Source organism: Agelaius phoeniceus, chromosome 8 (assembly GCF_051311805.1).
Source record: "Agelaius phoeniceus isolate bAgePho1 chromosome 8, bAgePho1.hap1, whole genome shotgun sequence".
Taxonomy (NCBI): domain Eukaryota; kingdom Metazoa; phylum Chordata; class Aves; order Passeriformes; family Icteridae; genus Agelaius; species Agelaius phoeniceus.
Window position 1 is genome coordinate 25,848,832 of NC_135272.1, and position 136,600 is coordinate 25,985,431.

Below are 136,600 nucleotides of genomic sequence, written 5' to 3' on the forward strand. Positions count from 1 at the left end.
GAAAAGAGGATGCCAGCAACAGAAAATGTGACAGAGCTGGAATTTCTGCTAGCAAAGCTGTGTGTGCAGCAGTGTTATTCACACTTAGAAATGCAATCTCCTTCAGATAGCACTGCCTTCTGATATGCGGTGTGGGCCTGATCTAAAGCCTGTTTAATTCAGTGGACTGATTCCCAATGACTTTAATGGGCTTTAGATTACACTCTAATTGCACTGATGTTCCTTTTAGTAAAGCTCTTAGCTATAATGAAGCTCAACAATGCTGTTTGTTTTTCCCTCATTTCCAGGTGTTAATATTTTCACTCCCGCCATCTAAGCGAAGCCTCAATTATCAGGGAGGAGAAGGAAAAACCCACTTTTTTCACCAGCTGCTGTGATCTGCTGCACATAGATCACTAATGCTCAGTGCTGAGTCACAGCAAGCAAGGTGATGATTATCATGTAAAGGTGGTTAATAAAAGCAAAAGTGCAGTGGCATTTCAAGCCTGATTTGACAAGAAACGTGTCCATGCGTGAATGGCCCACTCCAGTGAGAGAGCCCAGAGTACCTGTGAAATAGGAAATGACCGAATATGAAATGGAAGCAGAGTTCAGGGAGGGGAAAGATCTTAAGAGAATCAGTGAGGGAATTTCTTCTCTGCCTGTAAAAACATAAAGAAAACAGCTCATAGTTCAGAGGGGCCCTGACAGTTTCTAGAACTTTTCTCTAAAAAGTATAAACAACAAAAATCCTGCCCTGGTATGCCTGTTTTGAGCTGGTCCTGTAAATGCTGGGGTAAACTGGCCTTCCCTCCCTGGTGGGCAGCTCCCATGAGGACAGGGCTGTAACCTTCCACTATAAACAAAAGATAGATAAGATGTTGTGTCTATTCCCCTGATGTAAAGCAGGATTTTTGACAAAATACCAACATTTACCTCATTAAATTCTCATATGACAACTAAAATCATCTTCCCACTAGTGAGATGGGATACTCCTGTGGCAGCTACTTGCTAACTAAACATATTGACACAAGTTGCCTATAAATTAATTAACTGCTTAAGCAAATTAAACAGATGGAAAATGGGGAATCAGCTGTGAGAGAGGGAGGGAGGAATGGACAGTCAGGGACACACAGGCACACTGCTGATGACAGCAATCCCTTTCTCTTCCTGTGGTCTTCTCCTTTCTAAATGGAGAATATAAAATTTTGTTTATTTGATAAACACCGTGATCAAGCTGAAGTCAAGTGTTAGAGACTAATGAAAGTGGATGAACCATAGTATTTGTTATAGGTTCTGATTAAAAGCAATAGATTTAAACAAACCAAAAATTAGAGAAAAAATATAGGTCACAAATAATGAAAACTGGAAATTGTTCCTTTTATGTGTTTTCTTCAAGATAAGGATTTTTTTTTTTTTGCTTTTACCTTGAGCAGAGTAGTCTTCCTCATTTAAAGCAGATTTAAATTTTTTGAGCCTGTTTCAGATGAAAAATTAATTTCAAAATAAAAATTCAGAAATGTTCTCTTAGAAAATGTTGAAGATTTTTGGTATTTCCATAAAGGAATATTTCAATTTCAAAAGATGTCGAAACAAATTGTTTCCTTTTTGAGTAAAAATATTTTCATAAGTCAGCTTGAATTTGGTAAAAGTTTTCTCCTCCCATTTTAAAAGGAAGGGGGGATTGTTTATTTTGCTGAGTTTTTCAGCAAATTTGTTATTCATAATTTTCTTTTCAGCTCCACCCTTGATTCCATGTGTACAGTTTTTAAATATGGAAAATATTGTTTTAGTTAAGGAAAAGTACACTATCACACTCTACACTAAGGAAGAAAGCTTGATGTGAAAAAGAAAATGACCTGAGAGATGAGATGGACCAACAGAATGATTTGATTATTAAAGTATGAGCAGAAAGCATCTTACATACTCTGGCAGGTTACAAACTCTGAAAAGTTTGAATTTCCATACCTCAGTATTTCAAAGTTTGCCCAGAAAAGGGATGTGTATTCTGTATACTATTCCTGCTCACAGATTGTAAACCATGCTATTATTTCTGTGTACAGAAAATAAAAAAATAGAAATTCCAGAATCTGAAAAATCTTTAAAAATGAAAAAAAATCTCCCTAAAGTACAAATTACTCAAAGATCTCCAATAGTTAAAAAATTTAATGGAGACTTACATCTTCAAAATCTTTATGGGACCAAAAATACCAGTAAAGGATGTTTCAGCAGCTAAGTATCTCTCTGAACTATGAATCACTGTTGTAATTGTTCTTATAGCAGGAACACACAGTATCTGATGATAAGACCTTTCTATTATTTTTGTGTTCCAGTTACCTGTTTTTAGCTGTGTGAAATGCCTGTACTGAGCTGTTATTTTGATTCAACTAAGGAATAGTATAATGCAGTAACAGAATGTGTAATACTAACTTTTTCAGCTTACAGCATAGCACAGTTGTTCTCATAAAACAAATAAAAATGTATTTATCAGTAATATTGTATAAAACTACAATAAACAGTGTCTAAAAAATTGATAAGTTTTTAAGTAATTTAGAAAAGTCATTGACAATCCTGTTTTTCATAGGAAATTTTCTATTTCCTTCTGCTTTTTTGCTGTATATACTATGCAGTAGAAGCCATGCCTATCTCAGGGAAATGTACTTCAAACTTAAAATCCCACAGACAGCACCTTGACATCTTAGATTTGTATCACTTACCTACTTGTGTATGTACACACTTGTGTATACCACACCCTTTATGTCCCTAATTCTTCAAATATTAAGACAACCATGCAATATTTACTCATTTTAGCTGACTCTTTGGTCTATGATGCTGGACAGGAATTAAATTGTGAACCCCAGCCTAAATAAAGGCTTCAAGAAAAACCTATAGTTCAATTTCTGTTGCAGCCATAATAATTTTCAAGTGTTTTCACCAAAAAAAAAATTTCAATTAAGCTACCATGGAAATCTTTGTTTTCAGTCCTGTATCTAAATATTCATCACTTCAATTGTCTCCTACTTTGCCTATACTGCATCACCAGGCTTCTTTCTGACAGTCACTTGCTTTCCCTTCCATGACCTGCAGCACTTTATTGTCATTTGCACTCACTTAAAGTGCACCAGTGGTGTCTCTTTTGCAGCCAGTTAGGGCTTCTGAATAGATAATTTATGTGTTTCTTTGGTCTATGCTTGGCCTGGCAGCTTTTCTCTTTAAATGCTGCTGTGTCAGTGGAAGCTGGAAGAAATAATCAAAGGCTTTCTACATAAGGGATAACGGAAATCTTAAAATTTCCATTTGCTTTTAAAAGCATGAAAATATTAAGGTTAGTAAACATTGATAAGCTATATTTCCAGTAACACTGAAATGAGTAGAGGACCCATAGTGAATCACACACTGTTAGTAAGGGTTTTGTTTGATCTTGGTCATAGATGTATTATTTTCTTCTGAAGTCTGAGTGTAATTTACTTGTCAGGTTGAATGGTCAGAGAGAAAGTTGTTCATTGACCCAAAGAAATGTATGGTGTCTTCATGATGATGAAGAACATAAAAGAGTCTCCTTCTCGGGAAATATTAGAGTTGATAGGGAGTGTTTGAAGAATAATGTGTCAAAGAGACTGACAGCAACATGGACAAAAGGAGGAAGGGAAATAGAAGATGAGAGGCTGAATTTGTTCTCTTTCGGATTTCACATTTAGGAATTTTAACAAAGAAAGGGTCATTATCTGGGCAGCATAACTTCCCGGACCCATCTTTTATCTCTTCTTGTCCTTTTATGTAATTGAAAAAAAAGGGGTCTTTCACACAGACAAACAGCAGAAGAACTGGAGGAAACACGATGGACAGAGGAGAAAATCCCTGTGGCAGCTTTTCAGTGCTTCTCATGGGGCGGGATGTGGCAACCTCTCACTTGCACCCAGGGTTCACTGCTCTTTAGGCTCACTGCCCTTCTGAAGCTGGGAACTTTTTGTTGCACTCTTTTAACATTCTTCTCTCTCTCTTTTTTCCTTTTTTGCTAGTTGCTAGGCTTCTCAAGCACTGTGCTAATTCTTTCCACAAGCTGTTTGATCTGAGGCTATTCGTTTCCTAATCCAGCACTACTTAATCAAAGAGAAATTCAACCCATTATTCATAACCCAATTGTAATATTATACATTAAACCTGATATTTGCTACACAGTATGAAGTCCATACAGGTTTGTTGTTTGCTTTCTTTTCCATGGATGGGGTTACTGGATTGTACATCCCAGTAATACCAGCTATGAAAGGCAAATAAGCTCTGAAGTTACCTGATATTCTGCTGGCATTTGATTTATTATTTCTCTCCTTGGCCTCTTCCTTAACCCTACCCACCTTAAACTTAGCCTAATTCAAACCCTCACCTCTTGCCTGTCTTCAGTCTGGTGAATTTCTTCTGGCTTAGTACAAAAGAAACATCTCATATCCGAGTGGTGAAGCACCTTGGGTCGAGGTTGTCCTGCAGAGGGGATTTTAGCTGTTGGAATAAAAAAGGTGCAGAAGTGGAGGAGTTATGTGGCTAACAGGAGGCTGCAACTAAAAGATTCAAAGCAGGAGTGAAGAACTATATTATTCACTCAGATCCTATCCAATTTCACAACCCACTTTTCCAGTACTTATTATTAGCTTTGGGTAAGTTCTCTAATTCTATCGCCGTGTTATTCATCTCTGTAAAAAAACAGTGTTATTTTCCCCTTACAGTTATGATTGTGTCCTTTTTATGGATCAAAGTATACAATCATAAAGGTCCATGATTGTAACAAGCATTAATACAGTAATGATGATATTATATATGTGATGAACTGCCAAGCTCCACACAGGAAAGAAGGACGAATGAACTCAAGGAATTCATAGACTTATTCAAAGACAAAAGACTTATTTTAAACAAAACAAGAGCCTGGATGAAGGGTCTCCTCTACATGCAGCCCCAGTAGGCTGGTTGGCTGCCCTACCAAACAGCAGTTTGTGCTCCATTCAGAATTTCCAGTGTCTGTGTTGGCAGTAATTCACCAAGTAAAAAATACCTGAAGGACTGTAAGGTGTATATAAACACATATATGCACTTAGGTGTTTGTGAAGTTTGCTGGACTTGAGGACTGTTAAATCCAAGAAAATGAGACAAAAAAAGAAAGTTGTTTCCTTTGCAACTTTCATTTGCAAATATTTAATAAGTGCGTAGTAAATATTTATTAAAGAAAGTAACTAGCAAAATTCTACTCTGAAGTTTACTGTGCCAAATTTAGAGACTACTCAACCATTAAAGTGTGAAATAAGACTGTTTCAGCCTTGATTTAAATGCAAATCTCAACCCAATCTTAACTAGGGAGTCATTAGTAATACACTATTATAAAAGAAATCATTCAGTGTATTTACAGTGTTCAGTTTTCATGCCATCCTCCCTCCCTCAGGGTATCATTCACCAGGAAGGAGAGTTTTCTACCTGATAAGGCATTGCATAAGAGATGTTACTGGCCAAAATCCAACCCTCCTGTTTGTAAAGGTTTTACATTCAATTCTCCTGTTTTTTCCAGATACATTTGTAACTGCTATATAGGACTGATAACATAATTTATGTTGAAAAGTGTGTAACATTTATACCACTTGTGTACCTTTGGAATGGCTGATATTCATGCAAAAAGTAATTCACTTTTTTGAGTGTGTGTGAGAAATATGCAACAGTTTTGCTACAACATATTAATTCAGCAATGCTCATGACAGATGCTGAGCCCTTTCTTTTGTCTGAGGTTTTGGCTGGAGATTGTTTAGGGTAGTATTTTGTTTAGCTGAACCTTTAAATTCAGCTCCACGGTATTGAAGAATCCAGGCATTTTAGTTTCTGGTCCAGGTAAATAAGGTCTGTTAGAACTCCCCTTGCTTTCAGACTTGCACTTACAGATCTTTTTTCTCGTCTTAGCTGATCAATGAAGTGCAAACTCTTCTCACTGACTGCAAGTTTCCATTTATACAATGGTCCCTCATGCCATTTCTGATGGCCTTGACTATTTGCTATAGGTCAGTCCAGTTATAAAGCCAGCTTGCATGAAGGCAAGGCTTTAAACATAGATTTTTCAGTTTAATGCCCAATCAATTTCATATGACACCTTAATTGGCTCTAGTATGGTTTTTAGTGGATAGAGGAGCAGTTTCAAGGACTGTTCATGAAATAAAAAAGAAATACTTTGATGTTCTAAGAGAAAGGGTCTTGATCAGCAATCTACAGATTCCAGCCCTGATCTGATGTACATGAATGCTCAAAGGTCTTCCATGAAAGTGTTTTTGGGGCTTAATTATCTCTTACAAGGAGATAAAAATGGTATCAAAGCAGGAGGGTCTCAGGCAAGACAGATGTAAGCACTTAACCTCTCTCTCAGTTTAATACCTGGGATTCAGCCCTTGTGAGCACAGAAATACCATTCATTGAAAACTCTGGGATGATGTAATTCAATCTCCCAGGCTGCAGGGCTGAGGCCTTAATCCAAGTTAAATTTCTAGAAGGAATGCTAGTACTAGTATCTATGTGTCATAACACACACATACATATATTTAAATATGCACATATGTAAGGGGAAGAGAATGAAAGGTGTGTTACCCAGTGTTACTGGGAATAGCTGTCAGTAGAGTTAAATAGAAACTTAAGGTAAACATGTTGTCATCCTCATACGTTGCCTGCATTGGAATGTGGATTTGGGCTTTTTTTATAGTCTTTCATTATTTGAACTTATTTATTCATTTTTAATCAGTGTGCTTCCTTTTAGAATAGCTTTGTACTTTTCCTCCATGCCAACACTTTATACTTTATTTAAAAGTGCCTGACAGAAGTGAATATCTGATTATGGAAACCCACTGCAAAACACTGCCTGCTTACTCATTGTAAAAACAAATCAAACATCCAAACATGATTTTTAATACAAGCTTGAGATCAAAGGACAAAGTGGCTATGTTCTTCAGAATACAGCAAAGAATCCTTATTTTAATGTATTTGAATAGGGCAGGTGGCACCAGCAAATTACATTACAGTCCCTGGGTAATGCAACAAGGAAAACAAGCAATAAAATACACATTATTCAAGCTCACAGCTACAGCCAATAGTTGGGTTTGGTTTAAAAAGCTCTGTCCATGTCAGTGTACTGTCATTAGAGACAAAAGTTTCTTGGGACTTGCTCACATCTTACAACCTTTTCTTTTCAAGTAAGGATCCTACAAAGCTGCATCTTAGCTAAATCTTATTTAAAGATTTATTAGCAAGGCTTTCAGGTAGCAAGTAGATTAAAGGTAGTGGTTTCTTATGGGCCCCCCCAATTTGTTTTGGGTGTGAATTTTGACATGTAGGGCTCCATGAGAGTTTGGAATAATTCCAATGGGATATATGATATACAACAGCAATGGTCAGAGACAGTGCACCACCTGCACTCCCAGAAATTTTGAGTCCACAAGAGTGACCAGATTTCAGAGAAGGAGACAAGAAGGCAAAGCATCCACCAGGTCAAAAGTAGCCTGAGTTGTTGGTCTTGACAGCATGCAAGTAGGAAATCTGGGGAAAGGACAGAAGCCAGGGTGGTGTCTGCAAAGACATAAACTCACCTTGGTTTAGGTTCATTATAGGAACGGAAATTATGTTCAATTTGTTGTAGGAAGAGTTCTGCTGGGAGACTGAAATAAAGACGAAAGTATATCTGATCATTGCTTTTCCCAGAACTCAAAATTCTTCATGCATTGGAGAGACAATGGGTCCAAATAACTGCTGGAAATTGCTGTTGTTTGTGGAAGGGAGAAGTGAGGAGGATAGGAAGGCATGTCAGTTGCATAAGATTTCTATAGCTTTTATGGAGATGTCAATGTATGTTGTTTTATTCCTGATCTAAAACTCATCCACATATGCAAGATGTGCCACAAAAGACTGAGCCATTAAAAAAGATAAATAAATAAAAGGCATTGAAACTGCACTTGAGAAAAATGAACAAAATCCAGAAAAATTTAACTTGACTCAGAGCCAAAACACTCCTTGTCTTTGGATTTGGCTTCTTATTGAAGATGAAAATTAAACAGATGCTAGAAATGTCAGTTAAACACATTTTTCAATCTGTTTTTTATAGTTTTAGCTCTTTATACATGGACAGACTTCTGCTTTCAAATCATTACTAGTCTTTTCAATTTTATTTTCATTTTTTAAGTAAAGGAATTTTGTTTCTGCCATGGAACATGACTCAGTTTATACACAATTAGTATGCCCTCACAAGATTCTTTTGCATGTTGTTTTCCAGCATTGGATAATTTCTTTTTATTAATCATATGTGTCCATTAGAGCCATCATTTGTAAGTGTTTCCACGATGGCTAGTGCAAATTACTTCTACCTCTACTGCTCACTTGCTTGCTACTGCATTATAAATATGAATTATAGAGTTAGACCCTGTAATAATTGCTCTGAAGACTCATTTTAAGATGAGAACCTAAAGAAATTACACATAAGAGACTTCAAAATTTTCATTCACTTTTCACTTCTTGTTCTCTTTGTTCCCAGTTTTCTTCAACTAAGCAGTATGACCTGAGAAGTCTGGTTTATGTCTACTTGTTACATGTGTCTTGTGAGGAAGATTTGCCAGAGTTTTCTAAAGATTTAGCACAACAAAACCTTAAAAAATACATGCAAATTGCTCTTTTGGTTTCTGGGGCTCGTTTTGTAGCAAAACTCTTGCAGAGTGTCAATCAGGGTCTGTATTTGATCTTTCTATTTTTCTGAAGGCACGGTTTTCTTCTTTGGTAGAATGGTTTGAAAGGTTTGATGTTCAAAATTTTTACAGTCTGCCAGCTGGTTGTGTAAAGACACAGCTGAATTTGGTGCTGAATTTTGTGCATGGTCTGTAGTGCTACCGGGAGGGGAGGAGAGGCTGCACCTCCTTCCTTCCACCACTCCTGTGGGCAAGAAGCGCCGCAGTCACTCAGCAATCCCCCACCCTGCCTTGTCGCACCGGGGAGAATGGGCCTGGAACCTCACACTGTTATTTACAGCTTGCCTATTCACAGCTGGAATAGCTGTGGGTTTGCTATTTGTAAAACACCCACGAATTTCACCACAAGCCTTTCTAGCAGCCCTGGAGCACCTGTGAGCCCAGCTGTTCCAGGTGTTGGTCGCGCACCCGCGGCCGCTCCGGCTCTGCCGTGGCGCTCCTGGAGCGCTCCCAGGCATGGCTCCAATCCCTCCCAATGGGAAGGACAGTCTCATTGCTCCCAGAAAAACTCCTGCCCATGGTTTGGCTCCTTGCCAGTGTCTGCTGGCAGCTGTTGGTGTTTCAGTGTCAGCCATTGTCTCAGTGTAGTCTTTGCAGGCCACTCTGAAGCACACAAGGTGATTTTCTACCTTAAAAAAAAAAAGAAGAAGAAAAAGAAAAAAAAAAGTGTTTCCATTAGGAAGAGGGGAATGAACAAAGGCTGTGGAGAATTGAATGAATATCCAACAAATATTGTTCGAAGCTTATCTTCAAATGAGCAAATCAGCTCCAAAGTCCTTAACAAATGGCCTTATCAATAAAACTCAGAAGTTACAATTTCTTTTTACAATGTGGATATATTTTAGGTTTTATTTAAAAGCTTTTACTGATAACTAAATCATAGTAATCAGTTACTTATTTTTAAGAAACACATCACATTTACAAATTGGTAAAAACTGTTTGAAGCTTTATTTAGTTGGTTCATTGTTAGACAAGGGCAATGGAAAAAATGATCAGAGTTGAAAATGTGGGAGTGACTTCACACTCAGAGAGAATTCCTTGACTTTTCAAGAGTACCTATTGTTGTTTTAAATTACTAGCACAGGATATGTGAAGACTGTCATGTTCAGACAGGAATTCAGAGACTTAGGTGCTTTTCTAGATCTCATTGGAGTCTGCCTAAGATCAAATCTGACCATTAATTTTTTAGGGCCCTGCAAGACACAGGGGAGTATTTCTGTTTAAGAAAACTTAAACAAAATTAATTAGTCTGTGCTGTTGATCAGAGAAATACATGGCCTTCCTGTGGTCTTCCTCTATGTGATGGAGAAGTTCTGGTTTCTCCATGCATTAGAACAGAAACTTGTAATTTTATGATGAGAACTGCCAGGCCTGAAGTGTAATGGGTACTTACTTCTACTTTAAGGGATTTTGTGTTTGATGATGGTGGAGCAATCATTTTCTTTATTCCCTAGAGATCTGCAGATTTTTTCCAAGGGAAGAAGTTGCACCCTAAATGTTAGTTCATTATTTAAGATACCTTAAACTTCTCAGGTGGCAGTGACAGTGTAAAAGCAATTAATAAATTAAAAGGTGGGATTGCATTTTCATATTTTTTTAATCTCATTTTTCTATGAGTAATTTTATCATGGGAGGTAGCAAAATTCTCTTGTTATTCTTCTGTCTCCCTGGGCAAGGGGGAGAAGAATAAGACACATACATCTTGTCTGATGCAGCCTTTGAAGAGAGCCATCGAACACTGGTGACATGCGCCCTCTGTCAGACATATATTCCTTGAAACTGAAGCAAAATGGGAATGATACTTGCCCAAACACTCAGCTAGGAAAGAGCTTTTTACTCTGTTGGACAGAGAAATTGTGCCACTGAAGTGAAGAGTTAGAATTTCCTATATTAATGTGTGTGACTTCTCTTTCCATATGTGACCAAATGTATTATTTTTTATTACTAGTAGTAGCAGCAGTATTATGTTCTTATTTGTACAGGACAAGTTTACAAAAATATTGTGCTGTTCACTTCATTCTGGGCATCAAGCTCTTGTTGAGGGAACCATCAAACAGTCTTCACTGATTACACTGAATGTACTGGGTCTTTACTGCTGAACATGCATACCAAGTGTCTTCTCTGTGAATATTTGGTATCAGCAGGAAACACTACTGCTAAAAAAAAAAAAAAAATCCACTGTGTCACATTTTTGGAACTCTGTTCCTGATGTACATGACCCAAGAAGAGGCTTCAGCTCTTAAAATTCAGAGAGAAGAAAATGAAGTAAACGGAGTAAAATCTGCCATGGTTTCATTTGTTTAAAAAAAAAAAAAAAACCAAAAAAAAAAAAACCACCCAGAAACCCTCAGTCAGTCAGTCAGTGTTTACTGTTTTGTTCTCATTTTGCTGTAATTTATCTTTGATATTAGGATACCTAGATTGATTGGATCATCTCAGATCATCTAACAGGGAAAGGGATCTATTTATTTATTTTGAAGTGGTCATTTATTTCCTTTTCCATTCTTCAGGTTTATGTTCTGACCTTCCTCAGCTAATGGTGTTGGATGGTTTAGCATAAGTCCTCTGAGGAATTTTTTATATCAGTGTCTGTATCAAAGACAAGGCCAGAGAATTTAAATCACTTTTATTTCAAAGACTTTTAACCTAGCTAAAACATTACAGTAGGCATATGAGAACACATGGCACTTGTGTGTTTCTCCCTCCCCTCCACCCTCCCCAGGTAATAGTTCTGTCATACTGATACAAGTGAAGACACACTGTAAACATATAAAGGTATATTTTTTGCACCATTATCTTGCAATGTGCTTTAACGCGTGGGTTTAGCAGAGAAAATGGGAGCAGAATTGCTGGGTGGTGCTCATGTTTCTGCCATGAGCAGGGTCCTTCTGAGCAGGTCACACTGTGCCTGACACCCAGCCCCATCCCCACCACAGCTCCAAGCGCTGCAGCAGCCCAAGCCCAGGGCAAAGCCCTCTCCAGGCTCAGCCAACATTCATTAATGACTGTGCACAGCTGCAGCACTGCAGCTCTTAAGACAATATCTGGGAGAAGATTCTCATTTTTCTCAATGAATTAGTGAGCAGTTCTGTTCCGTCCATTTAGAAGATGAGGATTAAGGGGAACATCATACCACAGGTATTATCAGACAAAAACAATGGATATTAAGCCATTATTTGTGCATTAGCAAGTTTTCCCCAGGTAGGCTTTATCATTTCCAGACATTTTGTTTTGTGTTGTTCTTCTTTTTTTGCCTAATCACCTCTAAAATTATGAACACTCCAAGAATAAAGCATCCTGAATAGTAAAGCAGCTTGAAATATTCATAACTAAGAATGCAACTGGTAATGCTCATAAACAAAGTTGTTTGGAGACCCCTTTATTAATTTTTAATTTATTTTCAGTCAATTCCTTATTACTTCCAAATTCCTGTAGGGGATTCTGTTAATTAGTCATGTGTAAAATATTCATTAAAAACAGCTTCCTATTTTCTTCTTTTATTGCAAATTTACATTTCTAATCTTATAACCAAAATAAATGCCATTGGGTAGAGAGACCACATTAATTTTGATCAAACCCTTGAAATAGAAACCCAGAGAACAAAAAATATGGCAATAAAATCGTAGTTGCATTGTGCTTTCAACTCACTAGAAACAGGTATGCATATTTTAAACTGTTGTCTTCTTCAGATATAAAAACCAGATATTTTAGATTATTTTAGGAATTCTTGTTAGGGGAGAAAAAAAAAACAACAAGCAAATGGGAAATCACAATCTCCTACTGGCACTTTCTGTGGGCACTTACCCTTCTGAATTTGATAAAGGCACTGTTTTTGAAATCTGGTCCCAAAATGGAGGAAAAATGTTTCCAAACAAATTGAAGTTTTTCTTCAACCTCACTTTTTATCTAATGATTAAATAGAGGAAATGTGCTCTTGTGATTTAGTTGGATCTCAGAGGTCTGAATTCAATTTTTCTTTTCATATATTGTCACTTCCTGGCAACTGCATCCCTCTGGACCTCAATTCTCTCCATGTAAACCCTGACTCATATTTCTGTCCCTGTGAGTTCTTAGTTCTATACTCAACTTTAAATATGTGATGAGGCCAGTGGGAAGGTTTGATTACTATTAGTAGTAAAAATTGAACCTTTGCACAAATTTTTATCGGTCAGAATCTTTGTGCTCTCTAGTCCAATGGGTAGGAAAAGGAGAAGTTTCTCTTTAAACTTATCAAGATGCATCAACACCATTGTGTTTGGACCCCAGTCTTGTAATTCCTTGTTTATATTATTGCATTCACATTGTGGTATGCTATGCTATAAGTCCCTTCTGTTGAAGTAAGGCTAAACCAATATTTCTTCTTTTTCCCATCTACTTTGGTCTCTATCAGCATAAGCATAGAGGAACAATTCCAACAAACCTGTAAGCATCAAGAAATGTTGTGTGTGCAGACCAGAAGCCAAGCCCACAACCTGGCATAGATCTCCATAAAATCAGGGGTGATTATTGTGGGTGTGCTCCGTGGGGCACATCTCCCACTGATATAAGGCATGTGGTTAATTTGCTAAAATAAAGCCAACTTGGTTTCTTTGTCTTTTTTTGTCAGGATGGCTGACATCCCCCCAAAAAATGTTATTCTTTTCATTCATTTTCCCAGAGAATAGACACTAGAAAAGCAGGGGAAATACTCTGGAAATAGTACCTACTGTTGAGAAGAAAATTCTGTGAAATAAATAATGGCAAAATATTGTCCAAAGTCACCGTCTTGACTCTTTTATCTCTTTTTACACTAAATACAAAGAGGCTGATCCAGTTTCCTGCCAGGAAGAGGAGCCAGGAAAAAGTAAAAACACATCCTGTTAGAGGTATGGGAATACAAAATTTTGTATGTAGAAAGGAAAAATCAAGAAAACATTGAACAACAAAGACTGTTATTCCAATCCCAGCAGATCTGGACTGGAACTCGAGTGACTGATTTCTGAATGAACATGCTTTGGCAAATCAGCATAGCTTTGCTACTGCCAGCATTTCTCGCTTTGAAATCTTTCTTCCCCCCTCAAACCAATCCAGTTGTAAGAAAGTAGGGCTGGTACAGAGTATTCATAAGGTGGTCAGTTCTCTTATGAGCTGGTATCTGTCCTTCTACAAGTATCCTGAACACCAGAATGGTGGCCAGCATGGGAAATAGTAAGACAAAGAGTCCAGAGGTTGTTCCCTACCTGGGGAGAAGCAGCTGAGGCTCAGTGCAGAAGTAAAAATGTCAGGGCTGTTGAATGTTTCCCCTACCCAAGTGCAAATTAATTATTTCAATCGCCAAAATAATGTACTTTGCTTCTCTCTAAATCCCATGAGCATGGGATTTCTGGGCATTAAAGTGGAGGACAAAGAATAGGTCTATGTGGAATGGGGCTGCTGGCAGGGAAAGTAGAGCCTTTGTAAGACTGTTGTGGAGATGGAGGCTCAATGGCATCTTGACTAGGGAAATCTGCATTTCATGCTAAATTTCCATTTCAGGAACCACTTTTCCCTTTGTGATGTCATTTACAAAAAATCCACTGGACATAAAATGCATATTTTGTGGTATTCTAAATGTAATTTAGGCATTTAGCATTGCTTTGAAGCTTCTCTCTGAACTGAGAATGCTGCTGACCTGAATTCTCCACTCAGCGCCGCACACAGCCTGTCACACTCCTGGAAGCAGTGAGAAACTGCAAGTGCTTCTGCTTGGTGGTCCTTTGTACTCAGCTCAAGCTGACTACTCATTACTATGCAATAAGCATAGCTTATGTCCCCCTGTATTCATCCCAGGAGAAAACTGCCTTTTCAATGGCCATTTTATGTGTATTCTTCCCCTTCTTTACTCACTACTGTTCCCCTATCACTATATTTGTAATCATTTTCTAAGTAACACTTAAAAATTGTTTTATAAATTGTGACTCACTATCTCTTCCATTCCTTGACATAAGAGCTCATAACTGCTGCTCCATCAATACCCAGAGTCCCCCTCAGATGCTTTTAATGTATATAACAGTAACTCTAAGAAAATATTTATTGCTGCTCCCAATTCCAACAATAGATCTGGCCAAGACTGAATTAATCACTGCCTTAAAATCACTAGAGATTATGTAGTACAGTGCTGGCTGAGCTGAACCATGACTCAGCCTGATAATACTCTATCTGAAAACTAATCACCACCCTCCATATCATCATCTTGAGCCAGCAATTCATCTCCATTATCTCAGTGGCTCTTCTGATTGCAACTAGATCAAAACATCTTGCTGCAGTCCAGATTAATTTTACCTCATCCCTTTTTGCCCAGTTCAGTATGTGGAAAAAGTCGATCGGTGATGTTAGCCTGAGTTCAGCAAACGCAAGCTGACTCTCCTGAGATGCTTTCCACTCCATCAGTTCTCATAAATTAATTCCTCTGTGATCCTTTCAGGTTCTTCACCTGGAACAAAAGCCAGGTTAAAAGTTTACATATCCTGGTCACTCGTTCTTTCCTCTCTGTTTAAACTCGAGCACTACATTTTGTTTAATATTTGGGTGGTGGAGACTGATCTGCAAAATTAGTCAGATGCCCCCTGCTAGTTCCTTGTCTGCTAATTCCTCGTCCCCAAGTAGCAAAACCCTTCAGATCCTGAAGTATTCTTTGTTAACTTAAGTACATGTTTACATTCCCTTCACTGAAGATCAGTTCAACATCTTCCCTTTGTTTCTTGGATTTTGTATCCAATACATTTTTGCTACTGATAAATTCCTACTGTAAGTATGAAGAGAAGTGTTTACACAGTAGTTTTGCCATGCCTAAGTCCTTGGTGATTGTTTCTCCTTCTATGTTATTCAAAAACTTTACTCAGTCTTTTGTTTTTCTTTCCCCTGGACATTTTTGAAAATTCTGTTCTTTTTTCTTTAATATTACAGCACAGAAGTTGATAATATTTTGAAGAATTTCATTTTTCTCCTTCAGTTCTTGACTGCTAGCAGGTATTTTAGATGTTGTAGGGGCATTTTTAATCACGCTCTCTCTCTTAAGAAGCCTTATGCAAATCTTTTCTGTACTTAATATGCTTCTGTTCTGAAGAAGGTTTTTAATGTTCCAGTCAAAATTCTTCAAATACAAAACTCACAATACAAAAATGTTCAATAATAAAAAGTGTAACTTTGCATCACAGCAAAAGTTTTAACAAGGGACTTCCATAGGTCTCAATGAAATAATTAAGGAGCCATGGAATATGTTATTCCTATGGCAAAGTAGCAAAGTACAGCTCTTTGGAGACATTTTGTAGGTATTTGCACAGAAATTGAGACAATTTCCAATCAGGTTCACGTGTTGATTCCTTTGCCCTCTTAATCTGGTCAGCCAGTATAGGGACAAGTAGGTTTTAGGGTAAAAATGTCTGCTTCAGCTCTCTGTTTGGGGTTTTGGTGGAGATTTTCCATTTTTTCCATTTCTCAATGTTTTCTGTATATTGCTGTTTTCTTTTACCTACCTCTTTACTCTTGATTTCATACTAGTGTGCTAGGACGATAATTGTGCTGGGAATTTTATACAAAACACATGCAAATTTTTTTCAATGATATTGTGCATATGCTGTAGGCTATAATTGTTTTGGAAGATTGCACTGAATTAGAAAGAGTACTTCGATTCAAAATGAGACAATATTGTGCCCTCTAGGACTCTCAAGATGTATATTTAGATCCTGCCTTGACAAAGACTTTGTACATAACCTTGGCATGTCCCCTCATCTCTCTGTTCTTCATGTTTCCAGCTACCCAGCCAAGACAGAAATACTCCCCATCTCTCATCTCTTTGGGGCAGACTGTAGCATGCTTTGGTGTTTTGCACAATTTTTTCCCCAGAACAATCACTTTGATTTTAGTGGGATACCTTTGATACATGGAAACTCTGCCAAAGGCAATTTTTTTTTTTTTCTAGCACTGGACCTCATTAGATGCTTAAGACGTTTTTAAAGCTTTAGCCAAAATAATTTTAGTGCAATATGACATATGTTGTCTCCAAGAAAACATTACGTAAATTTGCAACTAGTATGTCCTAATTAAAAGCTGTAATTGAATGATGTTACGCTCTGAAATGAAAACTATCCAATAATTTTCTTATGAAAAGGCATAAATTTTGAGCTTTTCCCCTGTAAGCTGGGATCCTTTCCTTTAGCTCATGAGATCACTGTCCAGTTGTTTTCTTTCACAAGTGTATATCCCTGTTATGAGAAGGCATGTTATTTCTATCCAAAGTGCTTAATATACCATATTGTAAATACTTTCCCAAAAGAATCAATCTTCAGCCTTAAAGGTTATTTCACTTTAGTGTGCAATATAGCACAATTTCTGCTGTTTGATCCATTTGAGCCAGGGAGTAGCTAAGTTTATACATGGTTTATACTGCATGGATTTTTAATGTTTCACACATTAGCTTTTAAAAATTGCCTTCATATTCCCTATATTGATTTTTGTGGCTCCCAACATACAGCACCCGCTGAGTGGCTTTGCCAAACTCTCCTGATGAAAAGATGATATAGGAATCCTCAGCAGGGGCAAAGACAATCATAGATTAAAAAATCCAGCATCCAGTTGACCATTTTTCTTAAGCCTCATTGTAAGATTTCTTCTTTTTTTTCTTCTTTTATGATGGCATGCACAGTATAACTGCCTAAGGGCATGCTTATTATAGACTGTACTTTAAAGCTGATTAAAAATAAATTCTCCATGCCTGTCTGAAACTTATTCCACAGAGAATCTTGTTTCATATCAGGAGTAAAAGGATCTGTTGCTTATGTTCACCTTTTACCTTAGCCCACATTTAAAAACTCATATCAAATTTCCATTACACTTCGTTTATTATCCAGTCTTTCTACTTTCATCAGAGGAAGCATTATAATGACTGTGACTTTGAAAACTTTTATAATTAATGTGTGCATGTGTACATATATATTTATATATTATTATATTTTATTTATGCTCCATATAAAAATTAGGCTATCAAGTCTGACAGAATGATCTTGGTACCATAACAAACAGACCTCTCTTCACAATCATTCTGCAGCACACAGGACTTGGCAAACTGTCAGATGGCAGGATGAAGAGGTAAAGAGCAGAATCTGCAAATTCTGGCTGTGCACATGGGAATAGGTTCTGGGCTTTCCAGGAACTTGTGGAGAAAATGAAACTTGGCAGGATCCATTTGGAAATTCATTTCATCTGTTTTCATTTTGCACTGTCTGTCATCTAGTTTTTGATCACTAAATGAAAAAGAAAAATGAAGTTCTGCCATATGCATTCTATAAATTTCAATTTAGCTATCAGGTGTCACACCTGCCACAATTTTGCTTTTTGCTGCATTTCAGACAACACACATAATCATTTGTTTGTGTTACCGATGTTGGTTCAGGAAAGTTTATTTATGGCTGTATTTGCAGTAAATCTGCTCATTTCCAACCATTCCTGTATAAACCTACCACTTGAAATACAGGCAATTATGTCGGCCTGTATAGGAAACACATTGTTCAGTGTTAATTAAAGGACACTATTTGTGATCTCTGCTTCTCCACTGAAATACCCTGAACCCTGAACCTGGCTGCTAGGACATCTTGACCAAAGCCACACTCTGCAGGTCTCTGGCCCAGCTCCTCTGCATGGGAGGAGAGGTTTGCACGTCCTGTGTCTGCTCTGCTGCACTGAGCAAGGACAGGTGACTGCCCTGTTTGCTGCCCTCCACCTCCCCGGGGACTCCTTTTCCCCAGCCCCTCAGGGTTTGTTCGGGTCAGGTCATTGATGGGCTCTTGGGGGTGTGGCCATGCCAAATTTCTCTTGCTGCTGTTGCTCCGGCCATGAAGCCTTGGCTGGAGCCTCTCCACATGCCCAGCCCCGGGTGCCACAGCCCCACCATGGCTTTGGGATTTGCTCCTGTGCTGCTGCCACACGCCCAGCCAGCCCCAATGCACCCTGACAAGTCACTCACTGCTCATTTAACAGCTCCCAACTGCAGTGCTCATACCTCAGAAGGAGGACTCTGTGCAGGGTTTGTTTATGTTGTTATTAGCCAGCAGGATTAAAAGCAGCAAGTTATCTCTCCATGAGCTGTCAAATATATTTATGCTGGAATCTCTTCCCCAGTTGTGTTTATTTTTCTCTATAGAAAAGCATAAAAAGTAAAGTTGAAAAATTCATAAATAATCTCCTTGCCCAGTATCAGGAGAAAGTAGGGGTAGGTCAAATTTGTTGGAAAACACTGATTGGGTGGTGGTAATGAATTTTTCCTTGTCTCCATTTCAATTTTTCTGAATTATTTGGGTCAAGAAGAGATTGATGGAAATTTAATAAAAACTGAAATAGAAGTCAAAGTGCTTTGCTCTGATTCAATATCTTGATATTCCAGTATTCCAAATTGAAAGGATTTTTCTACTTGAAGGTCTTTTTTCTTTACTATTTTAATTTTTAAACTGCTATCTTATGTTTTCAGGTAGTTCATGCTTTCTCATTCTTACTCAGGTGGTTTGGAACTGGTTCAGACTTTTTGGAATTGCTGGAAAATCAAAAAAGGTTCATGTGGTTCTACACAGAGCAGAAATATAAGCCTATTGAATTATTTTTTTTATTTTCTCTTTTCATATTCTCTTCTTTAAAGACTAAATATTTGAGCCACAATGTGAGACCAGGTATGCAATGCAAAGTGCAAGAACTATCTATTAAATACTATTGCAGTAATAAAACACAAGCCATATATAGCAGTCTTACTAATGAAACAGCATGATACTATGTGTCATGCTGTATATATGGGTATTGTTATTTTGGATCATAGGATCATGAAGACTTTTTTATTTCTTAAAGTTTGGGGGCAGGATGGAAGATCAACAAAAGCATTCTATTTTGACTTTAATTTATACCATAATTTTTAGTGGCATTTAATTTTAGGGTCTTATCCTTGCCCTTGGACAGGTAAGGAATTCACAGACTCTCAATTAATTACAGTAATTTTGAAAAGTTCTGATATATGTTCTGATAAATATTGGTCCAGGATTTGAGAAAATATAATTCACATTGAGGAAATAAGACAGAGGATTCATAGGGTGACAGTGAACATCTGTAGAGTGATTTACTGGATATACAATTTTGAAACTAACCTACTTGAGTTATAATGAGAAAGCAGCTGTGGGGGAAGTTGTCACGTTAAGCATTAAGCTTGAGCATACTGATAAGCAGAGGGGCTGATACCCTCCTCACACAAATGCACCCATGAACTCTGTCATACTTATCTAAAGAGGAGCACATCTCTCACTGCAGGATTCATAAATTTGTTAGCTTGAGCAGAAATTTGGAAAAAATGGCAATGAAATTTAAGCAGCAATTTGCCGGACCTAATTTTTTTTCTCTTATTCTTTCTCTTTGATTTCCTGGTATTTTACAGCCTGTGTTTGTTACAATTTATTGTAATTTCTTTCATAGAGCAATGGCAAACCTGTGCCTGGTGTTCAGGGACTGTCAGCCTCACTCCTGCTGCTGCTGCAGAGCTCTGCAGCCTCGGCAGTTCAGCTGTGCCAGCAGAGCCAGCCCCACTGACAGGCACACTCCTGCTCACCTTGTGAGTCACACTCTGTTGTGTGCCTTCCATAGGAAATCTGCCAAAGTGTAAAAATATACAGTGTTTTATACCTGCATCTCTATGCAAGCTGAAGCACCATATAGCTATTAATAAAACTGTTGGGAGTCAAGTACATCAGAACGTGTATCTCTGGCTTTTTTAGAAACTGACAGATTTAATCAATTAAACTCCAATGCTCTATTCATAGCTCGGGTTTTTTATGGTACAAAGATTTGCATTCCAATTAGTGCTTGCAAAAAAGTTTTCATGTTAACCTGATCTGTAGTATTTGCCCCTCCTTGGTGTCTGTCTTATTCCATTGAGACTGCAGCGATGTGTCAGGAAGAGCATCTCTGTTACCTTCTGATTGAACAAAGCTCTCTTAGGATTCCTTTGAAATCTTGAGGGCTTGTCACTTGAGGCATTATTTTTTTAAGCATGAACAAATCTTGTCAGCCTAAGCTGAGAAATCAGCTGTATTTTATCAGCACTTTGGGATCAAACTTCATGTTCAGTATTCAGTACTGGGTGCTATGTGTGAGACAAAACTAGAGGTTACACTATGCTTTAGGAAGACCACCTCTGGTGACAGGGGGATCAGTTTATTACTGTTTCCAGAATACTTTTACAAAAAAAATCCCAAAAAACTCAGATACTTTTGCTAGTGTGCTATATAAAATGCTTAATATCTTTCAACACTTGCTTATTTATGTAGGCATATTATGTTGAATTAAGTACAGCTTTTTGACTTAAAGTGCCTTGAATCCACACACAACTTTTTAAAGAGAATCCATTGGCATCATAGGTCTTTTGTAATTAATCCTCCTTAAGGCTGAGGTAATGCTGCTTTGCAGCAGGTCTATCACTTAACCAATTACTCACTGATTGCTGTGCACTCTAGTCTTCCATCTGGACATCTGTGGAGCTCTGGGACTCAAATAGCTGCACGCTCAGTCCCATCTGGAAGGGTGTCACAAAAGCAAATGTCTGCAAGATGTTGTTGGAATAAATAAAACTGAGATGGTAATTCCTGCTCCTACTCCCTATGCCAAGTCAAGGGAAAAAATATTCTGTGGCAGTGGCTGAAGACAAGAGAGGATCAAGCCTCAGTCAGTGCTCCCAATACCTTCCTGTTTTCTTGGAAAACAGAGAGCACTTTGGCAAGATGTTCTATCACTGCACACTTCCAGTATGCTCACCAACATGCTGGGAAGTTTCTCAAAAATTGTTGAAGCCAAACAGGAACCCAAGAAAAGGTGAAAAATTCCCATGATACCATAATGAGAGAAAAACAACCTTTCTACATAAATGCTGAGATCTTACCAGAAGGAGACTTTTAACAGTGCTCATAAACTATATGACCTTGCAGACAATGAGAGCTCTTCATGAAAATCATTTCTGTGCACATCATTTCTGTGTGTGTGTGTTGTGGAATTTGTAAAAGTCAGGGCTGGAATTTCACTCCCAAGACTGACCTGTGCATCTGTGCTATAGTGCAGACAGAGAGCAATGGATCTGAAATGCTGCATTGATGGGCTAATGTTCAAAGTAGGAGCACTTCTTAAGAAATTTTAATAATTTTAAAGCATTCTTTATACTGTGGATGCAAAGCAAGATATGTAGGAGTGGGTGTGATAAAGGACAGCTCATGGTAAAGCAGACAGTCTGTTTTAGCATGCTCATTTCAAGACAGGCTTTATCTTGTGAATTGTCCAGGTCTTCTTCCATTTCTGAGGCAGTAATTTCTTACCCAGGGGCAGCACAGTATGTTACAGACCTAGCCAAATGTCCTTAATGTCTGCAGGGGACATCCATAATACCCAGTACATTCCCCACTTGTTGCTGCAGCTTTTCAAGCTTTTACTTCTTCAGTATTTAAGGCATGAAGGGTATTAAATTATAGGGAGAAAAAGGTTTTCATATGGATATTCTGTACCTTCAAATGAGCACCAAAAATCTTGGTAGGATCATCACCTTCTCTGGTATAAAATTCTTCAGCAGTGCTTTTCCTCCCAGGAATTCCTCCTACCAGACATTGACAGCTTGCCAAGGAAAGCATCAATGTTGCACTTTCTGAATGCACTTGCAAAGAGAGGCCTTCAAAGAAAAACAAAACAAAACAAACAAACAAAAAGAAAAAACACACAAAATCAAAATTACCAAAAACACTACAAACCGCACACTGCTTTTTACTTCATCCTCCAGATTTCTTTCTTCTGAAATCATAATGTTGCTCCTCCAAAGCTACATGGGAAAATCCATCTGACTGCATGAGTGCCAATGCAAGGCATTATCCTGTTTATTTTAAAGACTGCTGGAAGTGAGCAGTGTGTCTTCCAGGCTGCTCTCATGGCAGTTTAGAAATGGAGCTGGCAAAACACAGCTGAGTTATGGGAAAAGCATCGTGGCAGTTTAACACAGCCAGTCTCAGGCCTACTGCCAGTTGTAGGAGGCATCTCATAAAGCACGGTGGGAAAAATCACAAAGCTGACACGCAAAAGTTTGCACTGGGTTCCTTGCCAAAATTGCCAACTATGAAGTAAAAAACTCAGAATCTGTAAATGAAATGGTTAACATAGGAATTTCTGTAAATTGGCTCTAGGTAGTGGAGTGGAAGCTCCGTCTTCCATTTAACATAATCTAGGACCGACTTCTTTGCCTCATTCTAAAATTCCCATGTAGACAAACCTAATATGCTAAAAAAAATTAACAAGATAGCTTAAAGTTTAGAAGGCATTATTTTTCTGTAGAGTATCTTAAGTCAGTTTCTTTTGGCCTTTCATACCTAACATCAGAGGGAAGAATAATAAAAAAATTGTTATTTCATCTAGTATCTTGAGCACACAGATAAATACATATTTTAAAGAAATGCTTAAAACATTTTTTTCTTGTAATTTAGACCAGTGTGAGAACCCTGAGAAAAGAATAAATAACAAGCATGTATAACAACCACATGTCAGTTTAAAAACCATGCAATAGCCAAGCATGAAGGAGGGAGTTAAAGGATTATATGTGGAAGAAATAAGTCTAAAATTTGTATTATTTTATGTTTAAGTCCCACCATTGTAATTGTTTTTAGTGGTGTTTTTATATGCTATTGAGTAATAGTTTGACCACACCCTGGCTTTTATCAAAGGAACTGCTTGCACAGAGATTGTGCTGACAATAACTTCTAATGGAGCTATGGTCACTTAATTAAACAATTTGGAAGCTTAATTTAGGTGACATTTAAAATTGAAATTTCAAGTATGTTATTCTGTCATGTTCTCTCTTGCTATTGTTCAGTAAAATACTGTATTCAAGGAAATCCATGAAATTACAATTCAAAGACTGTGATAAGAATGGATTATTTTTGTACCATTTTTAGCTCTCATTACAATTTTTGTTGCAAGACTAAGTCTACAGATTGAATATAAAGTATATCAAGCTTTAAATTCGGTGATAAGTCATTGTTAGGACAGAGAATTTTGTGATAACACAGGCAGTAGATTAATCCACTCTGATGACAGCCCTGCAAGTCTATGAGGAACAGAACACAGAGCAAGATTTATCCGTTGCATTGACAAGGACAGTGAGGGGAATGGGAAATGGAACAAAATTAGTCCATTTGCATGACAGCTTAAGACTATAATCATATGGTTCCACTCAAATCCTACAGTAATGGAACATAAAGAAAAAAGCATGAATAAGGCACATCATTTAGAACTATATTGTACTCATCAACCTTTCCAGTGTCTGTAGAAAACATAATCAGAGGAAAAATTAATTTCAGCCTGCTAAATTGCACTGTAAATACAGAGGGGATACAACAGAATTGTTCAAACAAACTTATTCATGTGGCTTTCTTAAATTTGGATAAACTCAATCTGCTCTGTATTCACTAAGATGAGACTATCAGACTAAATCCCCAGCTTGCATAAAGCAGCATAGTTCCCTTGACTTCAGTGAACTCAGAATCTCAAAATCTCCAAGGAAACCTTCTTCTTGATAGGGAGGTTCAAAAATATGGAAATAAAAGATAATTCAAGATACCTAGGGGAGAATTTTTAAAAATGAAGATTGACAAACAGTGTGAAATATAGAATAGCAAATGTATACATTCATCTTCTGCATCCCTGTAGTTCCCTGAAACACAGTGGAGTTTCTCACGAGCATCCATTTGTGCACCCAGATGTTTCTAGGATCATGGCAATGAGGCTGTAGGGAAGGGCTTTGTGAGCTGAAATCCAGCATATCATCACTTGAATTAATTAAAGCAACTGTGATGAGTGTAAGAGTTATAACATATCTACTATATAATGCATATACTATAAATCTGTAGTTGGTTTATTCTTTAAGTAGTTAAACTGCAAACTAAGGCATAGGCACCAAGTAAATATGATGTCATTATTGGAAAGCTCTTAAATGCTTTGTCCAAAGGTCAAAGTCAGAATTACATTAATTTAGTTGTGAACCTTTGCACTTTTTCATCTAAACAATGGAATCTCATTTTAATTTCCTTTCTTTTTCCACTTTAAATACAGGCATTTCTGTGAAGGAAGTTGCATATGACTATCTGCACGTCACCTTTCCTGCAATCTTATGAAAAAAGCTGTATCATATGCTATAATCAGCACTCACTGGACCACATAAATACGGCAGCAGTGTGTTTTGAAAATGTTTTAAATATTTAATCTGAAAATATCTGATTTAGTAAGTGAAGACTTCAGTGTACTAGTGAAAGCAGCTCATGAACAGACTTATTGTATGCCAGTTCTTTTAAAGAACAAGTCCTATAGCTATGCATGAGCAAAATTTCCACTAAATTCAGTTTGCAGGCAGGAGTTTCTTCAGGAAATGCCTGCCACACCTGGGTGTTCACAGACAGAACTACCTACAACCGAGGCAAGCACATATTTCTTGCTGCTTTGTAAGTTCTGCAAACCATTCTGACCTGCTTTTGTCATTATACTAATGCATGGAGCAGACCTTAAAACAATTTTGGCTAATCACCCAAAAGGCCAAATTGTCCACTCTGAGTATGTGTGTGTGACATTGTGTTCACGTGGAGCTAAATGTGGAGCACAGATTTGAATTTACTGAACCAACTGAAGGGGTTCTTTTCCTTACATGCACACTTAACAGAGTATTGATACCATTTTAAAAAAAATAAGGAATAAAAGTTGGGGGCAATCAAATTAAACTGCTCACCAGCCACCTCCATTCAACCTCTTCTTGCCATTTGGAAGACAAGTCAATTTAGTCACTTGGCTACAATGATGTTTCTCATGCACAGTGTCACAGTATTGCAGATTGCTCGCCTCATTCTCAAGCCCTGCTTCTCTTTCTCTCTTTTCAGCATTTTCATGGATTCCAAAGATAACCTTCATTTAGGTTAGCACTGCTGTGCAACTCATAACACAATTGCTAACAGACTGGATGGGTTCTTAACTGCTATTATAAAAACAGCTCATTCTTTTATGGTCTTCATTTATGACATATCTCATTACGTTGTTTCAGAAATGCACAGGGTGATGTTTAAAAAGGAGCTGTGCTTGGTGTAACCAAGCAGTGCAAGCTCTGCTGTACAGGTGAGGGAGGCTCTTGCTTCTGGGGATGGTGAAGGTGGCCAGGGACCCATGAGGTGCAGGGACCTGGACAAAGCTTGGTCTGGGTGTGCAGCTGCAGAGCAGGGCCAGGGCCAGCAGCCTGTGAATGGCTCAGCTGACCACAGCCAGGCTGTACCAACGCTGGCAGGGAGCCCATGATGCCAGACAGGCTTGGACCAGAGTGCCAGGATGCATGGAATAGCCAATCCATAAGCCAGACCAGCTGGAAATATGGTCAGGAGCCCATGCAGATGGCAACAGAAGGCTGCAGGTCTCTGCTTGGCGTTGGGTGAATGCAGGTGCAGATGTTGAATGGGATGTGTCAGAAATGCAGTTCTCTCCTCACTTGTCTTGTGTCACATTGTCTCTGCATGAGAAAGGAGTAGGCCTTTCAAATATGCTCTTAGCTTCTGGGATTCTGTCCCCTTTCTAGAGATATCTCCTCTACTCACAAAATGTGAACTTTGTCTAGAAACATGCAGGAGGAAATTTTTGGAGGGATTATTTGTATACGGGAACAAAATGTGAATCTTCTGCATGCACTTACACGAGTAAATCTTTAGCACTCAGTTGTTTGCAGAAAGTGAACAAGGGCTGGTCACGAATGCTGTGAAAATGGAATTTGCTTTTAACTTTAAATGAATATTCATGAATAATTTCCTCCGCTATTTGCTCACCACTCATATTTAATGATATGGGAAATGGAATGAATAACAAGGTGCTGAAATTTGCTGACAATACACAATTATTTAAGTTAATATAAACCAAGGAGCAAAGCAAGGAATTTCAGGAGAAGCTAATAAAACCTGAGTGACTAACAAGATACCAGATGAAGCTCACTGCAGACAGGTACAAGATAATGAACACTGTAAGAAATCATTTAAACTTCTTGTGCCTATTGATGGGGTGTGAATTAGCCCTAACCTCTGGGTTAGGATGGATGTACTATCCAGCAGCAGAGAGGAAGGAAAAGTGCTGTAAGCCAGGGGGGAGGGTGAGTCAACACCAGAAATATCTTTTCAGTCCTACTCCAGCCATGAGCAGGGCTAAAGTAAGATAGAAATAGTGACCCCTAGACCATAAGGAGTCCAAGCTGGGAAACAAAAATTACTAGAGCTATTTATTTATTTATGATTAATTAATTTCTCTTTTGGGGGACAAAATTACATTAATTTAAGCTAAAAGGCAACTCTGAAAGGACAGAGTCAAACAATTTCAGGTGAAATAGCCAGTACATGTGAGAAGGTGTCTGAAGGATGCAAGTTAAACTTGCAAATTTACTTCCAAAATCAAGAGATCGTCAAAAGCACCAGCACCATACAAAATATGCAACTCTGTGAGGGGCATATTTTGAGTTTCTTCAAGACACACCACAATCCAATGCTTAGCATGAGAGAACAGACAGAAAGTTTTAGCAATGAGTTTATAGGCTTGTATAAGAATGCTAACCATTTCAGCAAACTTCAGGTTTTAATTTTAAACTGCTCCAACAGAACTTGTCAGCAGTTTGCCACTAGTGCCCCAACACCAGAGAAACACTACCCTGTAGCATGAGTGAGGGAGAATATGGCTCTAAGTCACTGGCCCAAACAAAAAAAATCTGAATTTTTCTGTAGTTGCTATGAACTCTCTTCTTTGTAGTACTGGGGTCCAGAGAAAGCCCTTTCTGGAGTCAGTGCACATGAAGAACATCCTTTACCAAGTGGCTGGTGTGGTAGAAAAGCAATGGGATAATACTGGATAATAGCAGGGTTGCCTGAGGTCCTGTCCCTCCTGTCCGTGCTCTCTCTCAAAGCATTATGCATCTGTCATTGAATGGAGGGGCTTCACTTACACTCTGTGTGCTACAGCCAACTTTTCTCCAAACATTTCAACTTCCCAGCAAATTCTCATGTTCCTGAAATCTTCAAGGAAGGAGATGATATCACAGAGAAGGAATATTACAGAATAATTGTTTGTTGGCCCATTCACCACAGAGTACTCTCTGCCTGGGAAGGGATAATGCAAGAAATCAGTGATTATATGATTGTTGTTTGTAATGCAGATGTTTGGGTTTGACTTAAAGCACTCTTGGCAGTTCATACGATGAACTTTCCACTCTCGATCTTAAATGATCATTCATTATTTTCCTCCTCTGAGTATTATTTTGTTTCCTGTCGTGGCCTTCAAGTATTTTTCCTTCTGCTAGAGTTCTCAGATAGGAAATGCACAAATTCTTGAGGAGTCACTGGGAGAAAGGATGAAGGGGTAAGGAAGGAAAGAGGGCAGGGGGAAGAGGGCTCTGGCCTCGGCAGGACTGTGAGAAGTGAGGCAGAACACGGCAGCAGCGGAGAGCCAGAACTTTTATGAACTGTTATCCAGGGCATCTGGATTTGTGAGGGACTGAGAGGATGGAAAAGAGCATCTTCTTTTCCAGTATTGTGCATATTTCATTCTTCCCACAGTTCTGTCCATTCCTGTGGCCATATGTAGCTGGTCACACCTCCTCCTCTGCACCCTTTGACCTTCATTTCTGCAAGATACACCCCCATGGCACATCAAGGTTCCTGGGAATGCAGGACCAAATCCCAATATCCTTGCTTAGGATCATGTCATTCTTCAATAGACATTGAAGTTAATTGGTAAGACCCCAAACCTACGTCATAATTTAACCAGTTTTCAGAGTGCTACCTGAAGACAAAAAATTCAAGATGGCTTTTGTGGGATATTGCTCTGCTGATAGATTGACTGTAAGCACTGGGAGGGTAAACACCCAGACAGGCCAGGACAGGGACTGCCACTCTGGGACTCTGTGGCAGGCAAACAAGAAGTGCCAGAACTCTTCTCCCATGTGAAAAACACAAAGAAGGAATCATGGGCCTGTAGGACCCAGTCTGGTCACCTGGTGGTTCACATGTGAGAGCTCTTTGCTTCTGCTGCTCTGGGATAAAATGAGTGTATTAAAAGAAACTGGTAGTCTGGCATTTCATTGGTGTAATTATTCATGGAGTTCACTCTATTTCTCCTGCAGAAATGAGACTATTGTTACAATTTCACTGTAGCATGACCAGGAGAACACAAACAGACATGGAAACTGAATTACTTTATCCCTTTTAGCTGTGGGGAACTTTATACTCAATCTGTACATCTCCGCTGTATTATAGCAGATGCAGAAACAGAGCCCAATTTCAGGGCAGTTAATCTGGCTTTCAGAAACATTGCATTCACTTTAAATTCCTTTATTTCATGACTTCATCCAAGGTAAAACAAAGAGAAGAAAGGAACTGGCTCTGAGCACTGAAATGTGCCATTTCCTTCAGATGGACATAGCTACGCAGATTTAGGAGGATGTGTGCATGCATATGTTTATGTGAGTTTGTGTGTTTATTGCTTCAGAATTGCCTAGAGTTACATCATCCCAAGAGATCTATTCAGCCCTGTATGCTCAGATGGAATATGATGTTTGCACATAAAATGATAAGGATTTGTAAAGCACTCAGACAGGAAGGTGAGGTGAGACAGTTATAAAACAGATGCTGACACTACTTTTGAGCTAGAGCCCTCTGAGACAGGCTGCCCTGTGATTGAGTGGCCTGTGTTTGAAAAATACTTTCCATGGATTTTTTTATTTGAAAATAATTTTAACCAATAATGGAAATTCATTATTTTTATCTGACATTTAAGTACATTTTCAATTGTATCCAGATTTCCGTGACTAGAAGAAAAAACCCTATAATTGTCCTAGTGACAAGGATAAATGAAACATTTCTGAAGTATTATAAAGACCATCTAAATTTTTGAAGTGATAGGATAGTGATTTGAAACCGATAAATAAATTTGATATAAAAAAAAACCACAGTAAGCATCAGAGAAAAAGCTTTATACAGTGCATTTGTTCATCCTCTGTCTGTTTTACATCATATTTTCTTTTTGGCAGGAAACAGGGTGACTCAACAGTCATTAGTCAAAAAAATAAAAAGCAAAGCATGAAAGATCACGATCATAATTATCATATTTTTATTATTTGCTTTAAATATTTATTATATCAATTCATTAACTGATACATGCATGTACTTATGTGATAGAGATAAATGCTTGTGTTGTATGCACATGCCTTTGGCTGCTCTGCACATACAGGGTGGGTTATGATGGAGCAGACTGTGATGGGCTAGATACTGGCATTTGAGGGTGCTGAAAATGCACAGATCTCAACACCAAGGAGGGTGAGGATTTATAAACAATACCTGGGGCATTCAGGATCTCTCAATCTGATACACCCTCTCACCATCTCCTTTGAGCATGACCTGTTGTGGTCTGAAAGTGGGGTCTGCAAGTTTGGTGAGATTCTTTCTTGTATATTCAGCTAGTAGTCCAAATTTGATCACACCAAACAAAATCTTTAATACAGCAGATCATGCTTCTGCTCATTTTAAAAGCCACACCTAATGCTAGCTCTGTTCAGTTTTTGCTCCTTTGTTGGCACTATAGGCAGTTTCTGGAATGAAGGCAGTGGTCTGTATTTATCTACATTTATCTTTTGAAAGCTACATACGATTGAGCTCTAGAAAGCCATCAGCTGTGCCTGTTATTTTCACAGCATTGTCTGCAAAATCAGCATTCCAATTACCTTTAAAACAAGGATAAGAATAAATAGATTTTTTCATGATACAAAGCTTGGAAAGTACCCAATAATTTATAAAAGCAGGCTGATGTCTTCCCATCAGTTCACCAGCAAAAAAACAACAGCTTGAGAATTCTACAGTCACATGTAGGATGTTATAATCACAGTGATCAGTAATCAGAAATGTGTGGTTTAAAGTCAAGCATGTTAACCTGTGTATATTCATTTACTTATGCCTTCCTAACTCAGTCTTGCAAAGATAAATGAGCCCATTTATAAAATGAGCAACACAGTTAAGTATAGAACTGGGGCTTTGCTCTCCACGGATAAGAATGGAAAGACTTACTTGTGAAATATTTCCACAAACCATTTATTTCTAATGTTTCTTAATGATGGATTCTGCACTACTGGCATTCCACATTCTTGTATCCGTTTTATTTAGCTTAGACCTATTCTCCACTCTTTCAGGAATGTGCACATTTGTGCATGTCCCTCTTTGCTGCCTATAAAGACAGGTACCCATCAATACTTCAGATTTGTGACACCTCAATATTTTTTTCTCAGCATTTTTTGAAATTTTTGACAGCACAAATTTGAAAGTGTCTCCTTTTCATGTGTTCACTTGCTCATCTCCACTTGTTTAACTCCTGTCCCTGTATGCCAATAGATATTATCAGTAAATCCTTCTGGTTTAATCTCCAAAATGTCTCAGAAATCTCTTCTTTCCTCCTCATTCTCCCCATAAAATCTTTGTCAAGTCCATCCTTCTCCACATCCATTCCTATTGTGACCTTGCTGTCTTCAGCCTCTAAATGACACTCACATTAGCCAGTTTTTAAAGCAGTGTAATGCAAAAGTAATCCACTGCTCCCAGTATTGAGATCTCATTAAGATATTCCTAAATCCCTCTTCTTCACTGTCTCCCTATTGCCGTCTAAATCTGATCGAAGCTCCTTTTATCACCGAGTTGCTCTTGACCTAGCCTACCTTCTCCTGTCCTTGCTCTGTTCTTCCTCATCTTTCTTCTTTATGAGCTGCCTGCTCACCCAGTGCCAGCCACAGCGTCAGCCCTGGCCAGCTGGACCTGTGCCCTTCTTCCACGTCACCCAGGTACCTGTGAGTGCACTGAGCTGCTCAGCAGCCCCATTCCAGATGGAAACATCCTCACCTGCTTGGCACAGTCCCCCTTGCAGGGCTGAATCACTGACCAGTGAAAAGGTGCCATCACATGCCTTTTTAGCAAGAAGAAAAGGAGGCATTCATCTCCCAGTAGTAAGATTATGGGGTATCTTTCTGAGTCATCCACAATTTCTCCTGTATCCTTAGACCTTTAATTAGAAAAGGAGTTAAAGTTTTTTACTATAAATTTACTATCACTGGGGTTATGATATTGCTCTCCAATCAGTCCATCTGGACACTCCTTGCAAAATGCTGGTGTCTAGACAAAATTGAAATGTACATCCCTGAGTGGTAAAAATGTGTTTCCAGCTCTTAAGGCCTGAATCTTAGGTTGTAACTTCTTGTTCTCTCGCTTCCTGTCAAAATCTTTTAGTTTGATTTTGTGGAGTAATAAGACACAGAACAATAACATTTATTTTCTGCATTATAGGTTTATAATTGTAAGTTAGTACAGACCAGCTGAGCTTACAGTACATGCCAGCACAAGGAACAGGACAGGACGTGCAGATCAAAGCTCTCCTCAGGTCATCTGATTTTGTGTTCCTTTGTGGCTCTATGCATTAGATTATGGGAAAACTTAAGAAAACAAACAAATTCCTAGTCCCTTCCTCTCATGCCCTTTAAGTCCTTCCCCCATCACAAAGTCAAACAGGAGGGAAAAATTCCTCCTACACCTGGACCCTTTGTTCATTATTCTGCAGTTCATCAGAAATTAACATCCAGTTCCTGGAGCTTCCTCTCTATTTACCAAGGTGCTCCAGAAGTATTTTGTGCCAAGCAGACACCTACGTGCTATTCCTACATGCCTCACACCTCCCTGGCCTGAGTAGAGCTTTACCCACTGAACTCCAGCCAGCAGTGATCATGAGGCTGGAAAATGGGGGTGAGCAAATAGTTCCCAAAATTTTCGAAAAAAATGTTGCCAGATCTAGAGATAATTCCCAAGAGCAGACTGATGCTCTCCCATCAGGTACCTACCAAAGTGCCAGCCTCTAGTCAGACATGATATATTTTGTCACAGTGACCTTCCCCAGCCTCTCATGTTTTATTTACCTCAGAGAGATTCTCCATTCTCCCAGCAGCATGGCTGTTGGTGCACATCCCTCAGGTTGCATCTATAAGGACAGGCACACGTCATTGCTTCAGTTTTACAGCGCTTCAACATGAGAGTCATCATCTCCAGAAAGCTGGGAAATGACTGTAGGGACATTGTCCCTGACAAGATTAGAGAAAATACTGGCATATCAATGCATGATACAAGTACATGCTGAAGTCTCTTCAGGATGCTGTAATGAGAATAGAGCTGCTCTGGAGTTAAACACAAAGACATGCCAAATGCTGTATTGAACATATCTTATTACACAACCCATGAACTCTTAGAAATTTGGTCTCCTTCAGTTCCTGAGTTTCCTGCCTCTTTCCTCCCTGCCTATGTCTTTGTTTTCCTCACAAAGCGGAGTTCAGCCATTTCCTGTACCTCCCTTACATCCCATTACCCTTAAAGCAACATTGCTTGACTGCAGTGAAGATCCATCTCAAAACTGAAGAAAGCAGTAAGAACCACAGCAGTCAGCTAAGATTGATTCCAAACAGAAAGAATCTCAGGGCTCACATGTACTCATGTCAGCAGGAAAAGGTGGAAGGAAGCATGTAGGCCGTTACCTCTGAGCTCATAAACACCAAGCAGTCACCATTCTCCCCCACCTCTTCCTCACCCTCCCTCATCTGCTCCACCTGCTGCTCCTGTACTGCCAGCAGGCTGCAGTCACCCCTGCCAGCTTCACCCTGCCCCTGCCACTCTCCCAAACAGCTCCATGCTCCTCTAACCTCCTCACCCCGGAATCCTCTCTGATATCCTCTGCCAGACGCAGCCTCTTGTTTCCCTTTTGCTTTCTCACTGCTTTCCTACTTGCCAGAAGACCAGCTCCTCAGCCCCTCCTGACCCTTCCTGTTCTGCCTGAGAGCCTCAGGAACTTTTGGAAGCGTGAGGTTGGGACAAAGGGCAGAGCCAGGGCTGTGCCTGTACTGGGACATCGCTCTCCCCTCAGTCATATGTGCGTATTTTGCACATGGTCATATATTTTAAAGCAGGGAGTTTTCTTCTCTGACACAGGGGCTCTGCAACAGGCACTGCACAGCAACAGCATCACCAATGAAACTGCTTCCATTCCTAGGTAGGTGAAACCTCTGTCTCTGGGGAGTGTGTGCCAGGCGAGAAGGGAGTGGGATCTGACAAGGAGAAATTATTATATTGGGGATGGTTGAAACCTGCTGGGTACACAGGACTGGAAATCCCTGTAGCTTTGGTCAGTGCTGCTGTTGGATTTGGTAATTGCATGGTTAGGATCATCCCACAACCAAACCCAAAACACCAGTCCTTATCTCACTGTGGTTTTGGTACTGAAAAAAAACCATAAATATTGTGAGTTTCTGTGCATTTTTTGTACATTTTTTTCCTTCTCTCTCTCTCTCCATCTGCTTGGGAAATTTTTAGATTTCACATGCTGAAAACAGTAAAATGACAACAGAATCAACAGGTTTCTGTTTTAATCCCTGTGGAAGACAGTCTCTCCTCTCAGAAACACAGAGAAAATGTGAAATTTGTTGATATCTAAATTGACTTGGATTATATATATAAATATTTAAAAATTGTGTGTAATTTTAAGTCTTTGAATTTTTTGTGAAGTCTTAATTTTTCCAAGAAAACAGCATCTCCATGAGATTTCATCCAGCAATGCAACTGTGACACTAGGCTAGCAAATATCCAGAATGACATTTAGGTAGGGAAAAGCAGAACTACAGGGAAAGACAGCACCCAGAAGGATCTTTGTGTTCTGCAACTTTCACTATGTCCTGCTAATAATTTGTAAACTATAAAGTAAAAAAACTTCCTTTCCTTTCTGAGCTAAATGCCTTATATCTACCTATTGTAGGGTGTGTGTGATAGTGATCTGTAAGTTTTCTCAAAAGAAGAGATTCCTTTTTTTCTTTATGTTGAAAACCATATGCATTCATACAATGGGAAAGTAGTTATGGCATTTTGAGAGATTAAATTTAAATAATTTGCCACACCGTAAATAACTTTTAAACCCTGCTAGCATAATGATGTAAATATGTGATATTTCATCTTAATCTACCAAACCATGCCTATGTATTAGCTTCAGAAGTATGGGAGTGCTTATAAGAATAAAAGGTGTGATCAGGGGAACCCTCTTTGGTATTTTTCTCTCAGACATGTAGGGCAGTTTGGATTTCACTCCATACATAATTCAGAGAGCAAATAAATGCCTGGGCTTTACTGGAAACTACTAGAGAGCTTTGAAATGTTTTCCCCCTATCACTGAGTGACTTCTATGCTATTTACCAATTTTATACTGGTTGAGAACACATTTGAGTTGTTTATCTGTGGTGTCTGCTGTTTTACCAAAAATGCCCCTGTAGCTGGTGGCCCTTGCCCTATCCTGCAGTACAACAGAGTCTGTGATGATGTTTACTGGAATACACCCATTCTGTGGAAACCTTTGGCCCAGATCTCATTTTAGTGCTCAGAATAAAGGTTTTAGATAATGAAACAAATCTGATTTTCCTTTGCTCCAGTTTTGATTTCCAGTCTGCTGGACTATGGCTGCACCTCTCCAAGCTGCAACATGACATGCCACAAAGATGCCAGGTGTGAAGTTCAGGGTGGGACAACAGGCTGCTACTGCTCCCAAGGATACACAGGAAATGGCATAACAGTCTGTAAAGGTAAACAGATTTTACCGATACATTTCTTTATGTGCTCACTTGAAAAACTTACTCAAGAGCCCACTAGCTCACGGATTAAACTTTATGTCACAGCAGTATCCTACACTAAGATGTCTTCAAAGCCAAAAATTTTAATATTTTCTGAGAAATTGTACAAATTATGCTCAGCTTGGTGTTTTGATATAGCTTGCCATGTGTCTCAGTTGAGTATGAACCTGTTTTCCAGCTTTTCTTTTCCATGAGAGCTGCTAACTAATCTTTGCTGCTTTACCTTCGGTAATTTCCCTTGTGGCTCAGGATTTCTGAAGTTAGGGCTGGTGTGGTGGCTACTGCACAGCCCTCAGCTCCCTGCCTCACACACACAGCACTTGCCCACTCCTCCCAGCAGCTGATCACCATCAGGTAACAGCCCCTGGGCTGCTCTGGGAAAACAGGGAGGTGTGTATGCCACAGAGGCACGACAGTGCTGCTTTCTCTGCTATGGAGAAATATGCCAGAAATCCTATTGAGCAATCTACTTTAGGATGACTCTGTCTTTCATCTAAAGAAAAGGATATTTTCCCTTCCACCTTCATATTTGAGTTTTCTTCCACTATGAATAGCTCTAATATTTATTTTCATTGTTAGGTATGGCTATGTCCAGCTGCAGACAGGCTGAAATGAATCTTGTCAGTTTTCAGTATCCTGAGAAGTAGTTAGGAGAAGTAGCCATTTACCAGGTCACTTTTTGTGTTTCAAGCATCTTGGGAAATTTAGCAGTTACTACTTAGCAGTAACTCTTTGGTTTAGTATGTGTAGGAAAGCAGCCCACGGGTATTTTGGAGTTTTGTAGCTTATTTGCCGTGCTGTGCTTGGAAGTATGTTTGTTTAAGAAGATTTAGAATGCAAAAGCCTTTTTTCTAAGGCCTTCTTTTTTTGTTTATAAGGTGGGAACGTTTAAAGAGAACTATAGATGTATAAAATAACAAAAAATGAGGAATCACAAAATCATAGAATAATTAATTTGGAAGAGACTTCTGTAGGTCATCTGGTCCAGCTCCCCACTCAGAGCATGTTAGACCAGGTAGTTTAGGGCTTCAGCCAGCTGAGTTTTGAGTATCTCCAAGGATGAAACCTGCACCTCTCTGGGCCTTTGTTTCAGTGTCTGACCAATTGTGGAAATGTTTTTTTCTGATAGCTGGTTGAGGTTTCTCTGGTTGCAGCTTGTAAGTTTTCCTTCCCATGTGCACTTACCACTGTACATGTCTAATAATAGTTTAGCTTCATCTCCTCCATAAGCCCTCATGACCTCCCATGGCAGAGTAGAGTAGGCAGCATTATTATTTGCCCTTTGCCTTCCCTTCTAAAGTCTGAACAAACACTGTTCTGTCAGTCTCTTTTGCATCAAGTTTCATGTAGTTTCTAAATAAATTGCTTGTATTTAATGCTAACCTTGCTGTGATAGGTAAATCATTATTTGTCTATCAAGCTGGACAAAGGAAAGTAAGAAATGGCCTTCACAAAACTGGTTTTGTTCTTGCACTCGTTCAATTGTAGCACCATGAAAGTCAGCTGGTTTGAATAATAAGTGCACATCATGTTTGCAGAGTCAAGGGCCTAAACTTGTGAATAATGCAGAGAAAGAAGAAAAACAAGTCAATTTTAACAATACTGCCTGTTATAAATCAAGGTAGTATTTACTTACCTGGCATCATCTGGTACCCACTACATTGTCTGTACTGCTCTAGAAAGTCTGCAATTATGAATAATCAATTAAATTTGCAGTAAGGGTACCTGTTGTTCTCACTGCCATGATTGATGTTCTTAAACCCATCCATTATATATGCACCTATTATAATGTTATTAAATCTAAATTTGTGAGGACAGATTTATCTTGCTTTCCATGCTTTTTTTTTTTCTCATAAAATACCTTTTTATTACTTTCCCTTTTACCTGCATTTTCTTAGAGAAATCTACATTCAAATTTCATAAAAAACATTGAGTACTTAAAGAAAATTCATTGTAATGAAATATGCATTCACAAATCTTGTAAATCCATTAATTGTTTATTAAGAATTATACTCAGTGTTTGAAAACTCAGTCTTTTAAATAAAATTTCCAAAGTCAGTCCAGGCAAACAAGATACTAGATGTACTTGTGGTGCATTGCAGTCAAGTGGCAATGGTTTGAAGCAAGTCTCATGTCTGGAGACCAACATTTTCTCTGGTAAAATACCTCAACAGCCACCAAAGCCACTTACCCTCCAGCAAAGCTTATATCAGAACGGTGTGGCTGCTGGCCCTGAAAGAGAGACAACGTTTCTCTAGGGCAGTATGAAACACAGTGCATTACTAATATTGTGCAGTAGTCCTCTAATAGCATAAAAAATTAACCAGAATTTTAATTGGGTAGGTTCTATAAAGGACTAGAAATGTAGGCTACACCCTATCATGAATAGTTTAAAGCTGTGAGGACGTAAAGCAAAGCCTCAGTTGTTAAATGATGTATGAGATCTTGCTGTTCTGTGTGGCAAAAGCAGCAGGTGTGTGTGCTGTTCTAGAGAAAGCTACCCATTTTTATTCAGTTAATAATCTTAGGCTTTCACAATGATAGTGCAGTCACCTTCAAAGGAGATCATCAATTATGTGCTAATACAGGCATTTTCAAAAGAGCCTATGTAGTACATTATGTTTACATATTTGCCCTTTTTGTTATTTAGATAGGCTGTGAGAGTCATAATTACTGTCAACAACATTAGTAATTTTGCATAATGTAGAACCAACTTCTTCATTGTGGTTATCTTGGTAGTCAATTAAACCAGAACAGTCATTGTTTTGAGACTTTATTCTGAAACAAGCAATTCAAATTCTTCCTCCTTATAAACAAGTTGAACAGAATATTCTTAGTTTCCAGGTTAGTCCTCTTAAGCTTTCATGGCTGAGAAACTCTTCATTTTTATTTATAGGTACATTCTTATAGTGAAAGGTTTACATTTGTTTCTCTACTTCCACTTGCTTGTAACACCTCTTAAATACTTGTAAAAGTTATTTCTTTGCTGGCCCTGTCTTTTCACTGTGACACACTTAGACATTTTCCCTTGAGTTTTCTGTGCTGCAAAAGGCAATAATGTCCTCTTACATTTATTTCCTAGCACCATTATTGATGAATCATGAATCACTGATGTCAACATACCTTAGGAATGGGGTTTGTTAGTTTTGACTTTGCTCCCTTTGCCAGCTGGCTAAGTGACTGCAGAGAGCTCAAGATTATTGGATTTGCTGTGTATAGATAAAGACACATAGATATGAATTTAATTTCCTGGTGTCAAAGTCATGGCTTTTAAAATAATTATCCTTTTACAATCTTTCCCATAAGGTTTCAACCACTTTAAATTAGGTCATGTTTTGGACTTTCTGAAGGCATACTTTGGCCACTCTAACAAAAAGCTAATCCTCTTCATAATCTCATTGTCTTCAGCAAGAATATATGCAGGAATGTACATAGTCAGGAGAATAACTGATTGTGGTATCTGGCCTCTTTTATGTATCGGAATTATAACTTACAGAGCAATAAATTCCCTCTGTACAGTATCTTCCAGAAAGCCATAAATGAGTCACCTTGTCAAGTTTTACACCTCTGAGGTACAAAATACTATCCCAGTCTCCTTACCTTTTCTTTTGTATTTATATTCCTTGCTTTATGTAGTATTAAATAAGAGAGAATGACCTCTGATAGTACATCTATTTGCTTTTTAGGACTGTTCTTGGGCAGATGTGTATTCTGCTTGTAATGCACAAGGCTTTAGCTTCACAATATCATACACATAATTGAAATAACATGGGCTAAAGCTCTTGGCAAAAAAAAAAAAATAAAGATATACCCAGAAACAACTGATTTATAGACAAGTTAACTTCCTCTCATGCAAAAATGCCACGGATTTTTTACAGATAAATAGTACATATTTGCCATTTATGTAAGAAGAGTTGGACATATAAATTAGGTGTTGTTCATAATTCCAGCTTTCTTCTGAAAAAAAATTAAAGGAAACTAACAAAATTTTTGATCCTTTTGAAAAGATAAGGGTAGAAGTAAAACTTCATAGAAGCCAATATTTTATTTTTAAAACAAAGGGGAAAATGAGTTGGCATCAGTGATGCTTTCCTAAGCAGCTCTGCTGTTTCAAATGCTGGCTGCTTCTTGATTGCTGACTGCCAATTTGCTGCTTTGCTGGCACACTGCAGGAAATTAAAGTAAACAGTGTGATCACAGTGTTTACTTTAACTTTGTAAAATACGGAAGGAAAATGAAGCAGTGCTGTTTGTTCCAGGAGGGTAGGCAGGCAAGCAGGAAAAGCCTGAACACAATATCCCTCCCAGATATCCCTACACAATATTCCCTTGTAAATGTCACTTGCAAATTATACTGCAAGATTAATCAGTGTTACTTGTAAAATAGTTACAGCTCTTCCAGAAATATTGAGCAAGGACTTAGGCTGTCGGAGGAACTTTCTATTGGGGTAAGGCAGTAACTCTGTTTCTGAAGTGTACTGTAGGAGGATTTATCATTTTACAGAGGTAAAAAGTTCATCAGTGCAAAGTGATATTTTGTATCAAAATACAGAATCCCTGTTAGAACACGGGGCAATTTGTGTAAATCCAGCTGAATCAAATTGAAAGCATGCTCAATATCTGAGCAGAAATATATTTTCTTGCTTTATGGAGAGTCAAAATACCAATTCTCTGGCTTTTGCTGTCTATAAAAAGAAGTTTTCCTGGGAGACCTCAGTTCCTTGTTCTACCATGATGCTGCTGAGTCCCACCATTGACTTTTATTGCAATAGCTGAATTTATTTGGATTCACTGGTGTCATTGTTAACATTCTGCAGCACCCAATTTGTGTATGTTTTTTTATGGAGGGAATTTTTGCTTTCAAATTAAAATGACCCTGTAAAACCACTGTGTATAATCATTTTATTCTATCCAAAATTGTTCTTCAATAGAAAATTATTTAATTCGAATGTTGATTCACCAAAGGAGATTTTTTTTTTTTTTTTAACAGCAGGCATACATCACTGGATGTCACTTCTGTGTTTACCAAATAGTCTGAAATCACTGATATGGAAGATCCAATCCACACATTTCCTAAATTCATTTCACTGCTATCAGTTACCACAAGCTATAAAAAGGCAAATTGCAGCTGCTCTAACATAGCACAGCAGGACAAAGATATGCCTTAGCCAAACACTAACAGGGCTCAACTCAGCATGTGACAGCTTGGAAAACTTGGGATGTGCTATACAGGGGGCCAAAGAGGATCACGAATTCCCAGCCCTTTTGACATGCTCCTTACCCTTTTCCCTTTACCCTTCTCTTCCTGCACCTCCCAATCTCTTCTTCTTTGCCTCTATATTCTGCTGGAGCTTTTATGTGGTTTCAGGGAAGAAGCAGGAGTCACCTTCTAATTCAGAATTCCTACTGCAGATTTAGGTGTTGGGCATTTTGGTGATCCCAAGACTTGTTGGGAAGCACCATTCTGTTTGTTACATATTTAGGGATAATATTTAACTTAGCCCATGGCTTCAGGGTACCTCTTCAGGGGACAGAAAGTTTTCTTCCCTTGTGTCCTCTTTGGTAATGATACAGCTGAATGGTTTTTTACTTTTCATGAAGTGCAGAGATTGACTGCTGAGCTGTGAGATGTTACCCAGCTGAGGTATCTTGGTTTCACATTCCAGATTAAACCTGTAGGCAGATCATGGAATTGAAAAGTCTGGATAAATTAACTGGGAGGATTTGATTTTCTGGTGCATAACAGTCCAATTGCCTAGGAAAGCGCTGGTGTAAATGTTAACATAGCAGGCTCCTGGCCATTTGGGGACCTATGGCTTTATGTGTGTCTTTTGCCTTTTCATGTGCAAGATGTCACACTTTCTGTGAATTTGGGAAGGCTTTCATGGCTGTGATGTCCATCGGCTGCTGGGGACTAACCAGCTGTTGTATGGTTGCCTTCCAGCCACAAAGGAAGGAGTTATGTTTATGTCCCTGAAAATAGCCATACCCTTGGCTAACAGTATTAGTCAAAACAGCTTCTGAAGCCTTGAATTTATTTTTTATAGCTATATTCAAATTATGTTTTAGTTGAATTTTTTAAGAGTAGGTCAGGAATTTGAAAGGGGAGCATGTGTTACAGCAGTGCCTGGTGATGCATGAGAATGTGAGTCAGGAAGAAAGCAGTGCAGGATGTCTGGAGTAACAAACAACCCTGCTGAATAAGGCATGGTGGAGGCTGTCTTGCTCCAATTGTCTTACCTCTGTAAATGGCTGAGTGTGGAATCACAGAGAAAGACATGGCTCTCCTAGGAAAATCCTGTGAAGCTGTGTAGAAGCTGTGCGAAACTTAGAGGAAAGAATTCAAACAATTATTATCTGCCTTTCTGTAACCATTGTTTATAGCTATGGTTCTGCAGAGTGTGCTGTTCATAGTTCACCAATAGGTGAGAGAATATTCCTAAAGGCCAATCAGGCCTTAGGTCCACCATTGTTTGTATAAGAACTGTAGATTTCTAATAATAAACTGTCTTTTCATGCCTTCTCATGATGGAGTCCCTGTATCACCTTTGGCTCTCCCCGATACCCCTTTGGTGATAGCTGAGCCCATAAAATTTTGACACAAAGCATTTTATACATCCAAAATGCCAAATCCAAAGATGAAGAAATCACTCCCAGTTTCCCACTCAAATGAGAGATAGAAGATCTTCAGAGAGTTAGCTCTTCTTCCTACTGCTAGAAAACACAGTTCACCTGGGCCAAAGACACAGCCCACAATAACTATTTTTAAGATTGATGCTAACTTTTAGAAGCCTTGGACAAAGTCCATTTTAGGGACTTTTTAGATAGATTCATTACATTCTCAGATTTGAGCCAAAAAAGGAAAAAAAGGCCTCTCTATTTTTTTTATGTGTTATGTTTACATTTTCTTGAAATGGTACTTTGAGCATGACTAAAATACAGTAATGCATTTTTGAAAGAACCAGAAAGAAACAAAACTTCCTCTTGTTATATCTTTAATCATAACCAGACTCTCTTTTAAATTAGTCCTGTTTGCATCTAAAAGAAGTTTTTAAAATGTGTGTAGATGATGAGGTAGAAAAGAGTTATTTGTCTCTCTCAAAAATTTACCCAAACTTTTAGGCTGATTATCTGCACTTGGATGGTTTCTTACTTGTTTAATTCAAAATGTGTTTTAACCCTTGCCAAATAATGCTAATTTCCTTTCTTGAGAAAATACTCCTTTCATCCTGCTTTATGGTACTAAGAATCAATATGTTACATGTTCAGAGGATGTGGGAAAATTCATTTAAGGAGCTATAAACTTGTTATTTCAGAGTTTGCTTACTTTGTGTTTACCAGAGATATGATTCCCTTCCTGTGTCTCTAACATCTGAAGTAGTCCCAGGAGGTCCAGTGGTAACAATATGTTCTTCTCACTTGCTGTTTTCAAGTAAAAGGATGAAAAGTATTTCCTTAACATATATACTCATACATGTATATTAAATGCACACAACCATGTACACAGGGACCTGTATATAAGTAGGCATGTGAATAAAAGTAGAATTTTCTATGAAAATAAAAGGCAAGGTATCTCAAAATTCTGTTTTACTCATTCTGTGACTGTATAGTCAAAATTAATTTTTGTTTAGGAAAGAACAGGATTTATTGCAAAGAAATTTCTTCCATAAATTCCACTTCCTTGAGACTTCTCAGCTTAGACTTGCCCATGGTAGAGGCTGCTGCAGCCATCAGACTGTGCTGCTGCCTTTGGGCTGTGAAGTCAGTGTCACCCACAGAACAAGGGATGCATCATCGGGAATTACACACATGAGATGATGTCAGTTCTGCACAGCTCCACTGATTTACATATAATAATAGCCCACTAATCTCCTATACTCATTTTACTTTTCTCTCTGTAGCTCTATATTGAACTCATTGAGTTCAATTACAGAAAAGTGTTTTCTTTGGGATTTTTTTTTGCCTTTTTTTTTAATTGTTGCTTTTTATTTTTTTCTGCCAAAACATGCTGGCCAGGAGTGGTGAAGTTGTATGTAACCACATTTGAAATGTGTAATTTATCTAGGATGATATGCTGGTGCACAATTTTTCTGTGTATGACTGTGAAAAATTGCCGACTGAGCTGTTGGCAGAGCGAATATCAAACCCAGCTCAGCCCTGTGTGTATGAAAGAGTTTAAGAAGGTAATTGACACTTTGGACCTCTATTTGCCAAAGAAAGAGATAATGACGTTCTCCAAGAAGATTAGAATCTAACCAAACATTGTGCTCTAAATATAGAGCACAAAGCCAGGTGATGTTTGTGAAAATGCTGCTGGGCTGCAGGAGAGGGAGGGGGCTGAAGGACTGCAATTTTGCACTGTATATTTTTTAGGTACACAGATTTAATTTAGAGATTATGGCTTGAAAATGAAATTTACAGTATGTGTGTTTTTCGGCGATAAGAAATTGATTTTGTGACCTTGGTGCACACTAATTGAAATATCTGGCACGGTGTTTTGCTGAGGTTAAAGGAAGCCATATATGCCTGGAGCCGCATTCTTCTTTCACCTTGAACTGCGTGGTTAATCACAGCCCCAATCAGGGGCAGGAAGGAAGCTGCTGTTTCACTGGGGTACAAGGAAGCTGAATAATCTCTGCTCATTGTCTAAGGGATAGCTGCTTGTGTGATTACCTCTGGCTGGGCTTAGGAGGTTCACAATTACTTTAAAATGGAGAATTCTGGTGCAATTAACGTCCAGGGAGCGCCAGAGGCCAGAGCCTCAGCAGCTGTGGTGCCACAGCTGGAGCAGACACAGTGAGGTGCAGGGGGGTCTCCTTGCACCTGCCCACCACAAACCTGGCTGCTCCTTTGGAGTGGGACACCTCTGTCCTGTGCTCCCTGGGACTGTGCTGGGACAGGAAGCAGGGAAAAGGTTCTCTGGCTGTGTTCTGTGTGCGCTGTTCCAGGGCCATGGAGCACTCTGCCCCTGGATGGCTCCTCCTGCTCTAAAGGCTGGTTGCAGCGCTGAGGAACAGCAGCCATGTCACAAGGGACTGCTGGTGGGGTTTTGGTTGAATATGCTTAATTTAACTGGGTTTCTGCCTTAGCTTGGACACGTACAACTGGGACACTCTGAGATTGTCTAAATAACGGTGTGGTAGGGTGTCCCATTATTTCGCTTATTATTTAATGTTACACATTTGCTAGGTTGGCACAGGATCTTGTTTTTCAAAAAGGAAAATTAAAGCTCCTGAAAAGCCTTGACAATAAATGGTTATTTGTTCAAAACAGCCAAGTCTAATCTTTGTTTATGTTACTAGGCTTCATGTAATGGTGTTGCAATAAAGAAAAACAGTTCTGCAGGATATGCACTGGCTTTTATGTTTTATTTGTAATGAAAGCTAGGCACATAGGCAGCAATCTACATAAGTTACAGTGAGGGAGAACATGAGCTTGGATGGTGACTTGCATGTTTATATATTTACTTTCTATTTGTTGCAAAGTGCCTGAATCTCAATTTTTAAAAAATGTGAAATTAGCCTGAGGTATTGCAGATTTTATCCCCAGAATTTTACCAGTGGGAGATGAAAGAAGAGGTGAATTCATTCTATGCTGGGAGACCAGTGCTTCTCTCTGCCCGATCTGTGCACATGAGCTGTGGGTCTGTTCCCACAGCCATTGTCCTGTCTTGTCCTGCTCAGTCCCAGCTGCGACAGAGCACAGCCATCTTCACTGCCCTCCTGACGTTCTAGTGAGTTTTGGGTGTCCCCAAAGCTCAAAAGGGCTGAGGGTAACCCAGCCTTGGCTCACAGTTTGCATCAGAGAGTGATGGCAGGCAGGGAGATATTGCAGCAGTAATCTCTGCATCCCATGACAATCTTCATCACTGATCCCTGTAACACCAGAGGCCCTAAAGAAACTCCAGAGAAGCTTCAGGGTGTTGTCATGGTCTGAAAGAGAAATTCAGTTAAGCTCTGCAGGCCTGAATAGGAGCTCTGAGTCCTGCATTTTTAGCTTGTGGTGATGAGAAAGGAGTAGGTGAAAAATTGTATTACAATGAAGGCTTTGCCTTACTTTTTCTCTTGAATAAATCATTTTCATGGGGAACATTGATCCTGAGGAAGCTCTACCTTTCCAAAATCAGCCTGTAAGGAGTTCAGAAGGGAGAGGAAACTGGAGGTACTCAGACAGACAGTTTCAGGCCCTTTGTTCCTATCCAAAATGTTCCATTATTTAGAGCTACGATGAAGCATGCATCAATTCATAAATATGACCCACTGTGCAATATAAAAAATATCAATATTTCTCTCCCATTGTGTCAGGGATATCTGGTGCATACAGAAAGACTTTCATCTCCTTAGCTACCACAGAGAAAATGGGAAAGGCAAACAGCCTTCAAAAGTGACTCAAAAGCATAGATGAGGAGAAGTTTCTAAAACTTTATACAGCTTTTCATCTGAGCAGATCAAAATAGAAACTGTGCAGGGCAGCAGTTGTAAACTATGCAGAACTACAATTTGGCTTCTTTTTCAGTGTTGTCATGCAAATCTTGCTATGGTGATTCCACAACTCTTTCATCATACTCAGCTTTATGGTTAAAACCTTGGAAACTCATAGTAAAGCTGCCTTTAGAAAATGAGGCCGCTTCAGGGATGCATCATACAGCACCACTGGTCTCCCAGAAGTCAAATACTCAATCCCAGGTGTGTTGGGACACAGCAGTGTGTTACACAAGTGTGGAGCTCCATTTATATCACTTTGCACACACAAGGTCTGGGGTTCAGGTGGATGTCAAAGGAGAGGCTGGGATAATATTTAGACAGCTGTAGGCTGAAGAAAAAAAGAATTGTTAACTAACTTTTTGTATTTCCTATTGAATAAACAGGTAGTATGTTAATACCACCAAAGGTTTTTTGTTTGAGCAGAGGAATGTGCTATAAAACCTCTGAGCTTTATTCTCTGTTCTTAGAGAAAGCTACTGCAGCTTTCATTAGCTGTAAACAGCTCTTGAATTATTACTCAAGTTTGGGCATTAGACTGATCACCCTACAGGAAACCTTTAACCTGGCAATGGCACATTACCCTCAAGGAATGCCATGCAGACAGCCACATCCCATTTTGAGCTTGATATTCATGCCAGTAAGGAGTCTGTGCTGCAATGTGGACACCTGGCTTTGAGAGCTGTGAGGGAAATCCTAGAGCAGGGCTGTTGCTGCCTTCACTGCAGTGTGGTAAAAATAGACCTGCTGCCTCTGTTCCTGCAGCAGCAAGCAGTGGCAGGAGCACGGATGAGTACAGTCAGGTGTTTTATCAGGGTTTCCTGCAGAAGGGGTGACGCTGGTGACATTCCTCCAGCAGGGAGGTAGGTGGCTTATGATTGAGTCTCGCTAGCCACAATGGCTCTTGGACACAAAGCCACAGTTAGGGATGGATTTTCCAAAGAAAGATATGTTCAGGATTTTTGAACTGCCTGGCTCTACCTGAGGTGCCTAAAGGAGGACTGAGTTGTTTCAAAAGAATACTCCCAGTTGTGGATGCCAAGCAATTGAAAATCTGTCCCTGAAGTGCCTTTTATTTTCCTACCATCTGATGGCAGTTTGGGTTTTTGATTGATTTATTTCTTTATTTTTAACTGTAAAGACCTTTTAATTAGGGAGAGGAACTATGTGAATGAGCTGGAGCTGCTGGTGGTAGCAGCTCCTTGCCATTAGAGATTGGGTCATTAAATAAGTAGATAATATCCTCCTTATTGAGGAGATTTAGAAAATCATAAGGACTTTGCATTATTACAGTGTTTAGCATTCACAAATGGAGTAAAAAGCCCCATAATGGCAATTTTCATTAGCTGCAATGCATGTGGAGGGCTCTTTTCTTTCTTTGAACAGCCAAACACTAAACAATTCCTAAATCCCTCCTTGTTACTTATGTTTTCTTCTTGGTGGTTAAAAACCCCATAAAGCAGAAATTGAAGACTTGCTATTAAAATACTTACTGACAGCTCCATTCAAAACATCCTTTCAAATAGTGCTATATCACATTGTGATTCATCTGCTATTCTGATAGAGTTGCTTTAACAAGCACCTTCCTTCTTGGTTAGGGCCCATCTCTTTTTACTGGAAAATTTTTCCTTTAAACACTTTACTGAACCTCTGCTGTAAACAAGCCTTTCTTTCTCTGGTGCTGTACTGTTTGTGCTGCAAAACACATGTAGCCCCTAAAAAGCATGGTGACAGGCTTTTTGGCATGAAAAGGAGAAAGCAGCAAGAGAAAGAAACCCTGGCTTTTGTCCCCTCCTCACCTGTGCTGTATGGGCGCAAGCACCCTGTGACATTAGCCCAGGTCAGGGTTTCTGGCTCAGCATTGAGTCCCAGGGAGGGGACACGGCCCTGCAGGGCTGCCACACCTCCTGGCACTGCTGGGCACTGCCTCTGCCCCAGCCAGACCCTGCAGAGCAGCACCTCTGCAGTACCAGGGTGCAGCTTCCACCAGCTGGAGACCAAACCCAGGAGCAGCCTGGGAATGAAGTGGTCCCCAGGGCATTTCACTGCTGAAGCTTGAAGTTAGAATTATTTACAGTCACTTTAACAGGACAACAGCTGCTCTTTACCTAGAGATGAGCCAAGAGCACTGAAAGAATTTGGATCTGAATTGCAGATGGACGGATTTCAATTTGATTCAAGTAGCTGGACTGCATGATTCTGTACTGTAAGCTCTCAAAGTCAGAGCTTGAGAGAAAAATCATTAATTTGGAAGCTGATACCCTGAAAGACTTTTATGAAGCAATATATTTTCATGGCAGACACAGATCAATTTAAAAGTAGTAATCAAGAGCCATGTGCTACGTGTTCACAGACAAAAAATGTAGGGAAGCCAGCCAGAGCCAGACACTTAACATTCAGAGCATTCAGACTAGCACTGAAGATATTGCCTCTATGGAAAATAGTAGGGTTCAGAATTAAAGTATTGTGAATTTGTGAGATAATCACAATTCTGTGCAGACATAAAGATTCTGCCAGATTGCTGCCAGAAACTAGCTCAACATAACTTTTCTAGGCAAATTTGTGTTTAAGTTCTGCAGAAACTTTGGAGAAAGGAAGAGTCTCTACAAATACTCGACTAAAAAGATGTGTTAAATGCTTGAGAAAAGAGAGAAAATTATAAGATAACCCATTAAAAACACTTTTTATCATATTTGAAAGGCATTCTCTAAATTTAGTCACTATACAAGTTTTCATCAAATGAGATTCAGACCCAGGTCCTTACCAGTCCTAAGAATTTTTAGGTGTAACATTTGCTTAAAAATAAAGCATCCACACATTAGTGTTTTATGTCATGCAAATAATTGCATTGTGTAAAAGCATAATTTATATTTACTTGGAAAGTACTACAACTAAACTCCTTCTGGAAATTTTTAACTTTGCTCCCTAAGTAGTCTCTTTGGCAATACTTACATGAAAAAAATAGAAGCCACTAGCAGTGATAGGCATTTCAAAAGGTGGATTAAAATCATCTCTTATCAGCTCCTCAAACATTTGGGATTTGTGCTTGGAGCCAGGCATGGTTTTCGTTCCTCTGCTGAAGTCGTCCTCTGCCATGACTTAAAGCAGCCTGAAGAGACTTTTGTGTGTGTTACATACACTTTCTTTGGTTGATTTTGCTCTAGTTTTCCATATCAATGTTCACCAGTCAGGAAGGAAAGTAGGGAATAGTATAATCTTTGATGGATACCTTTGTTTTAGCTGACATGTTCAGGTTTTTGGTGTGTCATGGTCTAACTCCAGCCAGTGACTCAGCCCCACAGAGCAGCTGCTTTGCTTTCCCCAGTGGGGCAGGGGGGAGAATCAGCAAAATAAAAGCAAGAAGACTTGTGGGTTGAAAAAAAGACAGTTTTACAAGCAAGAGTCATGCACACAAGAAAAGCAAAAGAGGGCTTTCATTCACCACTCCCATGAGCAGGCAGGTGTTCAGTCATTCCAGGACAGCAGGGCTCCTTCATCTGTAACACAGAAAAACAAAAGCCATCCCTCTGAATGTGCCCCCCTTCCACCTTCTTCCTCCAGCTATGCATGCTGAGCATGACACAATCTGTTAAGCAATGGTGTCATATAGTTAAGCACTCTGCACATATTGTCACTAAGATAGATAAGGACAGTGGCATCTTTTCATGGGTGTTTCCATAGCACACAGAGAACAGTGCTTGGAAAAAATCTTATTTTTCATGAGGACTCTGGTCTAGTGAAAGCCTGCTCATAGCTGAGGGGTTAGAACTAGGTCTTTATGGTCCCTTCCAACACAAACCAATCTCTGGTGATTCTATGATTCTGTAGCATAGGACCTATTGGAACATGCAGAATTAATTTTTTTACACCTCTTGGAAGATTCCATTTGGGTGCATTGTTTTGCTTGTGGAGAGTGAAATTCCTAAAAAGGCCTCTGTGTCAATTTTCACTACTTCTGTTCTCATCATGTTGATAGTATATGCAAAGAAGTCATACAAAGAAAATGGTAAGATTTTTACCACTGGTTTCTCCTCAGAAAAGAGATGTTATATATATATGTGTTAGATGTTATATGAAGACACATGGCTCTGTATTACATTGCTACATGCTAATCCACACAAAATCTTAGAAAACTGCAAACATTGAAATTTATTGAGACTAGAAAATGAGAATTAATATCTGGCATCTTTGGGAGAATTGTTATAAATAATAATTGCCTCCGAGCTGATTTCATTGTTATTTCTCTGCTCCTGCCTTTGACAGACCAGATGTAAGCTGCTTTTGGCTGGACTTAGAGTGGCCTCCCATTATTATCAGCTGGGACATAAAACCTTTCCTCACATATTTGTGTAGCTGAGTGTGGTCACAGACTCTTCCCATTCCCATCCTCTCTGCTTTCCCTCTATAGAATAACTCTGTCCTGATTGATATTAAAAGCATCTAGCAATTTAGTATCATCCATGAATTTATTTCTCAGAATGTTCATCTCTTTTTCCAGAGCATTAAGAAATATGTAAAATGAGCCTGGGCTTAACACCAGCTCCTGGGGAAGCCCACTGGGTAGCCCTTTACAGCTCAGTTTGTCATCACCCATTGTCCTTTGTTTACATTCCTGCAGCCAGTTTACAATCCCCATGACAGCACTCTTACCCAAGACATCATAAGATATTTTTAATAAGATTTTGTGAGCCACTGTATCAAATGCTATGCTACATCCCAGATACCTTGTATTTTCAGCCCTTGCTGTTTGCATCACATGCTACTTGGAGGTTTAGGAAACAATTTCAAAAATATTCAGCAATTCTCTGGATGAATTCAGATGGAGGCATTTTGTGTGTGCCCTGTGCAGTTTGTATCCATAGGACATCTCTTCTCATGCCATCAGGGCCATGTGGATTGGTGGGGACAGGAGCTTTTGCTCTCATGTTTGGGACTTGTCCCTTACTCAAAACAGAAATACATGGACAGATCTTGCACTGGCTTCACCAAGAGCTATTCCTGCCTGAGAATGGCAAGATCACACTGAGGATCAAATCCTCTTTCTGAAGGGATTACATTTCCTGCCAAATATGTGACATGGTTCAGTTTCAAGCACATACAAAATAAATCTCCGTCAAGACAGACGTTTAACAGTGGCTTAGTATCCAGGACTGTCATGGGAGACAGCTCTCAGCATCCAATCTAGCAGGATCTTCTGGCCAATGTCCTCAAGACCTTGGGATCTACCTCTCTTAAATAATTTATAGGGATAATATCTAATGAAGCTTTTGTATTAATTTGTATGTATTGCACAAGTGTGGATAAGAAGAGTTACATTTTTGAGGGAGATGACTTCTGAGAAGCCACTTATAAACATACTAGTTTGCCTTCCTGTCTACTCTTGTCACTGCTTGCAAATCTTCACTCTCTTCTTTGTGTCACTTACCCATGTTCTTCCTTGGACTTTAAAATGCATTCATCAAAGAGATAACAGATTTAGTTTTGAACATCACCAAGGATTATTCTGTGAAAACAATACTACTGAAGATATGTGATGGCTAATTTGTAAGTTATGTACGGGCACTTAATGCATATTACAAAAATGTCAGTCCAGCTCCTGGGGAAACAAAAAGAAGAAAAAGAAGCAATATAATCTCACTCAAGAGCAAGAAGCTCTTCCTCTTGCAAGAAGCAATATAATCTTGCTCTGTTTCTGGCAGTGGTGGGTGCCTGCTCTGAGAGCTCCCAAGAGTCATACTTCCTGTGCTGGGACAATCAGAGGCAAATGCTGTCATTTCCACCCTGGAAACTAACTGCTAATACAGTTAATACCCTGCACAGAATACTCACATAGGAAAGTATGGGTAATAGTGTAATGAGATTTTTTTTTCCCTTATGAAAATATGCAAAAACAAAAGAAGAAAGAAAAGAAAATATATGGGTGTTTTAAACCAGATATGCCAGCCTTAAATATTTCGCACCACCTTCCTCCTCTGGAAATTAAGAATGTTTAAAGCAGACTAACTTAGGGGTGTGTTGGCATAGCTATGTGATCCCAAGATCCAATCTATACTTCAAGATTGCACCAATTGGAAAATGCTCTCATGAATAAAATAATATGGAATAAAGTGTTGTTTATGATTTCTTTTCTCAGCAGATTAGCTATGTACATCTTGTAACACAGGCCGACTTTGTGGAATATCAAGCACTTCTAGAAACCTGTTTGAAAATAAATTACATTATCCAGCAAAAGCAATATCAGAAATGTCCCACAGTCTACACTATCTTAATGTTGATTTAAAATCATATATTCATATTACCATTTTATGTCTAGTAAAGCAATGTGATGGAGCCTTTCTTTTGCCAAAGTTGTATTATCTCATTTCTCTGAGTTAGGTAAACTGTAATGTGTCTGCTTTACAGATGGGTAAACTTAGCATAAAGAGAGGAAAGCCACTGCTTTGGGTTAAGAAAGCCTAAATGTGAGCACTTTCATCTATATTGGTCAGTCACAGTGGCAGTGGCTCCTAAAATGAGCCTCTTTCCACTCATTTATGTGACAGATTATTTTACTTTAAACAATTCTTGGATAAAATATATTAGGTGTCCCTAGGGCAGGAACCTGAAATCAAGACTGGCACATGAGGCATTACCTGCCCAGCTGCAGAGATGCACTCCTGGGCTCGGGGAGATTGAGCTGCTCTTGCCACCTGCAGCAGCCTCGGTAGGAGGGACGGGGTGAAGCTCTGCTCAGACACTGCCTGCAGCTGGGTGATTGGTGTGTTTTTCAGGACGAGGGGAGGGCAGGTTTGTTTAAGACTGCCTCCAAACTCCTTCCTGCTAAAACACTGCTAATGAAGAGGACATTGCCATTACCTTCATGTCTTTCTCCTTTTCTTCTTCCTGTGTTTGAACAAAAGTGACTGCTACTGTGCTGATCATAGCACAAGCTCCCATAGGTGTTTATAGGACCCCAACCCTTTGGAAATGAGTTTTCAGTGGAATTGAGGCATCATTACAAAATAAAGACTGCCCCACTTATTGTTGGCAGGGTCAAGACAGTCCTGATATCAGGAATCACAAGGCGGCATTTGTCAAAGTGCTTTTGGTGCCAAAATCCTTTTTTTGAGTTGTGATTAAAGAAGGAAGTAATCACAGAGAAAGGAAATGGAGTACCCCAGTCAGTAGCCAGTCTTTTCCAGCCAGCATTTTGAGAAATGCTGTATAAATTACAGGCATGTAAATTACAGCTAGTATTATGAAACATTGGACCTACGGGGGGTTTTAGCCTGCATATATGGAACAGCCAACATACTGTTTCCATCATTTTAATAACCTATATAGAGCAGGTGGCTGATGCAGTTAATGCTGGCATCATTTTTCTTTCCCTATGTGATTTGCTGTGATGACAGTTCTGTCATTTCATTTTGACTATTTAAGGCTATTAGGAAGCATTTTTGGATAATCATCTAGAACAGGTATTTTCAAGCATGCCTAAAGGATATAGGGTGTCATCACCTTTCACACTGCATATTTCTAAATAAGTATATGATATATTCTTTGTTAATCAATGAAAAAACCACAGACAAGATCACCAGCTGTGATAAACTGCCTAGATTCAATTAGTTAGATGGAGTTATACTCTTTTGTTCCAGACGGAGATCAAGTCCAACATCATACAATTGCAAACATTTCAAAGAAGTGAAACATTTCTAAGATCATTGAAATACATATTTTGCATTTCAAAGATAAAATACCAATATGTCATCAAACCATTTAATTTTCTTCCAAGTCTGAAAGTAAATTGACAAGAGATCAGCAATTGGCAGGAGAACAAATGAAACATATTGAAAGCAAAGTGGGATCCTTATACAGTTATTTTCTCTGTGAAGCAGGTAGACAGATATGAGCTAAGTCTGTCAGCAGGTGTTAGTCAGAGCTGCAAGACTGAAGTGTGTCAGAAGCTTCTGTTTGAAGAAATATGTACTGGTAATGAAATGAGTGATTCCCTGTCGTTGACTTTGCCTTGATTATTTGCTGGTCTCTTTCTTCTTTATTGTTAGTTTATCATCTGTCACATTCTTGTGAAGAGGTTTTCAGAAATGCATCAACAAAACAAGGAGGCACAATTATGTAACTTGATATTTTATAAATTTTCAAGAGATTTAATAGGCATTGTGCCCAGGGTGTGTCTGAAAAGTTGAAAAAACAAAGAATTTCATATAATGAATAGTAGGATCACTGGATTTGTAGAACCTTTTTGCCAAGTTATGTATCTGTGGATCAGACTTCATGTATACATTGTCCTACAAACCAGGAAAGTGGAACCGTGAAAATATTTGACTTTCTTTCATTTAAAATAGATTAAAATTTCTGTTGCTAGGAGCTGCTGGTACTTGGGTTTTGGGGGGTTTTGTTTAAGTTTTCAGTTTTGGAGTTGTTAATGTGATTTCAGGAGCTAAAGCTTTAAGCAGAAAAAATACTGAATGTTGTAGAAGTATTCATTTCATATACTGGGGGCATTTCTAAAGACTGAGCACTTGAACATTTAGGTGCCCATTGATGCATAAAAATAACGAGTAATAACAAGTAATTCTGCTCAAAATAGACTATCACAACCCTCTTTTTGTCTGCAAATTTGACCTTAGATTCTACATTAGAACACTTTTTTCCAATAGAAGGAACTTTTATTTAGAGCATGGTTTAGTCTGCTTGAGAAGGTTGCTGCAAGGAGGGCATCTGTTGAATGAGCTCACAGGGCTTAAAGACAAGCATGAGGAACTTGTAACTTCTCTGTAATACCAAAAGGGTATTCAGGGTTAAACCTCCCAACCACTCAAATCCATGGCAGAATTTCCTTTTTAGCTCTGCTTTTTAATGGGGTAATAAGGTACCTTTCTAACTGTGCAACTTAATCTTGCACCGTCCTTCGCTCGAAGTAAAAACATTCTGGAGAGCAGTGTTTGAAAGGAAGTTTCAGTTTGTTTCATTTCTTAAGATTCATTATGTGGTTTAAGCTTACCCAAACAAGATCAAGGTACCAAATGAGTTCATATTGCTATCAAAGCAAATGTGACCTTTAAGGGTTTGAGCTCATTTTGTTTAAATCAAAACAGACAAGGTAAATGAAAGGATTTGGTAGATGGGGAACTGAGACAAAGGCAGGCTAAGTGATTCCACAGGCTTCCACCCAGAGTCTATAGGACAGTCAATAAAAGAAAATGAAATCTGTGAGTCTCTCAAGGTCATATAATCAAGGGTGCATCCAGCTCACAACCTTTGGTTGTGGAGGTGGCTTCAGGAGCATGTGTGGAGATGGAAAATCGGGAAAGGAGACTGCTGTGTAAAGGAAGCAACACACCTTTTGCATTTGGGAATTACTTAGGAGCTGGGGGCTGGGTGGGTGGAGATGTGGCAGAGAGAGGTGTCATTATGTCAGGGCTGTTGGATAGAGCATCAATGGAAATGCCTGACTCTCTAGAGGCACATGGCATGTGTGCAACTGTGAAGGTCAACAGAGATGCTGGTATTTGTCAGAACAGTTTACACTTGCTTACTTTGCTCTTTGTTATCAGGGGCAACCCCTTGCTGAGAATCCACCAAAGATGAAATTTCCTGCTGGGTTAATGACTTTTAATTGTGCTGTTCCTGTAATCATTCCAACAACACCCTCATCACAAAGTGGCGTGCTATAGCCCTGCTGTCATAAAAGATGTGGACAGTATTTGTCATGCAGTCCACTGGACAGTCCAGAGCACTTCCCTGTGCTTAGTATAGATGGGAAGTCTTCAGTAGCAGTAGGCAAATGTTGAATTATTAAATTATGTCTACAGCACTTCATATAATTATTGCCCAAGTGATGGTGCAGCGAGATAAGCCTGGTGTCGACAAGCAGAATTTTCCACCTTTGGAGTTTGGTTAACAGGCTTGCTATTTTGAAATTCAAGAAAAGTCCACTCTCTCAGGAAGAATTTAAATAGAAAATTAAATGGGTTTGCATATTGCTCTGCATGACAGATTTTTTGTTAGCCTTCAAAGTCTGCATGATCTAACCAAGCATGTGGAAGCAAGATACAAATTTTTAGTGCTATAATTTCGAATGCTATAATTTTTGTTATTGTGGAAAATTGTTAAAGGTAAGTAGTTACCCCAAATGTTATTTTAATTCACTAAATATTCTGTGGATTAATAATACTGTATATGGAGACAGTGGAATAGGAATGGCTGAAATCATTTCTGTGTGGCTTCTCAGCTGGCTGCTTTCAGAGGGAATTCACTCTCTGGTGATTTTTTTCTCCCTCAAAGAAAAGTATTCAGACAAGAAATGACTCCACAATTATGTCTTGGCTAGAAATTACTGTGGCAGAAGCTCTGTTTGGTCTTCCCATTCCTTTCTGATAAAGTGCAATTAGTACATCCCTTGACTCACTCTGTGAGGTGTTTTGGGCAGGGGTGTTGGGGGGGAGCATAAGCTGGTACCACAGCCATTCTCTAAACATGCAGTTGGAAACAACAGCTCTGCTCTGCTGACAGAAAACATCAAAGCAACAAAACATGCTATTTTATCTGATGGGGGTAACAATATCTCAGCTAATAAAATGGCTGTCATCCCTGCCTATTGTATAGATAAGGAAGCTGAGGATGTTGGGATGCTCTTTGTTGGTATGCCAAGTTGCAATTATCCTATGACAGAGCCCTTCTGGGCTATGATTGATGAAACATTTTGAGGGGGAAAGTGCCTCAATAAGTGAATTTCATTGGATTTGATGAAGATATTGCTTGCACAATGGTTGGCAAAAACAAAACCATTTTGAGTGGAACTAGGAAAATGTGGCCTTATTTAATCTGCCTGAGATGTCCTTGCCACATTCATTTATTTGTGTTTTACGTTGGATGTAAACAAGTCTAATTCTGAAGTTCTTGTGTTGACCTTTTCTGGCATTGAGATCAAAGCACTGTCTGCAATAAAGATGAGAAGACTTTAAAGACTTTGGTGGCTTGTCAGAGTAGGGTACGTTTAAACATAAAATATCACAACACAGCAGCCTTTGGCTAGAACAGGCACCAAATGAAGTTCTAAAGAATTTCTTGCTCCTCAAAAAACCGATCATTATCTTTCAGTTTAATGGCCTAAAAGTGAAGCCTGCTTAGAAAACAATTTTTCCTTCTTGCCTGAGCCTTAAGTCACAGGGTGACTCTGCCAGTTGTCTCTAGCAGCTGTAACATGGATGTCACCAGCTAAGAGGAAAGGCATGCCCTTTCTTTACTCAAATCCCTGTGTAGATTTTAGGACTGGTAAAACACTCCTCTGAACGACAGTCAGCCCTCTGTAAAATATCAGCCTTCCCAAAGCATGGCATGCTGTCCCATCCCCAGCATGCCCTTTTCCCTGGCTCCAGCTGTGCTGTATCCCAGATCTTTCAGTGAGTCTCTGGAGGAGGTCCTGGAGGTTAACTTTACACTGCCTGATCTGGAGCCAAGGCAGCTGGTGTAAGAATTTGAGCTCTTATATATTATTTTCGTATATAACAGCTTGACCATTTGAAAATAAATGTCTTTTTAAACACTATTTTTGTGTCCATAGTTGGAATTTAGATTTGAGGTATAAACCTACTCTAAGTGAAATGTTTTATGCTTAGAATAATATAAAATTTGCAACAATTTCAAGCACAGAGAACATTTCCCAACAAACTGAAACTGGGATTTTCAGTATGTTGATTGTGTTAGGACTTTTGGAGCAAAATTGAGACTGTTCTATAGAACTGCCTGTAGTGATGCATTCACAGGCAGGTGCAGAGGACAAAAGGCAATGACTTCTTTTGATGAATAAAACATATGATACATGATATAATGGTTTTCCTAGATTGAAAACAAAGTAACCATCTTTACTGCAACTTGCAGCACTTCACCACATTTCCAATTAAACAGCTCAATTTTCAGGGATACTTAACATGCTGCAGAAATCTACCCAATTCTTCTACGTGTTCAGTTGATTCAGTAATCGTAATATTTATCTTGATTATTTTTGCTTGAACTTAGGTCTAGGCACTTACTTTGAGGGGTTTATTTCAATATATGAAGGGAAGGTTCTTTTTATATTTTTGAGTGATTTTCTTGGGAAGCAAGTTTTCAGCCTTTCCAACTGAGAACTTTGAAGCTGAGTAATACTCAGGGAACAATACTGGTGAAAGTTTCTGCAGTGCCTCCCCCTCAGGGATGGAACCTCAGCATGGCAGTCTGTGGAAATCTGTTGTGTTTTATGTGCATTTATTCGGTACCCTATGACAATCCTCCTTTTCTCTCATCTCAGTATGTAAATTATACCCCTCACTTTAACCAGTGGCAGCAGTGTTTTCTCTGTGCTGTGTCACTGGGACTTTTCCTCCAGGTGTCTGCTGAGCTGAGGGAGGGCAGTGCTGGGTGAGCCAGGGCAGGCACAGCGAGCAGAGCTGTGCTGTGCTGCCAGGGCCAGGCTAATAGAGACTGGATTTAAAGGGCAAATTACCCTGGCCTGAGAGCTGCACTGCTGCAGCACCACTGCCTGTGATGGGACACACCTCTGAGCTCATGCAGCCCCACAGGGTGGCACACAGCCTGGCTCCCACTGCCAAAAGATACACGGCAATTTCACAACACATCCACACCCTCCTCCTGCCAGACTCCCAGGATAAAATGGACATAATAACACTTTGTGTGGAAGGTTGTATTATGGTGAACAAACTTAAAAGTGTTTTTATTCCATATTCCTTATGGCATTTCAACTTTAATACCGATGGTACAAGTATTACTTCTGTCCAAACTGAGATGCGCTTTCAATGGACTTTTGTTTTTTGCCTACTAAGTGTTTTGTATCATTGGGATAATAGAGTCCTTAGCCCCTGTTTCTAAGAATAAAAACCTTCACTAGAAAATTACAAATTCATGTAGACAACAGTGATTATGAATAAACAGACTATTCCAACATAGGATGTATTAACTGATGAAGAGTAAAGTTAGTGTAGTCAGCAAGGGAAAAGTCTCTTTAGATTGATTTAGGATGCCATGTACTCCCCTCACACTCAAAATTCATTAAGAGATCTGAGTAGGTTAACTCATTCTGCTGTTTGACATGAAGCTAAAATTTTCCAGATTTTATGCCTTAGAAAAAAGGTCCAGAAAGAGCTACCCAGACCATTTAGCATGAGGAGACCATGAGTTCCATCACTTCAAAGCTGTATGTTTCAGGAGGGAGAGATGAAAGAGGAAATTTGGCCTTAAGACCAAGTCTGGTTTTTGGAAGAGGTTGCTACAGAAAGGAGGAGAGCTAGATGCTTTTCAAAGGAGCAAATTCCACTATGATATTTGGCTGTTATATGGGAAAACGATTATAATCATCCAAATACCTGCAACCTTTTAACTGAGCCAAGCAGTACCACAGATCTAACTCCTCCTAAGTTTTATAATCTCCTGTTCCACTTCTATCATTACATTTAGCTTTAATTCACATCACAAGAAAAAAAAAGGGGGGAGGCTGTGGGGAGTACACATCACCAAAACCTGCATGATTTTATAGTGATTTTTTTTTCCCAAAATCATCCACTAGGGTCAGTCTCTGAGAATATCACTGTCAGTAGTTAAGATGTTTTGACCATGGAGTTAAATACTTACAGCATTGACAGTAGCTGCAAATACTTCAGTGGTTATTGTTGTAGTCATTAGTCCAGCTGAAATAATGCTGGCATGTTTTCCCTCTGGGTAGAATTCCTCAGCCTAATTGTCTCCTCCTTGCCAGACCATATTTGATATCTTCAGGTTTGGAGACTGGATGGATTCCAGCAATTAATGGCCTTTCTCAGTTATAGATTGAAATTATTTCCTTTTGTGATTTAGTCTATTATCCAGAAGTGAAGCTATTGAATTCCAGAACATTTAAATGGGATAACTCACAAATAGGACTAATATAAAAAGGACAGTCATCAAGCCACATGAAAGCTTTGTGGGCCACTGTAGAAGATAACTATTTCACATGTCATTTTTTACTTTAAAAATAAAATAAATAAAACCATTATTCACTATTGTAAAGTCTTCTTATAATGGCCGAACCCTAATACTAGCTTAGAGCAATATGGGTCCAAGTGTTTCATAGAGCAGGATTAGGTCACCTCATCTAACCTCCCAAATGTTAGATGGCAATCAAATTTTGTCAAGATACTCCTGTCTTTAGTACTGCAGGTTGGGTTTGACAAAAGCAAATAGTGATCTCTAGTGATGGCCAGACCAGACTCCTTAAGGTACTCCATCCACTCAGAGCATAATTAGCCTGTGCTTTCAGAAATCAATGAGCACTCTTCCACAACAGGAAAAAAATAGCTTTTGTAGTCACTGTTTGATATGTGACTTCCATGTTATTTGAGTTACTACTTCTCTCAATGAAATTTTACCACATCTTTTATTGTATTCTGCTTTTTAAATCCAAAATGGAACATAATACACATCTCAAAAGCAAGAAATGTTCTTAATACTCTTTCAGATATGTTACAGGAAATTATTTGCAATAAATTTGTCCTTTGGAAAAAAAATGTAACACAGTGATACCTGGGCTTCATAAGGTGCAACCTGTTATTAAGCAGCAGATTCAAATGCTGAACACTGAGAAGCACAGTTGTCATTTCTACATGTCTAGCTGTCCTTGCTGCCCAAAGAAAGTCTTAATGCTATGATTCTAAATTTAGGATTTAGCAAAAACTTTCTAAGTAAAATTCAGTTTCCCTTTTCTCTTGCAAAAATGCTGGTAAAATGGGAAATGTAAACAGAGAGAGTTTACCTCTCATGGACCAGGAAGGTAGTCTGGAAATGTGAGATGTAGGAATTCATGTTCACCATGACCTCTAGCTTAGTGTTTCACTTGCTGTTTGATGGGTCATTGTTGGGGGAGCCAGAGAGATCACTGCCTCTGAGTGATACCCTCTGGAACTGCCTGTAGGAGACATCCACCTGGCAGCTTTTGGGATTTAGTCGTTAACAGAGTAATCCTGCTGTAGTTCTACTGTCTTTCTTTAGATGCATTTAGCATCTGTTGCACGCAGATCAGATAGATCACAAGATTTGGTGCATGGTAGTGTACAACCTCTTTGCAGCTACTGAAGAATTTGTCCTCTACAAGAGTGTTTTTGGTTCTGATGTAACATGCAAAAAATTCTGTCATACTGAGTTTATGTGTTCTGCAAGTAGAGTTTCGAGAAATTAGTGTTGGAAATAACAAGAACCAGGTGCATTGATAATTGAAATACTTTGAGTCTTATTTTCCTTAATATTATTATACAGTGGCTATTTGAGTATTGGACAGATATGTGTACACAGAATAAGTAAATACTCTGAAAAAAGAGTTAATGTAATCAAGACTTCACTCTCACATTGTGATAAATCTACTTTCATGGATGGTGCTGATTCTATACCAGAATGATGGAAAATGCATTGGGAAATCTGCAAGAAATTAGAATGCCAATATTGTATTTCTGTAGTTTGGTTTGGGTTTGGTTGTATTTCTGGTTTTCTTTGTTTTGTTTTTTTTTTTTTTTTTTTTTTAATGCAGTTGTATTTGCAGTGCTGAAACAGAACTTCTACTTGGTTTCCCATTCAGTTCTGCAGGAGGGGGCATGGTTATCTACTGGCAATCCCTTTCAGTAGGGGACTGCTGTGCTGCTTACTTTCCTTTAAACAAAAATATTCTGATTGTGCATGTCCTGTTTTACTTTTCAGTTAAAGGATGTTTTTCAGTGAAAACAAGGAAGTTAGCAACAAAAATGAAAGCTAAATGGGAAATTTGGTAATTTAATAAGCAAAGTTTCTAAAACATTTCTGCTGGTAGCATTCAGAAAAACCCTGATACCTGCACACTGCCAGCAGTTCAAATCCAGCATATCCCCATTCAGCTGCACTCCACTTTGTGTTAATTCCTTGTTTTTGAAGGAGGTGAACCAAGAAACTAATGATATGTCTCAATTGCATTCTGTCTAATCCTGGAGTAGCGAGCTTGACATTTGTGGGTGTCTGCCAGGATACTGAGGTTGGGTTTTGTAATTAAATCAGTGTGGGTGATGAAGAGCAATGTGATCTTGATTCTTGACTTCTGCTCTTGGCAGGTTTTGCCCCTTTGCTCCTGTAGTAGCAATGGTGTAGGTTAATGGGGGCCACTCCTTGGGCATTTGTGACTTTGAGGTCAGGCTCTTTATGGAAACAGACTTTTCACACACTTAAACCAAACATGAGCATATTCACTTGGAAAGAAATGCAAAAACAGTCCTGGTATTTCTGAGCCTGCCACAAGGAGCAATGGAGCAAGTCAGCTAGGGGAAAGCGTGCTTCAGAATTAGATATGAACCTGAGCTCGTCCTTTAGCTCAAACACACCTGTCTGCCCACTCCAGGGAGGAACTCAGCAGCCTGGTAGTAATTTCTGGCTCCCAAATGTATAATATGAACCACCCCAAACAAATGGATCCCATCAACTCCAGTTAAAACTACCCTTACCAGCTAGCTCTGTGCCTGAGCAGTTATTTTATGAATCATTGCAGAGCCCCATGTATTTGCTCATTTGTGCCCATCACTGTGTGCCACCTGTGCCACGAGCTCACACACCTCACAGTGTCACTGATGTTAAATATTTGATACTGCCCTTTGTGCTTTGCAGAGGCTCCCGGAACAGCACAGGTGCTTTTGTGTGCTTCCAGCCCCAGATGCCTGGCACAGTGGGAACACAGTGCTGCTGTTGCCATGTGACATTCCAGACCCCAGGATGCAGTCCTGAGTGACTGAAGGATAAGCCCATATCCTGACGTAGAACAGCACCATTTCTTCCCATAGCCTTTGCTGCATGTTTGTAGCAAGTCTGATAAAGCTCATCAGATAATGCTCAATGTTCCACTGCCTCAGTCAAGCTGTGTTTTCTCTCAGTTACACCTTCTTCACATCTTGCTCACCCACACCATGATGGCCCCACTCTGGATTTCATCTACAAGTCTAAAGTGCTGATGCATTTCCTGGCTGTGTTTTCTGACTAAATATACTTTTTTGTTTTGAAATTTAGGACAGTGTTGCCTGGATGTTTTTATTCCCCCTTAATCAGACTGTTTCCTAAGCTGTTTTCCTTCTGTCTAATCTCTTGCGTGGGACCAAAATGTTTGGATTTGAGTGACATCTCACTTATTCACATCCTGTCAGATGGGAGCATTGTGTTGTTTGAGTTCACAGTATAACCAACCAGGAGCTGCATGTGACTGGAACTGGAATTGGGATAATTTTTTATCCACTCCTATTCAGTATCTATTAACCAGTTTTCCAAATAATTCACCTAGTCACAACTTCTCACCTCAAAAACCAGCCTTGGAACGCCAGCAGACCATCTTCAGCCTGTTCAGGGGCTTTTTCCCACTGTACTGTCTCTGACATTACTCTGCTACAATCTCTCTCCTTCTTTAGCATTGCATTTTAACCATCAGACCAGCTTCTTAGCTGGTAAATTAATGCTGTGTTCTTGTCTTGGGAGAAAGACAGAAGGGGATCCTGGAGTACTCCAGATACAAGGAGGTCGTGCTCTGCTACCCTGACGAGTGAGTGGCAGCTCCTTGTCCCTTGTGCCTGAGCTGCCTCTTGGGCTGTGCTCAACACCCACATCCCTGACAGGCTCCTGAGACCCTGTTCTCCACAAGCAGGGGATGCTTGACCAGCTCCAAGTTTTGCCTGCAGGAGAAAATCGTCACAGCACTGTGGGTCTTACCCTCACGACCCAGTCAGGGAAGGGGTGTCAGTCAGACAATAAATAACTAATTTGTGGTTTGGACACCCAAACTGATGCTCTGCACTTGCAGCTCTGAATTCTCTTGCTGAATCTCTGTTGGTCAGTACAGCAATGAGGTCTCTCCTGGGAGAGTGATCAGAGGGTGTTGATACACTCCATGTGGGCCTCTGCTCTCCAGAGGTGCAGCGGAGGAAGTGTTGGGGAAAAACTGTGGCAGGACCATGCAATATTTATTCCTTCCTTCAATTATTTAATTTTTTACTTCAGTTTCACTAATTTATGCATGTTGTTCCTTCTCAAATTCTTGCAGATGCCTCTCTCAGCAAATGGTTTGTTTCCAGTCAAGGACTAGTACCTTTAATGATATATACCCCAGCACAACCCCATGCTTCACATAGGAGTGATCACAATTTATACATTGCCTTTTTCTGGTATTTCACAAGTGTTGAAAAGGCAGGATGTTCTATGTGGCTAAACAAAATGACAATTTCATTTCTGGCATTTACCTGATAATAAATGCTGTTCATGTTTAATTTATAATGTCTGGAAATATCAGCAAGAGATGAGGGAAACAGTTTGGATAATATATTAACCCCTCCAAACCTTGTCCATTCTCTGAAACTCAACCTGAGTGTAACTTTAATATGTAGGAAACTTTCCTTTCCTCCTTCTTTTAGACTGTTCTGTTCTGTTCCTTAAACTGGGACTAAGCAAATTTTCTGTTGTGAGGCCCTTTAGTTCATCCAGACATGAAAGAACTGCTGATCTGAAATCATCCCTTCATACACACGTAGCCTGTGTGAGAGAAAATATTTGTTTGCTGCACTAAGACCTTATAGGAGCTAGTTTTAGAGCCATCAAGTCAAAACTGGTGAAAAACTCCCAACAAGCTACAAAAACATCCCAAGAAGGCATTGTGAAAAGCTCTTGAAGGTGGCAGAGAAATGTGAAATCTGAACAAGGCAGAGCTTGCAGCAGTAAGATTTCCTATGCAGCAACTGCATGCTTCCCTGCCCAGGTGTAGGACAAAGATGAATCAGGCCCATTATGAAAGCAATTCATATTTAAATGAGATTTCCAGCCCAGTTTCTACAGTCTCTAGTGGTTATTCTAAGCATCTGCTCTTTCATGCTGATTTAGACCAAGCTCGAACGCTGAATCTTTGGAGAATCATAAACAAATTGTGTTAAATTGCCATTAATGGAAACAAATCACAAAAAGGAAAGGCAAGGTTGTTAATGGTATTGCTGTTCTTAACTCGGGCTTTGATGGCAGTAGATGCAGTCCTGCAGCACAGAAGTAATGTATGTAAAATCACCCACTGTTCTGAGACCTCCAGACAGGCTGAGCACAGCGGGGGGAGTAGCACTGGAATTTGTTTTACAGGAAGCCTTTCATTTCCTTGCTTTTGAGGGGTTAAGTGAGGCACTTCAAGCCCTGTTCTCCCATGAGGGTTACACTAGGGAAGGGTAGTTTTCGTTTCCCCCAGGGGCTCCATAGCAGCTCTGGCAGCAGAGGCTACTGTCAGAAAGCAGCGGATGCAATGAATCAATGTATTCCCCAGCCAGCCTGGCTGCATTTCCTTCCTTCCCACTGCTGTCCAGCGCTCAGACTGCTGTGTCCCAGAGATACTGGGTCCATCTTGATGGATGGGTGTGCCCCAGAGGCCTACAGCCTTGCTTTCCACAGATAGGTGTGCGTGGATTAGGGGAAAAGTAATTGTTGATGTTTTAATTGCATTAACTTTGTCACGCGGGGAACGCACTAAATAGGAGGTGCACATATTGTGGTGTAAGAGCTGCTTGTAGTCCACAGTAACATCAGGCTTCACTAAACTCCTAAAAATCACAGCCTGGGCCTATGCTTGTTCCAGTGAGGCTCAGGTTAACAAACTCAAGCTCTGGTCAGGTGTCTTTAATATTCTCTTCATTTCTACAAAAATCTCGTTTTGCATGGATTGGGGAGGACTGAAAATGCACAAATCGTTCTGTATAACTTTGGATTTCCACCTTGTTTGTTACTTGAAGGGAGGAACAATTTATTTAGAAATCTATAAAAAGTAAAACAAGAAAAACTTCTGTGTGATTGTGAATCAATATGACAAGTTTCACCCCACAACTAACTCTTCATATTATATGTCATCATATCATCAAAAAGTCTATCACAGAGATGTGCCCAGCACAATGAAAATCCTTCATAGCTGTTTGATAAATCCATTACTAAAAGATTTTTCCTCATGACATTTTTCATGTAAATACACAAGCGGTATTACAAAAATCATCTATCCAAAATTGATAACTCAAAGAATTTTCCAATCCTTATCACAAAAAAAAGCAGATTATGTACTTTTGTCGCTGCTTTCCAATTGTAGGTTATCATTTCATAACCACGCATTATTAAAATACCATATATTTACCATATATGACATGGTAAATCTTGCACTTTAAAAGGGACATGGAATCCAACAAAGGAAATGTTCCAGGTTCATTTTTCTCCTCCTAAAATCTTAGCAGATTCCTCTAGCTTCCAAGTGCATCATGCCCCTAAAATCCATAAATCATTCTTCTTTTTTGTATTGGTATGCTTTAAAGTTTCTAAAATAATTTAATGCTCTCTCTATGCAAAAATGTACTCATATTAATGAGCACAAGTGTTTGACAACAGAATTACTAGCTCAAATCAAAATGGAGCTCTAGAGGGGTGTATAACTTTTCATTTTTTTTCTTTTTTTTTTTGCTTTTAAAAATCTATAATACATTCTCAAGAGACTAGCAGAGGTATGATTACATTACATTGATTACTATAACAGTAGTTGATTCTATCTAACTATGACATTTATGTACAGTAAAATACATGCTCGCTGTAATTTTAAGGTAAAAATGGAAAATGGATTTTATTATACAACTCTACCATGTAAACATCCTACCAGTATTCAGGTACACATTGCTATATCTCCCACATATCTTTGAGTTACTCAACACAAATTCCCTTGGAAATTATTTATAATCTTCCTTACATTTTCATTGGTAATGATGAGATTTTAGAGCAATCCAAATCATAGAACTGCCATGTAAAAAAATAACTAGCCAAAAATGGAAAGCAACCTAAAAAAACCAACCAATCCCAACAACCAGGTCCATGCCCCCACTGTCATTTCTCAAGTGCAGCTATTCAGGAAATGCCTTCTGTATCTAACAGACTTGAATGTAGCATTACCATTTAGCCATGATAATTAACCTTGTCATTTGGCTGGTCGTGCCTCTAAAGTCTCCAAATTTTTCATAATTTACTGGAGACAAAAAATCTTTAAAGCAATGTATATTTCCCGAAATACTGCCTGCAGTGTTCAGTGAGTAGCTGTGCAGCATTAAATGCATGTGCTGTAATTAAATTAGGTAACAACAAAGCAGGTGGACTCTATGAGTGCTGTCACTTATAGTATCCTTTCTGCGTAGGCAGGAAATTTTGTTAGGAAAACATTTTTTTCATCTATAAATCCCATTGTTTTTTCCTGACATCCTTTAAATCACAAATCCAATGACATTATAAATCATGTAAAATTTGCAATATTACTTTAAGCCCCTGGGCTCCTCATTGGAGTGCTGTCTGAATAAAAAATTCAGGTTGTTTACACAGAGAACTCGATATTATTTTTGCCATCATTTTTTATCTTGTAGAATATTTTGTGTAAAAAGAAATGCTTAGATAGACTGTATATGAAAATCCTTTCTTTTTTTTTTTCAAACTTCTTCTCTTGCCTTCCTCATTAACCTAGTAGTTTTCCATAGCCTACTTCCATCAGTAACTTTTATGTCATTAATTTCAATGCAAGCAGGATGTGGTCCAGTAAATTATCCCCCTGCACAGTCTGCTCAGTATTACTTTAGACCATGGGAATAGTGAAATGAAAGCTCCATGTGAATTTAACTCTTTAAAATATTCATTCTTGTGTTTGCAATGTAAGTTACTGCTGTTCTTCAATGTTCAAAATGTTCCTGTAATGATCTGAAAGATCTCTCAATAAGAAAGCTTACCAAGGCCATAGAGTCACCATTAAATCCCTTGCAGACATCATAAATATTGAGGAAAAACACCAATAATCCAGTGAAGTTATTTAGGTATAATTCTAGAGAATTTGTTGATAACCACTGTATGAGTCATTTTAATATTGCTTATAAATCCTTTGGACCACCAAAAAAAGGCAATATTGCTGGATATCAAGGACTGAAGTTGAACTCCTAGTAAAAAAATCAAAAATAAATGTTCTTGCATGTAGCCTTTAGACTCCTCAGCTCTGTTGTTCCTCTACTTTAAATCTAGTCCTGCCGCTATCAGTGACCTTCTACTTCTCATTTTCCAAGACTACAATCCCATGAGCTTTGCTAAGTCAACACATACTCTTTTCTAGAATCTGTAATATTTTCCCTAGACCAAATTAATTTTACACCTAACTGGAATAGGGCAGTCCACTCTTTTTTTGTTGTCACTAAATGCTAGGCAAATTTGAGTTGCAAAGGAGTCAGACACACACAAAATACATTAGAATTGGACCCTGTAATTAAGGTTTGCAAAGTTTTCTGGGACCTAGTCTCTGCAATGCTACATGACAAACCAGATTTTTTCATATTCTCGTGCTTTTTTTTTTAAACTGGGATCAACATCACACTTTTTCCTCCCTATCATAATTCCACTTATACTAATTAGGTTTTATTTTGGCATTCTTTAAGATCCAAATGATACACATCCTCTGCTGTATTCTCATGAATACCAAGGCTGTGGAATAAATATTGTTGACGTGTGTTGGCACAGTGCTTTTATACTTGGATTCCTCATTAAATTACATTACATTTTGGTTTTAATGAGCATAATCCATTTGATACTGTTGACCCAAATTCCCCTGAGGAAAACTGCAGCTCTGAATTGATATTTGCATGTCTGAGTCAACTGAGCCACACTGAAAATCATGTCAGACTTCAAATATCAAAATGTGTCCTGTTTGAGTTATGCTGGGGGTCGTGACGAAGTTTTATTCCAGAAATATATTCCTGCAAGGCTTTGTGGCTCTTGCTGTACTTTAATCTTGTCACTGTCCCAGCTTGCATGCCACTTTCCTTATCTGCATCCTATCTTTGTAAACAGCTTATGAGAACACTGACCATCAGGAAGCAGGAGCACCTTTCTAAAGCTCATCCTTGGGTGTCTTTTCTGAAATCATATTTCTTCTCCCTGTCATGCTCCTAAATCATTTCTCTTCTGCAATAAATTTTTATTTCTCTCCCTGTTAGAATTCTTTCCTGTCATTCATCATGTTATGAGTACCTTTTGCTTGAGAACAGGAACAAAATCCCAGTACATTTCAGAAAGTCTTTAACTCTTTTCCTTTCTCATGGTGTAGAAAATAGAAAATTCCACTCAAGAGTGCCACCTTCTTTGGGAGACTTTCATTGATTTTTTTTTTTCAAAGCTTTGGGGTACTTAAAAAAATGGGTTGTTGGAAAGATGGATTTATCAGTATTGAGAGTGTTTTTCTCAGTTTGATAAATAGTGGGCCTGAATAAGAAAGCTTTTGAAATATTTTTTCAAGTTTGGTCTGAAAATTATTCAATAGACAACAGAAACCTTGGAAGATTTTGGATAGGAAATGGTTTTATTGAGTCATTGCAGGAGATCAACTATGCAGTTCAAAGCATGAGTTTATGATTTTGTTTGACCTTTGATTAGGATTGCTGGATCCCCATGCTCATAATGACAGTCTCAAACTTGTGTATATCACTCCTTTTTTTCACTGTGTCATTGGAGGCCTGGGGTTAGCCCTGTAAAATTGTTCATGTGAATTTTCAGGTACAAAAATTATGACTTGCAGAGCAATTGCTAAGAGGTAAGGCTCAAGACATGAATCTTGCTGATCCCTTTGTTGAGACACTTGGGAGAGCTAAGAAAAAAACAATATACTTGAAGACTCAGGCCAGTCAGCAGGATGAATTTGTAAGTCTGTTTTTACAGTAATGCTGAGAAATACCATAGAAAGTCTTTTAAAACAGGCTTTTAAAAAGTCTGTTAAAAATGTGCATTTAACTATAGTGGTCTTGCTTTGATGTCAGAGAATCAAGGGGGTGATTTCTTTATAGTCTTTTGACCTCTGTTTTTTATGATTCAGAATTCCCAGACACATCCTCAGAGTGAGCTTCTACCTGTAGAGTTTTGGATAGGAAAAAAATGTTATCAATTACAACCATGGCAGAACGCGCACTTGTCTCAATCCTTTATTCCAAGTGTACATCCAATTAAACCGTTCATTTCAGCATCCCACTGATCTCTCACTTGTTGATTCACACATGATGAGGGCAGATGAATGCTGCTGAACACCTGATTACTTCCTTGGCAATGGGAAAACTCTATAGACAGATACCAAGATTGCCAGCTCAGCATTCAAGGCTTATGCAAGTGAATTACCAGAGCCAAATTAAGCTTATAGAATACTGCTTTCTTCAATCATCAAATGTAAATATATTTTCCCATCATTTGTCTTGCAGATGATAATGAGTGTGAAAATGCTACTCAGCCGTGTGGAGAGCATGCCAATTGCACAAACACAGAGGGAAGTTATTACTGCACATGTATGTCTGGTTTCAAACCCAGCAATGGTCAACAAATTTTTGTTCCTAATGATGGAACCTCCTGTGTGGGTAAGTTATTACCGTCTGCCAGAGAGCTTTACACTGTCACTCTTCTCTTATTGCTTCTCTTAATTATAGAAATTTAGCAACATGCTCTCATGTTTTGAAGTTTGGAGTTTGCATATAAAATTCCTATATTTTGGACTGGAACAGGTTTGCTTAATATTCCAGCTCAGGTCCACACTTCTCCCTGACAACAGAGCATCTGCCATTGCTTTCAGTGACACTTGCACCTTGACTCTGCTTGCAATATATTTAAATCCACATGTCACAGATTTATACAATAAATATATAGTTAAGGCTACCCAGAAATCACCAATTCACCCATTTATGCCACTGTTTCACTGATCTGTGAGCAAGGTGGTCACATTCTCAGGAGAAAAAGTGACAAAATATTCTGCCTTCAGATCTGGATCAACAAAATTCTCTATAAGTTTGAACTAGTATACTTCAAATATCTTTTATTTGGAAACTTGGTTACGATACTTTTGTTATTTTTCAAGTCTAATCAAAAGCAACAAGCAAGATCAGTGGTTATCCTACCTCCTGTGCCATTCATTAGCCTCTGGTTCTGTAACAGTTGAATGGAACATGTTCAAGATTACAGGGGAGGAAAAGTTCTCTGGAAAAATGTTATTTCTGAACAACCATGCAATCCTTTAGGATTTCCTCTGAATGAAAGAACTGCAACTATTTCTCTTTTTCAAACTCCTGGTAATTTTCTCTGTATGTTGCAAAAGTCCTCAGGGAATGGGAAAATGAGAAATAAATCTATTGCCCTTTACACCTTTATGCTGACTGTGTCTCATTCTAGGTATGTCTCCTGTGAGCTTGTGAGTGCTGACAACCTCTCTTCTCACTGCTCTTAATATCAGCAGAGTGGTTGCATATTAAGCCAGAAAGTGATCTAATCGACATTTCTTGCCCATTGCTCACATCCATCTAAAAGTGCTCTGCTTTATCCAGCTGCTATGAATCATTCTTAAATTAGCTGGGATGGAGACAGTTAGCACATTGAGCTGTAAATATTCTCACCATTTCTGCTCCAGGTTTTGATTTTTACATTATGATATTTCCTCAGCTTCGGGAGTTTGTCTTCAAACTTATTTCTCTGACTTTGTGTCACTTTAACTTCTTACCCTTAGCTTGATAATTTCTTCCTTTTTTTCCCTCTTTACTGGGCAGATTGATGTTTTTTTTATCCTCTACTAGAGTACTTCTTCTTTTTAAATATCCACATGGAGGAGCCAAGAGCTTTTAAAATGCACACTGAAATGAAAAAAAATTACCTGTGGGCACCTTTTTTCATTAAACAAGTGTACCAATTACTTTACCAAGATGTGAGTCCTAAACACAACCTTTTGATCCACAATTAATTTTTTTCCTTATCCATCATGGAAACCATAATAGGATATTTTGTACCCAATGGTTCTGCTGCTACAGGTAGCAGATATGATTTGCACACAGGCAGCTGACATTTGTGCATTCAGGGTGACAGCTGAAGCAAATACCAACATTTCATTCTAAATAGAGTGCAAGTTGTTTAGTACAAATCACAGAACAGAACTTCCAGGTATCCATCCTACGCAAGTTTATGGGGCCCCACAATATATTTTTAGATTCTGCAAAGTCTTAAATCTTCTTTTTAATATATGTATATATGTACATGGCAGTAACTTTAAAACTGTGTTTGAATTTTGGAGAGTATGCCATTATGAACCCTATTTGTTTATGCCCTCAAACCTACCTGAGTTTCCAGTAGTGCAAGTGTGGCACATAACCTTGTGTGTGCAAGTCACTTTCAAAGTCCATGCACATACCTGTGTGTTCCCTCTTTGGAAACCACAGTAAGCTTCCAAGTAAAAAGTGATAATGTTCCCCAGGGTAGTAGATCAAAAGAAATCTTGGGAAAATGGCTTTGAGAAATGTTGGTTCACCCTTAATCCAGTCAGAATGCTGGGTTTTGAGTTGAGGGTCAAAAGTATTTCACCCATTTTATCAGGTAGAATTGCTGAAGAGATGACAAAGAAAGATACAGAGAGAGGAAAAACTGGACAGTAGGAAGGGAAAGAGAGGAGAAGAAAAGGATAAAGGAAATGGAGAAGAAAAAACTAAGAATGCAGGGCTGTGACATTTCTGAAGACATTTTTCTGCTGTCCTGAAAGTGAGCTATTAAAATCTATTTTTTGATTTGTGCAAAAGCCATACTTTTCTTAGACTTCACAATTTATTGAATGTTCAGGTGCGGATAAAAAAGTGAAATAGAAACCTACTTTTTTCACCCCACTCAACAGAGTAAAAACATGAAAATGGCCATCTGTGAGATGAAAGTGACATCCACGCCACTCTGCTTTTTCTGGGAACATGCTATTAGCTCCCTTCAGGTATTTCTGAGAGCACTGGGAAGGCACCCATTCTCCATCCCATCCTTTGCTGTGACAAGGGAGCTGTACAGTGGATGGAGTCTGGCGTTGGGCCGCGTTGCTAACTTTTCTTTTAGCTTTGCCATTCATAGCCTTTTACATTTCTACTTTGTGTGTGCTGCTGCCTTCCACAGTGTGGAGACACGGGGAGGGAACATCTAGTCCTTTGCAATTGGAGTTTTCAATCACTTGCAAGCTACTAATAAGCAGAAGGTATAATGTAGACATCAAGCTGTCTTGACTGGCTGGTGAGGAATCAAAGCGTTGTAGGTACAATCCTGTAATTGGCAAGACTGAACATAATAACTGTTCTCCGTACTTTTAATTTAATTGGAATTTCCTTGCCTGCTGCAATAGATGAGGAGTGACAAAGCAAAGAAATAAAATAAAAGGTTATAAATCTATTTTCACACTAGCCTAAGTGGTGTGGGTGATATTATTTTTCTGATCGCAGCTATAAAAGCTTCAAAGTTCAGCTGCAGGATTTGTTTTGAATATTTACTGAAAGGCCAGGGCTTTTTACAGATCTATGGCAAATGCTCTTCTGTTTAAAAAGCTGTTGTTCTTCAACCTTTGCTCAGGAATGCTGTCTGTGAAGAATGCTCATGCAGCCTTGGCAGCCCACTACTGCTCCCACAGCACATCAAGGAGGAGAGTTTGGGATCCTCACCCCAAAGCCCCACTAAAACTGGATTGCTGAAAGCACTGACAAGCTGTTGTCCATGTGTGGTCCAACCATTGCATATTTGGTTAAAAAGGCATAACTACAAACTATAAAGAAACAAAAGCCTACAGCTACTGCACACAGCATTTCAAAGCAGGAACTTAAAAGCTGCATTCTTGCAACTGCCACAAACTGTTGGCTGCTCCTGACAATCTCATTGATTTAAAAGGGATATGAAGCTGATTAGTACCTTGCAAGTTCAGACATATTGCCTTTTAATTTTGTCATCCAGGAGCTGTTTTTTCTTCTGAAAACAGTAAATTAAATAGGCATGATATGGACCCATTCCATATGGACAACTCAACTGCAGAAAGTCTATTTGCATATACTCAACAGGGTGTCTCTATCAGATTTTAAATAGCAGCCCTGTTGCCAGAGATGTGCCAAAATACTTGAATTCCTGCTTTTTTTTGATAATCCTCTCTTCTCATTAAAATCTCCATTACACTTTATATCCTATATAATTACAAAAAGAATTTGCATGACTGCCCTATAATAAGAAATCAATTATTTACTGATCTAAAAGTTTATAAAAAGAAGTGTCATGACAATTTTAAAACATTTGTATCAGTAAATCATATGGAAACCTGATCCTTAGTATTCTCAAAAGCATTAAAATATTGCTTTTTTTATTGTAACTTTTGGCAAAGATTGTTGCCAATTGCTGGTGTTTTAGCACTGCATTACATGATGAATGGCTTGTTCAGATGTACATGCCCTCCATGTAGCTGACAAGGCCAAAGAAATCTTTGGTGTGAGGGTGATGGTGTTTTCTAGTTAGACTAACTGGCTTTGTCATGATTTTCACCCCTGCCACTTCATTCAAAGTCTCTCTGTCTTACAGAGTCACACAACAAGGCACTGACAGACACTCACTTGTTTCAAGCAGAGCTTTATAATTTACTGATGTGAGAGGTTATTTAAATGCCAAGAGTAAGAACTTTAGCCTTGTGTCTTTAAATGACAGCATTTAATTATGAGGTACCCTGTGTGTAGCACTACATCATGTTATTTTCCTTCCCTTTTGCCAGATTGGTTCATGTAAAATGTGATTAGCTCCATAACTATGAATACTGAAGTCACAGAAACCATACAGATACGAATAATGCAAAACTCATCTCCTTAAAGAGAAACATTAGCAGTTTGGGACATTAAATATGGAACTAAACTATTGCCCTAATGCAGAAAATCATAATTTAACTTCCTGCTTTAAACTTCCATGCTGGCACCAAGCCATTGAAGCACATCGTTTTCTTGGTGGCTCTCCCTGCAGAGCAGTGGTGGCTGTGCTGGGGAGGGCAAATGCACCTCCATCCCACATCTCCTTCCTGTCTGTGCAGGAGTCTGAATGGCCTTTCCATGGCAGCTTCTGAGCTTCAGGCTTAAAACACAGCATTTCAGGTTCAAAACAGAGCATTGGCTCAGTGAGAAAAAGAGACATATGAAAGTGAAGTGGGACTTCAACCTTAAATCACAGGGAGACCTCTGTCCAAATAGACAGATGGCCCTCAAGTATTCTTCATGTATTTTTTTGCATTCCCTCTATATATCCATATGCATGCAGTATATCTTTCCATTTTTCAATAATAACCTTATTTCACATGCATTGTTGCTCTATTTTGTGCTCCTTTTTGACAACCACCAGGATTCTTGTATCAAAAGCAGAGTGTGAAACCAGTTTCTATATGCTAATAGTGTATTTCCAGCCACCCCATAATCTGCTTTCTGCTTGTCTGTTTTTAACACACCCTCTGGCTCAGCAGAGGCTGCCTATCAATTCAGACAGCTCTTCTCCACTGATCAATTAACCACTTCTCCTTTTTCAGCAATTTCTTCCCAAAACTAAGCATCATACCAGTTCTTGACTGGAGCTCCCATCCTCTCTCCTCCATTCCCTGCACTGCCCTCCCTTTCCTTCAGTTCAGTTCTCAGGCTGTTACTTTAAACCCACTCATGTACCACTTCATCTTTCAGATATACCTGTCCCAAAGCTCTTCATGTTTTTCTCCTTTCCAGCACAGCACTTCACAGTCCATTACTTCATTCTCCAGAATTATTTGGTATAGTTCCCAGTTTGCTTTCTCCATTGAGTTATTTGATCTTTATCCTTAGCCAGCCAAATAATGCAAAGTAATCAGTACTCCAGCCAGGGATTTAGTACCCAGCTCTCCTAAACTGATCAATTCATGGATTCCCTTACTGGAATTCATTGGTTTTACTCTTGGACTATGCCCCACCCAGTTACTGAACTTGTCTACCTAATGGCAATTTATTTAGAAGCAAAAAAGACATTTTGGGCAAATGTAATTTAAATGTGGATTAAAAAAAAAAGAAAGAAAAGGATATGCCAAGCACTTTGAAGGGCACAGAGTTTAATTCTTAGATTAACAAGATGGACAGAGTGAGCTTTTGCAGTGTCTTTTTAAAGCTGCAACTTAAAAGACAAGTCTGTAGGGCTTTTTTTCTTCTTCTAACTGAGCAGAGAAAATCTATTTAGTCTAATCTCTGAAAAATGGATTTCAGATGATTTGCATCATGCCAACCATTTTGTTATGATAGAATTAATATGGTTTTAAAACACGAGCAGTGTAGTATTATAGAGCAATAAAAGTGGTGGTATAAAAATATGATCAATTATGATTTATCCTTCTAATCCTTAACTATCATAATTGGCAGGGGTTTTGCCATTGAGATTGTGGGTTTAGTTGTTGCTTTTTTTTATTACATGAAATTTTATTATGAAACTGCTTGTAGTGTGCAGGGCTATTATCAACAAAGCAGCAAGGTGTTATTCTGTACATACTTAATAAAAATTCAATTTCTCACAATATTTGCAGATGTAGATGAGTGCAGCAATGAAGGAAGTGTTGCCTGTGGAGATCATGCAAAATGTGAAAACATGGATGGAGGGTTTAGCTGCTCCTGTAAGGAAGGTTATCAACCATCCACAGGAAAATTGCAGTTTAAGCCAAATGATGGCACTTCCTGCCAAGGTACATGATATTATAAAGGTTTATGTGTTATTATAGAGATACATCTTCTGAGAAACCCACCAGTGCCTATTTATCTTCAGTTAGATTAATCAGCAAGACATGAAAAAGAGGCAAGGCTGTGGCATCTACAATTCCGGAGAATAGAATAATTTTGTAAATGTATTTTTGCTCAACAGTGTGATGAGATCCATCTGAAATAATGGTTACCTCCTCACAGTTGTCAGATCTGGACTGCTCTCTGTAAATTTGAGCCCTCTCTGCCCCACCTGTGGAAGTCCCATAAAAGGGACCAAATTCTCCACCTGAATAAAACAGCTTATTCCAATCCAGTGTTATAATTTTAGCCAAGATAAAGTCTGTAATTGTAGTTTGAGAATGGAATGCTGTGTTTTATGTGCATAAATTCAGAATGCTGGTGGTTTGGGGAATGACCTAGACAAGAGCTTTTGCAATTAGTATGTATTGAATATTGACTGAACTGCAGTGTATAATTAGTTTCCCCTTTTGTTTTCACAGAAAATCCAAAGGCCAAATGTGAGCTATTCAAAGACTGTATAGCTGAACATATTAATAGAACTTTAGCCAGAGTAAGTAGCACTGGTTTGTAGATTAATTTTCAAATCCTTTAATTGTTTCTGTTTGAAACTGCTATTTCAAATATAATAGTTCTTAAACAGTTTTTAACAAAGGCTTGAAGCATACAATTGAACTTAAGCATGTTGACAGAAGGCTTTTTAATAATTTCAAATTATTTGAACTGGGTTGTATGTTCTAGTCATGATAATAACTTGCTGGGAATCTGCGTGTCCTCTTTCCAGCAAAGTGAGTCATGATGCATGAAAAATTCAGAAGTGTGGTAATCACTCAGCTGTTTCTGTAATTTCTGGAGTTACACACTGCTGCATTTACTGATGTGCAATTATTTGCTTGTTCAGAAGGAAGGCAAGATAGCTTACAAAAGTAATGTCAACAAGTGACTAAATAGAAAAGGGAGCCATAGCATCTTGGTATGCTGCTTTATTTACTCCTCAAAGACAAGTGTGTAAAGTGATACAGGATTTATAAAAACAAATACTCTGTGGCCAGAGTATTTTTCACCAGAAAATATTTTTTTTCAACAGAAAAAGAGATTCCTAAAGCCAATTAAAAATATATTAATGAATGCACTATCCATTATTCTACAGCTACAGTAATGTCTAATTTTAAAGGATAAATGACGCATAAGCATAAATAAATTTAAAGCAATTGTATATGTTTGCATTTGATATTAAGCAATTTGATTCAGTTACTGGATTCAAAAAGATATTATTTTAAAGGATTTTATTAACCTAGTATTACATATGTAGTATTAATATAGTTTTTATCTTTACCTGCAATGTAATGCATCATATCAAATATAATACCTTAGGTGCAAAGGCATGGTAAATGTTACAGCAGAATCTTAGAGTGAGATTTTTTTAAAGATATACTCAAACTAAACTTAAATTAATAATTAAAAATCCTTTCTTGTAAATAACTGTCAGATTTTTAGCCTGTTTTTCTAGTTCTGTTGAGTTACAGTCAAAGACAAAGCAAGCCCCATAAAAGATGTTCAACAACAGAGAGTGGAGATTATACAAAATCAGATGTTGGGTGTTTTATTAATTAGATTCCAGTATTGTGAAGTAAGAATTCTTCTCTTATTCAGCCATGAGACTGAAATGTGGAAGGTTAATCTTCATCTCACACTCTCCTGCCTATATTTTAAACTAGCTGTTTTATGTAAGTGCATTTAGCAGTTTATAAGCTGAAGCACTGAAGGAGAAATAGGCAGTACAGTTCACTCAACTAATAATTTGCATTTGATAAAAAACAACTAAAAAATACAAATACTTCCCATCTGTTCCCACCTCTTCAGCTAAATTTAAAAGAAAAGTCAATAGATTAATACAGAGGCAGAATAATCATATAATTGATATTTAATTTATTTTTTTGCAGAACATTTACTAGTTCACTTTGGATCATCAGGATAAATAAAACTTAGCTGCTGTCGAGAAAAAAAATATGTAATGATAGCACACCATTTTTTTAATTGTGGCTGTTTGTGAGGGTTATACTAGATGTGTAATATCAATAATTTATAGGACAACCTGTTGGTTGGGTAGGAGTGTTTATTCACAAGTGTCTTATAAACCAGTATGTTAATTAAGAGAAATCAGTCTATTGGGTTCCTTTTCACATACAAAAATATGGCTTTAATTGTTTCATTAAGATATGAATTCTGGCATTTTTCAGATTAGCCATTTTAAAACACCTCTGGAGAAGCTGCAAGAAATTAATAAAAATACTTTAGGACCCCTTTTACCTGTAGAAGTGATTTCATATGTTGAAGCACTGTCCTATTCACCGTGGAACACCATCAGTGACCCTGTCTCTGACAATGAAGCCCTCCAGAACACCACCATTACCGTGAGTGGATCAAGCCTTGGAGCTGTGGGGTTTGTCCTTATTCCAAAGGCAGCCTATGACTCTTCTCAAACACGTGCTTTTACTTACAGGTTTTGGTCAACACAGTGAACAATTTTTTACAAAAAGACAAAATTACAGCCTGGGAAGCTCTGCCTGTAGATAAGCAAAGGAGGAGCCTGACTAAGCTGCTGCACACTGCAGAGCAGGCCACACTTGTCATGTCACAGAGCTTCAAAAGGACAGCCCAGCTGGATGCTAATGCAAGTGACATAGGTAAGATAAAGAAAATTATTGTAAGGTATACTTTAGATGTGGATTAAACTGAGGAGTTTTTCAGCACAATTATAAAGATTAGAAATGGTGTTATGTGAAAGAAACAGGTGTTAATTTTGTAACTAACACCTGACTTTCAGTGTAGGTATCATAATTTTCAAAGACCAAACCTTTGAGTCCAGAGCAAAAAAATAAATTGAGTCTGTAGGAACTTGTTTTGATATTCTCCTTACATCTCTCATTATGGCCACATTCACACAGTCTAGATTCATTTTATAAGCACAAAATTATCCTATGCATCTTATGTGTATATAAAATGCCAGTGGAACAAAATTTGGACTTACTTTCTACAGATTTTTTTACTCTTTCTTGTTCAGTGCAGTTCTCATAAATGAACTTGGAATAAAGATTTTACCTAGCGAGTTTAATCTTGAGTGACCTAATCTCAACAGGAATTTCTCATTTTAAGAGAAATTCCCCAGGAGGAGAATTGGTTAGTCTCAACTGCACCATTATGTTCACCTCCCTTCTCCCTGTGTGCTGCTGCCTTCCCACCAATACCTGCTGATTTTGCTGTGGTAATAATAGTTTTACCATTCCTTCCACTGAGAGCAGAGTAAGGCTGACCAGCCACTTTGCAAATCCTTATAAAGCATGGCTGATTCCTTTGCCAATGGCCACTCCTTCATCTTTATTTGTCTGAATGTCCCCAAACTGTATGTGATCTGATTTCTTATTTTAGATTTAGTACAGTCCTTCACTGTCTCTCACCAGCTTGCTGTTTTATATGATGACTTGATGAGTAAGATTCCTACTGTGGTCTCAAGGCAGGTCAAACCACCTGTTCTTCCCTCACCTTTCCAAAAATCAATTAGAGTAATGAAAAAGAAGGGAGGGATTTGTTCCTCGACATAGACTCTGTAGAATGAGACTCATGTCATTGCAGAGCACCTCTGGGCCTGCAGCAGGTGCAGGGCAGTGCCAGGTGCTGGCTCTAAAGCCCCTGTGCCCCCCTCCCCACACCTCCTTTGCTTGAAAGCAGAGGCTCTCATGAGCACAGGACTGCGGCCATGAAAGTCAGCAAGAGAGGATTCAGGTGCAGTCTCCAGTGGAACTGTAGGTATCAGTCACCAAGGTGACAGAAAAAGCTGATAAAGAGAATGGAGAGGAATTCCTATGTTGAAAGGTTAATGATTGCATTCCTTGGTTTTGTTCTAAAATGGTAAACTGAATGAGCCCATTTCCAAATTGGACCTAAACACTAAAATTTTTTGTTATTGTTTTTCAGCATGAATAAAATTTTCACAGGTCTCATATGTGCCAGACACAACTATTTTAGGTTAAGAGCTACCACATGACCCCTCTCTTTCCACTGCTCTTTTGGTGCAAGCTCTTGAACTATGAGCTTTACAAAACTCCAGCCAAAGAAAACAATTTCTTATGCCCTTACAAACATTTTCTGACAGCTGGTCTATTGAATAGCTCATATTATTTTTGTGTGCTGTGCTATAAGCAATGCAGATGGTCTAGCTTAGTGGTATTCCTCCGTCAGTCAAGTTTTAGATTTGTTTTGTTTCATTTTGTTTTGCTTTGTTTTGTTTTGTTTTGTTTTTAAAAGAAGCCCTATTGACTTATTTTTTTTCCCATCCTGGGTGATTGAAACTCAGCACCGTAATGAAGCAAGTAAAGAGCTCAATAGTCTCTAATGTAGTTTTTGTCCTAAGGGGTGATGCTTGTTTGTTTGCTTTTTGACAAGACACATCATTAGTTCATGGTGCAATGTGTATTTGGTAGCATGGATAGATAACCATAAAGTATATACTTTTCAAAAGTTGGCTTTTATCAAACATTATTATTCAGTGGAGAATTTTGTGCTTTCCTTTTTATAATTGTGATTTGTAGCCCCTTTCAGAAATACATTTTTAATAAAGCAATAGCTCTTCCTAAAGTAACCTACATTGTTTTTTCCAATACCTAATTTAAGGCAAGGTAAATAAGAGACTATATTTTTCATAGAAAAAGTAAAAAGTATGCAAGCAAAATGTATGCATGAAAATAAAAAAAAAATAGATGTTTAAACAAACGTGTTATATTAATGACATTTTTCTTGAAATATTTTGCACAACGATAGAGTCTTCAAATTCATAGTAATTATGCAATCCAGTAGCACACTTACTAACCCAACTCTAAATTATGGCAGGCCATAATGGAGTCATGATTTGTACAGTATTTTTCTCGTTTTACAGCACTCAAGGTTTTTGCTTTTGATTCACACCACATGAAACACATCCACCCTCATGTATACACAGGAGGAGATTACATAAAGATCTCTCCAAAGAAGAGAAAGGAACCTCATCCAAATGGTAAGAAACAAAGCTTGGAGAGTAGGTGGGTTAATAAACACCTTAGATAGATTTTTACCCACTAGAAAACAGCCAAAGGTGCCGTTTACCAAGGCTGAACTTCCTCACTGCTAATTACAAAGAAGATAAGGGATTTTTATCATCCTTTCTCCTTGATTGTCTCAAGACTGATATTTCTAATATATCCAGTGGCCCAGTGAGTGTCCAATGAGTTTTCACCCTGGGCATTGGTACTACAGACCTGAGCTTATCCTTTTCTCTGCATCGATCTACTGTGTGACTTTGGACTGGCTCCTTCAACTCTCTGTACTACTCCTCCTTCAAAATTTGGTGCATTTTTCTATTCAGAGAGTAGCTCACTGGGCAAGAATGTGTAATCTTTAGTACCAAAACCAGCAGGACCCAGATCTGGCTTGTACCTCAGAGTGTTACAGAAAGGGCTTACAACTACTGTAGTCACTAAATATAAATAAATGCCACTAAATATAAATACATGTGTTTAAACAGCTCTGGACTTATACCACATAATTTAATAAACATGGAAAAGATTTTTTAAACCTTCATCTTCCATCTAATCTGTATCTTATATTAGTATCTAAAAATATGGAGAGGGAGAAAATCTCTACATTTTTTAAGATCATCCCTGAATCCTAAAATACCTTTTTTTTTTCCCATCCTGGGTCCAATGGCAGTCAAAGCAAGCCAGGTATTTCAGTAAAGTCCAGTAATTACTTTAGGTCAGAGACATTTCAGTTTATAAGAGTTGACACCACATGTGTAACCAGTTGCAGAACAGCAGCAAGCATACATTACTCTAGGAAAAATACATATGCATATATCTAATTAGTATTGCCAGTGCGAACACACATTTTTATTTCCAATGCCAGTTACATTGTTTTAAATAAAGCTATATTTCATTGTCTCTAAAACATTTTTATAAGTATTCCACAAAGACTCCATCTGCTTTGCATATTTTATGCAATAGCAGCAATAATGTCTATTGTTTATTGTTTCCTTAATGCCTTCAATTTTGTTCTTCCATAAAACCCCACAAACTCCTAACCATGGTGTGTTTGATTGATAGGCACTGTAGCAGTTGTCTTTCTACGGTACAGCAACATCGGCTCTCTGCTTTCCTCACCCAAAAACCTCTCCTCCAAGGACCCTTCCGAGCAGAGACAGACAGTAAGCTCTGCAGTTATAGCTGTTGCAATTAGCTCAAATCCACCCACACTCTATGAGCTCGAGAAAATAACATTTACCTTAAAGTATGCCAAGGTAAGGGGGTTTTTTATTATCAGCTTCAAGTAAAACAAAGCATTAGCTAATCATTTTATGTGATGTAAGCATACCTGCAGCATATGATGAACTAAGACATAATTCTGTTGTTTGCTGTTGTGAAGTTACAGTTTATTACTCTAATAAGATTAATCTCAAATGTGACATCCTAAGTGCAATATACTAAATATGGTACTAAAAGTGCTATGGGACTTAAGCAAGGGCAATGATGCCATCTTTGCTGGGTTGTAGAATGAATAAAATGTAGATGTCTGAACCAGAGAATATTACAGGATCTTGATTGTTCTGTATTTAGGTGGGTTTTCTTTCTGAAAGTTTATCAGACAGTTAAACATGTATACTAAAAAAAAGGGAAGTAATGCTTCAAGGTTAATGCAAAAAACGTAACCTGGAATTAGGGGGTAATAGCAGAACCTATAGTTTTGGAGCTTTGTTATTTCTGAAATCTGAACACTTTATTTAAAACTGAGAGGTTTACTTCCAGCAAATACAGATTTTTGCTGGCTTGAATCATATGTGAAAAATCACCTTACACAACACAAAGAATCATCAGAAACATAACAAGAAAGCAATTCTGTAGAGAGGTGAGCAATGGAACATGGTGCTAACCTTGGTTACACAGCTTTTAAATTTGTTACTTCCCTTCTGAGTTAGAAATCACCTTTATATAAATTTGCATATATTTAGAAAGCCTATATTACAGTGGAGACTTAGTCTTTGACTAGATTTAGTAAGCACTCACTGTACTAAATAATACTAATGGTCTTACTCATCACTGTTGTGTAGCAGGTGATATACCAGGTGTGATATGACCCTGGCTTTATCCCAGGTTGCTTTGTAAAATGCATGGAATAAGTCTCAGTTTTTGAACTGCTCGTTTGGAATGGGTAAGCAATGTGGCTGTAACCTTGGAGTCTACTCCATGTTCAGCAGGTGCAAGTGTATATATAACAATATTTTCAATAGGTGAAAATTCCAACATCTTTGCAGGTGCCAGCAGGGTTCAGTAATCTGATTAGACTACATGTTGGTGGGGTTTTAGCTGTGTGAATAAATTGCTTCCATCCCCAGCCACATTTTAATTGCTTGGAATAGGCCTTGCAGAATGTGTTTTTTGTTTCCCAACCTTCCAATGATAACAAGCATTTTTTAATGAATTGTGCGGTCTAGCGTAAGAAAGGTCTCTTGATGGGAAATATCCTGCCTTTTGCCATCAGCAGAACATCTTGTTTCTGTTCCAGACTGCAGATAAAGACATTAAATGTGCATTTTGGAACTACTCAGACACAATGAATGGCAACTGGGCTACAGAAGGCTGTGAGCTGACACATTCCAACTCCACTCATATCTCATGCAAATGTAATCATCTGACTCATTTTGCTGTTTTGATGTCCTCAGGTGGCTCCGTTGTAAGTGCTATTTTAATTTAGTGTTTTACCTGATACTTTCTTCTGTTCTCATTCCTTATGTTTTTATTTTAGTGCAACCTGAATACTCACCCCCCCTTTAGGTTGTCTCTCGGTTTTGTTCAGCAAACACACAATTTATTGTGCACAAAGCAAACAAAATTCCTCCCATATGTGTTTGAATTTCCTTATGTCCTTTCTGCAGTATTACAGAGCAGTGATGCAGCAAAGTATCTTGTTCCAAAAACACAGTCTGTTGTGCTTATTTTTGGAGCATTGCATTTCATTTTACATCTCACTTTAATACTGCTGTGGGATTTATCTGCCATTCATTGGTGGTCAGTAACCATATGGCCCTGAATTTCTATCTCTCAAAACTTTGCCACCCATTTGTCTAACCTTGGCATCTAAAAATATGCTTTAAATTCTCTCTGGAGAGTTTGCAGCAGCATAATCATTCTGAAGTTTATGGCTATTAAACATGGGCACTCCCGACCAGCACAAAATTGGGAGGATGGCCATTCAATTTATGTCTTTCTTTTATTAAGAAGCTCCATAGATTTCCAGGGTCTCAGTGGGGATCTGCAGGAGCTCAGGTCCTGCCTCAGGAGGCAGCTTTATAAGGTATCAGAACTGACAGCAAGCAGAATATTAGCATGAATATACTGTATTGAGACAGTTCTCTCACACTGTGAATTTCATGCTGATAGAGGCTGTTTCCTGGTTGCTAAATAGCATCCTAAGTCTTCAGTTGAAATTTAAAACCTTTGCAGGTACCTATATAGTTATTTTGAAAAGAAAGGCTGGGAGGTGAAGAATCTCTCATCCTTTATTTAGTAAAAAAATACTGGGATACATTTTATGGTCAGCTGAATACCAGCCTTTTGCTGATGTACAGTCATGTATTTCAGAGTTTCTTTGTTCAAATAGCAAACAGCAAAAGAAATTGTATTCTTATACAGAAAATATTCACGTCCAGTGTTGAAGTATCTTGTGTTTCTCAGGAGAAAGTTCATGTTAAATATCTGGAATAGCATTTGCTTGAAGTGATTGTTATTTCAGAGTCTTGTTTTGATCATGTTGCAAATTCAGTAAGACAGTTATTCAGTTTTGCTTATCTAAGTCACTGCTGTGATAAGTCCTTTTATATTAGAAAATATTTGTGTTATATTAATAGATGTCCTACTGCCAGTGTATTTGTCATTCACTGAAATGATCTGATTTTGAAAATCTTATTAGGAGATACTGATGTTAATAAAAAGTTTCCTTAAGAAATATCAGAAAATGCAAGAGCAGGAATATATACAGTTTATTACTAATTTCCCCTAGAATTATATCTGTCTCACAAAAACCCAATACTTTTTAGATTATCCAAAGTGTACATTTCCAGTGAAACTCTACAAACAGTTTTGATTAATATTTTGCAGAAAAGAAGAAAAGAGCTGTATTATAGAATGAGGTCTTTCTTGAGATGTTACAAAGCTGTTCTTTTAAATACTATATTATAATTTTCCCCCAGGGTGTTACAAATTATAGCATTCTTACAAGAATCACTCAGCTAGGAATAATTATTTCGTTGATTTGCCTCTCCATGTGCATTTTCACCTTCTGGTTCTTCAGTGAAATTCAAAGCACTAGAACGACAATTCACAAAAACCTCTGCTGCAGCCTTTTCCTGGCAGAACTTATTTTTCTGATTGGAATTAATATGAACAATAATAAGGTGGGTAGTTTTCACTTGTGCCTTGATTTTGTATTGCAAAATAAATATACAGTATAAGATATGATCTTCCTTCTACTCCCCACACTTCCTACCTACAATAGTGACCCTGCCTTCCCAGTACAGTAACAGGAAATACAAAATGGTCATTTAAAGAGGCAGGGCCTTCATCTGATGTGTAGCTAGTGTGTATTGACTTTGCTCCATGGATTTCACTTAAAATTTGTCACCTTTACTGAGACTGTGATCTCAATGTGTTTAGCATTTTCACTTCACTTGGGATGCTGTATAAAGCCACATTGGTGGCCCCCAGGTTAACAGTTTTCTCTAAAATCAGGCCAGAGCTGCAATCCCAAGCTGACTTCTGAGATATTGAGCTGTAGGCTGGAGGACCACACGTGAGGTCTTGACCTGTCCCTTTTGCTTTTCAGAAAGCTAGGGCGTTGATTTTTGCAACTCGGATTAGTTTTAAGAAATAAAATTATGCATAAATTATCAAAATATCCTACTATAAGTAGCTGAATAGGATTTAAAATCACTTGAAAAAATATGAGCTGCTATTCCTGAGATAGCACTCCAGTATTGATGGATTGAAAAATATCATTTTACAAACACTTTGTATAACAAAAGTTATTTCAGAAATAATTCCTTGTGATGCCTAATTACAATGTTATCAAAATAATAAAAATTAACTTTCTTTAGAACAAGCCAATAGACTACTCAGCTATAACAATAGGATCAACCTAGTCAAACCACCTATGGGAAGACAGAAACTAATCTTAAAAGTGGAATTAGTCTATTTTACCATTTGCTACAGAAAACACTAATGAGCAAATGTACAAATGGGTGTAGGCCAAGTTCTTGTTAACCAGCATTACAACTGGGCTGAATCCCCACTTTAAGGTCACTCAGTTGCTGTGCATGTACTCTTATATTATAATATATATTGACAAAAGCCTGTTAATAGGATTGTGACTCCTGCTTTCTCTGATTGAATTTCTAGCTCTTCTGTTCAATTACTGCTGGACTACTCCATTATTTCCTTTTGGCTGCTTTTGCATGGATGTGCATTGAAGGTATTCACCTCTACCTTATAGTTGTGGGAGTCATCTACAACAAGGGTTTCTTGCACAAGAATTTCTATGTCTTTGGCTATGTCAGCCCAGCCGTGGTCGTTGGAATCTCTGCTGCACTGGGGTACAAGTACTATGGCACCACAGAAGTGTAAGTCACTGTTTCTGTGTCCAAATCATGGTACAGACAGACACAATAATCACAAAAGCACATTTCAAGGCATTTTCTGCTGTTTAATTTTCAGATGTTGGCTCAGCACTAAGAATAACTTTATATGGAGTTTTATAGGACCAGCATGTCTAATAATTCTTGTAAGTATAATTTTAATTTTTTATAGTAGTACATAAAGCCAATAATAAAAGGTGTTTAATAATCACCCACCCACTGCCAGCATAGCTGTGAGTGCTAATTATAGGGCAGAATTGACTAATTTAGACCTTTTTATAGTACCTCTAAATTATTTATATGCTGTACATCTAAATACTTTACTAGTCTGAAAAATGAATGTTTGACAAAAAAAGTTCAATATAATATCAGAGGAGTTTTTTCTTACTCTCATTCTTTTATCCCAATGATTTGTGAAATTCTGTGAAGCATTTCTGGTTTTTACAGAGAAGCATCTTTGTGTGTCACTGGCATCTCAGCGTGGCTCAGCAGGAGGTGTTACACAGACACCATCCTAGCAGACAGATAATCTGGTTTTTCAAACGTTGTGTGACTTAATCTCTTATCAGTGATCGGTCATCTTTGTAAGATTAGACTGTCATCTTTGTGGTTTTATCATCCACATGTACCCTGTCATCATCAAAGCCATTTTAAACTAAATTGCGACGTCAGAGAAAAGAACCTGCTATTTCACATGGGCAGACAAGTCAAGTATTGATAGCCCTATTTCAGCTGTGAAGAGGGCCTTTTTAATTCCTATTGGAAGTGGTTTCAAACCCGCAAATTTGGCAGGTATTACATGTTCAATTCTGAATCGAGATGTTTTTGGTGTCTCAGGAGCATTCCTAAGTGCTATAAAGTTTAAGGAACCATTCTGGCTGTAATGGGGCTTTATTCTGTATGACTGTGTTGACAGTGATAGCTGAGCTAACAGAAGGAGAAGGTGCAATAGCGAGGCCTCACAGCACCTATGGTCAAGTCAGTTACAGCTGTGTTCCTTTTTAAGCTATTTGGTATAATGTGAGGATTTGTTAAAAAAAAGAAGTGGAAGATCCTAACACGTATAACTTGGCAGTGAAACAGTTTTATTTCAAGGCATTATCCATTTCAAAGCTCAATAAAGTATCAGGTATAATTCTGGTCAAATTTCACACCAAATTCCCACTGCATATTGGATACAGCTGGAAACAACCCGCCAATATAGCTGCAAGGTTATGCCTCCCCATCTCACCCTTCTGGTGAGCACATCAGATTTTCAGAGGCAAAGCACCCTGACCTCCCTTGGGTCAGGGCTTCTGGGTCAGATAGTCCTGGCATCCAGCAGGTTAATGAGATGAATAAAATCATGGCAAGACATCATCCTTTGCTAGGAAATTCTTACAATTCTTAGATTTATGTTTACAATTTCCTATTTCCTCTTTGGACCTTATCTTTTCTTCCATGGAGGCAGCAGGGCTGGGGTTTTGTTATTTTTCTCATTGCTGTTCCTCATCTGCCTTCAAGTAAAGATTTATGCACCGTGATGTATCTCTGTAGGGTTAGCACACGAAAATCGCATTATCAAAACATACAAAATGCCCCAAGAGCAGGCATCTGTAACCTTGTTTTCAGCTCCAGCTGAGCTGTGCCCAGTGGGGATCTCAGGTACACAGCACAGAGGCAGAGCAGGTCTGCAGTGGCTTTGCTGTAAATCTGGCTGGCTGCAGAAGCAAATCCTGCAAGCTGGACTCTGAGGCCTGTAGACATTCTTTGAGCACTCCAGATCTTCCAGCAGTCCCTGCAAATTAAAAGGAAAAAGGGAGGTGTTAGAAGCTGATCCAGGCCTGTGTGCCAGTGCAGCCCTCCTATGGATGGGGAGAGCAGCCAGATAGTTGCTTTTTCTCTCACTCCTTTGCCTAAGACCTGTAGCTGAACAGCAAAGAGCCCTGTGGTTGTTCAGATACTTTTTGTGTGTTATAGAAGTATTTTGTGCTAATTTGTTTCACAGCATTTGCATACTTTCATTTAGCGTCTCTTCATAACAATGTGCTCCTAGATCATGGGGGGAAAGGCAATATGCTTTCAGCAAGGTGCTTCAGCAGCTCTAGGGTTTTTTTGAGGATTTTGACAGCTTGTTTTGACAGCAAAATGAAGCCTGAACTTCAAGAGGGATATTTTCTAAGGGTGTAGGTACCTAGGTATTTTGCTCATGCTCTATCCAGGTAGTAAATGAAAATATGGAAAACCCTATGAAAATAGGCATTGACACTGGAAGAAGAAGTTGGTGTCAGATGTCTTCTCCGTGGAAAGCACATTTTTGGTAGCAATTCTGTTTCCATTGTCCAGCCTTCCTATTGAGAACACTGCATGGGCTTCAACATGACAAAGATTACTCTTTCCAAAGTAGTGCCACTCAAGCAGTCCTTTAAATTGCAGGAGCCAATCTTTTCCCAATATTTCCATTCTGCCCACAGCTAACTAAAGAGAAAGAATTTAAAAAATATTAATTAAGAAGTCTGACAAGAAAATATCATTTTTGTTCTAGAATAACCAGATAGGGCACTACAACCATCATATTCAAAGCTGAAAAATCTAGCAGCTTCAAGTTTACCTTTAATCCTAAACTTCATCTACTAATAGCATTGAATGTGCAGATTTTCCAAGACAGTTAGGAGACCATGGATACCAATTCTCTGGAGGGCTACTCACCACAAAATTATTGCAAAAAACCATTAAAATCATTGTCAGGACAAATGCCCATGTATCCAAATGGTGGTTTCCCTATCTGTGAGTGGGACCCAGGAGATTTGTGGTTTGGATTATAGTGTAATACGCTTCTGAGACAGCATGTAAATGATGAACAGAACCCCCTCCTGTACCAATGGTTAGCTGTCTCAGGGCACCTTGTTTCAGACATGTCCTTGGGCTGTAAATCTGTAGTAAAAATGAAGCATAGGGAGCTCAAGTGTTTATCAGGAGTACAAATTAAGTTCTTCTCTGATTGCCTAAGCAGAAACACTACTTCTGAAGGTGTTTGCTTATTAATACTAAGGTTCTATTAGAAGTCCTAAGTGCAAAGTAATTGCCTTATTGATCCCATCTAAAAATTATTATTATTATTAGATTGGTGACTGTACATGAAAAGAAGTGGGTCAGAAACTCTTTAGATGGACTTAGCAAAGAAAGAGCATTTTAAACCTTTAGAAAACAAGCTGCAAACTGAAGATAATTTCTACAATTTATTCCTTCCTCCTAATATTTGTAATCTTTAGAACCACAACCATTTTAACTAAAACTATGCAGTAGATTAGATCAAAGCATACAAGTATGGAGAAATTATTTATAACAAGTATTTAAACTTTTTAATAGGAACGTGAGTTTATCTCAAGCTTTAAGAGACAAACATTCACACACATGGCAGCCAAAGACTGATTGAGGCAAAGACAAATATAAACCCCAGAGATAAAAGATATGAAAATGGGGGAGGGAAAAAAAACCAGAGAATAAAAAGAAGCCCTAGAAGACTTTCTTTTCTATTGTAATACACTCTTACAGTAATAATCTCCCTGTAATAAGTGTGTAGAATGGAAATGAGTATTTGTCGCCAGGGTGACGTGGCTGCAGTTTTGATTAGCATGTAATTTCTGTCAGCAACAAACTCCTTCCCATTTTGGAGCATTTCAAGGTGGCTTTCCCCACCTCTGGCATCATAGCTTTTTGAGTGGGAGTAGACCTGTGTAAGGGCTTTATTCTTTACCCCTGGTGGTTTTGGAATCTCCATCTTTTAAACTCTATAGACACAGCATAAGTTCTTCCACTTGTACCTATTTTGAGGTTCAGTTATATATTAGTTATCCATTTGGGAGTAGAAATGATGTCTGGAAGGGTTGGCCAAGGGCTATTAACACTGCAGTTATGAAAGTCTATGAGACATGAAAAGGAAAATTTGGAAAAGAATCGCTGCTATTCCAAGTGCAGCTCTAGCCAACCCTTCTAATATACCTGTCTCCCACAATGTTCTCCCATCAGATATGTTCATCTGAGCTTTGTGCAGCAAGTTCAAAGTCACCCATGAAAACATGATTTGTGCCTTTACAGTATCGACAGAGTCATGCAGACTTGACTGTTGTACCTACTGTCACTGTCACAATAAATTGGCACACCTCTGTGAGGAACCAGGACTCAGAAGTGTGACGTGTTGTAACATTAATAGGTACAATTTGCCATTTGACAGTATAAATCTATCACTATCATTTGTTGAGATCACCTCTGTAATAAAAAATACAGACTTGCTCTTTGAGGTGGGAACATTTCCAAAATTGAACATCATCCAAATAATCCTCTCTGTGGCTTTTATCCAAACATCCCAGTGCTGTGCAGTGAGGAGGTAGCTCCTGCACGCTATTCCTTGTTTTACCCCTCTAATGAGTGTTTTTAGGGACTTTGAAGGGTCTGGCTTGGCTTCAAGTTCCAGGTTCTTGAAACAATTGGTAATTGTAGTGTTTACAACTATAAAAATGGCTTATACATGAACCCTGCAATTTTCAGAGCATTCTTGTGCACTTGACTTAGAACGTACAAGCCAAGAATAATTCTTGGGAGTGGTGTCCCCAGAAAATCCAAGCCCTTTTTTAATAAATATAATGAATAATCAACTGTAAAGCAAAAATATTCTAAGAACTTCAGTGATTGATTAACCATACTGGTTTGAACCTTCCCTATATAAATGAATGGGTAAATGAATAAAATATACAGATTGCAGTTGCAAAATGCAAAAAAGTGACATATGAGTGATGAAAGCAGGCTAGCAGTAGAGTAATGCTTTTCATTAAGGAACTGCCTGCATATTCATTAGAGCTAGTCGATTACTTAAAAAATACATTCATCAGATAATTTATTTGATGAATTTTACCATTATTTGTCAAATAATTTATTCAACAAAAAAAGGTAAAATTAATGGATTAGTGCATTTATCAAATCTTAAAGGACGGCTCTAATACTTATTCAGTTCTGTACACTTAGGTTGATTCAGGATTAGTAGTACTGCTGCAATCAATGCAGAAGAATTCCTGGCAAATCCATTACTGTGCTGTTTTCCCATATACTCACAAATTTCATGTACTTAATCTAGACTATTCAACCTTAACATATTTTTTCTAAAAAATAAATATTCAAAGAATCTGAGATATTACATTTTCCCAAGCTTCAATAAAGAACATGGTCTGACAGACCATTGTTACCATTAAAAAAAAAAAAGAAAAGAAAAGAAAAAAGCAGCCCTTCTGAGGTGAGTCACATCACAGTGATGTCAAGTCCGCTCTCTCTTTGGGTGTCCTCACTTTATTATCCCTGTTCTTTAGTGAAACATTGCACAATAAGTATTCCTGACATTTCTTGATATTCTAAGAATTATTATCAAAAATGTTGCTTGACCTCTGACTTCCACCACAACAAAACATAGCACCATCTCACATTTTTCAGTGAATATTTATGCTCTGAAAAATTCAATGGGTTTTTTTGTGATAAATGCTTAGTTATGTTTCTTAGATAGATGTGAAAGATATACTCCACCGTTAACTGTGTGTTTTTTCAGAAAATAGCTGTTTAAAACATTTTTTTATATCTACTGTTATTTCTCAGCCTGCCTTTTTAGTGGAAATAAATTCCTACTGGGACTAGCAATGCCTTTATTATTCTTTTTTAAAGAGTAATAGTCCCCTTTTCATTAGCCTCTCAGTGGCTTCAGTTAAAGGTGTCTCCATGGCATTTCTTATGCCATTGTGGATAAAGTGGAGAGAATTAATTATATAGTGGCATTAAAGACCGAGTCTGCAACTTTGCTTGAAACAGATTAGTTTAAACCACAGTGCTGTTCAGCAACAATACCTGCTGTGCTAAATAACAACCGAGTCAGAAAATACTTGCCCTGTTCAGTGGACAGGATCAACAGCATTCATATTGCCAAACCCAATGGATGCAATTTCTCAGCAAGACCAGAGCTTTCTCATGAATCAAGGTTTTATCTTCCTTCTCTCTGCCATTAAAGCCCCAATTCTATGGTCCCTGGAAATACTTAGAAAAAAGAGGGTATGTCCATTAGTCATTTTAGAGTAATGTAATTAGAAAAATTACTTGATCCTATGTTATTGCATAGTAACAAATTCATTACATAAGGCTGAAGGGTCCTTGAAGGATGCTCCAAACAAAAGTGTTTGTTTTTTTAAAAAAATCAACTTAGTAGTTCTATAAGAAAAAAGTATATGAAGTTCTCCCTTGCAGTCCCTGGAAGGACACTAGACTCGAAACTCAGGCGTGTCCTCTGTCACCCAGAGTGAGCCAAGCAGACACAGCAGGGGAGGGAGCACAGGTGGATGTCAAGGGAAATGGGAAGAGCACCTGCATGTGCCAGCTGGCTGCAGATTTCCTGAGATGTTCCACAGCTCAGAGCAGATTAATGTCGCACACATCCTCCCTCAGTTCTAGAAAGACATACTGTGACCACTGTTTTAATGGATCCATGTATAATCAGCTTTTGTGGGTTTTGGTTTTTTTTTTCAGGAAAGCCACACAACTGACTGAAATAGGTTGGTTTTGTTGTTTTGTATTTTAGGGTTTTTTAGTTCTTTCATATGTTCTTGGTGGTTCTGTTATATGCCTAGCTCTAAGCACAATTACTATAAACATATATGCTTACCCTAAATTGTTCACTGAAAGGACACCATTGGTTTGCTTTAGATGGTTACCATAGATTGATGATGTCTTTTGGACTTTCTTAGCAATTACATAATGACTTCATCCACTTGACATCTCACTTGAATCAGATTTTCTTCCACTATCCTACTGCCCCTTTGATTCAACCCTGACAGGCATTTAGAGAGGAGCACTGTGCTTGGAAATCGCACTTGGACACTAAAATAAGTTTTTGTGGTTTTGAATAAATCCCACCATGGGATTTTGGGACCATATCCACAACAGAATCACAGATAGCTCTGAAAGAGCAAAAGGCCGAATCCTCAAGAGGATTTGGCAAATTGTGGAAGGTATGGATAGCTTTCTGACAAATATGCACACCTCCAAATCTAGAAATACAACTTTTTCTCGGACTTCACATCTCAGTCATGCTCCTGATGCTTTCTCCTTCCTGGTAGCTCATCCAGTCACTGAAGCTAGTTGTACTAAAAGATGATGTACAACTATTTCACTCCTCATTGCTGTGTAAAACTCCTGCAGGGTTCCTGCACGAGGCTTCAGATGCAGCCTAGGAAAGGTTTCTGTGTATGCAAGGAAACCATAGGGATAGGAGCAATGTGTAGTCTGAGTTTTTTGATGCACCTTGAATCAGTTCATTAAACAGCCTGATTTATGTCACTCCCAACTCAGAAGACAATACACCTTCGCAAAAGCTTCTTGGGAAAGAAGAGTAAACCTAGGGATTATTTACACTGTGAGCAAAATAGACCCCAGTCCTACCACTGGATCTAACTGGGGTAACATTTATGGCTGAGGTCAGGTACAACTCTGTTGGTCCATCCCTCCTGCCCTTGGCTGCAGAGCTGACAGTAAATAATGTGTTTGGTTTTGCAATCCAATAAGAAATAACATTGAATCCACAAGTCTGCAAAGCTGTTTACACTGATGAAAAGCATGGAAACCCCATTTATTTATTTATTTATGTCTTCTTTTAAGTGTTCTAAAAATATAAAGGAAACAGCTAATTGAGTCTAAATCTATAGCTTGAAGTATGTAAAAGAAAACTTTGAAGTATTCATAAATAAAAAGCAATCCTATGTGAACTTTTTTTTTTTCCCCAAGTCAGGATTTGTAATAAACTCATTTGGCTATGTTTTAACTTTTAAAACAAGTGAAATCATTAAAATCTTAGAAGCATAAAATTCTACCCCTGAATAATTGAAAATATTTCCCAAAAATACAGCCTAAAGGAGGTTCATTAATGTTTTTGTTCCATTTCCTACTCCCAGATAAGACTGCTGTTGTATACTTAAAGCTTTCGAGAAGATATATTCACTGGGGACATGGTAATGAGATAAATCAGTCAGGAGACAAGCCCTGACTGTTTGACTGCCAGCTTGTGTCCAATTTTATGCAATTAATACAGCATACATTTTCATTTTGAAGCTTAAACGGTTGTATTGTTAATAACTTAATTCCGTTCTCGCGGGCTGCAGTAACGATGACCCACTGAACGCCGCCGCTTTCGCCCAGCCATCAGCCATCCAGCCAGAGAGGCAGAAAGGGATTGCTCTCCCTGGCAGAACCCAGACCATCACAAGCTCATTAATTCAAACACTCGTAATGAGGGTCATTGTACAGACTGATACAGATACAGCTGCTCTGAACTTCAGACATTTTTTGAAAGAGCCAAATTCAATATGATATATGTAAAAAATTCAAGTATATGCCTAAGAGAGCAGCAGGAGAAATTTTCTCATTCTTTTTTGTGAGATCTGACATCAGCATATAGATGGTTTCATCAATTATTGAGACAGAGACTAAGAAAGGAAAAGGGAATGATTTGGGGGTTTCATTTTTGAAGTTTGAATGTAAAGTGCTCAGACTGAATCAGAACTAGTATGTCTGAGTCTTTAGAATTAGCTGCTTCTTTCTTATACCTTCTCTTCTTTGTAACACTAGAGAGCCTTTAAAGGCTGGTATTTGAAATGTTTTAATAACTTTTGAAAGGCTGGGGTGTATCTTTTTACACAAAGATATCATACATGAAATTACTAATTCCTTTTTCATTCTATAAATAATGTGCATTGGAAATACTCTCAAACCCTCAGCCTCATATTAAACAATTGCAGCAGTGTTTAAAAAACAAAACTGTCTTTAGATAATCCTGGACGAGGAACTGGGGGGTGAGGGAAATCCAGGTCTTTCTGCTCCAGTGAATATTTAATTATTTATATGGCATGGAATAGATCCAGCAGTAGCAGTAGCAGTGAATAACTATACAGAGCTGAAGAAACCAAGGGTCATAGCCAAGTCTGAATATTAAGTAAAACAGAAAATTGTGCCCCATGTCTCCAACATCCTGTATAAATATGCTGTCCACAGGGATTTTCATTGTTCAGGAGTGTCCTTTCTGGTTTTATTCAGAAAAGCTGTCCTAGTCAGGAAGCGTTTCCTGGTGAAAACACAGTCTAAAACAGTAAATGTCTTTTAGTGCTAATGAACTGACATTTTTCAAGAAAAGAAGTATTGGATGAAATTTTTTTGAATGCCCTGTCCTGATCCATTTAATTTCTCCACAAGTCCAGGTGCTAACTGAGCTACTGCCATGAAAGACAGACCATTCCCCTCTGAGCTTTCAAGTGCTCTTTGTCTTCCTTTAAAAAAGGAAGGGGGGGAAGAAGGAAAAAAGATGTCTTAGTTGTCAAATTTGACAGCTTTCAGCTACCTTGATGGGGCAAAATGATGATAGATCACTTCACTCAGTTTCTTACAATTTAATTGTAATTAATTATGAAAGAAATTACAGCTCTTCAACATGAGTGCAAATATTTTTATTTGCAAGTTTTATTAAATTTTGTGTAGCTCATCCTATTCAGTGTTCAACTAACAATAAATACCTTTCTGTATCTACACAGGGAGAGTCTCATGCAGTGTGATGCACTAACATCATATTTACTTGAGGACAGAACACAACAATACTCTTCCAATATGTAAAATAGCTACATTTCAGAGTGGAATTAAGGACCTATTTTAAATGTAGCTGTTGCTAGGCAATGTGCTATTAGCAGAACTCCAGCAGCCTGGAACATTTCGGATTTTAGGACCTACATGCTCGTTCTTCTATTATTATTTAGTTTCTAAAATACTAGCTATCCACAGAGAAGTTGGTAATTTGCTTAGACAATAGATGAGATTGTTCCTCAGTGCTCTCTGCTGGGGCAGTCCCAGACCTGATAGGAGTGGCAGCCAGAGCAGCAGCATCTTGCTCTGTCCGTGCCCAGCTTTCCTTCCTTGCAGAAGCACCTGCTCAGGTAGCAAGGAGACAGAGGGAGGGATGCTAATCTGCAAGCAGACTTTCAGGGATATCCTAGATGTAGGTGGAGGTAGGTTAGCTCCATACACTGCTTTTCCCATCCTATTCTAAAATACACATGATTGATTGAGCAGAGCTCCCTGGGCTAATTCCTTTGGCAAGGCCTCCCTGTTGTTGACCAGATGATTAGGAGAGCACCAGTAAATTTCTTTGAATTCTAAATTGCTTTTTCTCTCCTGCAAGAGGACATTATCCAGATCAGTGCTGTGGGTCAGATCTGATCCTAGGAGTTGTACCACTCCAGATTGCTCTGAACTCTCCCTTGTGTGCCTGTTGGACCTAACCCAGCAACATCACAGTTCTGAACATGGGAACTGTAACATGGAGATCCCAAAACAGCAGCAGGAAAATATCACTGTCCTGCTCTTTACCACAGTGTGCATCCATGACACATTAAGTGCTAAAACCTGCAGCAGTGTCCACTGTTGCCTGTGAATGTCTTGGGGCTGCCATTCTCTGTGGTGTGCAGTGAGAAAGCCTTGACAATGCTGGTGGCAATAGGAGTTTTACTATTTAACTGGCATTCTGCATATTAGCTTAATGGGGCCAGAATTCACTCCAAAACCCTAAATCCTTCTGACCCTTTTCACATGTGATGTCCCAGAGAGAGATATAACCCTTACCATCCTTCCTTTAAACTCCATCTCAGGTGTACAATACAACCCAGCTCCTGGGTTTGTGTCTCCTTCGAGATTATCCAGGTTATACAGCTACATAAATGTAGCTGCCTATATCTACAGAATCCTGATTTCATGGACCTCCTAATAATAGCTCTTGTTCATTGTCTATTTCTCACAAATATATTTTAAGTTTTTCATTTGTTCATAAATATACCACAACATTTCTAGAATTTAAGAATGCTAAAAATACTTTTACAAATATCTTTAGGGAGACTTGATTCCCTGAAGATGCTGTGAGTGGAGGCTTTTTCTGTATCAGTCCTTGACTTTGATTAACCACTTAAAAAAAAAAAAAAAAGGAATAGATTAATTATTAAAATTAGTCCTGTAGTGCACCTGAGCAATGATGAGTGAATGATGATTCTCACTGAATTGCAGAGGAGGCAGAGCTGAGGATGCTCAGCACTTCAGAGAATTGCCCTGGTAGGGAGAAAGTCAGAGGTTTTCTTTGTAAAATGATAAGGACTGAGTGCACTGTTTGCCCAATAGCAGTCTGGGGTGGTTTGTTAAATAAATAAAATACAAAAAAATTATTCAGTTCAGGGCTTGGAATCAATGCAATTCCCCTCTAGTCTATTAGACTTGCCGAGCAGCCCCTCTCAGGACACAGCAGTTTCTGTGCCTGCTCAGCCATGTAATAGCGCTGCAAACAAAGGCACCAGAGCCGCCGTGTCACGCTGTAACATCGTTATTCACTCGATAAAGCTGCGGCCGTGCCGCAGCCCCTCACGCCCTGGGTCTGCCCCGAGCTGCAGGCTGACTGTGCTCATTATTCAGGGAACCTGTCCCCAGGCTGGCCCTGTGCAGAGCCTGTCCTGAGCTCGGTGTCACAGCTGCCTGCACATCCTGCTCCGCTCCAGCCGCTCCCTCTCCGGGGACAGCATGCCTTATGTGTGCCGCTTCCTTCTCATTCACCTTGCCTGGCACCTCAAGGCAGCCTTAATTATAGTGCCAGTGAAGCTCTAGTCAACAAGATCTTAACACTGTGGTTTAATTACAAAAATGAAAACACATGATTACAACCAAAGTAAGTATAAAACAATATTTGGCTGTAAGGAGCAATCGAAACTTTTTAGATGTTTTAGTGTCTCTCATCCAGAAGCCCCTCTCTCTCAGACAGAAAATTTGAGATGTACACAGGACTTCTTGTGTACATCTGTATTTTAGATTACTTCTGCAGCCTATAACTTCAATTTCTGCTTGTTTGAAACTCAGTTTTGGATACAAATTCAAATGTCTTAAGCACTTGTACCTTTGGCTAGGCATTTTAAGGTATTTGACTTCTCATTCCATTTGTTGGAGCACATAAGGCTCTTTGGGGATATCAGTTCTATTTCCCCTTTAGTCCTAATAAGTTCAACTTATTAGTGTTCATACTCAGTCCTGCCATCCAATACGAACTTTTTACTTTACATTTCCCAGAAACAGAGGCCATTGGTATGTTCATAGCAAAGAACATGCAGAGTATCAGATTGAAGCAGGATGCATTAAGTTTAGGATACCTTTTGGGATATCTATTGGATTACCAGTTTTCTCCAAAGGCCACACTTGACACATTGTTTACATTAGCTAGTTTTTTTCCTCCTGGATTTACCCATGAGTTCATGCTATTGTTTTTCCTCTTGTTTTGCTTCATTTCTGTGTCACAGAGTAGTTGCTACAACTTTGCTGTTATCCATTTCATCCCCCCTCAAAGGACAAAATGCAGTTCCAGAGGTTTCTAACTTAGGTTGAAGCATTGTATACAGCCAGTCAATGTGCTTTCACTTTGCTATAGAAATTTTTTATTAATGGAGTGCTTAAAAATGGGGCAAAGACCGACTTAAGACTTTAATAAATCTTGGAAACGACCAAGTGTTTCAGAAGTTAAGTTCACCCTCATTACCCTGTAACACTACCTCCTGTGAGGCTACCTGAGACATATTGTACAATAATTGTGTTCTGGCAGCTGACTCCAAGAAGCTGGTGTTAACCTCTCCTGTTCCCCTGATACAAACAGATTATTCCCATTCGAATGGGTTGGTGAATGAAAAGATCACAGTTAATGGGTATTACTTTAATGCAGGAGGCCAAATCCTATTATCCTGTGAAACGGACAGTGCAAATAGTATTTGTGCAAAGGAGCCCCACTGGGACAAGGAGAAATGGAGCCTGCTGCCCACCCCATCCTTGCTCAGCAAAACCCTGCCACTTCTGCAGCTGCTTTTGGGAGAAAGGGGGGTTGGCCCATGGAGCTTCTCACAGAAACTATTTCTGGCAGTTTCTAAAGAAGTTGCAGTGTGTTCTCCATACTTCTGGTACTTTGATCACATTTCCCGCTACTTTTTTCAAATTAATAAGTACATTAGGTGAGTTATGCAGATTACAGTGTATGCATGAAGTTATTTGATATATTATTCACCAACAAATATAAAATAAAAAGTAAGTCTGCATATAATTATCCACAACTGCTGACTGACTCATAATTAACTTTGAAAAATTGCTGGTTTAGGAGATATCATAGATTACAATTTTAAATATAAGGAGCTTCAGAATATCTCTCATGATCAGCACTAGTACAAGGTATTCAATGAAGGATTAATTCCCAAAACTGCTCATCAGCTCTATCTCCTGTCTTATCAAATTGTAAATATATTATGCTGCATTAAACTATGAGCATGCAGCTAATTAAAGCAGAGACTGTTTTAATATTAGATATTCCTGCCTTGACACAAGAAAAATGTTCTAAAGACATACCTTATGAGTGTTAACAAATGAAAGTGATTCCTTTTCAAGTGGAGCTGTGCTCCAACAGCTTTTTGTTTTTATTCCAGAGACTTTTTTTGGGGAGGGTTGGGTTTTTGGTTTGGTTTGTTTTTTTCTTTTAAAGAATAAGAAGCAGGGAAAAACCATACAGTCTTTCTGGAGAAACAGTTTGGGGAAGGCATTAATTCTATTCATTCTACAGCTGGAAGCCCACAGGAACTGACCAAGGGATTGCAACCAAAGACTTACAGATAGTACCTGAATAAAACACAGCTAAAATTTGGTTTATTTACTAATATTTTTAATATATTCTGATGTTAAATGCTGCAAATTAAGAAGGCAACCTTCCACCTTTTTAAAGGAATGCAGTATAAATTTAACTGAAAGATCAGTGAAACCTAGCCGAGGCAAGAAAGCATCAGAATCACAACTGAGCATCATTTGCAAAATTGCTTATTTTAGTTGTTTTTCTTTGTTTCAAACTCAAATCAAGCGATGCCATTGTAAAAAATCAAGGAAAAAATACCAAAACTATTCATCTATGAAAAAAACCATAAAAGATATACAGCAAGATGCCTTTCAGTAAAAGCTATATTTTTAAAATTATTTGTGTAAGCCTCTAAGACTTTTCTCTCACTTGAAAGTTTTCACACCCCAAAGACCTCAAAATGTATGATGCTATTAATGTTATTTAGCAACAAAAGACACACATTTTGAGATCAATACGATACAGAACAATAGAAAACCCATAGGGGAGAGGGTTTTTTAGGAGTTTCTAAATTTCTCTTTCCTTTTTTTAAATTCCTTTCCTTTCCTTTCCTTTCCTTTCCTTTCCTTTCCTTTCCTTTCCTTTCCTTTCCTTTCCTTTCCTTTCCTTTCCTTTCCTTTCTTTTCCTTCATCTCTACTCAGGAAAAATAATCTCAGCAGGAAATCGAAGAGATTTCCCAATAGAATCAATAAACATTTGCAGACTGTTGGTAGTGATACTGTTGAGATAAGGTAGGGTTACATCCCTGTTTGATCAATATTTATTTCAGGGCTAATATTTTTTTAATAGAAGTGAATCAGAACTGGGTGGGTTTTTTCCCTTCCTGGCATGGGATTCTGTAGATTTCAGATACACAGAAATTTTATATGACTTGTTTCATTTAAACATTTAACAGTTATTGGCATTTAAAGGTATCCTGGTTTGAACTAAAAGTTTTGTTCTTCGCTCCCCCCAGGTTAATTTGTTGGCTTTTGGAGTGATTATTTATAAAGTATTTCGACACACTGCAATGTTAAAGCCAGAAGTCAGCTGTTATGAAAATATAAGGTAAGTTTGCCATTCAGTACAAATTCTACCTTCTTTCTGTAGGTTTAAATACAGACAGAGATGATAATGAGTATTCAAAAATAACAGTTTAATATCCTGAGATTTGTAGAAAAATTTTTTTTTCTGTCATTACCCTTATATATATTTGGGCATCAGTTTTGCAGTCATTATTCCCACTGAGTCATACCTTGTTTGATAGGGTGTGTGTGAAAGATGCACAAAGAAAACAAGTGGCCCATATCAACCAGAGGGTAAAGGCTGATGGCAAAGTTAATGTAATTGTCCTTTTTTCTTAAGTATTTTCCACAGCTTCTATGCAAGCCAAAGCAGAATTCAAATCTATGTCTGAAATGGGACCAAAATATTTGCCTTGAAGTAGCAAGTGATAAGAGATTGGAGCCATTCCCATTACTTGGGAAAAGTCTGCAGTAGGACATTGTGCTTCTGTGGCACGGGGGGGATGGAGCAGATTCGTTACTTTGCATGCTGCTATGATTTTTCCGTCAACTCACTCTCTTTAAAACTGATTTATAGGGACCTTGAAAACCGTTTGTGCAGGAAAAGCTGAAGTGTACTACAGGGAACATTGAAAACAACTTACTGTTTGTGTTGCTTAGGAACACTCCTGCAGTTTCAATGCATTGCACTAGATTTATAGTTAAGATTTAGCAATTGTTTTATTGATTACTTTCTCTTATTCCTCACCTTTCATAGCTTCATGTGGTGACCCGTTTCTAATGAAGTTGAAACTTATTAATTTTCAGGGGAACAGTGCTAAAAATTTCTGCTGTTCAAAGGAAGTCCTGCAATGACTGAGCTGAGAATGAATAAGAAAGTAATCAGTGGTTTCATTTCCAAGACAACATGCTGTAATTTGTGCAAGTCTGTGAGCGGGGCTCTACAGCATCTTGGAAAAAAATTGTAGCCAATCATTCCTACAATTTTAAGGCATCAATATGCTGACCCAGGAACTATTTGAGAATACTTGTGTTCTAAAAACAATTTCCTTTTTTTTTTCATTTTTAAGAGAAAGAATTTTTAAAAGAGCCTGGTTTTATAACTGGCACCGTCCTCTGCAGTGAACCTGAGAGGCAGCCTGGGAATCCTTTGATGTCATGCACATGCACTGACCTAAGAGCATACTGAACATTTTTCTGGGTTATTTTTTTGAGAAAGATAGGGGGGAGGAGGAAAAGTGGGGGAATGCTTCATAACAGACATATGTTTTTCCTTGGGGAATTACACTAACAGTAGATTTAAATCAAATCATATGGTGCTGCAGTACACCAGAGAAAACATAGCTGAAGATTAAAGAAGCCAGTGTTTTGAGGCCCTCTAGTTTTACTCCTTTGCTCTTCCGAAGTGATTGTGTGACTTTGTTCATGCTACAGTGCTACAGCACACCCTGAAGAGCAGCCCTTGCACTTGCACTTCTCAGGCCTTGGCAGCTGTGAAAGAATTTCCAAGGCAGCACTCCCCACCCAAAGTGGAGGGAAAGGAGAGCAGCATGTGCCTGTGTGTTGTTCACAATGTTTTCCTCCTGTCCAGATCCTGTGCCCGTGGTGCCCTTGCTCTCCTGTTCCTCCTTGGGGCTACCTGGATTTTTGGGGTCCTCCATGTGGTCCAAGGGTCTGTGGTTACTGCCTATCTCTTTACAATCTTCAATGCATTCCAGGGGATGTTCATCTTCATATTTCTTTGTGTGCTGTCTAGGAAGGTAAGTATTGTACTCCTTGTGGGAAGTGACTCAGTCCCATGTCCCTGCACTGTCCACCTCCCTGAAGCTGAGCTTCTGCCTTCAGTGGAGGCAGAACCTCTGTCCGGTTTTTATGTTCTCACACATTTTGTCCAGTTTTAAAACTGAAGTATGAAACATGGGGAAATGGGGTTTTTTAACTGTAAAACGGGTTACAGTGTCATTAACCTGATGAAATAATAATGTGTGCAATAAAACTTCCAGTATTTTCAATTAGCAGCAAGATACACCCACACTAGCCTGGGATGATACTTTCTTCAGTGGTCTGTCCAAAAGTAAATGTCAGCCCCACCTTAAAATATCTAGTGGCAAGAGCAGTACAAGATGAGTTCAAAGACATATAGACCTATTAATAAATCTATTTCATAATTGAATTCAATATTTTTATTTCAGATTCAGGAGGAGTATTATAGATTGTTCAAAAATGTTCCTTGCTGTTTCGGCTGTTTGAGATAAAGGGAAGGAAAACACCCAAAAGCATCTCAGCAGAAGAAAGAAGAAACTTACATGGTGTTATGGATATTACTGCAAAATATGGTATTTTGAAAGTTTGAAATGACCCAGTGAGCAGGCATATCTCTTAACTGAATTACTGGTTTTGTACATACATATGCATTCGTGCAGAACATCTATATTATTCTGTATACTAACAGTATACAAAACAAACTGGATCACTGCAAAACAAATATTAATAAAGAAAAGGGAAAGAAATTTCTAAAGAATCTCAAGACCTCATGACTGAGGTTTTGTTTCTAATATTAAAAATATCTGCAGTTCTTGAAAGCAAGATACCAAAACCCAACTGGCACAGCAGATTTTATGAAGTGCTTTGCTAGTGGAAACATATTCACCATTCTTTTGTAGTAAAAAACTTCATAGATTAAGTTGTATGTGACCATCTGTGGGGAATGGGTTCCATTAAAGAGTCAATAGATAAAGATCTGTTTCAGCCTAGACTTTTGAAAACATTTCTTTTAATTTAAAGTAGATTAAAAAAGGAATTTGTTTAATATTATTCTCTTATCACTCTGAAATATATATTTGTATATTAATCAATCCTTTATTTTTATAACTTCTAAAGAACTGTTTAGATCTAAAGAGCTGAGGTCAGATCTGATACAAGAATGGTGGGACAGTCATTTTATAACTGAAAGATTATTTTGTGAATACTTTGAAAAAGGTCTGGTTCTCGTTTTATTTAATTGCCAAAAAGACTGAGATCTGCTTAACTGGCACTATGATTTTGGAGGCTGTGGGAAGAAGATGCTTTCACAGGTTTGTCACTTCATAGATGGTTGGAATCCAGATTTTGTAGGATCAAATTAAAGTGGTAGAAATCACCCATGCAGAAGAAGACGGATTTAAATTCAAGGTAATGTGGCTCTGTACCGTGTAAAATTCCAACTACAGCAGTTTTCTCACAGCATCTTTGAGTCAAGCAGTTGTCTTCCTCTGAGGCTCCCGGGTTTGAATCAATCCTGCACTTAACCTTAAGAGTATGAATAGAACCACTAAAATCAAAGGGAGTACCAAGGCACAAGTTTGGCGGATCAGGGCATAAACACAATGCATCAACCATTCTTCCATCTTGAAAAATATGCTTTAATTTCACCCTTTTAGCACCCAAATTATGTGAAGTGCTGAGCAATTTCCTGTCCACATTGCCTTCTCAGGAAGTGTCCTAGGATCTCAGATGAAGCCCAGTATTTTTGCCAGTGAGGCACTGTAAATATGTAGTTGTTAATAAATCCCACTGTTGTGTTGTCTGTTAAAATAAAGCACTAGTCTGAATTTTATTTATATTAAAGGAAATCTTTTTTTATTAGTGGTCAACTTTGGTTTTTATCTTTTTTCCTTATGCACAAGGTTTTCATTTTATGCACTGCAGTGATAGGCTTCATTAGGTATGTTCCATGCCTGTGTCAAGTTTTTGAAAAAAGAGTAGTCTATTTTTCAAAAAAAAACCTAAAGAAATCTCCTGGTCCTTTGAATGTAAAATATGTGAATAAACTGGAGTGCTTTGCTTTCACATTTTGACATTTCCATTCATTTAAATAAATACAGTGGTAAAAGTTCACATTGTTACATATCATTTGCCCTCAATTATTTGCTGTACTTCCTTTGCTGTTGTCTATGTTCTTCTAAGGTTGGGAAATGCAGATACATATTACTTAAAAGAGTATTTTTAGAAGGATATCTACCAGCCCATCATTTTTAATCTCCTGCAGAACTGTAACCTGTAGTAAGCTGATCTGTACAAAGCATCTCTAGTAACTATATAATGACTTCAGCATGCTCAGGGAGATTGAAAAAGTTCCTTGGAAAGAAAATATATCATAAATGTTTAGCTTACAATAGTCTTTGTAATGAAAGAACATCTTTTATAGGAAAACTGCTCTCCTGTCTCTGGGTCAGATCTTCATTGAAACTCTGTTTTCCTTACATACAAGGATGAGTTTTCATCTTTTAATACAGCACATAAAGAGCAAATATGTTTTTTTAGATTGCCTGCCTCAGACCCTGAAGGATATTGCAGTTGTCCTTCCTAGCACATGCATTGCTGATGTACTGCCAATTAAAAGGTTTATTTGTCACAGCCCTTGGTTACATGAACCCCAATCCAGCAGAGAGAGGAGGGCTGACATTGGACATAAACTGAAAAAAGAGGTTTCAACAAGATATGAGGAAAATTCTTTTCACCATGAGGACAGTCAAGTGTTGGAAAGGAATGCCCATAGAATTCATACAATTGTGTTAAAATCTTTGGAGGTTTTTAAGACTGCATAAAGTTCCAGCAACCTGATCCCAACCTGACCCTGCTCTGAGCAGGAGGGTGGGTGAGATGACCCTCTGAGATCCCTTTCAGCCTGGATTGTTCTATTAGTCTATGGTATCAAATCAGAAAAATAATAATCAGGCATTAGTTACAATTTTGTTATGCAAACTGGCACTCAAGTGCTAAGCAAACTGTTTTTCCAGAAGTAAATTCATGTAATCTATTTATCAGATCAACTAGCTGACTGGTTTGAAAACTAAGAATTCTGTTTAACACTTTATAAGATTGCACACTTTTTAGAGGCCTGTGATATGTCCAGTGGGACGAACAGGAAAAATAAAAAAGTAAAAACAAATCAGTGATTGACCAGATATATAAAAAATAAAATGTTAAGGTTTCACTCTGAAAATAAATGCTTGATGAAGAAATTTTTTCCCTTAAACCAAAGAGAAATTTGTGTTCAGTGTTGCATTTTAAGGTATGCTTCAGAACACAATGAATAAGGTAAAGACTCATCTATTCTGAAATAAATATTCCCTCAAAGAATTAGAATAGTATTTCAAAGAAACTGCAATATTATCACCATAGCCATTGGGAGATTCAGTCTGCTGGAGCTGTGCTAATAAACAGAACTTCTGTGCTCTTTACCTATTGCAATGAAGCAGGTAGTCATTCAAAACAAGATAAATACAGTGCAAATTTATTTCAGACTTTTCTCCACTCCCCAGCTGTCACAGACCTTCAGCTCAGAACATGGGGATGCTCTGAAGCCAGGACTTGGGCCCCTTGTTGACCACACAGATAAAGCAATGCTGCACATGATTATGTGAAGCAAAACAAATATTTTCAGGGCTGATTCCTCCAGCTGCTACACTTCCAGTGTCACTTTTCTCATCAATAATTTCACTTTTTATATCTTTTTCATCATAGTTCCTTAAAGGCCTGTTCATAATCACGCTCTTGCCATGTGCCAATTAACCCCAGGAGAAGCTCTACCTCCTTCTTTGAAATCTGTATAGATTAGAAAAAAAAGTCAAAACCCATGAAGTTAAAATTCTCTTTCCTCTGGAAGAAGAGGTGGTGGGAGGAGGCCACTGGCCAACAGCTTCCTGCAGCCTGTGCTACTCTTTTCCCTTGGTTCTCATACATCCAGCGCTGAGCGCTCTGAGACTGTGGAAGGGACTGTGCCACCTCACTAAAGTCATCCTCCATGCAATTTTTATATCAAATTAAGCCTTTAAGATGGATGCAGACTTGAAAACAACTGATCAGCAATGCACCGACAGTCCACTTAAAACCAACCAAACTGTCAAGTGCGAATGTGCTGAAGCATTTTCACGAGTTGCCTGGCTCCCTGCCAGCTCAGCCCCCGCGGCCGGCCGGCGCTGTGGGCAGCCTGTCCACGGAGCCGCAGTCACAGAAGGACAGGACTGCTGCCTTCAGGCTCTGCAGCTCCATGACAACGCTCCTGAGCCAGCCTTGTGGAGAACCAAGAGCCCTTGACACGTCCAGACTTTGCCAGGAGTCAGGTCCATGGCCAGCCATGGAACCGGGAGGCCCTGGAACTGCGGCTTCAGAATGCGCTGCAAGATGTGACTAATATGAGATACAGCAATTCCACCAACTTTACTGCTGCACTGCAATATTGACAGCAGCAGTCCTACTGGCTCGGAAGAACAGAAAGTATCAGAAAGTAACAGAAAAAAATTCCATACACACCAAAAAGTAACAGTAAAACTGACTTTTGAGAATGTACTTTTGTTTTTCCAAGTGGAACAAAAAATGCTTAAAAAGCACACTGAAGTTACCCTGAAATGTAAATTGTTACTGATTCTATTTATAATAACAATTATGTTTTGTAGAGGCCTTTTTTTAAATCTTCCTAATGCAGGGTTGCATTTTTCCCAGAATTCCTTTTCCAGAACTATGCCTTTAAATTTGGCAGAAGCTTTACTTCTACAGCTGTTGTTTTGCAGGTCCTTGGGTTTTTTCTTGCATTGCTGGTAAGTGCTCATATTTTGTTATATTTTTTCCTCTGGATTTCCAAGGAAAAAGTGTATTTTCATCAAACATAGGGGAAGCTCCTCTGTTTCCCAAAGCATTGCTGATTATTCTAATTAAAACTAGCTCCAAGACTGACCATCAGCCTTCACTGCACTGCAATAGGCACCTCCCTGCAATGTAAACCTTTGTATTTATTGTAACTATTTATATAAATGCTGCAGTCAGCTCTGTATCTACATAAACCTAACACCATTTATATTAATTTTGTAAGACTTTTGTGAGACAGTGCTAACTTAGTCAAATCCAAGTTGATTATAGACTGTTCTTCTTTATAATAACTAAGTTTGAAATCTATGTTTCTAAGAGACAATCCAGTTTACTTTGTTAAAATAAGTTATATTTTAATCTCGGCAGAGATGTTTTCCTCCTGTGTCTGGCCCACCATTATTTGGTCTAATGGAGTGAGTTAAAGGCAACAATCTTCAAAATCCCATTCCTCTCTCTCTTTGAATGTTTCTGCACTATGCAGACTTCTTGGCATCACCTTGGCTTCTGCTGGGTTTCAGAAATAATTGTTGATGATACAGTAAATTTGTTTTCTCTCCCTTGTGTTTAAATCCCAATCTTACAAACACTCATGTATTTGCTCAGTTTTATGCACGACTAAGTCTTTGGCGTTAATGAGGCTGCTCATGTGCATAAAGTTAAGCATATGTGCAAGTGTTGTATGATCAGGGTCTTAGGATGCCAATTTGCAGTAATAACAGATTTGCATAAACTCATGATCCCAAGCACTGGGCTTCCTGCTCATTATCAGTAGTGGAATTAATTTAGCTGTTTTTCATTCCATTATGTTTATGAACCTTTTCTTTTTTTTATTTTGTGAACTTCAAGTTGTTTTGATTACCAGTCCTCAGCCATTTTTGATTTTGTCCCTGTCACTTAACATACGTGGGGTTTTTCCCTCCATTTCCAAGAAGCCCACCTTAACCATGTTAGTATGAGCTCATTTTTGCTCAAGATAAAAGATCAGGTCACACTTCTTAAGCTGAAAATATGCTCCATGCTGTGTAAGAGATCTGCAGAAATACCAATTGCAAATACCCAGCTAGGACTCATCAAAATCCTGTGCACAAGTCATGGCTTCTGTCGTCAAGGGGTTAGGCCCTAAATGAAGTGAGTAGCAGCTGTAACCCATTTAGTGCAGATGCCAGCTAAGGGAGAGGCAGCTTGTACTCCTCTCTGGCAGGTGGGTCGCATTGAAGCAGAAAAAAGTAAAGTATATCCTCACTGAAATTACAGTGCATGTCCTACTGAAGGATAATCTCCCTTCTGATGCTCAGCTCTGCTTTGTCTTCATTATGATTGACACTTAATACCTATAATACAACTCCTAAAGACTCTGGGGTTTGATTCCTCGCTCTCAGCAGCAGTACTGCATTTACTCCCTCTCTCAGTGGATGGGGCAGGACCAGGTGTCCACCCTTCCCTGGCAGGTACTGCTGAGCACACACCTGCCCAGAGACCCTCCCTCTGTGTGCACCCAGCTCCCACAGCTGACCTGCAGTTCCCAGTACAGCTGAGAGTTGAGATCTTCCAGCCCCCAGTAAAGTGGAGAAGGCTGAAGTGCAACATTTGGCTTTGGAGTGAGCAAGGGATAGCAGTGCTGCAACAGGGAAACAAAGGTAGAAACAGTTATACTTGGTGAGTAGAAAAACAGAGGCATGAATGCCTCCTAACCCGAATATGTAACATTTTTAAAGGGGTGGGGGGGGAAGATAAATGAATAAATTCTGCTACAAAAGAGATAGTTGAGAGCTATCATCTCAAGAACCTCTGAGAGCCAACTGGAGCCACAGAGAGCAGTATCTCTGGAGGCCAGCCCAGGAGGAAGGTATTAACACTCTTAGTGCTGGTGGACAAGCAGGAAAGCCCAAAGTACTAAATAAATGAGCCTCTGTGTGTCTCAAAGCCTCAAAGCCTTAACTGCAATTCTTTTTAGCTCAGCATGCTTTCTTTGGCAGCCCAGGCCCTTGAACATACAGTCACAGGGGAGTGCACCAAGAGGCTTGGCTGTCTCTGCAGGTGCTGCAGAGTGGAGGGGCTGGAGCACAGGTCTGCAAGGACAGAAAGGAGCATCCCATTGTGTCCCACCTTCTGCAACTCCCCTTTCTTAAACACCTTTGTTCCCCTACCAGGGGCTGCTCTCTGAGCTGCATCTGATTGTGGTTTCTGAGCTCTGGCTTGGCTCTTGCAGACGCTATTCCTGTAACAGACAAGCCTGCTCCTCTGCCACGTATTTGTTTAAATGGGTTCAAAAGTTCTCGGCTTCCTGACGACTTTTTTTCCCCCCTTTGTTTTATACCAATCAGTTAATTTGCTAACATCACCCTCCGTATCTTCTGATCTTAGGCAAGCTGGCGGGGTTTACTGGTGCCTTTATCGCCACATTACAGCCAGCAGGGAGGAATGCAGGTCAGAAGGGAAATAAGAAGGGACGGCTCTTTTGAAATGGGGAGGAACAAGGTCAGGGTTGTGGGGCAAACAGGAGAGGGTGGAAGTGCAGAAAAGGGATGTACTTTAAAAACAAACTCATGCTGCACTAATCCAACTGCTATTCAGCTTTATCCCCCTCTGCTTATATATTGCTAGAAATCTCCTTTTATCTCTTTTTCTTATTCTGTCTATTATAAAGTCTTCACGAAACCACCTATTTTTTTTTTGTACATTTTATAAAATGCTCTGAGTATTTCACAACACAGTTTTATTAACTTCTGGTCAAGAAGTCTGTTTCAAATGAAAATATTAGAACCGATCAGAAATGGAACGTTTTTCACAAAAGGTGATGGTTTTTGTTTTGAGAACACTTTACTTTTTAGTCAGAATTTTTGTCCTAGCCAACAAAGAGCTTTTTTATCTTTTTCCCAGTTACTCCAGATTTACAATAGTGGGAATGAAAACAGACTGCAGTTTTTGTCCTCATTACAAAAGGGACAGAGATTTAGAAGAAAAAGATTCATTGAGCAGTTACATTAGAATAAAATTGTGCTGTTTGGCTTTGGTAGCTTTGTGCTTGTTTATATCAGTGGATTGATCAGAGACACTCATATTTTGTTTTTTCCACTGCTCTGCATCTCCTTGTTGAACAGGACAGTCCTGCTTTATCTCTCACAGTGTTCTTCCAGGTCATGGTTGAGCACAGAGGCATGACCATGAGGAAACTTGCCTTTACTTCTGCCAATCACATGCCAGTCGATAAAGAGAAATCCATTTTCTTTCTACCTAGCACTAAAGTGGAAAAAGAAAGGTTCTCTTTTCTTTTCTTCTTTTTTTTTTTTTATGTGTGTGTGTGTGTGTGTGTGCAGCAAAGAAAACAAAAGTTTAAAGTAAACTTTTTCAAATAACTCTTTTTCCTGGCAGAACTTTCTCTGCCTTCTGCTGGCTGAAGGGCATTGTAATTCATGCAATAAAAGGGGAAAAGATCTGCTGGTAGAGATTGTTTACTTTAAACTTCTGTTTGTTTTGCCTCCACTCCAGGAAAGAATGTAATATTTTTATAAAGCTCTGTTAATTTTTTTTTTCTTCCTTTGACTGACTTGAGCACTGGAGAAAGCACCCGATCAACAAACAGGAAACCAAAGTACTTTTCATCCCTGTAGGACAGAAGTAGCACAAACTGCTGCACTGCAAGCTGCTTTTAACTGATCCTCCTTGTGAGTGAATGGATGTTACCTGGAAGTAACCCATACACTTGGGTCAAAATTTTCAAACCAGTCTCCTAAGCCCAAGCACCCCACTGAAATCTATGATGGAGTCACTTCAGATAATAATTTAAAAAAAAAAAAAAGCGCCAAAGTGTGGGTGTAATCAGTAGGTCACCATTTGTGGATGCACTGCCAGCTGGAAGAGCTGAGGTTCAGATCCAGTTTCCAGGCTGGCAGACCTAGGAGCTGGTCCTTACACAGAGGCAGAGCTCCAGCAGAGGTGAAAGTGCCACGCTGGTTGCAGACCACTAGCAGGGCTTTGAGGTGCCTCATCACTTTGTGGGCAGCACCACAAAGTTGCCCACCATAAAGCAAATGGAAACTGAGTTTCACTTTTCCCTTGTTGCTCGCTGTGGACCCTGTGTGTGTCTCTGTCTGTCTGTCTGATTCCTCCTTACTGAAAGAGGTTGAGGCTGAGAACATGGAAAGGGTCATATGGTCAAAATGCTCAGTCCAGAGTGATGTTTTTTAGGGTGGCATGGTACCTGACATGTTGTATTTTTTTCTCATATATATGAACTGGTTTAGAAAAAGAGGAGCACAGGAATAGTCAGTCCTTTGAAAAAGATGTGATGAGGAAGGCAATTGCTATCATTGTGTGTCAGATTCAGCATTTCTGAGAGAGGTAACCTACATCCAGTTGCATAATAACAGAGCAAGGGTTGTTTTTTGCCCTCTTGATTCATAGCACACTGCAATGGTGACACTGATCCACTTATCCTGAAGTGCCTCCTACCCAGAGCAGTGGGTCCAGGTGGCATGTGCTCCAGCTCCTGGAAGGATTCAAATCTAAATCTCTGACTTTTTGGGAGTGTTTGCCAGAAACCTGCCCATGAGCTGCTACTCAGCACAGCAGGGGTGTGCTTTCCTGACAAATCTCAGCTGCTGAAGCAAGAAACCATGGGCCCAAGAGATGCCCAAATGTCTCTCCCTTTGGAAGTGCCTGAGACAGAAGGTGGAAGCCTGTGCTCTGACAGCTTCTTCCAAAACTTCCCCCACGCCACCCCCACCTCCTCATTTATCACTGCTACGGGTGAGCAGGAAAAGAGCAGGAAGAGCGACAGAACAAAAACAGCCCTGAGACTGGAGACCAGGAGTCAGGGCTGCTTCTTGCTGCTGTCTCAGCTGTGCAGCTTTACTGACAGCCAGGTGCTCCAGCCTTCTTACCCACAAAGATGTGTCAGGGAAGGCACAAGCAATTCTTCTCCCTCCCTTTCTCTTTCTGCTAGAAGAGTGAAGTTGACACTGTGATGTTTTTGAGGCACTCTGTGCTGATGGTCACAGGTGTTCACTGGCCTCCCCCCTCAAACTGTGCCAGGCAGGGGACTTGGGTGCCACTCAGTAACACATCCCCACCTACCTGCTCCTCTCTGAGCAAATGCACAGGCAGAGCTGAAGGTGCCTGCACAGCCTGGATTCAGGCAGGGAGACATCTGGGGTTGCAAGAAAGTGCTGAGAGCAGATTTGGGGGCCCCGATGTTGGGAGTTGGTCTTTAAAAGTCTTGATTTACCTTTAAACTTTGGTAAGATCTGACCCTAAAAATTGTTCTAGAAAATGTTAGATTTATTTCAGCAATAGGGGCTCCATCCCCAGGATGTTCAGGAACATAGATCTTCAGAGCCAGAAAGGATTAAAAATTTCCACTCCTATGTAATGAAAAACTAAGAACTTTATCCAAAAATGTCTGCCTCGAGCTCTCAGCTTGTGACAAAATATTGCAAGAGTCTTAAAATTCCAGGATCTTGAGAACTCTTGCCCATTCAGCTTCTTTCTCTTTCTCCAGTCTGCTGCAGTTCTTGAATAGAAAGCTCCTGAAAATATGTATGTAAATGTGGGGCATTTTACAACATGCTTGCAAGGCAGGCAGACGGGTCAGGCCTTTGAGGAAGCATGAATAGGTTAGGATTATAATTCATTGTAATGTCATGGCAAGCTGCACTTTCAAAGGCCGAAGTTCTCCAATTTTATCCAATAAAAAATTTAAAGAGGCAAAAACCCAATTTGTTTTATAATCAATAAAATGTACATCTTCTTTATCTTATTAGAAGAGGCTGTCAGTTGCAGTCAACCATTGTCAACAGGCTGCTTGATCTATCAGTAAAACAAACAATTACAAGGAACACAGCACTGCTGTTGAGGCTTTTGTGGTGTTTCTAATGAGGACTGGCAATGCCTCTATTCCATTACAAGATTTGAAAGTGAATTTGTTGGAGACACACCCAGGCTTAAGGTAGGAGAGAAAGGTTTAAAAATAATTAACTGTGCTGTTCCAAATAACTTGATAGATTAAGGATTCATTCACAATAAAGCAATTCCTTGCCTCTATGATTGGTATTTAAATCTAGGGTGGCATTAAGTGCTGGTCTGCTGCAGCCTAAGCTTGGGACTGCACAGGATTAGAGGTCACACACGGCTGCTCTCGCATGGGGTAGCTGAGAGGAATGAAGTGTGTGAGCACTGAACAAAAAGAGACAGGCAGGAGGAGAAAATATGACCACATGGGAGGGGGTGAGGGGCAGTTTGGCAGCTGTTTTGCACCATGGTTGTGGCCATCCCTGTATGCAGTGGCCCTGGAGCTCATGCTGGCACCCAGCACTGCTGCATCCCTGAGGCAGACAAGCAGCACAGCCCTGGAAAGGGGACCCTCCCTGCCACACATGCACTGCTGTCCCAGGCCCTCCACACATGCACTGCTGTCCCAGGCCCTCCACACATGCACTGCTGTCCCAGGCCCTCCACACATGCACTGCTGTCTCAGGCCCTCCACAGCTGTCCTCTGTGTTTCTCTGTTTTCCTCCCTGTAGGTGCTGGCCCATATAATAAGGTGATGAAGGTAAGACAGGGCAGGCTGAAGGACATGGCTTCTTTAGGCATGTTTCCCTATTAGGAACTCCCCCAACTCCATGGCATCCCTCCTGCAGCACCATGGCTACTCATCAAATCCAGCTGCTGACACATGAGGGTCAGAACAGGATTTCCTTCCTTTCAGACCAGACAGAAAACGTGCAGCCTTGAGAGAAGGGATGCCTTGGGATTAAAAGAGATCTGAGGCTGAGATGATAAATGTGGGACAAAAGCTCCTGTGAAAGGCACCTTCCTAATTCAAAGGTAATGCCAATGGAAGTCATACCCTTAGGTCACATAATTCCTGAAATAATCTACAAAGTAGCCCAGTAAATCAAGAAGAACTGATTTGAAGCTCTTCCTCCACCTCAGACTGCTTTTTTAGGCACTTAGCTCATAAGAAAAAAATCTCATCCACCTGGCAAAATACAGGGGGCTGGAAACAGCAGCAGCTCTGCTGAGTCTCACCTGTAGTCTTTGCTCTGGGGTGGGAGTGCACACAAAGCAGAACAGGTAACTGCACCAGGGAAAAGGATGTCCTGGGAAGGGATTGTGGATAGTCAGCAATGCCCAGGCCATGTCTTGCTGAAGAGCCAGGTTTGGGATCCCCCTCTGGAGCCTTCAGAGCTGCTTCAGAAGCTGCTTGAAGCTGGATGGGACCCAGAATTGTCAACAAGCTGAGTAGCCTCTCACAGTCCTGCTGTGAGCTGATTATCACATCTAACAAAATAATGTGCTGGAACAAATAACACTTCAGGCTCTGTTGTTTCAGGTGAAATTTAGTCCTACTAAGTATAAATTTATAATAAGAGCCACAGCATTATGAGTTTCCCAACAGCCAGATTTAATTCAAATACATAAATTCAGACCCTTACAGGGACACTCTCATCTTTGTGCGCTGGAATTCGGGGATTTACACGCATAATTCCCATTAACACTAGTAGGAGTTACAGTATGCATACATACATTCCCCTCTCGATGCCGGCATTTCCCTTGGGGATAATAACTGCGCTTTAAATTCTCCTTCCACGATGGTGTGCAGCGATGCTCACCGCGAGCCGCCGCTCCCCGCACCAAGGGCGCATCCCCGCGACACGGCCGCCTCACCCGCGGGACATCGTGTCCCCGGAAAGCCGGGGGACACTCCCGACAGACGCTGCTGTCGCGATTTAAGGCCAGAAAGCGCCGCTCCGCTCCGGCCGGGCTCCGCGCAGCCGAGAGCGGCCGCAGCCCCGAGGCGCGGAGCCCGAGTGCCACCTGCCGGGACCGCACAGCTGGAACCGCACAGCTGGAACCGCACAGCTGGAACCGCTGGCACCACCGCCCGGCGCAAAACACAGCCCGAGAACGAGGGGCGAGAGGCTTAGGGCCGGAGCAAGGGAGGTGGGGTGGCATCGGGACGATGCTTGGCTGGAGAGGAAGAAGAAAACGCATATTCCTTCCAATTCCATGCAGAATTCATGTGTGTGGAAAAAATTAGGGATAGGTTTGTTGGAGTAGTTAGCTGAAATAAAATGTGACCTGACCTTATTCTGACTTATTTTTTCTTTTTTTCTTTTTTTTACTTTTTTCTTCTTTTTCATTTTTTCTTTTTTCTTTTTTTCTTTTTTTCCTATTTTTTCTTTTTTTTTCCTATTTTTTCTTCTTTTTTTCTTTTTGTTTCTTTTTTTTCTTTTTTTTTTTTTTGTTTTTTCTATTTTTTTCTTTTCCTGTTTTTTTCTTTTTTTTTTTTTTTTTTTTTTGCAGTCATTAAGAGCAGTGCTGCAAAACCTCTGCAAGGCACTTCACTCTAAAAAGGATTTAACCTGATGTTTAAACAAGCTGCCCAATCAAGGCCAGCAGCACAGCAGAATATCCTCTTGTTATGTGTGTACTCATTATAGTTCGTTGCATTTGTAATGCTTTGGAAACGCCTGCTTGTCTAACAAGGTCTACTCACATAAAATGTGTCTGTAGCATAACTGTAGTGGGGAAGAAAGGCCACAAATATTGTACTGTGCCTGACCAAAATATATCCATGGTGTCCTGTTCTCTTTTTAGCAAGTTTGAAGTCGACTCTGTTGAATTTAATAGGCTGATGCTTTTACAAAGCATGTGTGACAGATAAACTGGATTATGTAGAGGTTGACGGGGCAGTTGCTTTTGAGGGAGTTTTTTAGGCTTGTTTTTTGATGCTGGAAGCTTCAGTGAGATTCAGTGCACTGGTAGCTGCAGTGCTCCTCTCAGAGGCCTGCTTTGCTGTCAGAGTAGGCTGGTGCCAGCCTGCACAGCATAGAGGAGCTGCAGGCAGAGTCCCCCTGGTCCAGACAGCCCTGTCTTGTGCCTGAAGCTGGGATGGTCACATAACCTTGGCAGCAGTCCGACTGCTGAACTAGTCTTAACCACAGTTCTTTCATGAGTATAATTCTGCTGTGTATATGGATTACTAATAAGAATTTACCATCACTGTATGTAAATGGCATGACCCAAATTATTTTAGTATTGTGCTTTAACCTAAACACTGTAAAGCTGCGACAATTTTGTCACATTTTTCTGTCTCCTTTGAAGATCTGTTCTCATAGAACTACCAAGTGGCACATGGAAAAGGTGTGTCCCTTTTTCCATGGGGACACATACATCCCCCAGAATTCACCCCTTCTTCACACTCTGGGCTTCATTTTTTCATGAAAGCTAAAAATTTGGCTTTCTGCATAATTCTCTATCTGGAACCAGAAAATCTTTGTTAATAAATCTCTTATATATGCTGTGAAATGCTGGAGGATCTCACAGCTCATTGCAATTATGTGTATTTTAGATCAGAGAAGTGATGGCTTACACTCAGGGGCTCTGCAGAGAGTGTTGCATGTTATGCTAGCGACACAGCTTTGGCTGCAGGCCCTGAGCCAAAGCCAGCTGCAATCAAACAGTCAAAGGTCATGTCTCCACAACAGAAAGGAGTTGTAATTGTAGCTTGTCCCAGGATTACCCTTGGTGGTTTAAGCCTGCCAGCATGAGAAGTAATAACACAAGCAAATGTGTAGTGGAGAGCTACCAGGATACAAAGGCCTCCAGTGTGGGCTGGTGGTGCCTCCTGGAGCCCGTGTCCCTGCACAGGCAGGGGCAGCCCAGGTCTGTCACCAGCCCTGGGCCACACTGCACCCTGTCACCTCCAGAGGGGCTGCCCTGCTCACAGGGCCACCAGCACCTCCAGCCCCCACCCTGCTGCCAGCGCACCGTGGCCAGGGTCTGCCTCCTGCCCAGCTCCAGCTGCAGGCCACAGTGCCAGGTGTCCCAGCTGCCCTTTGTCCCCAGACCAGGATAAGGCTGCCCACATCCTGCCAGGGTAGCTGCTGGAAAGTGATGATTGGTGCTAGCTGCCATTAGGGGGAGAAAAATCTAAGCTCCATAGCCTGGGGGATGGCCAAAGCTTGAGAACATGAATGGATTTTCAGAAAAAGACACAGGAGGTCCTTAAAAAGAGTTTTAAAATGTATTACTCACATAAAGATAGATGTGCAATATATATATATAGATGTCTCTAGAAATATTTTGCAGAATTTGCATGATTTTTTGAAGGTCCATAATTCAGGGCTCCAAATTATTATTTCAAACCCGGCTTGTTTTAACTGGATGGGAATTCTTCTTCTTGCAGTGACAAGTAGAAATTAAAAGTTTCTGAGCTGTACCCTTCCCATTCCTGTGTCCAAACTTTTCCTCTTGAAAGAAAGTTTCTCATTACCATATCTCTAAGTAGTGAATGTTCAGAGTGTATTTTATTGTAATAGATTGAAAAAATGGCAATGGCTCTATATCATTATGCAAAAGCAAAGGGATCTTGTACTACTACTTTAAAAATGCAGAAAAGATCACGTATTTCTGCTGTGTCTGCCTTGTAGTTTGCTGTGAACAAAGTCACTATCATTATCTATGAATGCTGTTGGGTCACCCTGAAATTTAGGAGAGTGAGGAGAAGGAAAGAAAACAAAGACAGAAGAAAAGGAAAGAAGCTTTGCATTGCTGCCCTTTCTTGAAGGCAGACTTTCAGCAGATCACTTTGACCTGTCTCCTGTCTACCTGTCAAAATGATTATTTGTTCTTTCACAGTGCCTAGAACAATTGCAGGGTAAGGGTTTGTTTACTCTTTTGCATCATATTGAAATCATTTACTTTTATAATTGTGGACAGCTGGAAAAGGGGTTAGGGAATAAGAACAAAAACTAAGAGGACTGGCAAGAAGGGGAAGGATTTTAAGACAAGGCACCAACCAGTTTAAATGCTTGAGATGACATAACTAACACTTATTGAACACCAAAGAGTAGCCTATAACTTCTGTAGCTGTAAAGTAAATGACAGTTTTAATCAAATTTCTTTCTCTCACTAGAACAGTAATAAACATGAGCAGATATGTTTATCTCTTTTCCACACCTTTATCAGAATCAAAAACCCAGAGCAAGAAAAGTTGCTATCATCTGTCCCTGATGTAAAACATGTATCTATTAAGTAAACTTCTGAAAAGCTCATTTAAATGCTCTGGTCTCTGCTCTTAGCCATTATGTGTGCTCAGTCCCATGTAAAGCCTTGAAAAGCAAAACAAGAGCTCCTTTGCAAAACCTCCTCTCCATTTCCCAGAGTTGGTTTTTTTCCAAAGCCATTGTTTTTTTTCTCCTGAGTATAATACCATTGTTTTTATCTTGCTGCACTGTTTCTTAGCAGAAGAATGTTTTAAGAATAATAGCATAACATTTAGGAATAATGACCCTCTTGTCTCACGCTGGCTCTGCTGTTCTCACTCACAGAGCCACACGTACTGTCTGCAACCAAAAGACAATACCTAAGAATGAACTTCAGAAAATAACAAGTATTTATATTTTCTCAGTGTTGCCACCAGGGGCATTGAGTCTTTTTTGGTCCAAGTGGGATAGCTCTGTATGAGCCTTAGCTGCAATTTGTTTCAGAAGATTTCCAATTAGTCATGGATATTTTTCAATAGCTGGGGCATGTTGTGCTTAGTGGCACACTCAGAACAGAGGAATCTCCTTTTGTTCTGAAACTGCTGTTTGCACTTTTGTTTGTTTTGCCCCAGTTTTCTTAATAGAATACAAGGTGAGCCATTGTTTCTACTTCCTACCTAATCTTTCCATAATTACAAAATAATTGGGTTGGCTAATGTTTGGAGGTTTTTTTACCAGAAAAACAAAATTCCCCCATAATGTCCTTACAATTATCATGCCAAGAGAACTTTATTTTACAAATTTCTATGCAAATATAGATATAGCTGGGATATGTGCTTGCATTTGAGCAGTTATCTATAATGCTTCTTTAGTTGCATCAGGATTACTTGCTCACAAGGGTCCAGCATCAGAGAGTTAGCAATACAAACTTATAAAAAATCCTGAAAGATTAATTTAGCATAAGTGTTCATTGATGTTTGGTATGATTTTCTTTTTCCTCCACCTAGAAGAGAGGACTTTGCAGTTCCTGTGCATACAATGCTGCTTGTCTGTAGTCCCCTCCTCAGAGCTCCTGACATCTTCCAATTTGTGGTCAGGCCCTTTAAAAAGAATCCCAAAAGTCTGTGCAAATATTTCATTTACTTTATTCACAGAGCAGGTATATGAGGACACTAAAGCCATGTGCCCTTATTGATTGGGTTTTAGTGAAATCAGAGGAGAAATTCATGTACCAGCTGATTTTCAGACAGCCACTAGCACAGAGCAGTTCACTGATGGATGTCACCAAACAGAAGGTCACACCACAGCATATGCACTTGGTTGTGCTGTGCAGTGACTTCATTTGTATGCAGCAAGGACAGTGAAGCATGGGGCTGCCTCTGGAGGGAACAGTCAATTCTGCAAACATTTATGACACTGCAGACTAGTCCAGAGAAGTTTACCTTGCCCTTGTCTTTGTAAAATATTTTGTTGACCAAGGTTATCTGGTCAGAGCTCTCCTGGAGTCTCAGCCCAACCAGTTCAGGGAGCACAGGGGTGGAGGGACATTAGAGACAGTCTTTATAGTGTGTCTTGTGGAACACTTTTCAGAAAAATCACTGTACCAGGACTTGGAATTTCTGATCCCATTTTCCAAAGATTGCTTTGGACAACAAGAAAACTGTAGCCTTTGTGTGTCTTGCCACAGCTTATGATCAGGATGCAGATGTTCTCTCTCCACTATGTGAGGTCACCTCATTAATTCTTCCTCGTGTGCATGGGATCACGACTGGAACTTGGGTCTATAGGTATAATTTTATATCATGTTGAATAATGAACACATAAATAAACTCTTATTGAATGTTTGTCTGAATGAATGGCATGAGCATAGGAGAGGAAAGGTGGGCTCCTGTCTGCACTGCAGCTTTGGTGGAGGTGAAATCTAATCCTGGGGTTTCCACAACCCAGATTTTGTTTCTGCTCCGTTTTGTGAAAGGTGCCATCATTACTTGTTCTTCTCTTTCTTCTCTTTTAGCAGTGATCTCTATGAGTCAATCCCTTTATTTTCAAGTACTTATTTTATTTTCTAAATTCTCTGAGAAGACATCAAATCAAAGTTTAAAAAAACATCAGCTAAAATAAATATTTTTATTTAATCCCAGGCAATATTTGTTTCAAATGTGGATAATTATAGGAAAAAAAATTAGGTTCAGGTTGACATCAGATTTCTCGGGGACTTTCAAGAAATTTAAGTGGTGAATCAGAAAAATTAATTCTTTTCACTGGTCTTTTCTTAAATTTTTATTCATATTACCTACAGCAGGTCTGTCATTCCTTTCTCTGCCTCTTTTTTTTTTTCTTTCTTGTATCTGTTCATTTCTCCCAGGATCATCTGTAAGAAGAGTTATCTTAGGTTTACATTTTCAGATGTACTTGCTCGTTATCTTGCAATCTGCAAACGAATAATCTTTTGTATCTCCTCTATCTCACTGATGTCAAATGCTGAAGCAACTAGGCCAGAGGAGCTTCTCTTAAATATAGTTTCAATTACAAAGGGGGATCTACTTACTTGCATCTTAATTTATTGTTTTCCTGAGGAAATAAAGTAACTGTTTGCTAGGTTTCATTGGGTTTTGGTCACAAAATATGGCTTTTGTCAATATAGTTTTGGTTGGTTGGTTGGTTGGTTGGTGGGTTGGTTGGTTGGTTGGTTGGTTGGGTTTTTGTAAACCAGCAGTGGTTTTTTGGTACCGAGTACCATGATGAAACTGAGATGGGACTGAGTGTGTCCAGGGAGCCCAAGGTGTTACTCCTGGGTGAAACCTGGGGTGTGCAGAGCTGTGGGTGGGTACAGGTTGCTGCGTAGAGAAGGCAAATGTGGCTGCAGAGGAGCTAAAACAGCAAAGGGCACATGCATACCCATGCTTATGTGGAGACTCCGAGCCAAAATAAGGAGGAGCTAAAGGAGGAAAATGTGCTTAAGAGCAGGTGTCTTTCAAGGGAGGAGTCAGCAGCAGTAAGAAAAGGGACACACAGGAGAGAAACTTTATTAGCTACTGAAGGCCAGCCAGGACAGCAGACTTTGATGAATTTTCCTGCACAAGAGCTCCAGCTTTGCAAGTTAGGCAGAAGTCCACATTCACAGCTTCCATTTTCTCCATATGAGTTTTGTGGGCACACAGCTACACTGAGTCTGGGCATTTGGATGTCTGCCTGACCAGCCCTGGGTGTTTATTTCTCATTTGGGAATAGAAGCACAGGGTTTGCTCATGGAAAGAACTGAATGAACTCATTTGCAGGTGCAATCTTAATGTATTCTTAAACTGCTACCCTCTTTGCCTTTCCCAGCTCATTTTTATAGGGCTGGTTTGGGGTTATTTTTCTGTCATTGGGTTATTTAAAAAAAAAAAAAAAAAAAAAAGTAGTCCAAAATGTTCCCTAACAGAAACTTCTCTAATCTCCCGGAATCTTTTTAACTGGACTGGCCCAGTTCTTAACAATGATAGTGAAAAGAGCAGGGCAGAGAAGAAAGGTGCACAGGATCATTTGACCATTGGCATTTGGTTCTGAACTTCAGAGTAAATGTCTGTATTCTTCCTAGTAAGGTAACTTTCCAATCATGTAAAGTACAGCACACCAGAAAACTTTGTAGCAGTTAATTCATTTTTGTGGAGTTCCCTACTGCCAAAAGTCAATGGAGCAAACGAGAACATAGAGTAAGGCACAGTTCACATGGCTGTGCTGCAGAGCACGGGGACAGCTGATTGATGCAGTGTGAGTTTACCCTCCAGGATACAGCTGAGGTTATTGGTGGGACAAGGAACCGAAGATTGTGTTGCAGCTATTGGCTTCATTCATGAATTGTTAATGTAGAAGAACAAAAGAATTCACTCAAGGCAATCAATTTCCTTTTAAAAATACAACAATTCACCCCAAAAGAGTGAAAGAAGGCTTAAGTGATAAATTGCAGGAATAATGCTTTCACATTTGACACCCATTAGACCTGTTTTATATTGGGAAAGTAGTATCATTAAGCAAAGTAGACAGTGCTTTACAACTATTAGCTTATGAAAAGATACAGCTACTACATAAAGATAACTGTTATTAAATAAGAACATTTGGCAAAGCCTTTAAAGAATAAGAAGCAGAGATGTCTTTGGTAGTATAGGTCTTTCCTTACATACTTTCACAAAAACAAAGGCCCAATTTGGAGCTATTTGAGTTCAGAGGCACTTAATGGGAAATTAGATTCCCTTAGCAATAAATGCAAGTGTAGGTATAAACTGAAGGATGTTTATACCTACACTTTAGTATAAACTTGCTGTCCTCCTCCAAAAACACCAGAGTGAAGCAATCACTGTGTGCTGAAATCCCCCCATGGAATGGTAGCGACTGCTGTTCCTCCCCAGGAGGAGCCTTGGAGCAGATGTGGGGTGGTCAGCTTCCATTTCTCCAGGGTTCAGGGCCCTAAACAGTGCCTCCTTCATCCTTGCCAGCCTTTCAGACATAAGCTGAAACCATTCACCAGCAACTTACATCCCATAGTCCTTTTCTAACACAGATCATAAACAGTCACTCAGTCTTATAATACACTATCTTGTAAGCTGTTAAACAAAAAATATGTGACCGAGTTTCAAAAACCCTGCCAAACAAACTTTCCTCCTAATGTCCAGAAACTGCTGTCCTTTCTGTCTCCATGTCTAATTGGAGGCAGATAAAACCAACTTCTCACCACATTTTATCCATCTGTAACATGTCTTCCCACCACATTATACCCCAAATGTCCCTTAGAGAAGCAAGAATATAGCACTGATAGAAAAGGGGCAGTTCATTTTCTAACCTATGCCATCTCCCTTGAGAACAAAAAGCATATATATCTCCTGAAACCATTAACCCTCATCCCACATGCCAGGTTATGGCCTAGAAGCAAGTCACAGTGATATTGCAGATGCAGGGATTTTTGAAAGGAAAGGATGAGAGAAGTAGGATGGTGAGGACTGCATGAAACATCAAACACAGGAACAAGGTGAAGAGAATTCAGAGCAAGGGTTAGTTTTTGCCCTGAATGTTGGCTAGGGAAAAAAAAAAATTAGGTTTAGAGCTCTCATCTGGGCTTGCTTATGCTTTCCCCCCACTTTCTGAACTCTGTATACTTGGCTACATAACCATTTTTTTTCCCCTTAATCATTAGCCCTATATTTGGGTTATTTTTTAGGTGAAAGCAACCTTTTCAAATTCTCTGAGAACGTTCTGTTCTAGCTAGTGCCAGATGGTGAAGTGGAAAGCACTTGGGATAAGTCCTTCACCATCTGCAGACCAGAATATCTCCACCAGTATATTTTCCTCCATCAGGTCCTCCTTCTTTCTGTTTTCCCTCACAATTCTTGTTCATTTTCTTCTTTGCCAGACTTCTTGATCTTTATCAGCAGGCAGGAACTGTCTGCCCCCAACAAAGCTAAGTGCAGAAGAAAATCTGTGTACCCAATCTCACATCTGAGATAAGCTTCAGCAACCAGGGGAGGTTGGGAAAAGACAGCAATAGTTGTTTTTGTTATTGATCAGTATTTCTAATATAGGAATACCTCATCCTCTTAGTCAAGATAGATATTTCTTTGAGGTAGATGCAGAGTCTTCACCTAGTGAGAGATTTTCCCTGCCTTAAAACGTTTATAGTGCAACAGGCATGACATACTATCCACATTTTGTATTAAGTGTGATTTGCTCCAAGACCAACACGGATCCATAAATTGAAACCAGTTCTCCTCAGGCTTTATCTACTGCCTGAACCACAAAACCAAGTTTTCTGACTCCTGAAGGCCATTTAGCAATTGGAACTCAGAAATATTTCATAGTTTCTTTTTCTTAGTAGCTGTAAATTGGGTCTTACTGAAGTCAAAAATGTTCTAGTGATGTTTGCAGCTTGGCTGTGTTTTGCCATGTTTGAATTAAAGCTTATACACCACTTCAGCTTTTCTGTGCTAAATAAGAATGCTATTTTTCATTAGTACTAAACTATTAAAAAATGTTTAAAAAACTAGGTCCAGAAATGCACTCCTCCTTAAACTGTACTGCACCAAGTAACTCCGACATTTTGTTGGAGTTCTCCCTCTTCAAATCTGCATCAGAAAAGTTTAGACTGGATATCAGGGAAAGGTTCCTCACCCAGAGGGTGGTTGGGCACTGGAGCAAGCTCCCCAGGGAAGTGGTCCCAGCACCAGCCTGACAGAGTACAAGGAGATTTTGGACAACACTCCTGGGCACACTTCCAACTCAGCTTATTCTGTGATTCTGTAATGTCACTCTTTTTTATGAAGCTTTGCATTGGAGCTTCTGGGTAATCAGGAAAGGTGCTGCTTGGACTTTCAGATGTCTGTCACATGCATATCCAAGTGATCCAAACTGTGTCTCTGTATAGTACAATTACTCCATTCTACCCCATATATTTCATTCTGCTCTCCAGAGAATGAGCAGCACTTTTTCTCCCACCAAGCATTTGTATTGTTGTGCTGTAAATTTGAACTCATACCTACGTCATTTTATTCTACATCTTGCCCAAGTTTTATTCAAGTTATGCCTCATTCTCTTCTTTCCACATCAAGGGCATATATTATACTTGCAGTTGCCATGTGATTGACAGCAAGGATGCTATTATGCACCAAGCAATCTGAAAAAGTAGGTCACATAAATTTGCAGAGTGTAGTTTGCTGAAAACCTGTGGAGATTTACATATAGCATATTGTATGGATTTGTTCTGATCATCCTTTGCCCATGTTGTGCTTTAGAAAGATGTGGTGAGTGGGAATGTTTTTCTAGCCAAAGACCCTTCATACTTGCTGTAGGATTGTCCTGATGCCAGAGCTAGTGCACCTTGAAATTTGAACATGAGCTGGGAAGTGAGTATAAATGGAATAAAGTGATTTAAGGGCCAAAAATATAATAAAGATTTTGGAAACCGATACCAGAAAAGTACAGGAAAATAAGAGATTTCTGACTTAATTTATGCAAAGTTGTTTTTTTTATTAAATGGAAGTCAAGAGAAAACACTGTCATCTCATTCTCTAATACTTCTGTAGCTGTCACAGTGCATCAATGAGAGCAATAAAGAGGGCCAAACTGAGCCTCAGCCTACCACCACTGATGTAACTCTGAATTATCAAGTCAGATAGAGACAACATTGTGCAGAAATCTACAAGCCTGTGTTACTGAGGTCCCCAGTTAGGTACCATAATGGTTTCTTTTGGCCTGTGAACCTTTGAAATGATCATTCTGCTTTTTAAAGACTCTTAAGCATCTAGAGGTCATTGCATTGGGTTACAATTGCAGCTATAAAATCACCAGTAACAAACCAAACACATTTTTTTCTCTTTTCTGAAGCATGCTTCTTATGCTGCAGACACTGCTTCTCCAACTCATTATAGTGAGATCCCTTATTGCCCAGCATTGTACTAACTCTGTCTGGTCTATTGTATTGTGATGACACTCCTTTGCCCATTGTATTAGGTTAGCACCTCCTTGGCTATAATAAGTATGAAAAAAAAATTCAAGGTTTGACTTGTCAAATGGAACTTTTCAGTGACTTATTAAAAGAACCCCTGCGGTATTACAAAATGCAGGTTTTCTGTCATCTAACCAAAAGATCCCTTTAGAAACCTTCAATTTTTATATGTGTAAAGACAATTTCTTCTAGTGAAACTCTTTGATTCTTCCCTGAATGAAATCAAGTGTTTTAAAACTTTTTGAGTTGCCCCAAAGGCTCACTTCTATACTATGGAACGTGAAAGACTGTGAACCACTCACATAATCATCACATAGACACTGTGCAATGTGCTCCTGGCAGCAATCGTTCATTACATACTGCAGGCTTTCATTAAAAAAAAAAAAAAAAAACTGAAGGAAATCAGGGAAGAGAAAACTGTGTATTTCTTGATCATAAGAACTGAGAGAAAACAAAGCTGGAGAGAACGCAGTCGTCGGAGATTGCTAATGAGATTATGATAAATTGTTGCTAGAGAGATCTTACCTGATGAAATAGAAGGAGAAACAGAAATGTGAGGAGAGGTGGCATTCCTGTTAACCTCCTTCAAGCAGATACACCTCAAGCAGTGCTGTCTCTGGCACTTTACAGTCCAGCAGTAATCTATTTGTAGGAGTGGAGCTCATAAGTCAGCATTCTACTCTCTCTCTCCTCACACCCCTGCTTAGAGCACCTTCCTCCCACCACAGCACAGGAATTACCACCAGCATATAAATCAGGGCTTTGCACTCTCTTCTCATATATTTGTTATTACTCACTTTCCATTTATCCCTTGTGCTATAAGGCTGAGGTGAGGTTGGGGTTTTTTTGCCTTTTGGCATCTCTGTGGCAGCTATTTACATCCCTGGTGACAAACACAGCACACTCTCACAGGAGGCAACTCTGCTTTGGTCTTTCTGGAGTTCTTTGGTTGGGTTTTTTTTGCTTATTCATTTGTTAGCGATGCCTGTGGTGAACACAAGACCAGTTTTGTGAGCAGCCTGGGAAGACAGAGCATCCCACATCTTGTGTGAGGTCCCAAATGAGGGAGGGGGGAAGAGCAAGGCCAGTGTCCAAATCTCTGTCACAGTGGAACAGTCAGAGTACCACAGGAGGAGGCAGCAGCACCCAAAGGACGACTGAAACCCCTATAAAGTAATGTATATTAATGAAAGGTTTAGAGAACTGCAGCATGGGCTTTTTCAGAGAGTAAATAGCCATCTGAGGAATATTGTTGCCCTCATTTGACATTGAGACAGTCACTGTGTCTACAATGTGACAAAGCAAGAGACAAGCTAAAGATGGTGGGAGATGTTAAAATAAATTTTCTAGATAAAAAAGAAAAGCTAACAGGAAAAAACAGAATATATAAAATTCAGAGTTATTCCAGAAGTTCTTCAAGACTAAAAAAATAAAGTATCTGAAGCTCTCTTCTATTCTGAAGGATCTGTGAAGGCATCAAAGAGAAAAATAAAAAGTTTTCTTGGTTCCTTTTTTTCTGCATTGTACACTTGCTCCTGGCTTCAGATAAGAGACTGAAGTAGAAACCTTTTTCCAGCCTTCTAATCTGAACTATATTAAATGGACTTCAAAATGGAAAAGTAGAATTTTCTATATATCTCTATCTTTTTTATTGTGTGGCTTCAAATTATTCTCATTTGTTTCCAGAGTAATTTTTTGCCATTTATTTATCTAAACTGTTTAAAACCTCTCTATCGCCTTTCATAGTCAAAGGCAAATCCAAACCATTTTTCCCCAAGACAGAGAGACAAAAATAAACTACTTAATACTGAGGTAATAACATGGACAAAATGTCACTCGTGTCTTTCAGTTTAAATCCCTTTTTCCCTCATGTTATTTCGATCTGCCTATTGAGAAGACCTAAGAGTCTCCCTGTAAAAACAATGGGTTTCCAATTAAGTCTCATTAGTAGGACAAAACCACCTGTTTTGGGTTAAAGATCTTACAAGGCTCTAGAGCGAAATGAGTGGCAGTGAGGGCAAAGTGCTCTGATGAGAAATCGAACAACTCCTTCCCTGAGAAGTCCATCATCCCTTCCCGCTCTCCAGATCAATCTGAAGCTGTTGTCAGCATCTTGTGTGTCTCTTGCTTTTTAGCAAAATAGACTCCCCTGAACTCTTAGGGTAAGGGAATACCCTCATGAAAAACCTGGCTGCTTCTCTGAACCCACTCTTCCACACAGCTGGCACAAATCTTCTCCTCACACCTTCTGCCACCTTTTGTGGCAGGCAGCCCAAGCCTGATTCAGGGATATTCTTCCCACTGTTTCTGAGGAATCACACTCCTTGGTTCACAATCCTCCTCTTGCCTTCAGTTGTGGTCCTTGCACCTTATTGTTTATAGCTGGAGGCTCATCATCTCAGTCCAGGTCCATTTTAAGGAACTGTCCACAGGTCTAACTGTTCCTGCATGAGGAATTCTACCCATTAAATGGCAATGAAATCTTACTTGTTGTAACTTCAGGATGGAAAGGCTGTTTCAAACTCATGGCTAAACTGCTCCTTGGAGTCAGAGAAAGGTATCTAGAAACTCCTGTAATGGTCTTCATTTCAATGTGCTTTGAACCTGCTGCCCCAGTAATCTTCAGTCACAAGGCTGGCTCACATACCTGTGGTTCCACATGTGCTATAGGCAGTTCTATAATTTTAGAGCCCATTAACCACCAACTTACAAGTCTATGGTACTTATATTTTGTGAATGCTTCGTGAGGCTCAGGCTGATAGCCTATTTTCTTGGTTTGCCTCTTTTTCTTGTTTCCCAGGTGACTGGCCTGGCTTTTCAAACTTACTGTGAGATTGGTTTCTTTTCCATGCTTCATTAGGAGAGAACATTTGTTACCCTCTCTTCAGACATTGCCTAAGTCTTTGTACATGCACTTTTATCTTTTTCTATACTTTTTCCAACATGTTGAGTGAGTAGAAACTTACAGATGGAACTGCTGATGTGCTTTCATGTAGAGCATATTTTCTTTTACAGTTGTATGTCTCATATTTTAATTTTCCTTTGCTGATACCAGCAGTTACTTTTATGCCTGGAAGATGAGCTGTTCCCACACTCCTCCATAGTTTTTCCTAGCAACATTTCTTTGTAGATTGGTTGGTGAGGAGAGCTGAAAGGTTACAGGGCTGCTACCTTCCAGAAAGACACTGAATTATTTAGTATCACCACTTCTACCTAAAATGATAGCATCATTGAAGTCCAAGTTCAACAGTGGCACTGCCATGATCTGTTCAAGCACTCTGCTGCTACAGAAAGCCCAGAAGCTGTCTGGAGAGGCTAAACATAGGCAGATTTGAAAAAAATCTTTAATGCCTATAAATAATAATTACACTAAGAAAGATAGTTGAGCTTTATAAATGTGAAAATCTTGTTTTAAGAGTCTTGGCTGTGTTAATAGGCTCTTCTGCTGTGACTCTGTGGGGTGTGGCAGCCACTGGCACCTGCATTGAAGAGATCACTGCCTGTGATAGCTGGACCAAGAACACAAGTGGTATAAAATGTTTGTACAATTAATTAGGAGTTAAAATATATATATATATGCTTAAATGCACATATTTATTACACCTGGTTGTGGTATGTGCTGCATATATTTAGAAGTGCACAAGTAAAGAACGGAGTGGTAAAATTAACATTCACTTCAGAAAAATCACAGATATATGAATTTAAGTAGCTTTATTTGCTGTAGGAAAGATCTTAAATCAATCTTTAAATCAAGAGGAATACAAATTTTCATTAACTTGTGTCACAGTGTCCAGAAAGTCTGGGAAAATGAATAGGAGTGCTTGAATAATTTACTAGTTTGTACTTATGGTTCTTTGTGGTTTTTAGTAGAAGTCCTCAATTAGAGGGTTTACTAATAATCAGTTCAAGGGAACTTGTTTTTCTAGAGATTTTCTAACAGGCAACTAAGTTAGCATCAACCAACACCTTCCTATGTTAAAAACTGTAAAATACTAAATACACAGCTGGAGTAAAGTGATCCAATTCCATTTAATTGGAGCTACATCAGTTTATTCCAGAAGATATTCAGCCAGTGAATGAATTACAAATAAATTTTCAGAGGGGAAAGGAAAGCCAACAAGATGAACCTGCAGAAAATATCCATGGAATCTCTCTGTCTTCATTCCATTGCCATCTCTGAAGAATTAAAAAATGGATGATTATGTCCAATTTAAGTTTCAAGATTGACATTATTTGTTGATAGGTGCAGGCATTCATTAAAAATTAAATTTAGAAATTTCTTTTCCAGTTATTTGCCTTTGAAAACCAAGAAAATAACAATCTTACTAGTGTTTTCTCCAAAGGTGAGCAAAAGTAAATTAATTTAGGTATTATTTTTTTTTAAATTGAATATTTGAAAAAATGGACGGCTTCTGAAAGAGTTCTCATATAGCATTTTTACTGTTCTGAGAAGTATCCATGCTAGAGCAGATTTTCAAACTCTATTCATACTGAGAACTATTTTATTCCTTGAATGTTTGCACTGAAGTTACAGTGAATTCTCAAAGAGCAAATTAGTGTCAGCATAACCTAGATATAGCTCCAGTTAGACTCCATGAACAGATACCATTAACTTCAGTGCAGGGTACGGAGAGTAGAGAGCAGGGGCCTGCCTTTAACTTTTTCCTATATTTATATTTAAAAGTCTTGAAAATAGAATTTGAGCAGTTACACATCAAGGCTGCACATACCACACTGGAGAACAGAATTTTAGTGATATATGCTCTTCTTGCAGGAAAAGACAGTCTTTATCATAAGTATTAGAATTGGTCCCAGTCAAATGCTAAAGAGATTTTCTGCAAGGTGGGAGAAAATGCAGTTGTGTAAGTGTGCAAGACAGTGGGCCTGAATCTGCATCCAGATCCAACCTCTCCTGGATATACAAATGTGTTCAGCCTTAATTCTTTATACTACGGGGATTAAATTAAATCTTCATGGTCTTAGCCACAAGTGTGTTCAAGAGTTAGTTTGCTCTCTGATTTTTATGGGCAATGCTGAACCCCAGTGCTGAAGTCCTTGATAAGCAGGTATGAATATCAGTGCTCCATTTATCTGTCTTATTCAGAAAATATTATGATGATTAATACATACTGTTGTGGGAATAACCTTGTAGCAATTTTCCTTTAAACTGGTGAGACATGGTGCTCAATTTATTACTGAACGAACTTTCATACTAACTTAAAAACAAAATGTGTTCTTATTTGTATATGATCAGGCCTTTTATAGTTTGGAAGTCATAGTCATTCATTAAATACTGGTGGGTGATGTTGCCTTTTTTACCTATTTTGTGAGGGTAAAGTCAATGCCTGTTATTTGACCTGGCTGGGTATTATCTGCTCCTTCCTCAGGAATAATACACAGCCTATCTTATCTGACCCATGACCCAATGTCACAGTGACCCAGTGCTGTGAAACTAAGGTATCACTCACCTCACATATTCTGTACTGAGAGCAAATTAATGGTGAGCTTCCTCCTGACACCATGAACCTGTCTATTACTCTGGCACTAGAAAGGGATGATCCAGACCCATCCTGTTCTTGCAGTGGTACTGTGATATAAAGGAATATGTAACTAAGATGAAGGTCCACGAAACAACAAAAAAAAATCATCATTATACCTTAGAATATTGATTTCTAAGAAAAAAAATCAGTGCTTTCCCCTTCATTGTTAAAAATTTTGCACATTTTGGGTAGGACCACAATAAGTAACAATTTTGAGAAATCATTATATATTTTTACCACCCCACACTTTGAAAATAAATTAAAAAATAAGCCAAATTCCTTTTTTTAGGCGAATCTGAAGTTTTGCAGTGTAATACACTTGGACTGTTGTAAAGAAAAATAAAGCCTTGAGAATTTCCTTCTTTTTAAAATTCTTCCACCACTGACTTGGGCATTGCTCTTCCAGAGATAGAAAGGCATGTCATGCAGTGCAGCAGAGGGTCATGGGTTGTTTTCTGAAGTGGCAGCAGCTGTTTGTGTGTTCACAGTGCCCTCTGAAAAAGGGTTGTGATGCTGAGTTGGCTTAACCGGGTGTTTCTCCCTCTTCCTGCTTTCATCCTGAGGCACACAGGGTGGTGTGGGCTCTCCTCATCTCCCTGCAGCAGTGCTCACACTTTTCCCAGTCATAGCTCACCACAGTAAACCTGACACAAGCATCCTTCCCTTCGGGTGAGGTACCAGCCGTGACACTTGGAGCCAGGCACGCAGTCCCAAGCAGCACCTCAGCCTGCTGACCAGGGCAGTGCAGGGCACAGAGCTCTGTGTCCTGTCGGTGCCATCACCATTTCATCCCCAAAGTGACTGAGCTGGACTCCTGACATGGCTAAACTTCAGGGCTACCTGCTTTCCTGTCAGCACCAACCCCACAGGAGCCAATCACCCCATGACCATGAAGCCTAAGGGTTAAGATAAACTTATTAGTTATCTTCTAGTGCAATGGAATTACACAGCAAACACCAGTCCTCAAACATGATGTGACTCAAACCTCAGATGCAAGCTGTCTAACATTTAACCCTGCTGAATGACTTGGGAAATAGTATATCCTGAAAGGGGAGGGGAAAGCCTGAAGGCACTGAATCTGTATGCTGGCTGATGAGCCAATGATGGTAGCCACGGTGGTGGACTGTCAGGCTTCAGAATGTGTTTTCCATATTTGAATACAAATAAACACCTTTGAGCTTCTTAGTAAAACTAAGTCGTATCAAAACAATCTGTTTTCAGATTGAGGATGTCAGAGTCAGATTCCCCACTCCTCTTTGTACTTTCATTCTTTTATCTGGAAATGACAGGCAATGCACACTTGGCCTTAGGAACAGTCCCAACAACTACTTCACAAAATGCACCAAAATGTGTCTTTGTCTTAGCAGCATATATTAGCAAAAAGAAAAATTATCAAAATAAAATTCTACAGCTATTCTATTAATCTAGACCAACAGTATCTTTCCAACCATGCATACATCAGAAGCTAGACAACATATAAATAGCATTTCTTCCTGTTTTAATTTTTAAACTTTGTATCCAATTCCCACAGTTATCACTCCAGTGGTGGTGTGCCAGCATCAAACTGGAAAAACAGTCAAAAAAAGAAAAAAAAACAAAACTCCTTTTAAAGCAATCTAATGGAAAAAAATGCCTTTGTGAATGTACTAGAATAAGCATATGGCAATTTAGCCCAACCTTGAACACATTGTCATTCATTAGACGATGTCTCCGGAGAGAGTATCAAACATTATCTTGGAGGCTGTGCCACTCTTACAAATGCTGAATGTTTTGAGCAAAAAATTCAAGGAGGGAATGTTAAATATGAAATAGGTGTGAAGCTTCCTTTTAAAAATCTTTTGAAATGAGGAAAACTGAAGGCTAAAAATCTCTTCTCCTAGCCAACTGGTTATATCTATTTTAACCTGCTATGGTTGCTTGGGAGCTGTTTGGCTAATCTCTGCTTTGTCATTAGGCTATACATTAGCAGGATGGAAATGGCATCACTGCACCATAATTCAGCAATGTGAATACAGAACAAGGAGAGTGCAGAGCTATCCATGGCAGTACAACAGCAGATAATAAGACTCTGTTACTCAAGCAGAATGTGTTATGTAAAGACAATTGCTGTGTAGAAGCAATAGCTCTAATCAGGTTAATTAGGCTGTATTCGTGTTTCATTTATGGTGCAAGTGCCCTGTAAAATCAAAGCAGTCTACCTCCTATTATTGCACTTCTAATACAGCCATCACGTTCTCTGTAACACTCAACACCATATATTTTCTTCTTTAAAAGAAAAAAAATCCCAAGATATTTCCCATTGCTTTTTAACAATCCCTTTTCTTCATTGTTTATGCCTAAAAGAAGAAATAAAGGAAAAGATAGAGGTTGTGTATAAAGCCTCTGCCCACATTAAATTTCCTTCCTCTGCAACTAAATTAGGCACTTGGATACTTGTGGAGGACCTGTTTGATTGTGTATTATTTATTTTTCATGTGTTTTCTTGCTCACTAACATGACCTGTTGAATGTTTAAGAAAAATTGTATTGCCTTTAAAAAGTGTACCTCTTACCTTTCCTCCTTTTATCCATTTCCCTTAAGTGATGGATCTCCTGTTTATTCCCTCAGAACTAGCTGGAATGGTGTGTCTACTTTGAAGAAAGGATTAGAGCTCAGTGCTGTGACCCTCAAACTCTAGCTGTGTCTCCTCTCTACTTACTGCATTTATTCTGTAGTTCTTTTAAAGTAATAATGGGTACAGCAATTCTGAGATCACTTTCTTTTCTCCCCCAAGGAAACAAGCCTGGGTAGAGAGGAGTTATTAAAAAGAGAGAGTACATGCTGCAAATGAAGAGAAAATGGCAGCCTGCACCATCTTAATTATTATAGTTGTTATTTTTGCAATCAGGTATCCACATGGTGATTGTAAGTTTAGATTCAGTGTGCTTCATCAGAAAAAAAAAATGTAGTATATTCACTACCCATTTAGAACAAATTTATTCATGTTACACCTTAATTATAAAACCTTTTGTTAAACTTGAAAAATGCTGTAGTTCTGTTTTAATATGTATGTGTCCCTCACACTGTATTTCAATGAGCTATTAGTAACAACGTTTAAATAAATATTCTTTCTCATTCAGTTCTGTACTTTATCTTATACATTCTGCCCTGTGGAATGGAGCTAGTTGAGCTCAATATGATAGCACAATATTACTGCAGAGGTCAAGCTGTGGCAATGATGAGCAGGGTGAGAGAAGCAGGAGTTTTGCATGTTATCACTTACAGTATTACTTTGCTGCTGTGCATTTACTTCCATGCTGGCTGCAAAACATGTAGCTGTTTGTAAGGATGTTTCTGACTACAACTCACAGCACCAAGGTATGCTGTTGAATTTCACAGGGCTCACAAACATGGTGTATCTTGTCATAGCTCACAGGAAAATCTGTGTGCACTTAATTTTTCACCTCTTGAGCTCACACTGAACCATAACACAATTATTAATCCCTTTTAATGGTTCATATGTCTGTGATACACTTAAATATTTTGCTAGACAGATTTCATTCCAGGGAAGATCTGACTACCCATACAATTCTGTATCACTCCTTTCATGAAGGAAAGCTGAGATATTAAAATCCTCAAAATTTCAGGAGGTCTTGGTAGTGAAGGAGCCCTCCTTTGACTCCTGGTGGAGCAATGATGGGGTAGAGGGACCAGGAAACTGCATCCCTGACTCCAGCCCAGGTGCCCTGGCACCACAATAATGATCTTCATTATTCCTCAGTCAGGTGGCATCACTCCAAGTAAATGAAGCAATAATGTAAAGGACTCTTTGAGGGGGCCTGCAATAAATGTGTCTTCAGGCCTGAAGGTGGACCTCAGGACCTGGGTTTAGGTTTCACCCTTCTCCTCCCTGATGGACAGCACCAGCAGGGACATCCTTGTTCCCCTCCTGGAGGATAAAGC

General features: G+C 39.1%; 1 protein-coding gene across 3 annotated transcripts; it reads left to right on the forward strand.

The window, feature by feature from the left end:
- The first annotated feature begins 33,538 nt into the window (after window positions 1-33,538).
- ADGRL4 (adhesion G protein-coupled receptor L4) lies at window positions 33,539-105,902 on the forward strand. 3 transcript variants are annotated; one of them, XM_077182335.1, is made up of 17 exons: window positions 33,620-33,678; window positions 33,803-33,863; window positions 35,287-35,436; window positions 70,252-70,404; window positions 76,380-76,535; window positions 77,052-77,122; window positions 78,810-78,983; window positions 79,073-79,256; window positions 81,503-81,619; window positions 82,704-82,897; window positions 84,160-84,327; window positions 85,844-86,047; window positions 87,048-87,268; window positions 87,363-87,429; window positions 101,978-102,069; window positions 103,618-103,786; window positions 104,219-105,902. In XM_077182335.1, the coding sequence occupies exons 2-17, from the start codon at window positions 33,842-33,844 to the stop codon at window positions 104,279-104,281; spliced, it is 2,205 nt and encodes a 734-aa protein (XP_077038450.1). In that variant the 5' UTR covers window positions 33,620-33,678; window positions 33,803-33,841; the 3' UTR covers window positions 104,282-105,902. The 3 variants fall into 3 exon arrangements, with proteins under 3 accessions (XP_054494338.2, XP_077038451.1, XP_077038450.1); XM_054638363.2 differs by having other exon boundaries at window positions 33,539-33,863; XM_077182336.1 differs by lacking the exon at window positions 76,380-76,535 and having other exon boundaries at window positions 33,539-33,863.
- The last annotated feature ends 30,698 nt before the right edge of the window (window positions 105,903-136,600 follow it).

Excerpts from the sequence above, each read along its gene's own strand:
- ADGRL4 (XM_054638363.2), top strand. The coding sequence starts at position 33,842 with ATGAAACTGCTTCCATTCCTAG. Across the intron at positions 70,405-76,379 it reads TGATGGAACCTCCTGTGTGG|ATGTAGATGAGTGCAGCAAT; the intron begins GTAAGTTATTAC and ends CAATATTTGCAG. Across the intron at positions 77,123-78,809 it reads TTAATAGAACTTTAGCCAGA|ATTAGCCATTTTAAAACACC; the intron begins GTAAGTAGCACT and ends GGCATTTTTCAG.